Raw genomic sequence first — 144,179 nt, 5'->3', positions numbered from 1 at the left:
ATGAATGTGATTCTATTCTCCTTTTCTTTTTTCTGTGTGGCAAACACTCTTTGTTGTTGCTTGTGTTTTTCTGGGATGGGATGCGTGCAGCGTATAAGAGTGGTAAAGTGCTCTCTCTCCCTCTCTCTCTCTCTCTCTCTCTTCACACTGTTTCTACTTTTTTTCTTTTTTTTTTTTTTCTTGGGATATATATAATAAAATGTTAGTAATATTATTTAATTTTTGTTTTTATTTTCTAATTTGTGTAAGCTTGTCTGCATACGTAGTTTTCCCCTCTGCCTGGTAGGGTTGCTTGCTGTCACTATCAGTGCATTTTCCACACTCTCACATGTGGCGCGTGTGTTCAAATCCCATTATTCATATCTCTCTCTCTCTCTCTCGTTCCTTCAACCTAGCCCGATTTTCAAGGGTTACTCATTAGGACATTACCTTAACTAGTTCGGTTTTAGTTACATTTTACTAATCCAATTCAACTCAATACATTTTTTATTGAGTAAATGGTTAAAAAAAATTGAGGGCCCTAATTTTGCTGGTTGGTCAAATTAGTCTTTTAAATTAGGAATACTAGCAGCCAGCAACTTTGGTGATTTGTAACCATTAAATAGCTATTAATGATAATTTTAATGGTGTGAGATTTTATTCAATGACTCACTTTTCTTTGCTGGTTATATACTGACCAGAATTTAACAAATTTGTTGGCCCCTAGACTTTTTCCTTTTAAATTATTTACACCATTAATTTAGTTTTCTAAATGTTTTAATATTAATCATGCTATTCATGCTGGTTTATTTCCTGTCAACATTCGATTATTTTTACTTATTTCTGGTTTATAACTTGAAGTTTTTGTTTTTTTTTTTCCTTTTATTATTACTCTTGGCCTATGTTTGAAATTTTTTATATAGTTTATTATGTAAATGAAACATATTATATATACATAAAAAATCAATTATTATATATTATGTATGAATATATATGTTATTAATTTATTTTTAATAAATATTTTATATTTTAATATATATATATATATATATATATATATGTATTTTTTTTTTCATGTACCATATTTATCTACTATTTATTCTTTTGTCTCTTTTTTTTATAGTTTCTACTTTTTTTGAAGATTGGGATTAATAAAATTGTGTTTAATAAAAATATAGATGATATCTGCATGAGTTTGTGTTAATTTGTATGTAGGTAATTTTTATATGTCTTATTTGGTGAGGTTTTGAAATGTATTTAGTGTGGGTGCCAAAAATTGTGATTTGTGGTTAGTGGTTGATGAGAATGGCAAAAGAGATTGACTATAAATTAAAGATATTTATTCTCCTATTTAAGTCGAGATCTATACAAATTATCAAAAAAAAATTTATTGAATGGATGAGATAGACACAAAAAAACTTATTTTATAGCATAATAAAATCAGCTTTAAATATTAAGAAACGTTAGTAACAACAACAATAATAATACTATTATTATGTGTACACTAAAAATACATGATTTATATAAAATATATATTATTAAAATATAAAATATATATTAAAAAAATAAAATATCACATATATTTATAGTTAACATCTAACATAATATTTTTGTAGTAATAATAATAAAAATAGTTAATGCAATACAATTTTCTCTCTTATTCTTTATTTTATTTAAATTTTTTTAAATTCATAAAACAAATGTGAATAGGTTATTAATTGTATTCTTCATTTTCTCTTTCATAATTTCAATAAATTTTTACTTAAGATTACTAAATTAGAAAAAAAATCTTAAATCTTTAATATAGTGTATGTGATTTTAAATAATTTTATGATGAGTGAATTTACTATTTAATGTTTTGCCAAAATATTTTCTTTATATGATATAAAATATATTATAAATAGGTAATGCAATACATATTTTCTCTCTCATTATTTTTTTTTAATTTTTTTAAATCTATAAAACAAATGTGAATAGGTTATTAATTGCATTCTTCATTTTCTCTTTCATAATTTCAACAAACTTTTACTTGACTTTATTAAATTAGAAAAAATCTTAAAGAATTAATTAATTTTGTACGTGATCTTAAATATTTTTATGATGAGTAAATTTACTATTTAATGTTTTGCCAAAATATTTTATTTATATGGTATAAAATATATTATAAATAGGTAATGCAATTCATATTTTCTCTCTCATTCTTTATTTTTTTTAATTTTTTAAAATCTATAAATTAAATGTGAATAGATTATTAATTCCATTCTTCATTTTCTCTTTCATCATTTCAATAAATTTTACTTGACATTATTAAATTAAAAATCAAGATTTAATAGTGCATGTGATTTTAAATATTTTTATCATGAGTCAATTTACTATTTAATGTTTTGCCAAAATTATTTCTTTATACGGTATAAAATATATTATAAATAGTAATGCAATACATATTTTCTCTCTCATTCTTTATTATTTTTTCAAACTTTTTAAATACATATAGCAAATGTGAATAGGTTATTAATTGCATTCTTCATTTTCTCGTTCACAATTTCAAGAAATTTGTTACTTAACATTATTAAATTGGAAATTTGTTAAATCTTTAATAGTGTGTGTGATTTTTTTCTCTCTACATTGTTGATAAGGTTTAACTAATATATGTTCTAAATGTACTTATTACAATTATTATAAGTGAAAATTTTTAAATTTTTTAATAAATAAAAAATAAATTAATTAAAATTAAATTTTTTTATGTTTTAATAATAAAATTATTAGTAATTAATAACTTTAATATATACCCTTAAAATACATATTAATTAAATCCTTATTAATATTAACCACACAAAAATTTAAAATAAGAAATAAAATATAATTTTAAAAACTAAATTGATCATTGAACCAATAGAATTAAAAGGTTCAAAAGTTTATAGGTTAAATCAAAATTGAATCAGATATAATAAAATAATATATTTATAAATAAAATATATTTTTTAAAATATTTTGTTATTATATACTTGTTAATTACTAAAAAATTTAAGATGGTTCAACTAATTTAATTTTACAATTTTTTATTTTGATTGATTTATTGACAATTTATTTTTATTTTGAATCAAATTGATTATTTATTAACCGATTTTTTATTAGTTGGATTGAACTGACTAATTTAGTCTGATTCTCTAAAAGAAAATTTATAATATTATATAAAATTTGTAGTTAAAAAATATTATAATATATGAATTTGTTTTTGGCAGTTGCCACTGTAAATCCCAAAATGTACCACCATTTTAAGCAAAACCTTTTCTAACATCCATCATACTCCTCCTATTTTAGATTAATTGTCCTTTTTTATAATTATTACAGTATATTGAAATTTGAAACATTTATGAAATGAAATCCTTGTAGATGCCACTTAGTAATAAATCTTAGCATATTGCAAATATGTAGCTCTAGACTCTAATTCTAGATTTCTAGGGAAGGCAGGGTTATAGGCTTAGTAGGGACAATACCGAATCTAATTAACTGAAAATGAATCTGGCCCTAATCATCTACAACTGCTCAATTTTTATTTATTTATTTTTTTCGATTGCATACAACTAACTGCTCTAATAATACTGAAATTGACATCCACATCCATGTAACTTGTTATTATTGGTCTCTATTCATATTCCGAATGCTTGTTGGTTTTGTTTATTCTGAGAAAAATGAATAATCCCTTTTTACGTACCCAAAATAAGTTAGGATGCTCCCATAAAGATTAGGATGTTCATGCGTAAAACGTTTTTTTGTAAAAATATTTACATGTTATTTTATTATTGGATGTATTAATAAATTGATTATTTTTTAATTTCTTAACAAATTAGAATAAAATCGATTTCTTTTTTAACAATAATAATAAATTCAATTTTTTTTTAGGAATTTAATTGTATTTTTGAATTTTAGGGATTTAAATATCTAAAAAACAAAAAATTAAGGATATAATTGTCTTTTTATCAAAAAATTTAAAGATATTCGGTTTAGATGGTATAATTCGATCGGATCAAATCAGATCTAATAATTATAATGCAAACAATTAGGTTTATTATTGTTGTTATAATAAACTGATTTTGTTCTGGTTTATAATTAAAAATAAATTATTAACCTATTTAATAAAGATGTCCAATAATAACATGACATATATAAACGTGTTTAAAAAAAGATATTTTTAGTGTTTTTATTAAAGTAGTCTCTAACAAATTAACATTTATTTTCACATTAAATTATCTATTTCTGAAGACTTGTAAATGTTAACCAATTCTCTTCGATATATACCCAAGTGGATCCATAGATTGCAACCAATCTTAAAATTTTATATACGATTCAAGCTCAATCATCATGGTTTACGTAGGCTTCTAGACTTATTAATCTTTTATTATAATTATGATGATGATTATCTAATATGGCTGAATATTTTAGACACTATAATGTCGTTTTTTATTGGGCATGCCAACTCCTTTATTATAGTAATGCATTGAACTCGGAAGTTGTTTGTGAAAACATATTTTAGTGCATCTTCGTAGTGAAATCACATGGGTCTAGTGTCAATGGACCCCAATTGGGGGGCTATTTCACTCCCTCTCTTCCTTTTTTTGCTGACATATTTTTAAAAAATATTTATAATGGTTTATGTTATTCATACTATATTAAAAGATTTTTATTGTAAATAATCATAAAAAAATGCATTAAACATGTATATTTTAAGATTTTTACTTTATATAGAAGTCTTTCATTTACTTGCACCTTCATGAAATACAATATGATATTTTTTATTTTAAACTATATGTTATTTTAAAATGTAGTATATTAAAAAATTAATATATTTAAGGAGATTTGTCATGATATTTTTCTTTGTAGAAGAGTATTTTTATCTAATCAATGCTTTAAAATTTATTTTTTAAAACTTTTAAATTTTAAAAAGTAATTGTAATCAATAAAATGTATAATAAATTTGTAACAGCATAAATATTTGAATTATATAATAACTATTAAATATTTAAAATAAAAATTATTAATGCGTTTTATATAATGTAAAAAATTTAGCGTTCTTTAGAAAATTATAGCATATTATAGTTTTCTTTTTTTTGAAAAAAGTCATATGTAGCCTATTTTTAAATAAAAAAACATATATCATAAACTTGATTAATTTATTATCTTTTTTTAAATTTCAGCCGTTTATATAAGACATGATAAAATAGAGATTTAATATTTATCTAAATAATAAAAAACAATATTTTATTTAGTAAAAAGAAAAAAGGAATGCTAAACACGTCAGCTCCATGGACAATAGAAGAAATCATACTAGAGTAGTACTATGCTAGCTGAGGAAAAGATTATCACTCTATATATATATATATATATATATATATATATATATATATATATATATATATATATATATAATGATTAAATTATGTTTTATTTTAATGCATAATCTAACACAAGATAGTATTTGTATTAGGTGCATTACTAGCTTTTAAATGCATGTTACAAATAATTAAACTAAGGGCAACAAAATAGACTATGGATAACTCATCTTGATTGCAAAATGCAAAGCATGCCAGTGGTCCTGTGATGGCAACACTGTCCCACAAACAAAATATAGAAAATGGAGTCACAGCAGGACCACCATATTTTTTTTTAATATTAGATTATTACGAGTGAATTTTTTCAAAAATAACTTAAATTATGTGTTATAAGTTTTATGATTTTTTATAAATATTATTGAAAAAAATATTATTTTTATAAAATATCAGTGATATTTTATTTTTTATAATTAAAAATATATTTTTTTTTATAAAATATCAATGATATTCTGTATGGAAAAGTCTAGGGGCCAGCATGTAACCAGCAAAATTTATTAAATTTTGTCCAGCATGTAATTAGTAAAGAAAAGTGAGTCATTGAATAAAATCATACACCATTAAAATCATCATTGATGACTATTTGATGACTACAAATCACAAAAATTGTTGGCCTTGATACTCCTCATTTTGTATTATTATCGTAATAATATAAAATACTAAAATAATTAAATATTTTTATATTTTATATTAAAATTACCCATATAAAAAAAATTAGCTCAGGACCATCCTTCAACCTTAGGCCAAACTTATTATTATTATTAAATAATTACTAATTAATAATTAACAGTGATAACTTAAAGGTAGGGAAGAACGGAGGTGGTTTCTTTAATTTATCATTGTTTCTTTTCTTTTCTTTATTTTTTATTTTTCCTTTTTAACCTTTTAAGTAAGAGAAATTTGGCTGCATAATTTAAAGGATGGTATTGGTACTTGAATATAAAATATTTTTAGGCCTTGGCTTATTAATGTAGAGCATGCGTTCCTATGTCACTATCTTAATGTTTGATTGGCGTTACAAAACAAAGTGATATTAGCATACGTACTATGACACAAAAGAAAAGCTAATAAATGGTTGAAATGTTTTGGTAAGATTATTAGGGGATGTTGAGTCACTTGTTTGTATTCTAGCTACTTCATGATTTGACACATTTCTTTTACATCTCTTTAAATATACATTTTATTTCTAAAAATAATAATCATGCCATTCAAAAGTAAGTTAGTATTTTGTTGCACTGGATTTAATTCACTATTTTTTGGATTTTAAAATAATATTATATATTTTAAGAATCTCCTAGTTTTATTTATAGACATATTTGGATATTTTTATTAAAGATATAAGTATTTATATATTTTTTTATTAGTTTAAATTTTTTTTTAAAAAAATTATAATTTAGTATCAGAACTTTTATGTCAGTAAAGTTTAAAGTTCAATAATTATTATCTCCTAAAAAAAACATAAGACAAATTAAAAAAAAAATATCAATGCAAAGATTAAAACAAACTAAAAAAAAAAGTTTTAATTAAATAATGCTTTAGAGTAAAATTATTTATGTGTCTATTTTTGTGGGTATATACATTTAAAAAGAGTAGTTTTAGACTTTTACTACAATTTAAACAGGTGTATTATACATTAATCTAGTGCCTTAATAATACAAGTAGGGCTGGAAGTGAGTTAAGTTGAGTCAAGTTAGACCAAGCTCAAGTTCGACTCACAAATTTGAGCTTGACTCACGACTCGACTCATTAACAATCAAGTCTATTTCTTAAGTTCAAGTTCGACTCGCGGAAAGCTCACGATCTTGCTCAAATAATAGGAATATAATCTATAATTTTATATTAATAAATTATAATTTATATATTTTAAAAAATATTTAAAAAGATCAATTTTATATATTATTTATCTATCAATAAATTATAATTTTTTATTTATGTCCTACAATAAAATTATATATAAAAAATAAATTTTAAATTTTAAATAATTAAGATCATATATATATATATATATATATATATATATATATATATATATATATATATATATATATATATAATCGAGCCATCTCATGAACTAACGAGCTTAGTTTATCCAAATTCAAGTTCGACTCATTTAATTTATGAGCACAATTCCAGGATCAAACTTGACTTAGTACCAGCTCACAAATTTTGCTTATCAAACTATTAACAAGTCAAATTCAAACTGGTTCCTAAGCTGACTCGACTCACTTCCAGTCCTAAATACAAACTACTTACTCATCATGATATTGATTATTTGGTCACCCTTAAATTTTAGTAATAAATTCTCATTTTAATTAATACATAACTTTTTTATTAAATTATGTTAAATGCCTATACACACCTTACAGTAAGGTATTCAAATATCATATTTTGCCATCAACGACTAAGGAGCCAGCCAAGTTAGAGGATTAGGTGGCAGAAGGTACAATTTTATTCATATTGAAACTGTTGCCTTGGGAGACAAAATTAAATTATAATTATGTGCTAGTACCTTGTGAGACCAGTATTCGTCAAGTTGCGTTTTTGCCTTTGCTGATTAATTTTTTAAAAATATAGATAATAACACGAAAGTAATTACAGTTCAGTAGTTAAAGGTAGGCTAGGGTTCTGTTTTAGTATTTAATATTTTTATTAAATTTTAATTTTATTTCTAACATTTAAATATTCTATTTTTGTCTTATTTATATTTTATTTTATTATATTTTTATTTTTGGTCAAAATTATTTTTCTTTTAAAATTACAATTTTCTATTTATTTTTTTTATTTTTATAGATCACTATCATTACTATTATAATGACTACAATTGCAATTTTTTCATTACCTACAAAAAATTATAATAAAAGAAAAGATATTTTCAAAAAATAATTTTAACCAAATGATAAAATAAAACAAAATAAAATATTTATTAAGATAAAAATAAAATATTTTAAATATTAAGAACAAAATAAATTTTAATCTAAATATTAACTAGGGTCTAAAACAATATTTTATCCTAAAAAATGTGTAAATATGGGAGAGAATAAAACTGGTACGGTGATTAAAAAAATCCTATTTAAATTTTTTTATTATTATTATTATTATTATTATTATTTGCCTGATTAGGTGAGGCAATGAGAAACTTATCTTAATCTTGCTTATAAATCTAAGCCATGCCTTATATCACATCACTTAAAAGCTAATGTGTTAATTTGCTTCTTTGTTCCCTTGTGATTATCCTATCATAAAAGCTTACTTGTGATTCCAAATTCCATGCACAGAAACTAGAGTTTGACAAAAACAAATAATAATAATAATAATAATAATAATAATAATAATAATAATAATAATAATAATAATAATAATAATGTGGATTAGGCATAGTTCAGTTGTCCAATCCATAGGTCCACATATGATAGTTAGATAAGTTGTTAATTATTGTTGTAGGTAACTGAAATTAGCTAGCCTAGTAGTAGTTCAGCGTTGAATAACGTGTGTATAAGTTAGAATGAATTTCAGGTCTAATACGACGCAGGTTTGGAATTAAAGTCCAAACATTATGGCATTAAATAAATCCAAAAAAAATAGATACTTCAACGTGTCCAGTAATCTGCGCATTGTTGCTATAGGTGTTGGGCCAACCGTGGGGAGCTCTCGACAACCGGGGAGAATTCGGGGAGGAATCGAGTGAGAGAACATAAGATGAGAAGACACCACATCTAACTCAAAACCTTAAGGTGTCAAGTTAATGGGTCTCTCATCTTATAAACTCCTCACTCTTCCATGCTTTCTTTGATGTGGGACTAACTTCAACACTCCTCACACTTGCAACACTAACAATCTCCCCCTCAAGTGTGAGCCTCACATCAAGCATCAACTCCCCCTCTTTCTAGCTCCTCCACCACCACGAGTATTCGTCCATCACACCGCCGCAAAACACCGCGGGACACGCCGCCCGGACCACCTTTGCCGGGAAGACTTTCGATGCTTCACCTTGAATACTCCTTAAACCAGACCGATTAAACCATCGGCTCTGATACCACTTTGTTGGGTCGAACGTGGAGAGCTCTCGACAACCGGGGAGATTTCGGGGAGGAATCGAGTGAGAGAACATAAGATGAGAAGACACCACATCTAACTCAAAACCTTAAGGTGTCAAGTTAATGGGTCTCTCATCTTATAAACTCCTCACTCTTCCATGCTTTCTTTGATGTGGGACTAACTTCAACACTCCTCACACTTGCAACACTAACAATAGGTGCTATTGTAGATAAGAACTTTAGTAAGAAAACGAATATCTGTTTTTCTTCTTCTCCTTTATTATTATTATTATTATTATTATTATTATTATTATTATTATGTCACAACAGAAAAGGATGCCCAAAAAAAAAAACACGAAAGAAACAAGAGATCGATTCACAGTCCCGAAATTCCAACTGTTTGAATTGATATTTAGATAAATTTTATTCTACTTTTTTTTAAATAAAGGATAAACTATCTCTTTTAGTAATTAATTATGATTTTTTTATCTATATATTGGTATTAGTATCGATGATGATCAAAATCATTATAGTGATAAGAAGAAGATTGTGAATGTACCTTTTATATCTAGAAATTGAGTGATAATAATTTTAGTGCACAAGATTGGAAAAATTTTAAGGGTACTGAAAAATATCGATATTTCAATTGTTTTAATAGTTGATTTCAATTAATATATTATATATATTTTTTATAATTTATATCAACGATTAAAATAACTGGAATATCGGTATTTTCGATATACTTAAAACTTTTTTTATAAGATTATATTTTGCTCCGTATTATTGTCGTCATTATTAGATGATTATAAATATATTAAGAGATACAATAATGATACTTGCACAAAGCATTTGATTTTCATGAATAAGAATTCCTTTCAAGTTGTGGTCTTTAAAATGGATTATAAATTAAAGAATAAAGTATTTTTTTTTTATTTTTGATGTTTGATATAAGTTTTTATAATATTTCTAAATTTTATTTTATTTTAATTTTATTTTAAAATTTTTTTATTTATATTAAATATACTTCTAACAGCTATTTTTTTTTTTTAAAAAAATTAGAATTAATTCAACAACAATTTTAAAAGAACAACCTTTAACATAAATAAATTAGACGTAATTGTCATACATTGTTGCTAGTTTCATTCTAAATTTTCTAAACAATTTAACTATCAGAGGTATATTTGATACAAATCGAAAATTTTAAGGACAAAATTGAAACAAAATAAAATTTAGGAATATTTTTAAAATTTTTTAAAAATTTAAAAAACAAAAAATATATTTTACCCTAAATTAAACTACTAATAGTGTGAATTTCTCATTGTCATTATATGATGAATTAATTAAAGTATGTAAGAGAAACTTAATAAAAATAACAGTAGAAAAAAAAAGAGAACATCAATTTGCATGGAATATGAGAAGGAAGAGACTTAAGAAGTTCTTATGAAGAAGATTTTTGAGAAAGAGTTTTAAACTTTTTATTTTGTGGTTGAAACTAATTAATAGGTATGTAGTATGAAAAAAATAAAAAATTATGAAATTTCTCTAGTGATTTTATAAATTGCAAAAACGTTATACTATGGATAATTAATTTGGTTGTCAAAATTTAAGTTAAATTAAGAATTAAAGTTAATCATGATAAGTTAATCAATTTTATTCAATAACTATTAGGCATGTGTTATAAGATGATAACTTACTCTTTATTTTAGAGAGGGTTGAATTAAAAGAGTAAAGAAAGAAAAACTTGTAGAACAAGTAATGCACATGATGCAATGTACTATAAATTGAATTGAACTAAAAAATATCTTTCAATGAATTACTAAAAGTAAGTTTGGTACACTTCCGTTACGTTCCACTCCTAAAAGACTTATATAGAGTGGTTAATTAAGTTTGTGGTTCAGTACTATTGATGACAAGTCATCTTATGCTAGTTTCAAAAGCATTTTTCACTTGTTTTTATTAGGTTTCATGTACTTTCTTGCACAATAAGTAAGTAATTGGATTGGAATTTCATGCATCCCTTAGTTCAATCAGACATGGGTATTTATGTGATTTTTTACAAGGTTTTTCGCTAATTTTACCTAATGTTATGAATGATGCAATTGTTTGATTGATTATAGGTGAAAAAGAGGCAAGCAAGAAGCAAGAAAGAAGAGGAAAAAGCAGAGGAAGAAGCAAAGCAGAAGAAGCAACATTGGTGGCCAAAGTTGGCCCACCAACGTTGCCTCAAACGTTGGAAGAAGGAGCAGTGACATTTGCTGCAAAATTCTGGTTCCCACGTTGGAGGGAACGTTGGTGAGTCAATGTTACCTCCAACGTTTTTCAATATAGTTTGTTTTCTAGAATTTAGAAAATTTTATTGCGACGTGTACGCGTGGGTAATGCGCACGCGTGCATTGTGGAATTTTGATGATCCACGCGCACGCGTGGGTGACGCGCACGCGTGGATAGGCTAACGTTGGAGGGAACGTTGCCACTCCAACGTTGAGGCAAACGCGCGCGATAAACCTTCAAAATTAGGATTTTGGAAATTGGCACCCACGCGCACGCGTGAGCGTGGAAATATGATAACCCACGCGCACGCGTGGGTATGCCAACATTGCAGGGAACGTTGTCACTCCAACGTTGGGGCAAACGTCTTCAAAAAGCCTTCAAATTCTGGAAAAGGAAAAATTGCATCGACGCGTACGCGTCAATGACGCGTACGCATGGGCGTGCAATCTATCCCAACCACGCAAACGCATAGAAGACGCGCACGCGTGGAAGGGCAAAAATAGCCATCCACGCGTACGCGTGGCGAGGCAAATGTTGGTACCCCAACGTTGAGTCAAACGTTGCTGAACACACCCAGATTCCAATTTTCCTTAAGAAAGCGTTAGACTCAACGTTTGTCCTCAAACGTGGATATCAGAACCTTGCAATTGAGCACCCTTCTCTTCACAACAGCATTGGAGCCACTTCAACCCACTTCAGTAAAAGCCAAAAGCCCAATCCAAGGATTTGAAGATTGAATTAGAAAGTGTATAAATAGAGAAGAATTTGATTTATAAGGGGTGAGCAGATCTGAATCTGGGAGGCTAGAGAGTCAGAATCCCAATTGGGAAACTCTGCACTCAATTCTCTTTGTATTTTCTCTTCTGTATTTTTCTGCAACTTCTTTTTTTTCTATTTTAATTGGAGCAATGATGAACTAAACCCCAAATTCATTAGGGGGAGGAGCTCTATTGTAATCATAATGAATCAATGAAATTCTTCTTCTTCTCAATTCAATTGTGTAGCTATAGGATATCTTCTGTTTTGATTGTGAATTATTCACTCCGGAAAGGGGTTTAATTCAACTGAATGTGGATGTGAGCCTCGGAAAGGGAATCATCTACATTAGAATTGGAGCTCTATCTTTCACAATTCTCCTAACCAACACCATTTGGGAGGAATTGAGGTTTTAAGAATTTGTGTGGCATATGGATGAGAGAATGTGCTCTAACTCTTCTCATGACAATTAGATTAAGGAATTGGCAAGATTGATTGTGATTAGAGAGATTGGATTGCCAAGAAATTGGGATCCAATCAATTTCAATCTGCCATAAATCTACTCATATGATTGAGAAAGGAGTTGAGACTTAATTGGTTCATGATGGATTATGATATCTCCAATCCCTGATGAATCATTTTCCTTGAATTTCTTCAATTTAGATCTCTTTGAATTTACTTTATTCTGCAAATGTTTACTGCTGTTTTGATCTCCTACACCCAATTCCCTTTATTATTCATGCAATTTAAGTTTCATTTTACTTTAGATTTTGCAATTTTAATTTCTTGCACTCTAAGATTCAGTTATTTACATTTCTTGAAATTTAAGATTCAGCCCTTTTAGTTTCTTGCTTTTTAAGTTTCAGCAATTTACCTTTCTTGCCATTTAAGTTTTAGCCAATTTACTTTCAGCATTTTAATTTCTTGCAATTTACTCTCTGTTGATCCAATTTCACTCAATTCATCAAATATTCGCTTAACTAGACTGGTCATCCAACTAAAGTTGCTTGATCCATCAATCCTCGTGAGATCGACCTCACTCTCGTAAGTTTTACTACTTGATGCGACCCGGTACACTTGTTGGTTAGTTTGTGTAGAATCGATTTTCCCTCATCAACTATCCCGTCAAGGACTCGCAAGAACCCATGTAGAATAGGGATGACGGTCAAGTTATACTCCCAATTCATTAGGATGAAGAACGAAGATACATCTTAGAATGGAATCAAGCATAGATTGAAATAGAATAGTGATATTATTAATCCATAAGAATCAGCAGAGCTCCTAACCTTAACCTAGGAGGTTAGTGAGTTATAGCTTACAATAATGTTCTAAAATATGGTATAAGGTCTATGGTCCAAGATCCTAAACAAGGGTGATCTCCTCATATATATACTAGTCTGATAACTAAGAATTACAGAAATAAGATAAACTAGTCTTGTAGTGCGAAAATCTACTTTTCGGGCCCACTTGGTGAGTGTTTGGGCTGAGCTTGAGTGAAGCCACGAGTTGGTGCTCCCTCTTGGGCATTGAACGCCAGCTTTGGACTCCTTTTTGGGCGTTGGACGCCAGCTGCTCCCTTTTGGGTGTCCAACGCCAGGAATTGGGTTGGTGACTGGCGTTGAATCCCAGTTTTGGGCCTTCATTTTCAGAGCAAAGTATAAACTATTATATATTTCTAAAAAGCCCTGGATATTAGCTTTTCATATCCATTGAGAGTGCACCATTTGGACCTCTGTAGCTCCAAAAATACTCCTTCGAGTGCACGGAGGTCAGATCTTGACAGCACCTGTAGTCTTTTCTCTGTCTCTGAATCATACTTTTTCCAAAGCTCATCAATTTTAGCCAGAATTTACTTGAAATCATCAGAAAATACACAAACTCAAAGTAGAATCCAAAAATATAAATTTTGCACTAAAACCTATGAAAATATAATAAAACTTAAACAAAATATAACAAAAACTATATGAAAATGATGCCAAAAAGCGTATAAAATATCTGCTTATCAGAACACCAAACTTAAACGTTTGCTTGTACCAAAAACAAAGTAGGATTAAAAAGAAGAGAAGGATACAATAAATCTCAGAGTTTTCAATAAAGCTCAGTATCAATTAGATGAGCGGGACTAGTGGCTAGTTACTTCTGAATAGTTTTGGCATCTCACTTTCCTTTGAAGTTCAGAATAATTGGCATGTTTAGGAACTCAGAATCCAGATGATATTATTGACTTTTCTAGTTTAGTTCTTTTTTATTCTTGATTACAGCTTCTTTTGAGTCTTGGCCGTGACCCTAAGCGCTTTGTTTTCCCATATTACCACCGGATACATAAACACCACAGATACTTAACTGGGTGAACCCCTTAGGATTGTGATTAAGCTTTGCTAGAATCCCTAGCCAGTGGTGTCCAGAGTTCTTAAGCACACTCTTTTGCTTTGGATCATGACTTTAACTACCCAGTCTCAAGCTTTTCACTTGACACCTTCACACCATAAGCATTTAGTTAGAGGAAGAGCTCATTTGAACTTTTAGGCCAAGATTTTATCTCTTTTAAACCCTCCTAACCATTGATTCTCAAAGCCTTGGATCCTTGCTCTTGCCTTTTGGTTTAAAGAGCTATTGGCTTTTTCTTTTTCTTTCTCTTTTTTTTTGCCATTTTTTTTCTTTCTTTTTTTCTTTCTTTTTGCTGCTTTTAAGCAAGGTGAGAGATATATGGAATATTTCATAGCTTTAAGACATAAATAAAGATGATCATGCACTAGAAACAAACAATAAGATAAAATACATGGAAAACAGAAAAATAACATAAATAGAGGGGAGTATGGAACGTGACCACCTTAGTGACGGCGACTGCTTCTTCCTCTAGAGAATCCAATAGAGCGTTTTATTTCTTCTATGTCACGCCCCTGTCTCTGTTGTTCTTCCCTCATAACTATTTGATCTTCTCTTATTTCATAGAGGATGGTGGAATGCTCTTGGTGTCCCATTCTCAGCTGATCCATGTTGGAGCTTAATTCTCCTAGAGAAGTGTGCAATTGATCCCAATAGCCTTGGAAGGAAAACGCATCCCTTGAGGTATCTCATGGATTTTTTGTTGAGGCGGCTCCATATGCTCTTGTTGAGGTGCATGTGTAGGCTCTCTAGTTTGCTCCATCCTTCTTTTAGTGATGGGCTTGTCCTCCTCAATGGGGATGTCCTCTTCTATGATAATTCCAGCTGAATTGCATAAGTGACATATAAGGTGGGGAAAAGCCAACCTTGCTAAGGTGGAAGGCTTTTCAGCTTTCTTGTACAATTCTTAAGGTATTACCTCATGTACCTCCACCTCACTCCCAATCATGATGCAATGAATTATAATGGCTCTGTCAATGGTCACTTCTGACCGATTGCTAGTAGGGATGATAGAGTGTTGGATGAATTCAAACCATCCTCTAGCTACAGGCTTGAGGTCAAGCCTTCTTAGTTGGACAGGCTTGCCTTGAGCATCCCTCTTTCACTGAGCTCCTTCCGTACAAATGTTTGATAGGACTTGGCTCAGCCTTTGATCAAAATGTACTCTTCTAGTGTAAGGATGTGGGTCTCCTTGCATTATTGGCAAATGGAGCGCCAACCTTACACTTTCCGGGCTAAAATCCAAGGGTTTTCTTCAGACCATGGTGCTCCAGTTTTTGGGGCCTGGGTTCACATTTGTATCATGATATTTAGTAACTCATGCATTGGTATAGAACTCTTGTACCATCAAGATTCCAACTTTCAGGATAGGATTGGTTAGAACTTTTCAACCTTTCCTCCGGATTTCTTGTCGGATCTCCGGGTACTCATTCTTTTTTAGCCTAAAGGAGACTTCAGGAATCAGCCTATTCTTTGCCACTACTTCATAGAAGTGATTTTGATGAGCTTTGGTGATGAATCTCTCCATCTCCCAAGTTTCAGAGTTGGAAGCAACAACTTTTTCTTTCTCTTTCTAGAGGATTCTCCGACTTTGAGTGCCATAAGTGTGAATGGAAAGCAAAAAGCAAGGCTTTTTCAACACCAAACTTAAGAGGTTTGCTCGTTCTCGAGCAAAATATTAAGAAAAGGGAAGAAATGAGTAGAAAAAGAAGAGAATATAGGAGAGATGAAGGGAGATGGGGTTCAACCAAGTGGGAAATTGGGTGGAAAATTTTGAATTTGAAGTGTGTGGGGGTTGGTGGGAGTTATGATGGTTTTTGGGAAGAGGTATGGATGTGATTGGTTGAGAGTTTATGGGAAAGAGTGTGTGGGGAAGAGTGGAAGTAAGAGAGAGAATAAAGTGGGGTAGGTGGAGATTCTGTAGGACCCACTAAATCCTGAGAGGCTAGGAAATTCAAATTTTCTGCCCGCTTGTGGGTGTTGAAAGCCCAGCCTCTGCTCCCTGGCTGGCGTTCAACGCCAGCTTCATGCTCCTCATAGGGCATTGAACGCCTATAGGGGACCTCATTCCTGGCGTTCAACGCCAGGTCTCCGCCTCCTGGCTGGCGTTCAACGCCAGCTGCATGCCCCATTCAGGGCGTTGGATGCCCTCTAGAGATCTCCATCCTAGCGTTAAACTCCAAATGACTGCTTCCCCTTGGGCGTTGAACGCCTATTAGAGATACCTTGTGTGGCATTGAATTCCCACTCTGGCCTCCTTGTCTGGCGTTCAATGCCAGCAAGGTACTTACTGCAGGGTATTCTATTTCTGTTCTAATTACTGCACATGATCACAAACTCAAAGAAATAATTATGTAAATAACTTAAAGAAAAACAAAAATAACTAATTATGGTTGGGTTGCCTCCCAACAAGCGCATCTTTAATGTCACTAGCTTGACGGTTAGTTCCTTACGGAGATGGATAGGGGCTCTGAATTTCATCCCTTACAGTGAACGTCTTGCCTGTGCTCTCATGGATGAGCTTCACATACTCTAGAGACAGGACCTTGTTCATAATATGTGGAACGACTGGGTTGTCAGTAAAGACAACTCTCATACCAGGTGAGAGGCCTTCAGTGGGGATCTTCTTGTCCCTCCAGCCTTTAGGTGCCTTCTTCTTAGTACCAGTATTTTCAGTGCTTGATAATGGCTGCCCAACACCAAACTTAGAATTGGTGTCTGGGGGTTCTGTATAGCCTTGCACTGAGAAAGAGGGTTGGAACACCAAGTGTTGCACTATTATCTCTCTTTTGTCAGAGGGAGAGTCAGGGGTAGGTATCTTGAATAAGATACAGTCCTCATACAATTGCAGGACTAATTCTTCCTTGCTACATCAATAATGGCATTGGTAGTGGTTAGGAAAGGTCTTTTAAGGATGATGGATTCATCCTCTTCTTCCCTAGTATCCAAGATTATAAAATCTTCAGGGATGTAAAGGTCTTCAACCTTTACTAAGACATCCTTTACCAGACCATATGCCTTTTTTATTAACTTGTCTGCCATTTCTAATGAGATTCTTGCAGCTTGCACCTCAAAGATTTTCAGTCTTTCCATTACAGAGACTGGTATGAGGTTTATGCTTGACCCTAGGTCACACAGAGCCTTCTCAAAGGTAATGGTGCTTATGGTGCAAGGAATTAGGAAGCGTCCGGGATCCGGTAGCTTCTGAGGTAGATTCTTTTGAACCAAGGCATTGAGTTCCTTGGTGAGCACTGGAGGTTCTTCCTCCAATGTCTCTGTTCCAAATAACTTGGCATTTAGCTTCATGAAGACTCCTAAGTAATGAACAACTTTTATCTTCCCTAGTTTCCTCTTCCTCATCAGAGGATGAGTGATCTTCATAATCCCATAGCAATGAATCTTTAGTGGGCGTTGAACGCCCAGCTGCCTCATTACTGGCATTCAACGCCAGTTGTTGTGCCTCTTTGGGCGTTGAACGCCCAGTAAGGACTTCCTTACTGGCGTTCAATGCCAGGGATGGCTGCTTTTTGGACGTTGAACGCCCAGTAGCGACTTCTCTACTGGCGTTCAACACCAATGATGGTTCCTTTTTTGGCATTGAAAGCCTAGTAAGACTCCCTTACTGGCGTTCAGCACCAGCGATGGCTGCTCTTTGGGCGTTGAACGCCCAGTAGGAACTTCCCTACTGGCGTTCAACGCCAATGATGGTTCCTCTTTAGGCGTTGAACGCCTAGTAAGGACTCCCTTACTGGCGTTCAATTCCAGAGCATCCCCTTCAGATTCGGCCATAGCTTCTACAGCGATGGCCTTGCACTCTTCTCTTGTGTTTACTTCAGTGTTACCTAGGAAACTATTAGGAGGGGTCTCAGGGATTCTCTTGCTCAGCTGGCCAACTTGTACCTCCAGATTTCTGATGGAGGACCTAGTTTTTGTTATGAAACTGTGAGTGGTCTTAGAGAGTTTAGAGACTTTGGTTGCTAACTCAGAAAGGCTCTGCTTAGTAGTCTTCATATGTTGCTGAGAAGATGGGAATGGTTTACTACTGTTAAACCTATTCTGGTTTCCTCCACCTTGGTTGTTGTTGAAGCCTTGCTGAGGCTTTTGTTGATCATTCTATGAGAAAATAGGATGATTCCTCCATGAGGAGTTGTAGCTGTTTTCGTAGGGTTCTCCCATATAATTCACCTCTTCCATAGTGGGTTGATCTGGATCATAAGCATCTCCTTCATAGGAGGTGTCTTGAGTGCTGCCAACTGCAGCTTGCATTCCAGTCAAATGCTGAGAGATCATATTGACATGTTGGATCAAGATCTTGTTCTGAGCCAATATGGCATTCAAAGTGTCAACCTCCAAAACTCCTTTCTTCTGAGCTACCCCATTGTTCACAGGGTTTCTCTCAGAAGTATACATGAATTGGTTGTTTGCAACCATTTCAATGAGTTCCTGTGCCTCTTCAGGCATTTTCTTCAAGTGGAGTGATCCACTAGCAGAATGATCTAAGGACATCTTGGACATCTCAAATAGACCATCATAGAATATACCTAAGATAGTCCATTCTGAGAGCATGTCAAGAGGACATCTCCTGATCAGTTGCTTGTATCTTTCCCAAGCTTCATAGAGGGATTCACCCTCTTTTTGTTTGAAGGTTTGAACTTCCACCCTGATTTTGCTCATCTTTTAAGGTGAAAAGAATTTGGCCAATAATGCATTGACTAACTTTTTTCAAGAGTCTAGGCTTTCCTTTGGTTGGGAATCCAACCATATCCTAGCTCTGTCTCTAACAGCAAAGGAAAAAAGCATAAGCCTGTAGACTTCAGGATCCACTCCATTGGTCTTAATAGTGTCACAGATTTGCAAGAATTCAGATAAGAATTGATGTGGATCTTCCAGTGGATGTCCATAAAATTTGCAATTTTGTTGCATTAGAGAGACTAACTGAGGCTTAAGCTCAAAATTATTTGCTCTAATGGCAGGTATAGAGATGCTTCTTCCATAGAAGTCAGAAGTGGGTGAAGCGAAGTCACCAAGAACCTTCCTTGCACTCCTCCATTATTCTACTTGGCTGCCATGTTTGTATTTTCAGCTTCTTGTTCGAAAAGTTCAGTGAGGTTTCCTCCAGAGTGTTGTGCTTTAACTTGTTGAAACTCCTCCTTAGAGTCATCTCAGGTTCAGGATTAGGATTAAAGAGAGGTTCTTTGTCTTTGTTCCTGCTCAAAAACAAGAAGAAAAAGAAAACCAAGAAAGAAAGAGAAAGGAAGTTTCTATGTCAGAGTATAGAGAACTCCTTGTGAGATGTGAAGAAGAAAGAAGAATGAGGGTAGAAGAATGAGAAGAAGAATTCAAATATTAAAAAGTAAAAAGGAAATTAGAAGTAAAATATTTTGTTTTTATTTTTTTTATTTATTGAATTCGAAAAAAAGAAGGAAATTAAAAGCTAATTAACTAAAAATATTTGAAAATTAAAAGGTGATTTTCGAAAATGAAGAAAGAGAAAAAGGTAAGAAGTTTTCGAAAATAGAAGAGAGGGAAGAGAAAAAAGAGTAGAAAAGAGAATAAGATAAGATAAGTAACTAATTAAGAAAGATTTGAAAATAAGATAAGATTGAAGATTTGAAAAAGATTTGATTTTAAAAATTTTGAAAGGAAAAAGTCAACAAGATAAGATAAGAATTGAAAATATTTGAAAAAGATTTTATTTTGAATTTTAAAATTGAAACAAGATAAGATAAAGATTTGAAAATAAGTTTGAAAAGATAAGATACGGTGAAGATTTGAAAAGTTTTTGAATTTTTGAAAAGATTTGATTTTGAAATTTGAAATTAAGATAAGATAAGATAATGATTTGAAATTTTAAAAGAAAAGATAAACCAAAGATAAGATAAAGATTTGAAAAATATTTGAAAAGATAAGATTTGAAATCAAAATTTAAACTTTACTAACAAGAAAATACTAAACTTAAAAATTTTTTAAATCAAGATAAAAAAAAGAAAGCAAGATTTTTGAAATTTTTTAATAAAGATAAAAAAGATTTTTTTATTTTTCAAATTAATGAGGAAAGAGAAAAACAACTAAAAGACACCAAACTTAAAATTTTTAGATCAAAGATACTAGCTTTTTCGAAAATTAAAAAGAAAAACACCAAAAGGCACCAAACATAAAACTTTTAAGATCAAAACAAGAAAAGAAACAAGAACAACAACTTGAATACCAGGAAGAACACTCAAGAACAGATTCGAAAATTTAAAGAAAATAAAGAACACACAAAGAACACCAAATTAAACTTAAGTACTCACAGTAGACTCAAACAAAAGACAAAGAAAAGATGGATTTTTTAAAAAGTTTTTGAAAAGAAAATAAAAGACACAAACAAAATAGTAAAAAGTACCTAATTTAAGTAACAAGATATTCCGGTAGTTTGTCAAACTCGAACAATCCTCGGCAACGGCGCAAAAAAGTTGGTGCATGAATTGACTCCGCAATATTTTGCACAGATAGAACAGCAAGTACACCGGGTCGTCTAAGTAATACCTCAGGTGAGTGAGTGTCGATCCCATGAAAATTGTTGGTTTGAGCAAGCAATGGCTATCTTGCAGATCTTAGTCAGACGGATAGAAATCTTAGAAGAGAATTAACCAACCAAAAAAGATAACAAACTACCCGAAAAGAAGGAAAACTAAAAGAAGAATAATTATCAAAATCAATACCTGAGGTTGGTAAATTGGATATTTTAATTTTTAAAATTTTAAAATATAAAATAATTTATAATATTTATTTTTATTAGACAATATAATCTTTTTTTTTTAGTCACCGTATTAAAGTGAAACGATGATTCGCACACGTAGTTATTAAGTATCTAGTGGATGCAAGTTAAACAAACCAATTTTTAGGGTGAATTATAAAATAGTTTTTAAAAAATAAAAAATTTAAAATAATCCTTAAAGAATTTTAAAATTCAAAAATAGTCTCTTTTAATGTTTTTAATCTTTTTTAGAAATTAACATCTTATAATATTTTTATTAATCTGAATAATAAGATATTATTTTTAAAAAAACTAATAAATAAAAAATACAAAAAATAACAAAATATATAGTGAAAAATAATTTTATTTATTAACACTAAAACACTACAGAAAAAACTTAGAATACCATCGGATTTAGTGGCAACTATTACTGTCGAATTTAGTAGCATTTTTTGCGTTGGATACAAGCAAGATTTAGTTCTCCAAATTAATTACTGTCAGATTTTATGTTCCGACACTAAATCCGACAATAATCGTTGGTGCAAAATTTTATTTCAAAAGTGCCAGTTTTACCCGCGTATCTTCCGTTGGATTCGGCCGCTAGTATATTAATTTAGTGAAATGCTGATTTTAGGCAATTTACCATCGAAAATTTTCACAGGTAAATCTGATGGTGAAATTGGGGTAAAATTCAAACTCCAACCCCTTCCCCTCACTTCTGGGATCTCTCTCTCTCTCTCTCTCTCTCTCTCTCTCTCTCTCTCTCTCTCTCTCTCTCTCTCTCTCTCTCTCCACTGGAGTTGGCGGTCACTGCTGGAGCCGTCGAAAACGCCATCGCTATTCGCGTTCGTGGTAACTGCCGTCGGTGATGATGCCGTTGTCGCCATCATTATCGCCTCCTCTCACCATCACGTCTACACCATCTTGCAGCCACCATTCGAAGTAAAATTAGTGTAATAAAATTTGTGATTAGGGTTTGGTTTAATTTTTTTTATTATTTTCAGATTTTTTTGTGAGTTTCGAATTTTGTTAGGTATTTTATCAAATTATTGATTAAATTAGTGTAATAAAGTTTGTGATAAGGGTTTGGTTTAGTTTTTTTATTTTTTCAAATTTTTTTGTGAGTTTAGGATTTTTTTTAGGTATTTTATTATCAAATTCTTGATTAAACTAGTGTAATAAAGTTTGTGATTAGGATTTCTTATGTTAATTTAATGTAAATAGAAATTAAATTAAGGTAGGTTAAGTAGGGTGATATTAAGACTGCTCGAACTGTTGGAAGACTTTGTTTAGTTTGTTGAATTAGTTTCACCTTGTGAATTTAATAAGTTTTTTTTATTAAGGTGGTGCTGTTTCTCTGAGATTAATTGGAGTTCGCTTCTTCCGTATTCTGTGCATCCGTATTTCAAGTAGATTTTCTATCTCTAAATATAATCAATTGTTTAGGTTTTATACCAGACTTACTTTTTTTAGGATAGCGTTTTAGGACGGAAGTGAGAGGTCATGTAGAAGCGCCTTTCTTGAAACCGGCTAAAGTATACTTTTTGTCCTTAAGGTTTGTACTTTTTAAAAAATACTCCTAATATTTAATCTTATTCAATTTTATCCTTAACATTTTGGATTCATTCAATTTTGTCCTTAACATTTTCAATTTGTTCCAAAAATATCCCTAAATATTTTCAATTTTCCCCAACATTTTAGATGCAGTTAACATTCAGGGGGTAATTTTAATACAAATCGAAAACGTTAGGGACGAAATTGAATATAATTAAATGTTAAGGGTATTTTTAAAGAAAATTTCAAACATTAGGGACAAAAAACATATTTTACCCCTCGAAATCCTTGTTTGCTGGAAAATTATAGAGTTATAAGGGGTTGCACACTAAAATGGTTAGGATTTGATATATTATTGAATTTGTGTTTGTTTTAATTTATGCCTGTACCTATTTTCTTTGTGAAAATGATTAAATTTATTTGGTGAATGTCTCTGAATTAAGAGAAAATTCTGCCAAAATTTTGTTTAAATTGTTTAAAACATATTTGGTTTGTGAGAAAACAATAATTGGATTTGGTTGAAAATTTTAATTATAGGAGACACCTACCAAATTTTCTAAAAATTTTAATAAGTTGTGTTGTTGGATAAATTCTAGGGTGTTTGTTGCAAGATAATTGCAAATCATCGTCTGTGGATGTATGATAGGGACAATAGTGGATGGGAGATTTTAAGACCTGAATTTTTTGAGGGGTTTGACGCATTTGTTGCGTATGTCTTCAACATAGAATTGTTTAGGTCTCAAGGGGTATCTAGGTGTCTGTGCTATAAGTGTCGGCAGACTAAATGGTTAGGACCTTCGGATATAATACTTCACCCCTACCGTAATGGGTTCAAGGATGAGTAGTGGATGTAGACGGAATATGGAGAAATAAATGAGCAGGAAATTAACCAGTGTGCCTCAAATTTCAATATGGTTGGGGTTTAATTGACGAGAGTTCGGGTGGCTAGAGAACCAAGCATGGAAGAAATGAATTGGGTAGATAACCAAGAGAGTTACAACGAGATAGTGTTTGATGCAATAGGTGTTACTGATACGGAAGATGCTGAACAAGAACCTAACCCAGAGACAAAGAGCTTTTATCATCTGTTAGAATCTGCTACAAAATTCATGTACGAGGGATCTGTTTATTCGAAATTGTCTGCATGTGTTAGAATGATGAGTATTAAGTCTGAGCCAAATCACACCCAAGAGTCTTTTGATAATTGGGGTCACCCTTTGCAACGACTTAGTACCTGTCAGGACTAGCGGCATCGTTCGAAGCCACTACAAAGCAAAGAAGTTAGTTTTGAAATTGGATCTAAATTTGGTAAACATTGATTTTTGTTTGAATAGTTGTATGTTATATTACAAGGAGGACGTATATTTAACTGCTCATAAATTTTGTGATGCACGAAGATTTTAAATCGAGAAAGAATGGATTGGTAAATGGCAGTTAAAGAGAATTCCAAACAAATGGATGTACTACTTGCCCTTAATCCCTATGCTAAAATAGTTGTATGCATCAATGAGTTTGGCTCCACATGATCTGGCATGGTAACGACAAGAGAGATGATGGTTTTATGACGCACCCGTCACATGGAGATGCCCGGAAGCACTTTGATGGAGGTTCATCCTACATTTGTGAGCGAGTCCAGAAATGTTATATTAGCTTTGTACTCTGACAGGTTTGCACCAAATTCTAATTTTGGTAATGCATACTCTTGTTGGCATATAGTGGTGACACCTTATAATCTACCTTTCGAAATGTGCATGAAGGACCCATACATGTCCTTAACTTGTATCATATTTGGTTCAAGCAATTCAAAAATAAAAATAGATGCCTTTTTGCAATCCTTGGTGGATGAGTTGATGAAGTTGTAGGTTAATGGTATAAAAACGTATGATATTTTAACCAAGAAAAACTTTCAACTGCATGCTATGTTGATGTGGACCATTAATAATTTTTCTGGGTACATGATGTTATTAGTTTGGTCCACTCAGAGCAAAATGTCGTATCCTGTTTGTATGGAAGATACAAAGGCATTTTGGCTGATGAAGGGGTAAGAATTCGTGGTTCGATTATCATCTAAGGTTTCTCAATATTGATAATCCTTTTTGGCACAACTAAGGCTCGTTTAGGAAGAATAGAATTGAACAAGAAGAGGCACTAGTGATATTTGAGTGGTTTGCAAGTTTGCAAGTAGAGTATATTTTAGGACTTGCCTTATTGGAAAGATAATTTGGCTCGACATTGTCTTAATGTGATGCACATTGAAAAGAACGTGTTTGATAATATCATGCACACGGTAATAGACGATAAGAGGACAAAGGATAATGATAAGGCAATGTTAGACTTGATAGACATTTGCAAATAGCCAGATCTAAACTTAACAAAACTTGATAACGGCCGGTGGACTAAACTAAAAGTGGTGTTCGCTCTAACGAAGGATCAGAAGCAAAACATTTTAGGTGGATTAGAGGACTGAGATTTTCCGATGTTACGCCTCTAACTTGGGTAGGTATGCAAACGTCTCACAAGGTAAGCTTGCTGGGTTGAAGAGTCATGATTGTCATGTCTTTATGGAGTCATTGCTTTCTGTTGCATTCTGAGAACTTTCTACCAATATCTGGAAATTTCTTACAGAAATAAGTGAGTTTTTTAAGGATTTATGTGCTACGAAACTTAACGTAAATGATCTCACTGTCATGGAGAAGAACATTTCGATCATACTTTGTAAGTTAGAAAAGATATTCCCTCCTAGATATTTTGACGTCATGGAATACTTAGCAATCCACATGTTGTACGAAGTAAGAGTATGTGGGCCAGTCCAATTTAGGTGGATGTGCCCATTTGAGATGATGATTGGATCATTCAAGCATACAGTCAAGAATAGAGTTTGAATCGAGGGTATTATCTAGGGGGTACATAGGCCGAGTGAAACCGGGTTTGTCCTAATTTAGATTCGGCCTTAAATATACATCGAGTCTATTTTTTAGACTCTAACCCGATCCTACACCTGATGAATTCTAAACATTTTCGGGCCACAATTATATTGAGTCCAAATTGAGTGAAAACTGGACCTTTAAAGCTTTAACAATAATTTATAAAGAAACTTATTTATAAAGAAACTTATTATGATATACTTATTTATAAAGAAGAAACTTGTTACCAAAAAGTTGATATCCATATTTGAACTTGAATTTGTCCATAAATTCTAATTTGATGCTTCTTTGATCTATTTTATAATTCAACAAATGTGATTAAAAATAAAATAATAAGCTTATAATTAATATAACATAATATTAAAATTAATTTAAAACATATATACCTTTTTTAGTTTCCTTAGGGCACATGGGCTGGGTGAAGCCGGATTCTCCTTAATCTGGACCCGATTCTAAATAATGACCGAGTCTATTTTTGAGACCCTTATCTAGCTCTAGACCCGGTGAAATCACACCAAATTAGCCCCTAAGATATTCGGGTCTGACCTAGGTCTTTGGGTTAGGTCGGACCATGTACACCCCTAGTAGTATCTGCGAAGCATTCCTTGCTAAAGAAACATCTGTATTTTGCTTCTTTTATTTTAAGCCTCATATTGAGTCACGTAGAACAAGAGTTGGAAGGAATGATTAGAGGGGAGAATCCTCGTTAGGAGGACCAACGTATCCAATATTTATTCTGGAAGAAGTTACAATGGGCGCGGGTAGTGAAAATTGGTTAGAGAAAAAGGAAATTGGGTGTCGCACATCTGCATGTATTGCTTAATTGTGATTAGGTTTCATCCTACCTAATGTGAGTTTTTAAGCCTTCGTAACAATTGCATTTAGTAAGATACTATCTTCGTCATCTAATCAAAGCTTCAATACACTAAAATTTTCTTATTTATCCTATTGTATCATAGGTTATTTCAAGAAACAAATTCTGATATATCACTGAACAATTTTTTCAATTAGTTTAGGGAATACATCAGAGTGCATCTAGCTGACATAACAGATTCAGAACTAGTTGCATTTAGTTGAGGTTCAATAAATTAGGGCATATGCTACCTGATATACAATGTTAACGGATATCGGTTCCATTCTTTACAATGATCAGTTGAAAAGAAAATAGATAACACTAAGGTCTGGGTTCGTGGGAATTCAGGCGGTGGTCATTCTGATTGGTATGGTTCGTTGCACAGTATAATTCAATTAGAGTATTTTGGTCGCACTACGTACAAGGTGTTTGTTTTTAAATGTCAATGGTATGATTCAAGTTCGTGACAAGGAACACAAAAGTACAAAGACTACAATATCACAGAAGGAAATGTGACCAGAAAATATAGGCACCACGATCCTTTTATTCTACCTCAAAATGCACAACATGTATACTATTTGCCTTATCTGGAGTCATGCAAGTCTAGTTGGGTAGTTGTGGTTAAGACTAAATCAAGAGGTCGCATTGAGTTTGATAGAATAGAGGGTTAGAAACCTTTCCAAATTCATGACCCAACTCCTTCAAAAATGGTGGTTGATACTGGTAATCCGATCACCCTTAGGTCGACTATTATGGATGATGACATTATTGACCTTAGGGTAGATGATGACACATTACCAATACTGGACGACGACGATCTTCAAGAAGAAGACGAATCTGATGATCAGAAAATTACCTCGTAAGAGAGAAAGAAGATGATGAATCTGAATAAGATTAATGTCAATATAGTTCTATTTTATGTATTTCGTTATCAAACTTTCATTTCATGTTTACGTTATGTATATGTATTTGATATTTTACATCATACATAAATTATTATTTTCAGATAAAATACTAATTTATCCGATGTTAATTGAGAGTTAACGGTCAACTGTTAACTATGAGGGTCCATCATAGATTGGAAAAAAAGTAAAAAAAAAAAAAATTCATGCTACCAGCGGATTTACCAACAGTAGCGACCATTCAATTTTTTAAAAAAATAAAACATATTTTTCATTGGATTTATCGTCGGATTTTGTCGACGGTAAAGTGGCGCAAGGGCTCAACTTATGACGCCAATGTTTTTCGCCAGTAACGTTCATAAGATTTTTTTCCTATAAACCATTATATTCTGACGATAAATTCGCCGCAAGTTACCAGCGGATATCAAAATTCGCCAGTAAATATTTACCGGCGAGGTTTATACTGTCGGATTTAATCAGACGAAAAATCCACTGGTAAACATGGTACGGCAAAAAAAATCTGACAGTACTCAGCATTTTTCTTGTAGTAAAAGGTAAAAAAAAAATTAACATTATTTCATCTTTAATATATAATACCTATGTCGAGGTGATGTAGAAATCATAATGATAGCAAGTAAATCTAAGAGGTCATTGCATTATGAAGTCCATCATTTATATATCTAAATTCATAAGATATTGACACTAAATAAACTTAAAAAAAATATTTCTATGTGAAAAAAGTCTTTTTTACATAATTGCTAACTGTGGTAGCAAAAATAACTTTAATTGCATTCCTATTTTGTACAATATTACAAATCAGTGAATCCTAAAACTTTTTAAGAAATATGAACATAATACTTGAATTTGCCAAGACTTTCTTCTTAAAGTATTGTAAAGTATTAGGAATTTCACATTGAGATTTTATAAATCATCCACATTGATCTTGTGGTTGACCAAAACTTACAAATTTATCTTCATAAATGACTATTGACTAGGTTCACATTATATGCAAATTCTAAAGTGTTGTCTTTGTAAACATTTGCACGAATATTCTTAATTATTTATGTAAAAAATCTTATGTTAAATGAGAATTTTCTTATCTTTTGAAACAATACTGCCTCCTTTTCTTTTTTATTATTAAAAAATAATTATAGAATATAACTTACACATTAAATTAAATTAAATTAAATCAATATCTTATATGGTAAAAAATAAATATAAATTTATTTATTTTAAATTATTTTTTTAAAAAATAATATCTTTTTAAAATTATTTATAATTTATTTCAAAAATACATAAATTTTTTTTGTATATATAAATAATCAAACTTGAGATAGACGGAACACGTTAGAAATTAAATTTATTAATTTAAAAATAACTATATATAAAAAATTCAAATAGACTACTTTATAATTTTTAAAATTTTTTAAAAACTATTTTGAGATTTTTTAATTTTTAGGAACTATTTTGTACTTTATCATAAAAATTTATTTGTCTAAATTACACATATAGAACTTAATAATTACGTGCACAAATTAATATTCTATACAAGCAGTCATTATTAGTGACTAATAAAAAAAATACTGTATCGTCTAATAAAAATAAATGTCAAAAATTATTTTTTATATTTTAAAATTTGAAGAATTAAAATTTTTTATTTTAAAATTTTAAAGAACTTATTTAGATAATTATTAATAAAAAAATAACCGCTAATAAATTGTATAGGAAGAAAGGAGAAGAAAATTACAGGCCGCCGTCAAGAAAAGAAAGGTACTCCTATTTAACATTGTTCAAAATGAAAGATCAAAATAGTTAAAGACTAAAGAATAGTTCCCTCTCAATACTAGGAATATGTATTGTAATTGTTTATTCTAGGTTAATGGCTAAATAGTTTTATATCTTGATAATTATTTTTCAAAATACATGATGTCTAAGTTGGCTTGAGATAGTGTTTGTTTAACTTGTTTTATTTTGAATTTTGTTTGTCTGAGTACTTTATGTGTTGGAATTAATAGTTAAAATCGTCGTGGAAAGATACCTCGATATTTATTTTAGTCCCCAAAAAAATAAAATTAATCAAATTCATCTCCAAATGATTATTTTTTAATCACGTTTGTCCCTCCGTTAATTTCTTAACACTGCAGTTAATATAGAATGTGAAGTGACAGCACAGTATAATAAACAATGTCGTTTTGCATTCTTCTCCGAAGCCATCCCTGCACATGATTCTCATTACTCCATCCCTCTCCGTCACTTTCTCCTTTTTTTCACTTACGCATCGGTGAGGAAGGCTAAGTCAGGAGCTGGGTTTCGTGACCCAGTCGCCTTCTTCTTTCCCTGTTTTTGCTGTGCTCAAACACCATCATTCATCTACTTCCATGAGACAAAAAAAATAATCCACACTAAAACAAATTTCTCCATTCAAAATTCAAATGAATTTCTCTCATGAAAATAATGAAACTAAAAATTACAACAGAATAAAATCAAAACTACCAACTTCAAATTAGAAACTAACATAGGTTTATATTTGAAAAAAATCACAATAAATTCCACAAATAAAAACAGAAAGATTAAAAGGAAAGGGTGATTCACCATAAAAAAACTCAATTGATCAAGAACCCTCATTGTCCTTTTGACAACCTACGGTAGAAAGACCCGCATGAACAGCTGGTGAGAAAGAGAGTCACCCATAAAGAGTCGCAATCGACCCGAAGAAAACAAAGCATGAAGAAAATGAAATCCGAAGAGAAAATACGGCTATAGTAGCTCATGTCACAGTAACCGCCATTGCCACCATTATTAGAACTTATGCCACCGCCACCATCTCTGTTTACCTAACTCGTACCCATATCACAAAGGGGTCGCCGGAAGTCCTCCAAATTAAGGATTTTGAACACCACAAGATCTCGCAGCACCACCACAATACACTGCATCAGACACAAGCATTTCACGCCGAAAAAGAAAGGAAAAAAAAAAAAAAAGAGATTTTTGGAGCGAAACAGAAGAATAGCTGTTATGGGAGGTGGTGATGGGAAGAAACGCGGTTAAATATCCCATCCTGGATATAAACGGCGTCGTTTCAATCCTTGGAGGGAAAAAGAACAAAACTACGTCATTTTAGAGTGCTTTACGCTGTCAATTAACGTTCAACGTCAGCAGTCACAGTCGACGGAAGGACGAATTCCATCAACGCAATTATCATTTAGGGACTAATTTGATTAATTTTATCTTTTAGGAACTAAAATGGAGATCGGGTAATCTTTAAAGGACGATTTTAACTATTAACTCTTATGTGTTGAGAGTCTTTCATTGTATTTGTGCCAATCTTTTTATTGTTTAATAAGAAATGTAATAGTAGAATATTCTATTCAATAGAAAAATTGCATAAATAAACAACACGAACAACAAACTCACATATGTTAATAATCCATGTTAAGAGTAGTTAGTTTTTGTTTGACAGCTCGCCTTTTATTTCGAATGTTATTGTACGAATAAAGAGGACCTGTGATGGTAAATTTGTTCCACTTTTTGGCATCTTAGACGAAAACTTCGACATGCTTCGAATAGTATTCAGAGTTCAGGTCTCTCTAAACAAATTTTAGAATGCAAGTAGGAGTATATACAATATTCCAGTGAATAAGTCATATCTTTCTTTAGCGTTAGGAGATTCCAGACAAAAATACTTCTTATAAGGACAAACTGCTTCTGTGCATTTTCTGCCATTCATGGTGCAATGGGGACATTTTTCCATTCTCTAAGAAGAGAAAGAAGCCAGGAGAATCGGCTAGGTTACGTGGCTAACAAGAGAAAGAAGCTAGAAAAACAAGTTAAATAGCTGATATTTTTATTAAATCTCTGTCTTTACACTTAATCAGTAAGTTCAAAAACAAACTTAGAATGATTTCTAAATTCTACCTAAGTTTAAGGAGAGTGTTAAGTAGTTAATTTGGTACTCTTTTAGTACTCTTTTTCGTATGCTATATATTTGAGAATTACTCATGATAAACGTATGATACATTATTAATCCAATTTTTTCTACAAGATTAGAGTTTCGTCTCTTTCTGTTTTGGCTCTACATAGTTTAATCCATGATCTTTTTTTATTCATACCAAAGTTCAATACAAAGCTTTCAATCCAATACACATATATACCTAAATATTATTTGGAAGATGAGTAAAAAATATCAACAATTTAATTTTGGATCTTTTACATTATTTGTAAATAGTTGTTAAGATTGAAAAAAAAAATATTCATAAATATTCATACTAAAAAAATTTTATTTAGACACAAATTTCACAAGAATTTTCTATCTATTTTTTACATTTCTTTTGTATTATTCAATTCAATTTTTAAGGCGGTTTATCTTTTTTTGTTTTGTTGTTTGATTTTATTTTTTAATTTTTTTTAAGAGAAGTTTTTGTATTATTATTTTTTCTAACATACTAAAATCTTTTTAAATTCTCTTTACCAAACACTTTTTGGAATTTATAGTAAGGTTTCTCTATTCTTTTTAAAATCATCAAGGTTTATCTTATTTAAAGATAGAATACAATAGCAATAATAACTAATAAATTATTAGGAACATAGTTTTCGAGAAAAATACTTTGTCTTATATTTAAGTAATAAACTACGACATTTGAGTTATTAATTTCCTAGCAAATTAAAATCCACCAAATTAAATGTTATGACTTATGAATGAAATCAGAACACTTTTTAAAAAGAAATAGTTTGTGTTTCTACAAAATATGAACCTAATAACTTACGATGACGCCTAATTATTTTTCAAATGTAACTCCTTAAAAGTGTTGCCTCTATCAACAATTTAAGGCAATCCATTTCAAGAATTGCCCTAAGTAAGAATGAATCGAAAAATGTTGTAGTGATAATTTTTAAAAAATATTACTTTGTTTTAAACCCACAATTTCATTAAAAATATTTTAAATTTGAATTTAAATTTTGGTCTTCAATAGATAATATATATAGTTACACACATTAGGATCAATTAGAAATATTTAGTAGTCACCAAAAAAATTAGAAATATTTAGTATATCTGAATATTTATTATAGAATATTACGTCTTTATTATTATGATTCTCTTAGTTCCTATAAATATCTTTCTATGTTATATCATTATATACAATTTGAATTGATAACTTAATTACACTCAATAATATACAATTTTTTTTTTTTAATTTAGTCTCTTAGTCTCTATAAATATCATTCTAACAGTATAGTTTTTTATTTACCTTTATGATTTAATTTAAAAGTAACGAAGAGTAAAAATATAAATAATAAATGGTATTCAGGAATATATATACATAAAGACTATTTACATCACATTTCCGATGCCATTGTATGTTCCACCAAAAATACAACTCAAAATAATACAAATATAAATTTTACTTGCTTTGTACATTTATATATAATTGAGCATTTTAAAAATTACTATTAAAATTCCTCTGCTAATCAATAGTATTTCTTAATTATTGTGGAAATAAAATTAAAATCCAAAAATAACAGTTTATAAGTGGACAAGGAGGCTATCACTATCTAATCCATATTCCAATATTAATTAAAAAAGAAAAGTTTAAAAAAAAAAAGAGAGAAAGGTTTGACTCTGGTCGTGTCATAAAGCAAAGGATACTGCCACTTTGCAAGCATCAAGGAAGAACCATCTGTCTATTTGTTATTATTCAATAAAGTGAAAAAAAATGAAAGAAAAACCCTTAATTTGCATGTTCTAAGTTCAAAATCCAAAGTGTTGTGATGTAACAGTGGTGCACGCGCACCAGAGAAAATAATCGAGTAATGACAAATAAGTGTAACGTGGCTCGCATGCAACAAATAGAGATTACTATTATTAAGTGTTTATTGAGATTACTATAAATACTATTCTATCTTCAAATAGAGAACATGGTTCGGTAGAAATGGTAGATACTTTTATTCTGATAATAAATAAGAACTTTGTTTAAATTGGCGTTTAAAAAATAATAGAAAACAAAGAAAGAAAGCGGTGCATACCAAAAAGAAAGAAAGAAAGAAAGACAGCGGTGTAGAGATACATAACGTAAACATTTTGGTAATGGAAAAGTAGATCAGACCATGCAAATAGTAAATAATATGAATAATAGAATAAAAAAAATAAAATTAAAATTATAAATTAGATTATTAATTAATTATTTTTAATTTTAAATTTTAAAAAATTATTAGCAGTTACATTTAATTATCACGCTAACCTTTTTTTTTATTTGTCATTTTGGATGTGCAGTAGAAATTTTATATACATATATGTAAATATTTATTTTTTATGTAAATGAGATATTTGTTGTTTATATAAATGAGATGTTTGTTCTTAATGTAAATGGGATGTTTATTCTTTATATAAATGAGATATTTATTTTTAATACATCATTCGAGATTAATGACGGTGGAAAATGACGGCACTGGAAAGGGATTTAGATTAAAAGGAAGTGTAATTAGAATTAAAAAAAATAGTTAAAATTTCTAATGCTAGGGTTAAAATTTTTTTTTTTTAACTTGAGTTGGATTGTTTTATTTTTTATTTTTAGTAGACTAAAAAATTGGTCTATTATTCACATTGTTTAAATTTTTTATTGTTTACCTAGCAAAATCAGTTGGTAATATAATTTAGATAATGGACGGTTGTTTCTTGACAAAATATTATTGTTAAATATTATTGGTAATATAATTTTAATCCTAAATTATTTTATTTTATATTTGTTAATTATTTTTAAAATAAATATATAATATTTAATATAATAAGTATATAATTTTAAATGCTAAATATATAAAATTATAGACATTTAGTTAAATAAAATAATTTTAAATTATTACCCGTCTAATATTATGGTCTTGCTCTACATTACAAGCATTTTATCAATTAATTTTAACCAACTTATTCTAAATCTAACAAAAAGCACTCACGCAAGTATATAATGTGCGTATAAATCATACATTTTTTTTCTTTTTTTGTGTTCTTTGTTTTTCACATATTTTTTTTCATCATCTGTTCTTTTTGTTGTTGTTGATGTGTATTTTTTTTTCTTCTTCTTGGTTATTGTAGCACATTTTATTTTTTTTCTTTTTTTTTTTTTTCGTTTTTGTTTGATTTTTTTTATTTTTGTTAATAGACTAAAATAAGATGAATTATGAACCGTTGAAACGAAGAAAAAAAGAAGAAAAAGAAGAAGAAAAAGAAGAGAAGATGAGACGATTTGAATTACGCATAATTTATTTAGAAAAGTAGCTTCGAAATTTTTTAACCTCTTTTTCTTTTTTTTTTTGTTTGATATTTTTTATTTTTGTTCTTGTTAAGAGACCAAAATAAGATGAATTATGAGTAGTTGAAACAAAGAGAAGATGAATAAGAAAAAGAAGAAGAAGAAGATGATGATGATGAAGAAAAAGAAGAGGAGGAGGATGGAGCAATTTGAATTATGCATAATTTATTCAGAAAAGTAGCTTCGAACTTTTTTAACCGTGACACAGGAAGTTTCTTAATTTTTATACTGAAAATTTTTAACTATAATATAGATTCTTGTTAAGAGGGTGAAATAAGCAAAATTATGAGAATGTGAAACAAGATGATAATGATGATGATGACGACGAAGAAGAATAGAGTTTTAAATTTGCAGAAATAAAAAATAGCACTGAAATTTTTAATCGTGATACATGGAATTTCTTAATTTTGACACCGATATTTTTTAACTGCGACACAGGTTCTTGTTATGAGGATAAAACAAAAAGAATTATGAAAATGTGAAATAAGAAGAAAAAAACGACGGTGAAAAAGAGGAAGAGGAAGAAGAATTTTGACACAGTAAGTTTCTTAATTTTGACACTGAAATTTTTTAATTGTGATATAGAAAATTTTGTAACTAACTTTTCTAATCATTAAACTAATTGAGTAGCATTGAACTCATATATAAGAGGTCTAGTTATTCTTGTGGCATTTGTAACAAATTATTGTATTTTTTATTTTAAAATAAATTTAAATATATTTTGTTGGTTGAGTGAGTTAAGATTTTGGATTTGTAGTTCTTTAAAGATTTCTTGTGTCATTTATAAAAAATTTCGATGTCATTTTCAACATATTTTTTGTGTCATTAATCCAAAATTCATGTATCACTTTTGTTATCGTTAAACTAATTGTGTGATATTGAACTAAGAAAAAGAAGATTATGATGATGACGATGACGATGATGGTGGTGGGGATGATAATATTCTGGCCAAATCCATCAAGAACCGGGGGTCTACCCGACGGACCCGCAACGGGTCGGGTCCCTGACCCACTCGAACGGCAAGCGTCCCTCGCATCACACGACCCCCTCAACAGAGGTCTGGACAGCTGGCAAAAGCTTCCAGACAACTAGACCCAACTGGAAGGGTCCACCCGATGAGAAGGAATAAACAGGAGGGACCTACCCGTCTCCCTAGGTACGTCACTACGACCCTAATTAGCCGTCTCATCATATGGACCCTTACCTTCGCATCAGCGTGTCCTTGCAGGTGGCGTCATCTGTCGACCAACTGACGATTCGCAGGCTCAATCCATCCCTCTGCATTCTCATTCAGGTCCTAATCCTCCTTTCCAATGATCCTCCCTCATTCGGTCTTAACGAGTAACCGAACAATGACACCGTCTGTGGGAACCTGACGTGAGTTGACGATAGAAGCTTTCCTCCACCTAGAGGACGAGCCAAGAGAAGGTGGGGACAACCGCCAAGGGGTCGCATCATGAGTAGGGTGAGCATGGGAACCTCTCAGAGGCGCCGACCAACCCCTTCTGACATTGGCCACTCCCACAAGCAATCCCCCAAAAGGTGTCTATTTGGGGATACAAGCAACGATAACTCCCGGATCATGCAAGAACTCAGGCACAGGGTTCAAAACCATGAGAGAGAGAGAGAGAGAGAGAGAGAGAGAGTGAGTTGGTAGCGAGAGATTACTACAACTCTAAGGTTTGCCGAAACACTGGCCCATGCACGTTGGCTTGGCCTAGCCATTCGCACACCTGATCCCCGTTGAGGAGATCGGGAGAAAGACAACATCAAGGGGAGGAGGACGATGGACGCGACCAAACCGACGGTCGTACCCAACCATTCGACTCCCGAGACAAGTCGAGAAGCACGGAATGTAAGAAGGAGCGGAAAAGAAAACGCCGGGATCCCGTGGTGATCGGTGCCACTCCCTTCAACTCTTCCATCCTCAAACATGAGGTACAATGGTAGCAAAGACCCACAAGGGAATATCACAACTTTCGAGGCCAGAATGAACCTGGAAGGTGTGGGAGACACAGTCAGATGCCGGGCGTTCCTCGTGACCCTGACTGGGCTGGCGATCCGTTGGTTCAATTTCCTTCCATAAGGTTCCATAACTACCTTCTCAAACATTTCTCTAAAGTTTCTAGCACAGTTCACTACTCGTATTTTCAAGGCAAAGCACCCGATCAACCTCTTCGGGATAACACAATGGTTTGGCAAGTCCACAAAAAAGTACCTGGACCATTTCAATGATGAGTGCTTAGAGATTGACGGTCTCACAGACTCTGTGGCCAGCTTGTGCCTCACTAACGGCCTAGTGAATGAGGACTTCTGAAAATACATGACCACCAAGCTTGTTTGGACAATGTAGGAGATACAGGGCACGGCAAGAGAGTATATAAACGATGAGGAGGTCAGTCAGGTGATAGCCGCCAACAAATGGCAGCTAGCCACCCAACCCATTCGTCATGCTGTCAAGTCGGAGAAGCCGAAGGACGCCCCAAGAGAAATAACGTCCGGGAGATTATTCAAGTCGTTTCCCAAGATAGGGAAGTTCACGAATTACTCCCTCATTATTGCACTGATAGTAAAGGTATTCCAGCAAATCGCAAATAGGGAATTTCGCATAAACCAAGGTAATTAAAGGACTGCACGGGAGGAAACAAGAACCTCTATTGTGACTCCCACAAGGGATTTGGGCATAAGACGCAGGATTGCTTCGACCTGAAGGGTAAACTAGAACAAGCTATCTGGGAAGGGAAACTGAGTGAGTTTTCGCAGTTCATCCGGGAACTAAGTAGGAAGGAAAGAGAGCATTTCGAAGAAGATCATGCATGGGTGGTCAAGCCGAAGCAAGACCTCCAAGAGAACCCAGACCTAACCCCTACAATGATAGTGAATGTAGTAGTTGGCAGGGACGCCTCACCAAAGTCAAAGTCTACAACAAAGAAAGATATCAAGATACTCACCGTGGCAGTAGGGGAGAAGCTTCCCCCAAAGAGCTCCCCAAAATATCATTTGGCTTGAGAGATCGGTGGTGCGACGACCTTTCCGATGACCCGATGGTGATCATGGCAAGAATCGAGACAGGCTTGGTCAAGAAGATTTTAGTTGACATGGGGCAGACTCGAACATCATGTTTCGAAATGTGTTTAACCCCTAGGATCGAAGGAAAATGATCTCAAGAACGACCGTCACGAAGTTGTAGGATTGGGTGACAACTACATCAAGCCTAATGACTCCGTCATTCTACCAATCTGTGTGGGTTCTGAAACAAGCAGAAAATCAGCAATGGCTGAATTAGTTGTCTTGAGAGACTCCACGGCATACAATGTCATCCTTGGGAGGAGAACCATCAACGACCTGTTGGCGGTCATTTGTACGAAGTTCCTAATAATGAAGTTCATGGCGGACGATGGGTTGGTGGGACGATCTAGGGTGGTTTGGAAATGGCTGTCGCTTGTGATAACGCTACCTTGTCCCTCTAAAAGGGATCCAAGGAGGCAGCCGGCATGTTCTTGGCGGACCTGGACACAACGATTGACGAGCACCCGAGGCCCGAACCTCAAGGTGACCTAGAAAAATTTCAGGTAATGAAGGCACATGACAAGTTCACATTTGTGAACAGAAACTTACCCTATGAGCTGAAAGGTCCTCTGATTGAAACCATTCAAGCTAACGGAGACCTTTTTGCCTGGACCTCAGCCGACATGTCGGTAATAGACCCAGAGTTTATGTCTCACCATTTGGCTGTAAAGCCCGAAGCAAAGCCCGAAGCGCAGAGAAAGAGGAAGATGTCCTTGGAGAGAGAAAACGAGGTAGCCAAGTATATGTCTAGCATTTTAGAATCTGGTTTCATCAGGGAGTTAGATTATTCGACTTGGCTCTCAAACGTGGTCCTCGTGAAGAAGGCAAATGAGAAATGGAAAATGTGCATGGACTACTTGGACCTCAACAAGGCTTGCCCCGAGGACTCATTCACCCTCCCCAACATAGATGCCTTGGTGGACGTAGCGGTGGGATACAAGTTTTTGAGTTTCATGGATGCTTATTCTGGGTACAATCAGATTCTAATTCACTGACTTGACGAGGAGAAGATGACGTTCATAACGCCAGGAGGAATATATTGTTACACAGTCATGCCGTTCGGCTTAAAAAACGCAGGCGCCACTTACCAAAGGCTCATGAACAAGGTTTTCAAGGATCACATAGGCAGGTCGGTAGAAGTTCATATCGACGACATGTTGGTCAAAATGGCAGAATCGGATTCCCTGGTGGCTGACCTGCAGGTCATCTTTGACTTTCTCTACAAACATAATATAAGGTTAAATCCCCTAAAATATGCCTTTTCCATGAAACCATGGAAGTTCTTGGGGTTCATGATCACTCAAAGATGGGGTAGAAGCCAACCCGGATAAATGCGAGACCGTGATTCGCATGTCGAACCCTAAGAGCATAAAAGATGTACAAAAGTTAGCCGGAAGGTTGACGGCTTTGTCCCATTTTCTCGGGGCATCAGCAGCCAAGGCATTGCCTTTCTTTAATTTAATAAAAAAGGGAATAGCTTTCGAATGGGGACCATCTTGTGATGAGGCTTTCGACCATTTCAAAAGGATTTTGTTAGAATCGTTTGTACTTAGAAAGCCACGAGAAGGGGATCCCATGTACTTGTACCTCTCGGTGACAGAAGAAGCTTTGGCTGCTGCCTTAGTAAGAGAAGAAGGGAAACAACAACAGCCCATGTACTTCATAAGTAAGGTAGTATTTTTAGGGGCATCCGATCATTATGAGAACCGACCAAGTGATAAAAGTGATATTGCAAAAACCCAACTTGGCGGGCGAATGGTGGCCTGGGCAATAGAGTTATCCCAGTATAACATCCAATATGAGCTCTGTCATGCCATCAAAGCCCAAGCCATGGTCGACTTTTTAGTCGAGGTAGTTAGCGATCCACCTGAGACGCCGAGCACACGATGGAAGCTCCATGTTGACGGAGCGTCTAATCAAGCGTTCGGTCGAGCGAGCATAATCCTAGAGAACTCGGATGGGGTGACTTACGAGCAGTCCGTTAAGTTTGAGTTTCTGGTCTCAAACAACCGAACGAAATATGAGGCCATGATTGGAAGCTTAATACTGGCAAAAGAGGTCGGGGTAGCAAAACTCAAAATCAACAGCGACTCCCAGGTGGTAACGTCCCAGGTGAATGGGACAAAGTTCAGGATCCGTTGCTGTAGAAGTATTTGAAAAAGCCTAGGCAGTTGTGTGGAGATTTTAAAGAAGTGATTGTTCAACATGTTCATAGAAAAAGAAATGCCAAAGCTAAACTCTTTTTAAAGTTGTCTAGCATAAATCCTGGAGCAGAAAACCAATATCTCTTTCAGGGCCTGGCGAAGGAGCCATCAATAACCCTGTGCTTGACACAGGGTAACCAAGAACCACCTTCTTGGGTTGACCTGATACAATGGTTCCTAGAAGGAGGAGAAATACTGAGGAATGCGGAAGAGATGAAGCTCATGAGAAGGGAGTCCGCCAAATGTACGGTGGTACAAGGCCAACTATACAAGAGAGGACTCAATCAACCTTTGCTGAAATATTTGCGGTCGGATCAGACGGAGTACATCTTGAAAGAAGTACAAGTGGACACCACATCGGAAGGAAGTCCTTAGCCTGGAAGCTCGTTAGGGATGCTTTTTATTGGCCCACAATGATGACCGACGCTAGCAAGTACGTAAAGAAGTTCTCCAGGTGTCAGGAGAATGCAAACCTTCAAGAGGCTCCGGCAGAGGAATTGAATTCCATGATGGCCTCTCGACCTTTCTCCCAGTGGGAAATCGACCCATTGGGCCCTCTTTTGACAGCTTCGGGAGACCGGGATAGGTCAAATACGTAATTATGGTCATTGATTATTACACCAAGTTGGTGGAAGTAGAGCCACTGGCAAGTATATCATCTGCAAATTGCCGAAAATTCTTGTGGAGGCAGGTGATCGCCAGGTTTGGAATTCCTGAGATAATGATATCGGATAATGGGACGCAGTTCATTGATAAGAAGCTTGAGGAGTTCCCATCAGGCCTTGGTATCAAGCAAAGGTTCTTATCTGTGGAACACCTCCAGAGCAACGGGTAAGTAGAGGCAGTGAACAAGGTTATCTTAGGGGTTAAAGAGGCATTTGGAGCAAAGGAAAGTCCAGTGAGTAGACGAATTGGCCTCGGTTCTACCACTGGGGAGATTCCTTTCTGGCTCACCTACGAAGTGGATGCCGTCATCCCAGTCGAGATAGGAGAACCCAGCCAGAGATTACTCTTACGAGGAGGCAACGGGACAAGTGAGAAGGACCTCCTAGATGAGAACAGGGCAATCTCTCACTTGTCGAAAGAAACTCTGAAGTAGAGGTTGCCATTACACTCTAATTATAGGGTACATAGTAGAAGATTTGAAAAGAGAGACCTGATATTGCGGCATAACAACATCGGCCTACCGACCCCAGGGGGAGGAAAATTGTCCTCGAATTGGAAAGGACCTTACAGGGTGAAAGAAGTGTAATGCAAAGGTCCGTATAAGCTAGAGCGACTAGAGGTACCAAGGACTTGGAATGCCAGGAACCTCAGAAGATTCAACTCCTAGACGGTCACGCTCAAGCAATCATCCGATCATGCTTTGTCTACCGATCACGCTTTGGTTATTTTCTTCCTTATGTCTTGTGCTCGTTTTTAGTTACTTTATTTTAATCTTGCAAACGTACGTGTACTATCAATATATAAAAGAAGGGGTACTATTTTTCCTTGCCGTCAACTTGGAACGACGATAAGGGGTTTTGATGAGGCCTAGTCTTTGAAAATCACTTGTACTTTATTTTAGAAAATTATTGCCAAGTTATGACTACGATTTCTCGGGACTGGTCAACCTAGAAATCCCCACGCAACGACACACGAATATCCATTGAAATACGGCTAAACAACTAGATAAACACAAACGACGCACGAATAAATAACCGAAATAGATTAAATGCAAAAAAAAATCTACAAGTTCGTATTACAAAGCCCATGAGTCAGGAGTTCAAAAGGGCAACACATCGGCCCGACAACAAAAAAAGTTCAAAATTACAAGCAAAATAAGTGTTATTACAAATTCAAAGCCAGCTACTTCCTCAGTATGTCGAGAATCTTGCCGTTCTGAATCATCTTAAAAGCACCAACAGTAGAAGCGTCGAAGTCGGGAAAAAGTAACGAGACCTGGGCCTTGATCGCCTCATCGGTAGCAGCTATAGCATCCCGGGCGTCCTTGATGATTTCTTTATTCTTTTTTTTTCTCATATTGGTGGCCTCAAGGCAAGCTGCGTCTGCCGATCTCACGGCCTTGGCCATCTCCTTCTCCAGCTCTTTCACCTTGCTCTCAGCCACTTCGGCCCAACCTTGAGTAGTGTTGAGCTGTTTTGAAAGAGAGAGGTCCCGATCAACGAGGTGCTGAATCTCGTCACCAGCCTCCTTCAACTTCTTCTCAGCTTCGCTTAGTTTGGCCTCTGCGGTTTCTCCTTCAGCCCTTAACTTAGAAACCTCACGCTAGGTCATCCTGTATTTTCCCTTAAGAACTGGCCCTGGGCCAAGATCAGCTCCACCTTCCTCACGATGGCGGCAACTCAAAGAAGGCTCCGATATGTCCACCTCGCTTGGGTGGATAGGTCTTCTTTATAGAAGAAGTTTTCTATGCTCGACAGCAGTTGGAAATCAATGAAGAAGCCTGCGTCAAAGTTTTTCTCCATCACAGTGAGAACCTGTCCCCCGCTGGAGTTGGATTTCCTCTTTTTGGGGTTAGGAATCGCAATTACTTCTTCCTCCTCAACCCGAGCCCCTAAAGACTGCTCAGATGACACCACTTTGCCAAGGTCAGCCTTTCTAGTAGTGTTGTGGCCGGGGGGTGGCCCAGATTGAGGCTGAGATTGAACCCCCAGGTCGTCGGTTTGGGGGCCTCGATTTGAGGATTGGGGGAATCAAAATTGTTGTCGTCCCCTCGGGGAAGAAGTGAGCCATCAGGTGACTGAGCGATGTGTTTCCAGCAGTCATCTCAATTACAAAAGAAAAAGAAAATTAAGTTATAAAGTCGTTGATAAAGTACATACATAAATCGGGAAAACGAAAGAATAATAGCAAGAATATTGTATTTACCTACACAATCCTATCCGGCTTCTCGGTCACCCATTAGAAGACGAGGATTAAGGGGATCAGAACCAAATATCGCCAGCAAGACATCGATAATTTGTCGGTTCTGCCGACCTATACTCTCGTAGGTAACCGTGATCATGTAATTGGAGCCAACACCAAAGCTCCAGTAGGTCAGAATACGCCTTTCTCCTTCAAGTGTGAGCCAGAAGGGGTGACGACCTCGAACCGGTCTCACCTTGAAGAAAGTTTCCTTAAATTCGTGGAAGGAGTCTTTGAAGAGGCTGAAGATCCTCCGGTTCTGCACGGTCCGGAAGGAGCGATATGCCTTCTTGTGTTTACCCTCCCGAGAATGATTTGTGAGGAGGAAGAAGCAATGAAAAACTTCCACAGTGGCCGGGAATTCCAAATACTCACAAACCATCTCGAAACAACGGATGGTGGCCCAACTATTTGGATGGAGTTGCGAAGGAGCGACTTCGCATCCACTCAAGATGCCCATGATGAAGGGGGATAAGGGAAGCCAAACACCCAAGGTAGTGAACATGGGTTTGAACACCCACATCCAGTCAGGGATGTAAGGAGCATCAAGATTAAGTTGGCAAACGCGTTCCCAGGGAACCAATACTAGGAATTCGTAATTCGCCTCCTTAGGACCACCTCCACACAATGCTCCTGAGTCGCGGAGCTCTTGTAAGTCCTCCACGGTTACCCTGGAGGACATGCTCTTGACGTTGGTAGCGCACCACGTGTAACGATTTGTTGGAGGTTGATGCGCCATACCTACATTGGGGCACCACTTAAGTTAAATTGTGAGGTCCGGAGTAGGTCCTAGGCCAAAACTAAGTTATCCTACACTAAACTATTCTAACCTAAACTATGAAAAAGGCACCTATGGCACCCCCTTGAAAGTTATCTAGCAAAAGCAAAACCAATTTGGATCCTAGAGGTAACAACAAACAAGAAAACCAGCATGGAAATAGCAAAAAATAAAGCAAATAATGCAAATGAGAGCTCACTTACCAGTAAAAATGAGTATAAAAGATTGAAAGAGGAGGACAACGGTGATCCCAGGAGTAGATTCACAACAGAGAAGAGGGTAGCAACAAAAGAAACGGTGGTGGCAATGAAGAGGATGATGGTAACAGTTACAAGAAAGAAAATGAAATGAAATGGGGATGGTAATTGTAACTGAAGAGGGAGAGACGTGAAAGGTCACTGGTAGAATAGACTTTTTCATGCGCTTTCAAATCACCCTTAAAGAGCATTTAATGCTCTGGGCATAGGAACCGAAGCGACGTCTGAATGCAACGGCTGGGGACAACTCACATACATGAGGAAAGCACTAGAAACGTAAGCCCTGCCAACAAAATCGCGATTAGAGGAAGACTACTTTACACGAAGATACGGGCTAAACTAATGCGCTAACCGTAAGTTCAATGATTTGACGTATTGGGGGCACTGTTCTGGCCCAGCTCATCAAGAACCGAGGGTCCACCAGACAGACCTGCAACCAATCGGGTCCCGGACCCGCTCAAACGACAAGCATTCCTCGCATCACACAACCCTGTCAGCAGAGGTCTAGACAACTGGCAGAAGCTTCCGGACAACTGAGCCTAAACGAAAGGGCCCACTCGATAAGAAGGAATAAAAGAGAGGGACATATTCCTCTCCCCAAATACATCACTACAACCCTAATTAGTCGCCTCATCATACAGACCCCTTACTTTGGCATCGGAGTGTCCTTGCAGGTAGCCTCACCTACCTACCAACCGATGATTCGCAAGCTCGATCCTTCCCTGTACATTCTCATTCAGGTCCTGTATAACACCCTCACTATCAGAATGTCACGCTTCCGACTACGCTACTTTGATAGCAAGAAGTATTACGATGACTTCATATACTTAATAATAAAATAGGAGCCCTTGAGTCAAAAACGTATCGTTGTTTTCTTTAAAAAACCGGAAAAATACTTTAACTTAAAATCAAACAAGCATGTTCATAAAATTAATCAAAACCTTCAATTATTCAATTTAAATTGTATAAAACTCTCCTTATTTTCAATTACTAAAACTTTAAATTCCTAATATGAGAATACTCAATTATTTAGAAAACTTTATAAATCCTAACAGATATTAAACTTAAAGTATCATAAAATTTAATTTAATTATTTTTAAGAAAAAAATAATTTTCTTTAAATAAAATCATCAATAAATATAATAAATTATAATAACTTACTATTTAATTTCCAAATATGCGCGGTCTTACATTCTACCCTACTTATAAATTTTCGTCCTCGAAAATTAGCATATTACAGAAAGTATTACATGGTTTTAACATTTTATGAAAAAAGCAAAGAACCTCAGCACTCATATATATGAACCCTTTTGCGTTATTTTATTCCAATGAATTGAATGCATAATGAGTATATACCATGGTTTTTCTTTTACTTCGGAGTATTGGTATTCACCCTAAGCATGGATGGGTATCCGTGAGTATTTCTGTGTGCAGCGTTTGTTTGTTTTGATTAATTTTGACCAAGTTACACTGGATGTTCATTACAGTAAAGTAAAAAATGGTTAGTTTAACTATATCTGTGGATGGTCATTGATCACCTATTTCAATATGCACATACATGCCTACTTTACTAAACAACTTTGATAACCACAGGAATCTAAGTTGCAAGAGAAATAAAACCATAGAGTCTTTTACGGTAACATAACCAATTAATTCTTCTCCTGTGCAACAACAAAATTCATCTTGATGTCATTCTAAGGTGACTTTAATAAATCTCTAGGCATATTAGCATGTCATTCTAATGTGGCATAACTAAATCGCTAAAGATATTAGCAACAACTTTCATAACTATATTATGGTAGTCATACGTGAAAGGTCATTATTCAATTAATAAAAGGTCATTATTTTTTTTAATGCGTTTTTATTATGTTCTAAAAGTGCATTAGCATATATACTCCTAATTTTTTAATGATTTGCCTAATATGCCTGTAAGAAGTAAATTACAATATTTGCTTGTTTAATACATAGTATTTTTTAATTTTTAATAGTAACACGAAACATAATTATCTTAGTTTAATAAAAACTTATATCTATGTTATTAACTTCAAATGTATTTTTAAGTAATATTCTATTGTTAATTTAAATAATTTACCTCGTTATAAATTAACACGAAAAGGAATATATATTATATTTATTATCAGTTATGATGATTATATTATTTTATAAACATTATTAAAATGTAAAACATTATATAAAAAATTCTTTATTATTTGTTTCTACACTCGGGGTGACTATAAATTTTTGGATTTTTATCAAGAATTCGAATCAAAGTTAAAAATAACAATTTCTTATTCTTGAGTGGATGTTCAATTTCACTATTCGCATGGATGTTCATTATAGTACATTATAAGATGTTTAGTTTAACTATATCTGTGGATGGTTATTGTTCCCATAGTCATAGGCCCTAGTTAGTTGGAGCATGATGCTCTGCTTCACATGTCATTGTGGTACCCGGTGCAGGAAGTCAAATCCAATGGCCTCAATCTCCGCTAACTTAGCCTTCTCATTATGTCGTTCCAAATGGGTAAATAAATTTTTAACGTAGCAGGGTGAGCATCGCGTCTCAACTAGTTTCTGTCGAGCAAAACAAAAAAGGATCAGCATATTTTCATAAAAAAATAACCAACTATGTTCATTTATTCATGTAATCAATGGGATACCTTTTTACCCATCTGAGTGTGTCGTCGGCCGGTTTAGGGATTGATTTGGTCGAGCACCGTGATAATTTACACACGCAATATTCAGCCGGTAATCTGAGTCGTAAAGTCTTACAAGAGAAGCTGGTAAACTGCAGCCAAATAACGTAAATAATAGCATTATATTACATTGCAATTGATGTAAACTTAATCATTGGACGCCATATGGCACGACAATATCATACTTTCGTATCCAGACAAATAAGAAAATATTGGACACAAAGATTATAGCATTTTTTATATAAAGAAAATCTTGGGTAGCAGAAGTATAGTAGAATACAAAACCCTGCTGACTTAGATGCTTGGGACAATCTTGTGCATAATTCAATCTGGTAAAATTTCACCAATCCAACAAAGAAATGGTAGTATTAGCTTTACTTTTATAAAAAAAATTGTTTACTAATTAAGTTTGTTGAATAGTAATCACTTCAGTTCAGCCCAATTCAAGTTCATCACGCTTCTTTCATGTTCCCTACCATTTTAGTCTTAACATTCACATTAATGATGGGTTGATTCATCATCATCTACACAAAGGTATAATATCTTCAGAGATTAGAGTAAAGTAGTTAACAAAATAGCGTAGAATCCTATTAGTCTTAAATTGACCTGGAATGAATAAAATATGTAGGTGCATGTACTAACATAAAGAAGCACTATTTCTTCTGCATGAAACTAGAAAATTCCTATTAATAAAGAGTGAGTTAGGTATCTATGCAAAATAGTTTATTTTATGTAAAAAATATCATCTTCTATAATGTAAAAACAAGGCCACAAATGGCCAAAAAAACATATACGAATGGTTAAATAGCAGGTTCTCTTCCAACATATAATCATGATAATCAGTTGAATTATGGGTTAATATCTTGCTTTAATTAAAACAAATAACAGAAAATAAGTTCATTTAGGAAAATATTGGACACAAAGATTATAGCATGTTTCATACAAAGATTAAACCTCACAATTTCCCTTTTGTCACTATCTATAAATGAGATAAAAAGCTATAACAACAGCGCACCATACAAGTTGCACCTTAAGTGCATCAAACCTTTTCTTAGATTCATACAGCATATAATACCTTGTTAGAGTGTCCTAAATGCAATTTTGTGGTCCGGGTTTAAAAATCTAACGGTCCAGACCTGTTATGAAAATTACTTTTAACTTTATTATAAACCAATAACAACAGTTTCAGCTAATTCTTTGGTTGCAGTGGCAATAGGAACACATCAATAATTAGAAATTGACGACACTAGAAAAAAATTTGAAGAATAACCATCCAATATACTATTAAAGTAACCATCCAACATACTATTAAAGTAATCATCCAACAAATATCAACCCATTTTCAACAATGATCAGCCTGTATACGTCACGTTGCATGCACATGGTCCATATGGAAAGGGACAAAAAAGATTTAAATTTGACTGCTATATAAACACAATCCCAAACATTTCCGACATTTCCCGCGCCAAAATTAAATCAACAAGCATATCAAGATAATAAACTAACTACATACTCCACTGTCTCTGCGATAATAAACAGCAGCCACTGCTTTTTCACCATGGGTCATTAGTGATTTAATCAACAAAATATATTTACTTTCAAACATGCAACAGTGATTACCAATCCAAAAATAAACAACAAAACCCACTTACATAGGATGGTTATGATTCTTCTAGAGATGATGTTCTTTGTGTTTCCGGTGAACGGTGTGTTGACGAGCAGGTGGGTATTTATTCTCGGGTCGGCTGCTCCATTGATAGGAGAGGAAAGCGCCCATGTGATGAGAACTCTGATGCTGCTCGGTTCGTGGGTGAGCGCTCCTTGATTGCGTTCCTGGTCGGCGGCGTCGCGCCCAGCGGCTTCGTTGCAGAGACGGCGGGATGTTCAGGACCAAGAGGGCGCCGTCCTTGATGCCAACGATGAGGATTAATGGGTTGATGGGTGCCCTTCCTCGGTTGCAAAAGGGTTTGGGTGTGTGCAAAGATTGGGAGGATTTGGGTGTGGGAAAAAATGCCGAAACAAAAGGGTTGAGATTTGGGGAAAAAGTGTAAATATGAGAAATTGGGTGGTATGTTAAACTAAACAGCCATAATAGGATTAGGGTTATTAATTGGTTAACTCTTTCTATTAATATTAATTGGGCCTAATAAACAGCATATTGTATACATTGTATACATATCTCATTGTCTTCCTAGCGGTGCTCCATAAAGATATAAGGGTAGGAGTGTGATTGTATAGCAGAAGTTACAAGACAGGCTTGATGCGAAAGACGGCATGGCTTAAACATGTGATAGTAAGGTAAGGCGGTAAAAGATTATAAAACAGGCTTTTTTACTTTCTCTTACAACGATCCTCCCTCATTCGGTCTAACGAATGATCGAACAATGATAAAAAGAGACCGAATGATCGAACAATGATAAAAATAAAACAAAAACATAAATGTGCGTATATAAATTTAAATAGATTTGGTTAAAAAAATTTGTTTACGTAACATTTTTGTTAGCTTTATTGTATTGAATATACTATTGTTTTTGTGAAGTTTGTACATTAAGATGGATTCAATACATGATTTAATAACAAAGCTATATATATATATATATATATATATATAACGAATTCAATTAACATGTCAAAAACTACACTTTTTTGTATTATGTTAGACACTTATAATAAATATTTTAATTTCATCATCATACATAACAGTGATATATATAATCAAAGATAGATATATAATGTATTCTTACGAAACAAAAATATAACTCTTGATTATTAATTCTATCCGTCCCATATCATTATGGACAATGTCAAGAGTAACATTCTTTTTACTAATATTAATTAATATTTTAAGTTAATATTTTATTTTTATATTATTAAAATTTAAATTTTTTTATTATCAATGAGGCAAACGCCTAAAAATTAAAAAACAACTACACAACCGTAAGTCAAAGAATGCAACTCCTTTTACTATCAGCAAAAAACTGTATAAAAATAAAATTAGGAAGACCATATAAAAATATAGTTAAGATTACGTTTTAATTTTTCTCCATCAATTTCTGAATAGCAGCCATGAGAGGCGCAAAATTTAGAACTTATAATTTAGTCTTTAATAGTTAGAATTAGTCAAAGTTTAAAAACTAGAGTTTATAATTTAGTTATGTAATATTACTCATACATTATTAACTTAATATATATATTTCCTTTTTGTTATTAAATAGTGTAGAAGAGGAATCATATTATACACATTATTTAACATTAAAAGAAATAGATATGAAGCTAAGGGAGAAAGGTGTGAGGATGAGTGGCATTAGAAGTTAGAACACAAGAAGAAAGAAGAAGAAATGGGTCCAATAGTGCAATGAGAAAAAAGAGGGGGGTGCTTGCAATGTGGTTGAGAGTGAGAGTGAGTGGCACAGTTTCCACAGAGACACCAACTCAGAGCGAGTGTGACATATTGTCTCATGTGCTGCATTTGTTGTGGACAGTGGGAATAGACAATGACCCATGATTTACCCTCCACAACACCCCCAACTTGCCCTATATCTATCTATGTGGCAACCAACAACAATAAATCTTTTATTTATTTTTTATTGATAAATATGTATACAAAACTAGTACTTTTTTTATATAACATTTCCCCTACTATTATTATATGACATTTAATAAATAGATTAATTTTATAAATTTAAATATAGGAAAGCAATTATATGTTATTTAATAAAACTAATTTATCCAATAGAAAATGTAAAAAAAAAATTCCTTTAAAATTTATCATCTAACCTCAATATAAAATGGTATATTATTATTATTATTATTATTATTATTATTATTTAATGAAAATTACATTCAATATATTATAATAATAAAATAATAAAGTTTAAGTGAGTATAGAAAAAAAAATATTAAGAATACACATCTAAATTGATTCTCAACAATTTTTAGATCGACCTTTAAAATAAATTTATTACTTCTAAAATCACTAAGAATTATTTTTATTAAACAGAATGATTCCTGTGTTATGTTAATAAAATTTACTATAATAAAATTTAAGTTTGAAAAATATATTAAATCAATTTCCTGTTAAAATGACAAAGGAATTAATCTATCTATTATGAATCATTTTTGAAAATTTATAAGAAAATAAAAATTTATTAAAAAATATATAATTTAATTTTCTAAAGGATAATTTAAATATTTATGACAAATGTTATTACACTTTAAAAAGAATAAATAGTGTAATGATTTTTGAAAATTAATTTAGTATTAAAAATAAAAAATAAAATTTCCTAAATTTTAAATTCTAAATTTTAAATTATTAATATATAGAATAATAAATAAAAATTAATATTTATTTAATTAATAAAAAATGTAGTATTTATAATTTAATAAAGAGTGTTTAAAATTAAAATACATCAATATTATATTTATTCAAAAAATAATTGATCTCACTACTCGATCATGGGACCCCAATCTCCCACTATTTAGTGATCAGTGATGAATTGTCACAATCGTAGGCTGTGCCACGTGTACGGATACTGTACACCCTTGACCATGACAATGCAGGTACTGTACTGCTTCACTAGATCATCATCCTATCAATGATCTTACGGCTATAAACCAATTCACTTCTAGTCAGGCCCACCAGATCGATGGTTGGCTTATGAACTTAACTCTAATCAGGTCGAATGAATACTCGTATACAATTATTTTTATATAAAATTAATAATTAAAAATTATTTAATAATTTAATAAATTTAATTAAATTATTATTTAATAATTTATAAATATTAATTTTATAATAATAATTGTATCTGAGTTTTTAATACCTTAATAATTATTATATATTCTCGTTTTTTTTACCAAGATCAAATTCTTTTAAAATGATCAAATTAATAAAGTAAAATAAAAAATACTTAATTATTTTTAAACCAAGATCATTAAATTTATCAGCCCAACTACACATTCAACTATTTTTGTATCCAAGTCCAATCAAATTAGCCAAAATTCAACAAAAATCACTTTGTATCATACGCATTTCAATACCGCAACTTCTTCATCTTCGTTTTTTTCTTCTATTTCTCCGTTTCCTCTTCTTCCTCCTTCTCCTCCTCCTCTTTCTCCTCCTCCTTCTTTCAAATTCGCACACGTAGGTTCTTCTTCTTCTCTTTCGTTATCGTAATCACCAACAACACTAACATTTTGCTAACAAAAACTAACATTTTGAATTGAATTTGAATTTATATCATGGACAATATTTGGTTTTTAGTATTATACAGTGGTTTCGCTTTAATAATATTTTCGGTCATTCTAGACGTAGGTGTTTCTGAATTCGAATTTATATAATGGACAAATGTTTGGTTCATTTGGTATTATACAATGGTTTCGCTTTGATAATATTTTCAATTCATTCTAGACGCAAGTGTTTCTGAATTCGAATTTATATAATGGACAAATATTCTATCATTTGGTATTATACAATGGTTTCACTTTAATAAATTTTCGGTTCATTTGCAATCCAAGTGTGTTGTCGATAAATAATTTGTCACAATGGTTGGAATGACTTTTAAGACAAATTGAATATAATGAAATGAAATCTAATACAATTAAATAAAGCAATAATAAATAATTTCATTCTTTTTTGCTAAAAAAAGACTTAATCATTAACAAAAATACATCGAATTCATTTTTGGATTCAAATTAATCTCAATTAAACTAAAAAATAAACTGAAATTACTTAAGGAATAAAAAATTTGGTCAATACTTATCAGTAGCATCAAGTGAACCTCAATTAATACACAAATGAACCGAAATAAATTAAGAAATGAACCGAAATTATTTAATGATGGCAACAGAGAAAATCAGATTAATAAAGATGTTCGCAAAATGTTGGTATTATTGGTGATGATGATAAAGAAAAAGAATTTGCGTGTGCGAAGAATATATCTGGATACGAATTTGGAAGAAAAAGAAGAAGGAAAAGGAGATGGAGAAGGAGAAGAAAAAAGGGAAGGAGAATGAAAAGTTGTTATAACACTTTAGTTAGACTTGGTTAAGTATTTTGTTTAGATGTAGGGCTTTATTCAAAATTTATATACGATAAAAATTATAAATTTAATAATTATTAATCTCTTATTTTTAAAATTTTAATTTTTTTAAGGTTACATAATTTGTGAATTTGAACCTATGACTCCAACTCTAAATACTTTAGAAATTATTATTTAAGCACGTAAATTATCTTAAAATTAAATAAATTGATAAACAAAATAATTATTTTATTTATATATAAAAAAAATCCCTAACTCATCAACACTAGTATGCTTGCTTTTTCTTTTGATAATTATTAATTAAGAAAGGTTTTGTTATCTTCATTCGCACTTTGGTCTTTACATTATAATCACTTAAAGTAAAAAAAAAAAATGTTATGTCTAAAAATTTTACAAGAGTTGTATGTGTGGTGACTAAAAATTAGTTCTGCACTCTAAATGAGTTATTTGTTGCATAATTTCGTATTAATTATTTGTATAAAATTATCAGAAATAGGGGTTTAAGTGTTTAACACATCACCCGTGTGAGTTGCAGAACCAATCAACTTTATTCATCACATGCCTCATGCAAAATTTTATAGTGAAATTGTGTGATAAGTTGTCCTTATTAGAGCTAGTTGTTTATAAAATAAAATAAAAAATCGTTTGAAGAATATGTTTATTATAAGGAACGTAAGGGATGTAATTTAGTGCAATAAGGTTTGTTTATAAGTTAAAGTAAAAAAGACACACAAATTAAAGTTTAATTTGGAAATTAATTATTTTTTAATCAACGTTAACTAATTTTTTTTAAATTATTTTTTATTCTAAATTTTAAATTTTAAATATTAAGTCCTAATTCTAAATCTAAATTTCTCAAAAAGATAATTCTACAATTTAAAAACTGATTAATATTAACTAATTAAAAATTTATTTTGCTATACTTATTCCACAAATAACTATTTAAATAAGATCAGAGGGCGGGGTTGAGGCCTACAAGTCTTTCTTTAACAATATGGTAAAGCTATTAAAATTTGAGATTTAATTAGACACGCAATATTTGAAAGATATAAGTTACTAACTCAAACATTTTTTTTAAGTCCTTATTAAAACTTTGATTTATATATATTACTATAAGAAGAGAAATACTTTGATTTAAGTCCTTATTAATTATAGCAAAATATTTCAATCTCGTCCATCTCATCGTTAGGATTTGACATACATGTATATGATTTACTCGAATTTATATTTATTAAAATAAAAAATTAATAAAATAAAAAAATAAAAAAATTAATTATATTTAAATTTATAATTCTCATTATATATAAATTTTATTATTTTAATTTAAAAGTAATTAATTTTTTATTTTTATTTTATTAATTTTATCACTTTAAAAGATCTTGATTCTTCCTATTGATTAGAGAAATAATTATGCCAACTTTAAAAATTGTCTCTATATATTTCATAGATTGTGCCACCAACCCATAAATTTATGCCAATCTTAATTAGAATAAAAATATCATTCTCAGAGATAAATATTCTTTTTTCACACAGACAAAGACACCAATTAAATCATAAATCATCATTTGTCAATATTCCCTTTTAAAATAGTAGCAAGCCAAAAATTGGTCAACTCTAACATAGAATAATATTTATTGTTGACTACAAGTAACTCAATAGAAAACTCTCGCCAAGAACCACATATAATTAATTGAAGAACCAAGGAATATATTGTATATAATAAGTCTAAAAACAAAAGGAATTTCGATCTGCCAAAGTCATTTTCAGTTATTAAGGACTTGGGGAATGTATGTCTTTAACGTATACTTTAATTTGTTAGAAGGTGGAGCATTTAACCTCCAAAAAATTTGGACCCACCTTTCATATGAATGTTTCAGCCTATAGCAATAAACCTTATTATGGTGACTAATGAATCACCAAGTTAGAGACATTTATCCAAGCCCTAGGTGGGATACAATCTTGAGTTTTATGTTGAGTTTTGTGGAATTAATATCTGTCCTACATTAGATTTGACTGATATTTGAAAAAGAATTCTACAAGATTTTGAGATTTTTTATAATATGAATGAACTAGTTTTGTGAAGATGATTCTTTTAAGATCTTATAATTTATTATATTAGTATTTTTATTGAGGTGGAAACTCAGGTGCAGTCGACTTCATGTGAAGTTGATATCCAAGAGCCGTTAGATAATTTGACTGATTTGACTAAATTTTCATCTAACGCTGAAGTATCAACTTCATGTGAAGTCGACTTCACATGAGTTTTCACCTTTTAAATTGACTAATCAAATAGAATTAATCGTGAAGAATTTTGACCAAGAAATTAAAAAATCCGAACTACAAAAAACTAAGTATAATATTACTGAATAAAATATTATAGAGTAAAACTGTCGAAATATTAATTTTTAAAAAGAGATATTATGTTATAAGTCTCGTAATATTAATATCTGAAAAAAAAAATTCTATATAAAAGAATGAACACCTCAAAAAGAACTTTCTCTCAATATGAATTAAATTTTATAGTAATGATTTTTGAAAAATTTTGTGAATTATTACATTTTAATTTTGTAAATGCCATGACCTTGAATTGGTCTGTGTATGTAAACATAATATCAAATTATCTCGTTTTTTAACTATTTACATAAAGTGAAAAAAAAATGATAATATTTTTTTCTGCTCAATTATCTAATCAATAGTTCAACTGTTGACTAATACAATAATAATTGTAACATTGAATGTAGACCACTTAAACAAATTTGTTTTCCCATTTAGGTTTACCTTTTGGCCACGTTGGGGGAAGAAAAGGAAAGAACATAAACAGATGAAAGCAAATAAAAGAGGCCCTCCTTTATCATTATTATTATTTCACGTAGCCAAATTAACTCAATGCCTTCCCTGCCATTGTTGCCTTTAGTCACTTCACTCATAATGAAAGCAGATTCTCACAAGAGAAGAAAAACCACCATAATCCAAGGGCATATATATATAGCATCTTCTAGATGATATATATAAATGTTAAGTATATATTATAAAAAATTAATTACTAAATTAATTATTATATATTTATACATATTTTATATTTTAATATATATATATATATTTTTTATATAAATTAATTTAATTGCTAATATTTTATGTACACGTAACATAATTTATATACGCACAGAAGAGGAAGAGTCATAACAAAAGTGTGACATAGTTTTATTTTTGTTTTGTTAGGTTATATAGTGTCCTTACAAGAACACAATTGTTATTCCACCACCATCAACTTCAATTGAAAAGTATAATGATAAACACCTTTTTATTAAGGAATTGAAATAAGCACTTTTGTCCGGGAGAAGCCTCCTCCTAGGAGTGAGGGATTCAGTTATTATTATTATGAACAAAGATATGCCATAAAGACTCAAACATTTGGCAGCTTTATTTTTTCTCCTTTCTAGCTGATTGCTTCAAAGTTATAGCATTTTGTCAGCTAGAAAAATTTAATTTTATTAATTTAAATTAAGATTATAATAAAAAAGCTGTAAGTGGGGTGACACAAGATCATGGCTTAATGCCTCCGTTTAACAGCTATTTCAGTCCATTAAAAGCCACAATAATAGACAATATGACATTGGTCGTACATGTAGTGGTAAGTAGGTACTTTAGTTTTTTAATTAAAGGTTTTAAGACAATTGAGTCATAATACTAGGAAAAAATTTTCACTAAAGAGATTTTTAATTCTTCATAAACCTTTGTCGGATCGAATTGTTTAGGTGAGTTTTAAATAATAAAATTTAGATGTCGGTTGTTAGATTAAAAATTAAAAAACCACAATAATCTATTACACAGGGGAATTAATTAATTTTCAACCATAATATTTAAAATATCATTTAAACAAATTAATTTGATTGGATCGTCGCATAAAATTTTTTGCACTATATCAATATTAAATTCTTAGAATATATATAAAAAAAGTTTAAGACTAGTAATTTTATTTTATATTAACTAACACTTTTAGTCATCAGTCTAATATCTTTAGTTCAATAGCCCAATAACATATTCTTAATTAGTCAATACTTTTAAATAATGTTAGTTAATTATTAATTAAAAATAATTGTTCTTGTGAAGGTTGGCTGCGGTATAGCTCGTTCACTGGCAAATAACTGTAAGTTTTCCGTCAAGATGAATTATACTTCGGCAGCAGGAAAACAAGGGAGTGAGCACCTGCAAATTAAAAAGGCACTTCAATACTCAAGTTAGTGAGTAAATAATATGCTTTGTAAATTGTAATGCTCTTAAACAATTTTCTTACCTTCCTTTTATACTTGAGATGAGATATCTTCAATTACATTTTCCGAGTATCTCACTTAAATGAGGAATAATAGCATTTTAGAATGTTATGATACATTTTGGTATTTTAATAACCGAACTATAGTGTTTATAACCGAGTTATAACGATCACATTATAGCTCCCAAGCTTTATCTGGTAATATTTTGATAAAGCAGGTTGAGCTTTTCTGAGTTATAACTCGACAATTTGAGTTATAGATATGGAGCCCCCAGATCAATTTTCTTTATTAAAATAAAATTAAAAAAATAATTGGATTAAACGTTTATGAAAAAGAGTAAAAGTCTTGTCATTGATTGTACCGTTGCATTTTTTAATGCAATCAAGACCATTGGTGTTGAGGAGAAGTAAAGTTGGGGGTTTATGATTGAACTGAATGGGTTCTATTAAATATGGTGTTGTAGTTATTTGAGATCCTGAAAGGATTCATAAAGGTAATTTCTCTTTCTTTAAAACGTGTTAGGAAGTGATAAAAGCATGAGTAAAAGAGGTGAGTTTTTTAGTTGCTGTCTTGTGCTATCGTTTCTTCTTCTTCTTCTTCATTTTTCTTTATGAAAAATCATGGTTGATAAAAAGAGGAAGTAAAAGCAAAAAATGATGATGATAGTTCTTACAAGTGGGTTAGTGAGGATGTGAAGATTTGAGGTTCTCTATTTGTTAATGAGGATAGTGTAGGTGAGATAAATGTATCAAAAATAGTCGGGAAAGGTTCTAAAATGAAGATTGAGTTACTGCCATGCACTAGGCCTAATCGTGTTATTCATAAAAAAATTGATTTTGAATATTTTATATATGCATAGTTGTGTGCTTGAAGAACTTTCTGTGAAATTACCTTTTATTGGTTTTGAGTGTGATATTTTGAAACAATTAAACCGTGTCTCTTTTCAACTTCACCCACATAGTTGGACATTTTTAAGGTGTTTTAAAATTTTGATGGAGTTTTTAAAGATAAAACCTTCTGTGGAATTTGTTTTTTCAAGCTTAAGAGTTTGGAAGGGGGTTTAGATTAAGTTGAATAGTGTTCCAAACTTTGTTGTTTTCAAACTTTATAAGTCCTCCTTTAAAGACTTTAAGAAAATATTTTTGAAAGTAAAATCGGTGGATGGGAATTTTTTCTTCTATTTAGACGAACATCTTAGTGAGAAGTTTTCTTTGTTTTGGTGTTCACAACCACAACATATTTTGGGACCAGAAGAGATAAGTCCTAGGAATGAGTGCATACTAGGATATCTGGTGGAGGTTGTTGATAGAAAAAATTTAATATCTGTTTCTGATCTGCTTCCATGGGAAGAAGATAGAATGTCGGTGGTGAACTATCTCAGTGAGGGTTTATGAGCTGTTTTTTGAGAATGGAATAAGTGGATATATTTTGAAATTGTTTTTAATTATTTTGTAGGTGGGAAGTATCCAGGTGTATCAGAGGTGAGCTTAAGAGCTCGTCTAAAGACGAAGAATGTTGAAAAGGAGGGTTTATCATTGAACCCTGGTAAAATTAACAGAGAGGGAGAGGTGAATCAACCAGTCCCCAAGAAGAATAGTATTATTTTTAGAAAGAAGAAGGCCGATGTTATAAACTTATGTGACGATGTAGCTGAGAAGGAGAGGGAAATTCCCTTAGAAGAACTGACTACTTTTGTGAGCAAGCAAGAAAAGCTGATATGGATGACTCCTCGGTATGGGACAAGAAGTTTCCTTTTATTGTCATTGATGATGAGGTTTCGCACTCGTCTTTCAACGTTTCCCTAATTGATGGGGTCAGGAATATCACGGTTGACCAATATCTTCAGGTATTAAACTAAAATTACTTGTAAATGTCTGATAGTTTATGAGTTATATGTTATATAACTTCTTATTTTAGATTTTGGGCTTCTGTTTAGCTAGTATTAGTCAGAGCTAGGAAGGGAGGCATAAGAAACTTTTGGAGAAGAATGATGAATCAGTAAGTTTAAAGGTTGAACTTGAGTTGAAAAAGAGTGCGATTAATGATCTAAAAAAGAAATTGGCCAAAAAAAAAAAGAAAGAGTTGAAATCGGTGAAGAGCAGCCATGATAAAGATTTAGAGTTGTTGAAGACAAAGGGAAGTGATCTTTCCAATATGAATAATCAAGTTATTAAAGTTATTGCGAAGGATTTAAGATTCTAGATGCTTTTGCTGAAGGATTTGAGTGTGCTGTGACGCAGGCAAAGTTATTGTCTCTGGAAAGTGACTTCTCGAAGATAGATCCGGGCAAAGTTGTTTGGGACGGAGTTTTAGTAGATGATGATGAGGCTGTCGAGGAGGAAGATGAAAACCTGGCAGAATAATTGACAATTTGTTACTTGTAGTTTTTTAGTATTTTGTATGGAACGTGTGATCATTTTGATCTTGATTGGTGTCAATTTTCTTAGCTTTGTGTTTATGCAATAATTAGTTGTTTTGCTTTTGTTTGATGATATTGTCAGACTTGTTTGATATTCTGACGAAACCAGTGAATGAATTATGGATACTGGTGAGAAAATTGTCATTTTTGACTATATTGGCAGTAGTTGGTATTGTACTATACCAAAGTTTATTTTCTATGACTCATAGGCTTTTTGATAGAAGTGCACCTTATTGTTTTGACGAGAATATTTGCTTTGCCGAATTTGTTGGATAATTGATTATTACTGAATTTGATTGGTAAATTGCACATTTGTAGACATTGTGATTCTGTCTATCTTGAATTGAGAGATTATCACTAGTGAATAAATATTTTATATTTTTGAGTATCTGATTGATAGAATTAGTTAGTCATAATTATATGAATTTTTCATAGAGGTGGATGGGATAGATCGGATGAATATAGGTCGTTCATTAGAGAAAGAACAAAAAAGGGAAATCAGATGTTATATAACTTTAACATAATGTTATTAGACCTTTGGTTACAAAGGCGCATGTAGGCTTACCTCGCTAAAACCTCTCCAAGAAAAACCTTTGTTTTAGGAAAAATCTTATGAGTAGGAAAAAGAGTACAAGCCTGTCCCTGTCTTTTAACTGTAATATTGTTTTAAAGAAGAAATATTTCAAGTATTAGGTAAAATTATACCATCTAAAGATTGGATTTAATATGCTACATTTTTTAGGACTTCGACAATTCGGAGTGGGCCATCCCATTTGGCTGCAAGTTTCCCATGAGGTGGAGGTCGTTTGGCTTACTCGGTTTTTTTGAATACTAGGTCGTCGACTTGAAATGAGTGAGGTTGGATCTTTTGATTGTATTGCCGAGCTATGTTGTACTGCATTGCTCGGTGGCGAAGAGTTGCTATATCTTGGATTTCTTCTATGGAATCCAGGTCTAGTCGCCGAACTTCACTATGGTTGGTTGCTTGTGTTCGCAACGAGGATTGAGAGATTTCCAAAGTAATCATAGCATCTGACCCATAGGCTAAGTGGAATGGGATTTTCTTGGTGGTAGAATGTGTAGTGGTGTTGTATCCTAAAGAATTTTTAGGATTAGCTCGGCCCAAAGACCTTTTGCATCATCCAATTTCTTTCTTAAAGCATGTAAGACAACTTTATTTGCTGCTTCAGGTAATCTATTAGTCTATGGATGTTCAACTGAAGAGAAATATTGGTGGATCTTTAAGTTCTGTAAAAAAGATGTAAAATTATGATCGACAAACTGGCAATCATTGTCAGTGATAACATGTTGTGGTATACCAAATTTGCATATAATATGTTTCTAAACGAAAGAAATTATTTGTTGGGATGTGATTTTGGCTTGTTGTTGTGCCTCAATCCATTTAGAGAAATAGTCAATAGCTACAACTAAAAATTTGATCTGACTTAGTGCAATGGAGAATGGACCGAGAATCTCGGCTGGTACATATATTATGGGAGCATGTTTTTGACAATTTGTGTAAATTTTTACCTTTTGATGATAATCTTTTTATAAGCTCGGCCAAAAGAAACCGGCACAAAAAATTTTGGAAGATAGACTCCGAGCTCCCACGTGTGTACCACAGATACTTTCATGGGCCTTAGCTAAGGCGAGATTTACTTCCGACCGATTTAAACATTTCAAGAGTGGACTAGTATAACCTCTTCTATACAAGTTACCATTTAATAATGTAAATAAAGAAGCTTGTCATTGGAATTTTTTCAAATCATTAATTTCAGGTGAAATATTTCCAGTTTTGAGATATTGGATATAAGGTCATCGCCAATCATGATACTGGGTGATTCTAAGAATATCAGTAAAATTGATGCTTGGTGTAACCAAAATAGATTATAGAAGAGTTGAAGTGTGTGATTGTGTACTAGCGAGTTTGGACAGAATGTCAGCTCGGTTTGTTCCCTTGGGATATGATAAATTTCAAATTTCGAAAAAGAAGAGATAAGAGATTTGACAATGTCTAAATATTTTGTTAAAAGAGGGTATTTGACCTGAAATGATTGACTTACTTGTTGTACTACTAATAAAGAGTCACAATGCATCTTTATTTCAGGAGTATTCAGTTATATTGCTAACCTTAAACCGGCAATGAGTGCTTCACATTCGGCCTGATTGTTGCTTGCCTTGAAGGAAAAACATAGAGAATGTTCTAAAATAATTCTATTACCATCTTTAAGGAGAATTCCAGCTCCACACCCTTGTGAATTAGAGGCACCATCCACATAAAGCGTCCATTCTACTAGCAGATCATCGGAATTGGGAGCTGTAAATTCGACGAAAAAATCTGCTAGGTATTGTGATTTGATGGATCCTCGGCTTTGGTATCTGATGTCAAACTCAGATAGTTCGATAGACTATTTTCTTAATTGTCCAGCTAATTCTGGTTTTGTTAGTACTTCTCGTAGTGGCTGCTCAGTCCGAACATTAATAATATGAATTTGGAAATAAGGTTGAAGGTGCCTAGCTGAGAATACCAATGCCAGAGCGAGTTTTTCTATCTTCGGATAACGAAACTTGGCATTTTACAGTGATTTGCTAACAAAGTAAACAGGCTTTTGTACCTTGTTCCTTTTTGTAACAAGAACAGAATTAACAGCCCAATCAATAATGGATAAATAAAGATAAAGTTTCTCCCCATATTCAAGCTTTTGCAAAATCAAAAGTTTTGAAAGAATAGTTCTGAGATTTGAAAAAGCAGTTTCACAATCATTATCCAAATTAAAATTATTTTCTTTTTGAGCTTTTGAAAAAAGCAAGAAGACTTAGAAGCTAAATAAGGCAAAATCTTAATAAGGCAACAAGTCTCCCTGTTAATCGTTGGACCTCCTTTATTGTTTGAGGACTCTTCATTTCTAACACAACTCGACATTTGTCAGGATTTGCCTCTATACCTCGGCTTGTAAGCAAAAAACCGAAAAATTTACATCCTTGGACACCAAAGGCACATTTTTTTGGGTTTAGTCACATGTTGTATTTTTTGATTTGGGCGAAAATATCCACAAGGTCATCTACGTGAGACTTGACGATCTTGATTTTTACTACCATGTCATCAACATAGACCTCCATGTTCCGACTAATTTGTTTAGCGAACATCTTATCCATAAGTCGTTGGTAAGTATTCCCTACATTTTTAAGGCCAAAAGGCATACTTTATAGCAAAAATTACCATATTCAGTTATGAAGTCAGTTTTATCTTGATCTGAAGGATGCATCAAGATCAAGTTATAAACAGAGTATGCATCCATAAAACTTATAGTGCCAAAGTCATATGAATTATCAACTAAAGCATCAATAAATGGTAAGGGATATGTATCTTTGGGACATGTTTTGTTTAAATCATTGAAGTCAACACATGTGCCATTTACCATTATGCTTTTTCACCATGACAACATTAGCTAACCAGGTTGTGAACCTAATTTCTCGAATGAAGTTGGCATCAATGAGCTTTTTAGTTTCCTCCAAGGATGCTTGTCTTTTCTCTATGCCAAGGTTATGTTTCTTCTGTGCTATAAGTCTGACTGATGAGTTTAATGATAGCTTGTGAAATATGATAGAAAGGTCAATAATGGGCATGTTGGTGGGGATCCAAGCAAATAGGTCGACATTTTGTTGAAAAAATGGGTTGACCTTATCTTTCTCGTCTTCTTGCAAAGCCAAACCTACAAAAGTGAACTTTTGGATTGTTAGTTAAAGAAATTTTTTGTAACTCCTCTATTGGGGTAGGTCGGTCTTGAAGCTCATCTCTTAGGTCTAACTCGGCTAATAATGGGAGTTCGAGCAAGTTGTGGACGATATTTATTTGCGCACCTATAGCACGATTGGCAACAGGAAATTTTAGACTAATATTATAGCAATGCCGAGATTCATCGTGACCACTGTGAATTGTTACAATAAGGTTGTCTTGCACATGAAACTTAACATAGAGATGAATTGTTGATACTATAGCACCGAACTTATTCAAAAAAGGCTAGTCAAGGATTAAGTTATAAGGACCGAAACAATCAACCACAAGGTATTGAATATCTAAAGTTTTGGTTAGAGGATTCTCACCAAGTGTGGTCTGTAACCACAAAGATCCCAAGATAGGTACTCATTTACCTGAAAATCCTACTAATGGAGATCTAATAGCACTTTGGGCACTATTAAATCCCCTAGTTTAATGGAGATAACGACTGGGTCATCTAAGTTGATCTAATTTGAATAGAAGTTGAATGGTTGGAATGTTATTTCTGGGAAGTTTGGGCAGAGGTTGTGGATTGTTAACGGCGTCTTCAACGGCGAGCATAGCTTGGTAGGTGCATTTACGGGCCGAGCTTGTAGTTTTGCCGCTAGCAAAGCTCCCAAATATACAATTAATGGCACCTCAGGGTTGATTGGGTTGAGCATGAGTTGCTTTGTCCTTGTCACGAGAAGATTGTCCCGCAGAAGGTTGGTCAATTGAATGTGTTGTACGCTTTTAAATGTGGCTGTCGATGTATTTATCCAAATGTCCTTGCTGAGCTAGTTGCTCTAGCAAGTCTTTGGCTACAATACACTCATAGGTAGTATGTCCATGTTTTTTATGAAAGACACTATACTTTGACTTGTCCACATTCTTCAAACTTTGGTAATTTTCAGCCTTTTGAGAAGGTTTGATTAGCTTTACGTTCAGTGTTTCTTTGATTATTTCCTCCCTTTTGGTGTTGAATTGGGTATAAGAATCGTAACGCGGTGTTAACTAGAAAGGTTTCTTATTGTCTCAAGCTTTGTCGTCATCTTTATTGGTTTGGCTTTTTTCGGACCTCCGAGCTTGGCGTAGCTCTTCAATCTCTATTTGACCCTTGACTTTCTCGCGAAACTTGGCCAAGGTTTTGGGTTTGGCTATTGTGATGGCCTCTTGAAATTTTTCTGGACAGAATCCACTCTTTATAGCATGTAGGTGCACCTCTGGATGGAGGTTTGGGATACTCATTGCTACTTTGGTGAAGGAGTAACATACTTCCTTAGGATTTTATATTGTCCTTGCTTGATAGTGTTTAGATAATTGGAGTCGTATAAATATATGAAAGATATAGCAAACTGATCTTCAAATAGCTTGGCGAGCTCCTGAAAGTGTGAAATAGAATTTGCAGGCAAAGATGAAAACCAATCAAGTGCAAGACCGTCGAAAAAAATAAGAAAAAACGACATAAGATAGAATCAAAAGCACCATTTACTATAATCATGAAATGAAATTTTTTAATGTATTTTTTCAAATCACCCATGCCATTGTAAAGAGTCAGAGTTATTGGTAAGGCAGTTTAAAATTCATGACATATGCCATGAATGGTCCAACTGCGTTGTCTAATTCGTCGTCTTCATTGGTTTGTTAATCTCCTTTTAGTAGTTGAGTTTCAGAGACATGCGTTGGAGTAGAATTTCCTTTCTCGTCATCTATTTGTTCATTGTAATAATCATTATGAGCAACCCGAGTATTGGTTAACTTGGTTATCTGATTTGTCATTCTTTGGGTTTCTTTTGTCATGCGCTGATTAGCCTGTTGTAAATCTGTTACCATCCGAAGGAGCTCGGATGGTATGGGAGGGGGTAGATCAGTTATAGGCAGATCTGAAAATTTTGGGACCTAAAGAAAAAATGGTTTTGGTTTCTAGGCCCCACGATGGGCGCCAATTGTTCTTGTGAAAGTTGGTCGTGGTATAGCTCGTCCACTGACAAATAACTGCAAGCCTTCCGTCAAGATGAGTTATACTTCGATAGTAGAAGAACAAGGGGGTGGACATCTACAAAAGGCACTCAGACATTCAAGTTAGTGAGTGAATAATGTACTTTGTAAATTGCAATGCCCTTAAATAATTTTCTTACCTTCCTTTTATATTTAAAATGAGGTATATTTGGTTATATTTTCCGAGTATCTCACTTAAATGAGGAATAATAGCATTTTAGAATATTATGATACATGTTGATATTTTAATAACTGAACTATTATGTTTGTAATTGAATTATATATAACGTTTTAATCGAGTTATAATGATCACATCAACAATAAATTCGGCCTACTTTCTAGCATTGCTTTTACATATAATTTGGTAACAAAATTTACAATAATAATGATAAAATATAGTGTACTACTTGTATTAGAGAAATATTAAAGGTCTAACATAATTTATTAATTTTAGCCATCCATTAACTATTAATATTTAAAAATATAAATTAAAAATATGTTATTAAATTATTAGACTAAAAAAAATTAAATTAATAACTAAAAATAATAAATTTTACTAGCCTTTAACATTTCTCCTTCTATAAATCTCAACTATGTATTTGCCCTAGATCCACTACTCATCTTGCATCTACATTATGATTTGTTTGAAGTTAATTGATCTTGTTCCAAAAGAGGAAAATAATAAAGCAAGTAAAGCATTTTGTTCACCTTGAAAATAATAGAGTAGCAAACCCTAGAGTTCTAGTTTAATTTTGTAAGAGTAGGTTATAAATTAAATGTGTTAACAAATAGGCGTGTATGTAATCCGTGTATGTATGCCATTCATATATATATATATATATATATATATATATATATCTCGTCAAAATAATATAATTTATATTAACATCATGTAAATTAAAAGAGAAAGATAACTGAATTGTGAGATAAATATTCTATAGTGACTAGAACTTTAGTGTTAAAAATAAAGCATTAAATAATATATGCTCCAAACATGCAATGTGATGTGCAAAGCTAAGGCAAATAGATAGAACTCAAAGGTAATTAAATTAAATAAAACTAAATTAAATTAATTAAGCTCAAAACACCATGCGAGCATCCAAGGCAAATAGGGATAGCAAAAGTAACGAAAAGAGAAAGAAAAGCCAAAAGTTATATCTGAGGTGGAAATGTGGCTGGTGAGATGGTAGATGCATGAGATTATTACATGGTTGTGCGTGTTTAAAAAAAGTAGGTTTTTTTTTTTTTTAATTTTTTTCTTGCCATCAGACAATCTTTTACCTCTCCATCTTTTCTTTCCCAACTTTTGAAGATGCTTGCCCACCATATCTCATCCAACTCTTTTTCAAAAGTTTCCTTCAATATCTTGGGTCGAGAAATTTTTGTTGTTGTTTGATAAAAGTTTATCATCTAATTTTTTTTAGATTCATTATAAATAATATAAAAGTCGGTTCCACTTGCTTCATTAATCAATAATCTCATATACTAATAAAAACCTAAGAAAAGTAGTTGGGATAATAATGCCAATTTCGAGAAAATGGTAAACATATATTTTAAATGGCATGTACATGTCTGCAGAAAGATTGTAGAAGTATTGGTTAAAAAAATTGATGGATAAGATAAAAGCTAGCATTATTACTTTTATAAAATTACTTATTTTAAAGTTTAAATTTTTAATTACAAGTACGTAAGTGACTTATATATCTTATATTTTGAACTTCAAACTTTAATTTTGCATTTTTTTTTAGTTTTTTGAGGAAATTTTATTTTTAGGAGTAACGTTAATAAAATTTTATAGTTTTATTTAGTTATCGAAATTTTAATATTATATTAAAAAATAACTTATTTAAAAAAAATTGAGTATATTTTTTAGTAGAAATACATAAATAATATACATCTGATAATTAATAAAATAACAGTAATATATATTGTTTAATTTATGTAATCTAACTTTTAATCAACTTTTTTAAATTAAAAAAATTGTGGGAGATTTTTTTTACTTCCTAGTAGGAGTGTTTCTAAAAATTCAATCACGTGTCTTTATTTTTATACAGGATCAAAGTATTGGTTTTTCACGGTATCTTCCAGTCCGATAGGTCAAGAATTAATCCGTCGCAGTACTGAATTTTATTTAAGGGTTTGCTGCCAGCCAATAGGTTACTGCATGCACAAGGCGGAATTCAAATTCTCAACACTTACTTAAGCGAATTAGTGAGCCAACCACTAGACCAACCCAACTTGGTTAATTTTATTATTGTTATATATCATACACTAATGATTTTTTTTTCTTTTTATATATGAGTGTAGCTAATTGCATAATATACTTGCTGTATCCATATAAAAACATGTTCTATTTTATTTTTATTGCTTTATCTCACTTATTTTTCTTAGTCAGCTTAGAAACAACGCATTCATAGCATTCCACATATTTTTTTCTTTTATTCCAAAAAAAACAAAAACAAAAAAAAAAGAAAGGGAAAGAAAAGTAAGCACTCATATGATTATCAAAGGTCACATATTGATATTGTAGGTCCTCCAATAGAACAAAAACCCTTTCTAGTTGGTCTCACTCTCACACACTTAATTGATGACTCCGCATATTGATTTGCATGAAATAATGAGTTGTCTACCCTAAAATTTAGGAATTTTCTTCTTTTCTTATTCTTTCTTCAATCTTCTTCTTTTCTTATCATCACATCCTTTTTTCTGTTTACATTTTCTTTTTCGTGTTTTGATGTGGAAATCAGATTTGGGTCAACGCACCATCAACTCAATTGTCTTTTTCATTTAACATTTTTTTTCTTTATTTATCATGGTTGAGTTCCTTTTAAATGGTTCCAAGGCGGTTTTCTTTATCCTTGGTCAATGATCTCATAATAATTGATGAAAACATTATCTGCTTCCATTCCTTCCATTATTCTTATCTACTACTACATAAGCACATAAATACATAAATATTTTCCCTATTTTCTTTTCGGGAGTTTAACTATATTTGACAATAGAACCTTTTTATTAGTTAAAGTAATTCCGTTTTTTTAATTTTTAGAGTAAATATTCATTTTAGTCTCTAACCATTTATCCAAAAAAACAAGACACTCTAAAAATTGAATATTATCATTTTTGGCCTTATTTAGTGTATTGTATGCTTGAAAAATCTGTGCTTAATCTATAAGAAATAGGTTAGGATATCACATTTTGGGATTGTTTGATGAACCTATTTTGTGAAAAAATGTGTAAGTTTATGTGAAATATGTATATTTATTTTCACATGATAAAAATTATAAATATTTATTTTCTTACTTTACCAATATCATCATTTTAAGAATCTTATACTACACTTGTTTAAAAATTTGAAAAAATGCTCAAGGATTATCATAATTTATCATTTTGGTAATTATTTTTAATCATCAACCCAATTTCGTTAGTCTAGTAATCTAACAACATATTTTTAACCTACGTTTTTAAACATTAATGATTAACTGTTGGTCAAAAATAATAAATTCTGTTGACTTTATAACATTCCTCTAAAAATTTTAAATACACGTAATTGTGTTTAGAAAAAATAAAAAACTTTTTGTCATGCTCAAGACCTAATTTGATTTGAGCAGAATTGACATTTTGGTAGAAGCGAGAATAACATGTAGTTTTGACTAAGTTAGGCTTGCAAAGTTGCAATAGCACTAGAGTTGCTTAGATCGAGCCAAAATTTTTTTATTTTTATTTTTATTTTATGTATTGAACAAAGGCTAGTACACAAAAAGATTATAAAGCCCTAAGGCTGCGTTTGTTTCCGAGAACAGGACAGGACAAGACACTGAGAATAGGACATGACAAGATATTGAGATAGCGTTTGTTTTGAGGTACTGAGATAGAAACTACAAGAATGAGATTCAGTACTTCCAAAAAGTGGGGACAGAGGGGACTAAAATTTTTAGAGATGGAAACTAAAACTTTAATAACATTTTATATCTAAAATACCTTCATTTCAATTAATTAAATCCAATTTTACTCTTTGTACAAATTAAATTAGAATTTCATTCTTGTTTCAATTTCTGTTTTCACTTTGCACCAAACAAAATACTAAAATTTATTTCAATTTCTGTCTCTTAGTCTCTCTCAATTTCAATCTTTCTGTCTTTGTCTCTCCACCAAATGCTACCTCAATTGATGATACTTCTAAGTTGTAACTAAAATGATAATCAACAAGAGCACAACTGCACAAGTATGAATTATTAGTCTTCAATCCTGGTACCATATCTTTTGCCACTAACCTTCTAGCAGATCTATTGTTACCGGTTTCAATTCTATTCGATGGCCACTCCTTTTAAATTATTTAACAACCACCCCAAAATACTTAATTACACAAACACCACAAATGTTGGGTGTTGGTACAAAACCCATTCAACTTAATAGATTGAGAAAACAAAGGCAACTGAAAAGCAGAAGTTCTCCAATGGACACAAAATTTAAGCAAATTTTTACAATCCAATAAACCAATAATCGACCAGCACTTCTCACCTCACACCACCATGAAGTTCCAGCAATATCTAATGTAAGACCCTCTTATTTACGAGTAATAAATCCTTTCAATTTGGATTTGATAAAAAACACAAAAAACACAAAAAATTAACGTTTTTTCATAGTAATTTTAATCTTTTTTTTTTTAAATGTTTATCTACTCATTTCTCCTTACTTACACTTAAAATCTCACTTCCATTCTAAACATATAATATCCATTTTTTTCTTATGAATTTTAACAAAGTTATCATTAATTTTAGATATTCTATTTTATTTTTGGATGTTCTTTTAGTATGTGAGTTAGAATATTTATTTGGACACTAATGTATATAATTAAAAAATAAAATTTAAAAAGAAATTAGCTTATATTAATATATAGAATAAATTACTATATGTACTATAAAAGATATAAATTTTGATATATATATATCCATCAAATAAGAAAATAACTATTGTATCCATAAAAAATAGGTTTCGTGTGACAGAAATATTCAAACCCTAAAAAATTATTTAAAAACTATAAATTGTCTTTCTTTTTATCATTGCTATATACTATCATCCTCTCTCACTCATACTTTCTCTCTCTCTTTGTAAATCTTTTTTCAACTCTCCTGTGAGTGTCTCAATTTCAAAAACTCAATTTCAAAGCCAAACCATGAATTAGCAGCATCCTCAAATTCAATTTACCCGTTGCAAAAAACTCAGTTTCAATGCCAAACCATGAATTAGCAGTATCCTCAAATTCGCTTTACTCATTGCAGCCACCACAAGAACCATTGTGACCATAGTAGCAACATCAGGAACCAAACCTTAATCACCACCACCATTCAACAAAAACCCCTTAAACAGATCACAAATCTCACCAAAAACCCATTTTCCGAGCACACAAGCATAATCGAGTTTCACGAAACCAAATTTCTTCGAGACATTTTCTCAAACACCTTAAACTTGCTCTTCACAAACCCACACTTACCATACATAGTAATAAGTACATTTCTCGCAAAAAAATCAGAGCACAGTCCCAGCTTTAAAGTAAGCACATAAATTAAAGTGCTTCCCCGAACTCCACCTCCATGAGCTCAGCGTAGGCCTTGACAGCACACGGCAGCGTGAAATTGTCCAGAAAAAGTCTTGCCACGGAGACTAATTCAACGAAGAACAAAATGGCGTTACGGTAAAGTGCATAGCTACTGAGAAGCGCGTTGTAGAGAAATCTGCTCTTATTGAAAAAATTGTGAAACACTAAATGTGATTCGGAGGGTGAGACACATGCGTGGCATACATGATGATTAAGTGGGTGGTGAGAAGCTTGACAATATCTGAAGGAAAAAGGAAGCGAATGAAAGGGTAGGAAAAAAGAAGGAAGGAGAAAGGGAGGGGATCGTCGGCGGGGCACTCACGAGAGAGTTGGAAGAAGATTTAGAAAGAGAAAGAAAGAAAGAGTGTGAGAGAGGATGATGGTCGCAGTGGAAAGGTGGATAATTTGGAATTTTTGAATAGTTTTTTAGGATTTGGATATTTCTGTCATACGGAACTCAATTTTTATGAGTATAATAATGGTCATTTTTTTATTTGATGGATACATTTATCAGCGTCTGTATCTCTCATGAGTTATGAATACATATAATAATTCATTCTAATATATAAATAGTTGATTCTTTTAACTTTGGACTCATTCTTACATAACATGGGAAAAAAGAGTATAAATGCATGAACTTAAGGTACAAGGCTACAAGCAAGACCACATTGTACCGTAGAATGCCACATACATTGATATATGGAAATTATTTTTAAAAAGAGTTTCTACTTATTAATTAATGACAAAGAACAAGAAACAAACAATGTCAAAGCAAGAAATAATAACAATAATAATATGCTATTTTTTAAAATCACGTTTGTGTATATGCAATGATACTTGAAGCCAAAGTTTGTGTATGTTCATGTTTAGAAATGCAATAATTGATGACAACTATTGTGCACTGGTTTTCTTTCAAGTCCTTTGGGTAATGCAATCCACACATGCAAAACACATCAAGAAGTTGACAATGTCCCTAGCTATATCAGAATGACCCAAAATGTATCGTCTTTTGCGGGATATTTAAGGGCCTAATATACTCCTTTATTTGTCTCTGAAACTTCCATTGTGTCTCATAATAAAGAGTGCATGATGTCCTCATGTTTTATTTTATTTTATTCTTACATAGTCCTTTTTTTTTATGAATTTAATATCATCAGTCAACCTACTAAAATCGAAGCATATTACAAAGTTTAATACAAATTTATATAAATACTTATAAATTACCTACAAATGAGCTCTTAATACAAAAGTAGAAAAAGACTCATATTTATATTCAATAATGCTTAAGTATACATAGAAAAATCAACTATTAGGCCACTACTTATAGAAATATGTATTTAGTATTTTATAATTTTTTATTATAAACTTTAAACAAATTTGATTATTATACTATGATAGATTTAATTATTCTATAATTGATTATTTAGTTAAAATTAAAGAATATGTATAAATATATTCAAATAATAATAGCTAACATAGTGATCGATTGATTTTAATATATATGAACATTTTTTTTTATTTTCATTCTAATTTTTATTTGCTATTGTGATCTACTTTTGAAGTCAAATTAAATATGGTGAGGAAGTTTGTCATAAACATCTATTCGCATTGAATTTAGGGACACAGGAAAAAAAACATGGTTCAGGCTTTATTGAAAGGTTTAATTATTTTTAGTTTTACCGATGAATCTATGTTTCGACCCAATTAATATTGGGACGCTTAATTTGTTGGTTAGCATATTAGAATTTGTTAGGAAAATAAATAAAAATATTGATTATTGAGTTATTGTATTGAATATAAAAATTAATCATCCCGAATAAATAAAATATTTTATATTTATATTCCAAACAAACTTTAATAATATGCTAACTAATTAATTAAACGGTTTAGGGTTGACTTTTTTTATATAAAAAATATATTAGTATTTTTATTAAAAATAAAATTATTTAGTGTAATTATAAGTGGATGGATTTTGTAGGTAAAAAGTCAACACATAGCAATACCTGCATGTTGAACACATTGCAACATCTTGATTAACACGTAAAAATCGCGTTGAATAATTTTCATAATATTATAATATATTTCAAATATTAATATTCAACTAAAATATCATCTTCATTTCTATATTAAAAAAAACTTCCGGCAGTTTAGTCATATTGGATTTAGATCCTCTAAAGTTTGAATTTTACTTCAGAGAATAAAGTTTGGATCCTCTACCATTGAATGATTTCTCTTTCATATTTATTATTGGTCCACCTATTAAATAAATAGTGAGAGATCACACTTTACTCTTTAAAGTGAATTTCAAACTTTAGAAGATCCAAATCCTAGTATATTAGTTGGTTCATAACGACGCAAGTGTCGTATTGATTGAAGTCATTATCATAACCACCAAATTATGGAACAGGGTAGGGTCAATATTAAAAGTTAGGAACACGATTTAGTCAAATAAAACATAAAATCTTATACAAACATTTTGATTTATAAAAGCGGGATAATTTGCACATACATATCTTTTTACATGGTAATATTAGATATGGTATGTCGTTAAGCTAAATTAACGAAAAAAAACCAAAAAGAATACAAGACATGGAATTTTCTTAAAATACAAAGGGTGAAGCTTCAAACTATATATAGTATAGTTCTCGAAAGACTTATTATGATGGGACATCAATTTTGTCCTCAAAACGTTAAATTTTGTTTGGTATTAATCCAGACGTCAACCTTCTGATGCAAGAAAACGATGAGGTATGATATGCTACATTATTTACTACTCAAAGGTCAAAACAGCATGATTTCATTTCACCCTTAAATATTTATTTTATCATGCACCATTTTATTATATTTTATGTTGTTGTTTTACTTTTTTTTTTTTTTTTTAGTAGACTCGCCACTCAAGTAAAAAGTTTGGAATACATTCTACAAAAATTTGGATTCGAGTCTTCTTAGAATAACTTACTCAATCTATAAGTAGTAGATTGACTAATATTGAATCTTCCTAAACTTTGGTTTATATTAAACAGAAGAGTTGATTTAATTTTAAAATTTAATTTGAAATGATGTAAGACTAAAATTTTAACATTTGGATTTTTAATATTTTTTATTTTATTCCATTTTTTCCCTTAACAAGCATTCAGAGAATGGGAGCAAAGAAGTTTGCCGTGTAAAAAAAAAAAAAGAGGAGATTCAGGAGTCAGGAGTGAATTCTTTGTTTTTTTTTTTTTCTTACAATATCTCTTAACACAATAGATTAAAGACTAATTCATTGCAGGTTGAAGTTTTATTTAAAGGTTTGCTACATTGGTTGTTGCATGCACAAAAAAAATTTCGAACTCTCAACACTTGTTTTAAATCAATTAAAATTGATTTTTTTATGGGTATAGATTACATGAGTGTTTTGGGCCTTAAAAAAAGTAATTTAAAATTCCGTAGTTGACATTTGTTAGGCCCAATAGGCCCAATTGTTGACCCAAATTAATGAGACCAAAACAAATGAGGGGGAAAATGACAGCGCTGATCCCACGTTACCCGCCGAAACTCCGAGTGTGTGGGTGTGGCGGCGTGGCGCTTCAATTCACGAACTCGTGGAAGTGGAATTGGGAAAAGCGTGAAATTTTCGATTAATTGGAGGGAAAAAGGAAAAATGTCAAGACGCGATGTACCTGATTCTGATCCAGATGACGATGGCTCAGCTTCAAGCTCCGGCGAGGAAGAGGAAGAGGCGGAAGAAACCACCGTTGCCGCGACCGCAAAGACGGTTTCGGAGTACGAGAAGCAGAGGCTATCGAGAATAGCGGAGAATAACGCAAAGCTGGAGGCACTAGGTCTGCATAAAATGGCGGCTTCCTTGTTGAAAAGAAAAGGGAAAGAGAAGCTCAAAGAAGAAGAACTAGATGATCATGATGATGATGATGATGAGTATATCCCCGATGATGATGCAGAAGAACCAGTATCAGATTCTTCGGACGATAAAGATGAAGAATTTGTGATCGGAAATGCTTCTGGATCGCGCAAAAGGAAGGTAATTCACTGAAAACCTTGTTATTTTAGGGTTTAACCTTTTCTGGTTGCTGTTGTTGAAATGGGGCAAAAATTGCAAAATTGAGTTACTTGTTTTGTTGTTGGTGTTGGTAGAATGTTCAATTTAAGATAAAGCTACCCAATTATGATGTTTATTACTGTCCTCATACCTATGCAACAGGTGAAGGACAAAGGTTTAAAAATGAAAGCTAAAGTGTCTGGGAAGAAGCATTGTAATAGGAATTCAGAGTACGTTGATGGTGATGATGAAGATGAAGCTTTGAGGCAGGTAATTTTGATGTTTAGATCATGTTTGTTTTTGTTTTGTTTGTTATATACATCCTAAACAATTTAGCCTACATGAGACACTTTGTTGATTCATCTCTCATTTGATTAGATTTCAATGGAGTCCACATTAGTTGGTTTAGCGTTTTCGATAAACGAGTGCAACAAACATTTCTCTAACTATATTATAGTTGTGGATAGGCAATTGCTCTTTCCCTGCAAGACAGTGGTGTAGAAGATTCCTCTTTCAAACATGTAGTGAAGAACATTACTAAGTCTGAGAAAAAGAGGAATATTCAAAATCAAGAGGATAAAGAAAGAAAGAAGAACAAGAAATCGGTTTGTATTGAGTCATTCGTTTATCTGTTCAGAAAATTCATCTCCTTTATAATTTTTTTAACTTGAATTATTGGAGTGATTCACTTACATATCTTTTAGTTAATATTTTGATTGTGACTACAGTTTGCTAGTAGACTGCAAATGACTGAAGATGAACTCATTGTACACTTCTTCCAGCTTGATGGTAATGTCTTCTACTGTTATCCATAAAAAAAAGGAACCATTTCTTTTTTTTCCTCATTAAGCTCTCAATTTTCCAATATAGTCTAAGAAGCCATTTTTAGCCCATCACAATTCTATATTATTAATGTTTATCGCATGAGCAATTTGCTCTAATGCTCTATGTTTTTGTATGCATTGATTGGCCTCTATAGTATATACCTTCTTCAAATGGTAAGTCTATATTTCTGTTTTAGGTATCACATATTTGACATTGATTAGGATGAGATTAAGCAATATCTTGCTTATGTAATTATTTTATTATGACTAGGTTCTAATCTTATGTGTAAATGAGAGTAGAAAGCTTTTTTCTTTGCTGTTTTTTAACTCATCACAAGGTGTTGGTGCTTGACAATGACAAGTGAAGTTGTGGCGTGCAGAAGCAGGAAAAGGAACTGTATCAATGAGAGATCTACAAAGAGCAGCCATAGCTCATGATTTCTCTTGGACTGACAAAGAATTGGTCGATATGATTCGTTGCTTTGATAGTGATGGAGATGGAAGGGTCAGTATTAAATAGCATTTTTCAATTGTTCTTGTGTTGGGAAAGTTACACTTGCCTCTAGAATTTCGGTTAAGTTCAATCCGATCCTTTATTTTAAATAAAATAGGCCTTGACCTCCTAAAGGAAGGTTTTTAGTTTTTGGGGAGGATTAATATGTATATGAACAAATAGAGGCAGGTCAAGATTAATTTCACCAAATCTCAAGGATGTAATTTAGCCGTTTGTTTTTGGTTGGACATCAAGAAGAACATCAATCACCATCTAGGCTCTAGAACTTGACCATTTTCAACTTGAATTTTGATATTGCTAAAATATTATAGAATGACATCTATTTTGACCATATGTAATTAACTACTTAAGAATGATTTGTTGTGCTGCAGATAACCCTTGACGATTTCCGGAAGATTGCTGTTCGATGCAACTTGATTAGAGAGTCTTAATTTTGTCATATAGCAATTCACAGATTACTGTATAAATTTGCCATCACTAGAGAGACTCTGAATGTATTGATTTCGTGCGGAGTCACACATAATGACGTTACTCTCCATCTAATAGCAATTGTCAGTGATGAAATTGACATATTTCAAATTCTATGTATTTGAAAATTATGTATATAGTTATCTAACTATATTAACTTTTAAATATTCTAATTTTGTTAACTTGACAGCTGTGGGTAAAGTAGCATCTAATTTGGTCTAGTCACTAGTGGCTAGTATATTAGTTTAGAATCACAATACCACTTGCTCATTTTTCTTTTTCCTTATTTTTGTGAAAACCAAAAATAGTATCACAGAAATGGCAAACCTAAATAAAATTCAATCATCTGTGCCACATAAGATTGTTATACAAATTTCCAAATTTCTTAAACCTGTCTACTGTCTAACCGTTGCTTTTGCCGATACAAGTACCTATGCCAGATCACAATCCCAAATTTCTAGTTGCAACACAACATTACATTAATTGGCGTTTTCTTCATTCATATCACACAATGTTCTTGGTGCTGGCAATAACATATAGTAGGTCATGTTCTCTTCAGTAGGAAACCCAAAATGATGCCAATAATGCCAACAAGCACTACATATATAAATGGGATACCACCACCACCTCTCTTTGCAGAACGCCTCAGAAGTTCCTGCAAATACAAGATTCCATACCAAACCATAGCTTTGCATTAAGCAATCATATAATTGTGATTAAATAGTTGCAATAATGAAAATATGATGCAATCATTAACTTTGGCACCAATTGTCTCAACTGTTTATATGTGCTATTGATAACTAAGCAATACAACTAAGACAGCAATCAGAATCCTTAATAGAAATTATAAAACCATGATGTTTCTGGATGAGATAAAGTAGTGGGGTTACCCATAAGATTAACTAAATGCACATCATTTTGGCATATATTTCCAAATCTCTAGAATTTTCCATGTAGATGAAGTAAGATGGTGTGAAAAGATAGAAGAATCAGTACTTGATTGGATGTTAACTATGAATACAATCAAGCATTAGCTGTTTTTGTCTACATGGCAGAATCTAATTTTTATAGTTTATAGAAAGTAACTCAATAACAGGCAAAGCATAGTGGGATAGGCGAAGGAGATAATTAAATTTAACGACCAAAATAATAAGTTTAGGGGAAAAGAGAACAAACAGTAACAGCACCTATAAACAACACAAATTGAATAGCATACTATTTCTTGTAATCTGAAGAGTAAGAATATCATTTTAGAAATTGAAAACTCATCAGGTTTCCTTTTGTTCATCTGTCTCCACTTTTCTTATCCCTTATCAAATAGAACCATAGACAAGATTTTGAGATATTCAGATACAATTGACTATGGACAGAACTTAGAAGAATAAGATGATATGAAATTTTCTATACTGTCAACTCAATATCTAATTCTTCGGACATGATCACTTGATTGTAAAATTTTCTTTCATATAGAGTGAGAAGGTCCAAAGTAATTAAATATAAATACCAAACTAAGTATATAACAATTTTCTGTGCAAAATTCTGTGCTCAGAGGATAACCATCAGTATACTCAACAAAGAAGTTCAACATAACTAGCGTAAGAACATGCATAAAAGAATTTTTTTTCTTCTAAATAAATTCTGTACCAATTCTTGCTGAAGTCTTTTATTTTGATCAATAATAGAATTCCTCTCCTCGGTGACCTTCGAAATAAGAGCCCTTGCCTGAAATAATAAGAAAGTCAAAAAAAGGAATCAAGCACCAATTTTTCCAAATTCGCAATGCCAAGCTTCTGGTACAGATAGTAGAGATAAGACGGCCATTACAACCTATAAGAAATGGAGTCTACTAGTACATTTGTTCGACTATTACAATAACTAATGTAACTAAAATGAAATGAAATGAATAAATAATCTTTCAAATTGTCGATTCCAGTGCGTTCAGGAATTACAGGCAAAGTCGCACAATGCGGCAAGCTAACCACGTGGCTCATAAACTGGTCCCTTAATTAGCATAACCCTTTAAAGAGAATAGTGATTAAATGGAGTTATGGTTGCTTGCATGTTTAGGTTGAGGTCAATTGCAAACAAAACACATTAGCTTTCCACAAATGTGCACCATATGGATTCTAATGTGAAGACTAAGGGAGAGAACAATGTATCCTTCTATATATCAAGGAACAGAAAGGTTTTATAGAGAGAGATATATGTCACCTCAATTGAACCATCCTGTTCGGCGTGCTCATTGAAAGCTTTTGAAGCCTACAATGCATGTTTATTGAAATAATCAATCAGGATGATAAAGTGAAGTTTTTTGTCAGAAAATATCATCTAATCCACCAATTACATACAGCTGTAAATTCAGGAACACTTGAATGCCCATTTTCTGAAATAGATGCTCGAGGCGAGGACTCTTCGTCCGAACCTTCTTGGACAGGGGACGGTGGTCGAGGAGGGGAAACATAAACAACCCTCAATTTGCACTCTTCTACATCATGGCCAGATTCTTTATTGAACTATACAAGCAGCAAACATGGATAACTACTAGGTTATTAAGGGCATATGAAAACTATCATACATTGTTTTATCAGATACATTTAACATATAGTTATTCTATAAGAATCACTTTCTTGTTTAGTTAAATGGATACCATTTCTGGAGTAATATCTTTTGGGGTTGCTCCGGATGGTGCAACTACGCTTTGAAGGAGAAACTTATCTTTGCATTGCATATCAGGTGGTGCCTCCTTTTGGGCTTGCATTGTCACTGAAATATAAAGACATGGAAAATCAATATGCAAAAAGGACCAGTTGGAAACTTGCACATAGGAGGAAAATTATATAAAGAATTGGATTAGTTTTGATAAAGTGATTAAGTGACAATTAAATTTTTTTATTGCGCTATCCAATCATGTATAGGCACATTATTAGAAGTGTTTGACAAACCTCACGCCTTGTTGATAATTGTCCTAAAATAGAAATATAAAAACATTGAGAGACACGACAAGAAAGTCTTTGACAAAATTGGCTCAATTTTCCATCCATGAAAAACCTGAAACAATTTTCCATCTTCAAAAACTTAGGACTAGGACAGTATTGTCTCTGTCTCCATTGTCTTATAGTCTTAATGTTTCTGTGTTTTCTATCTTGAGACACTTACCAAACACAGCTCAAAGATCATACTAAAGACAAGATATGATTGATTCATGGTACAAAACATATTTAAGCAAATGTATATCAAAATTCAAATTTTACCAAAGAAAAATGACTAACAAAGAAAATTGCCAATTATAAAAACCAACTGTCATCTGAGTTCAGGGAACACAGATTCTAACAAAAGATTGCTTGAGAGAGAGAGGGGTTAGAAAGAAACCTATAATATCACACGTAGTCCTTGGCAACACAATTCCAGTGTTAGGTCTTACACAGTACTTCTTTGGGTTTGTTGTCTTAACCTAAAAAACACAAATCAATTCCACCACAAATAAAAAATCACAAATCTCCATGACATACACAAAGCACAAAAATTGCACAAAACCCTAAAGAAAAACATAATTGACAAGAAAATGAAAAGAGAAATTCAAGTAAAAATTGGGAACCTTGAAAGCCACATAGTTATCTGTCTTGTTAGAGAGCTGCAAAGAGCAAGAGATCTGCTTCCTCAATTCAACTGTTCCAACAAAACCCCAGAAGCCAAAACCGCAAATTATAAGAAAATTAGAACACCCCAGATGCAAAATTCAAACTTATAAGTAAAAAGAAGAAAAGAAAAGAAATAAAAATCGAATTTTTCATTGAAAAGTAAACATTTTTTTAGCTTACAGGGGAACTGCAGCTCCTGGGGGTGTATGTGGAGAAGCTCGCCGGAACTCATGGCGGATGGGATCGGGGATGATCTCCGGAGAACAAGATCAGCGGCAGTTTCCGGCGAGTTAAAACGGTTGTTGCAGAGAGAGAGAGAGAGAGAGAGAGAGAGAGGAGCAAGTTGCAAAAGCAGCAAACGTGGGACAGTGTGGGTTTTTGTTGGTATGGTGTATGTGGAAAGGTTTACCAAAGATCAGCACCAAGGGTAGTTTTGTCTTTTCACTTGAATAATTGATTGATCTGACTAAGAAATTTTAAAATAATAAAAGAAGGAAACTTAGATCAAGTTTTCTTTTTCGTCTTTTCTTTTATTTATTTTTTAATGAGTTTAGTTTTTATACGTAAAAATTTTACATAAATAAATAATTATGTATTATTAAATAATTTAATTAAATAATCAACTACTAGAATAATGAATCAAATTTATAATAATAAATAATCAAATATATAACAAATGAATTAAATTTATTTATAATTAATTATTTTATGAATTATCAAATAAATATTTTTATACACCATGGCTAATTGAAATTATGATTGATAATTTATACCGTATAAAGACAAAATCAAACATAATATGTATAGATGTATAAAGAGTTGAAAATTTTTGACATTTGCAAAATGCAATCCATCATTAAGTCATTATTTGTATAGATAGATAGATAGATGTGCAGCTATTTAAAGGACATATTTGGCTTGTTTGGACATTAAAACAAAAATATAAATTTTTTTATAAAATTGTAAAAATAAAAGAAAATAAAAATTAAATATTATTAGTTTAGAATAAATTTTAGCGAGTAAATATATTAACATTTTTAATTTGAGATATATTTCCAATTTTAATATAAATTGCATTAATAACAAAATACTATATATTAAATTTAGAGTAAATGGTCAAATTAGTTCTGAAAGATCACTTATTTTTTAAATTAGTTTTTTAAAGAATTTTTTAATTAAATTAGTTGCCTATTAGTTTGTTGATGTAAAACTTTAAGTGACACCACAACACACATGACACACGCATTTAGTGATTCTAATTGGCAGTTAACATAATTAAGTTTATAAAATTAGATCAAATCAATCTTAAATTAAGGGATTCTAATATGCTTCAAGTTCTCTCCTCAATTAGGTTTTGATTTGATCTAATTTCATAAATTTATTATGCTAATAGTAGATTAACACCCCTATGTATATGTTGTAATATCATTTAACGTGACACATTAACAAATTTTGGCGCCGTTAATAAAAAAAAATGACAAAAGGACTAACGCGATTAATTTAAAATTTTTAAATGACGATTTTGATTTAAAAAAATTTAGAGACTAATTTAGAGAATGAATGATTTTTTAAGGACGAATTTAACTATTTATTTATTAAATTTAAAATAATATTATCAAAATGAAAATTTAAAGTGTTCATTCCAAAATTTTGTTTTACTTTAAAGTTTATTCTTTTAGAATAATTTAATGATATCGTAGCATGCAGAAATAATTTTTTTCATTACCATAGTCCATAGAGTTTAATTCTTATTGATTTCCAAAAAATTATTAGCATAAGATAAAATAAATAGAGAAAAATAATCTATATAAAATTATATAAATTTAGAAAAAAATCTTTTATAAAATTTTATATGACAAGACATGTAAGATATTTAATCATTTGTATATTTTTATCAATCAACTTAATTAATTTTTTGAATAAATAATTTTATGATATTTTTTTTTCAAGATTTTAGGGTATCTTAATTTTACGTGATATCTCAATTTTTGCATCCCTCACCCATCGTTACGTTGTATATAATGTATTCATATTTAGTATCTTAATTATAATTATATATATTGCACAACAAACCAACAAGCAAGAGAGGAATATATATATTGTATCATTGAAAACGAAAGGTGGAGAAACATATAATCATTGGGCTTATAGGAATTGAATGACTTTTGATGATTTTGAAATTCTATGATATATAATGAAGAGAAAGTTGTACGTAAACTTTGTGTAAATTAAAAAGCTTTAGCTATTAATATCCCAATATAGGCAAATGAAATAAATAATAAGAAATATTACCATTTTATACATGTCGACCTTATATTACAATAATTCGGTCATTAATCATTTTCTGACTGTTAGCATATATATTGTCAATGTATTTATATTGATATTTGATCATTATTTTAACAAAAAATTCTAGTAAATGAAAATATCCTTTCAGCATTTTCTATATATAACGTTAATTTGGATGTATTTATAATGTATTATAAGATGGCTTCCAAAATTTATTTTTATCAAAAGGTCAATGACAAATTTAGAGATAGAAAGAAAAATAACAAAAATTATTGGTTATAATGTATTTCCTAATTATCCTCCTTAAAGGATTTTAATTTAGTGTGTATATTCATGCGATTTATAAAAAAAATGTCTATTTTTTATATTTATATCTGAAGTATGTTTTAAAAATAAGTTATTTATGAATATATTTATCTTATATAAAATAACTTCATATATATTTTTTTGTTATTTATACTAATACCAAATAATCTATAAATAAAATAAAATAAATTCACAGAATACTTATATTTAATTAAAAAAAGGTATTGGATAGATGCATTAAACAAATAACTCAATATTTATAAGAAAAAATAAACTAAAATATTTTAAAGTGAATTTTATATGTATTCACTAAAAATATTGTCAAATTAGTAATAATAGTAATAATAATAATAATAATATTGATTTGAGTAGTAGAAAATAATAATAATAATAATAATATATTATTAAAAAATATTAACAAATAATTCTCTAACTATTTAGATAAATTTAATAATAGATAGAAATAAAAAATATATTATATCCAAAACATTAAATAAGAAAGATTCAATAATTAATTAAAAGATATATATAATATTCATATATATATAAGAAAGAATTAAGGTAATTATTAAAAAAATATTACATAGAATATTATCATTATTAACAAATCTTATAATAATTAATTATTAAATATTAATAAATTTAATTATTTAATATATGATATTTTCTAAAAATAGCATTAACATGTAAATTGGTCCTTATAGTTTTACCAAGTTTTCAATTAGGTTCTTATATATATTTTTTTAGTTTAGATTCGTACACTACTTTTAATTTTGTAATTAGGTCATTTTTATATCAAAAACATTAAAATGAATAGAATATTTCTCCCAAAATACATGCGGTCAAAGATCTAATTGGATTTTTAATTAGAGAAAGTTTAATGGGTCAGCACTTTTATTAAAATATGGCTAGCACTTAACCAACAAAAAAAAAGTGAGTAATTCTACGCTATTAGATGTAATCTCACACCATTAAAATATTAATGATGGTTAATTGATAGTTACAAATCACAAAATTTACTCACCCCTAACAATCCTCTTTTAATTATGATACCTTCAATTTACGAACAAATATTCAGATAATTCTAACCTTTTTTAAATAATTAATTATTAAATATTTATAAATCTAATTATTTAATACATGATATTTTCTAAAAATAGCATTAACATGTATATTGGGTCCTTATAGTTTTACCAAATTTTTAATTAGATTTTTATAATTTTTTTTATTTTCAATTAGATCCTTACATTACTGTTTTTAATTTTTTAATTAGGTCATTTTCATTTAAAAAACGTTAACATAATATTTCTCCCAAAATACATGTAGTCAAAGATCTAATTAGATTTTTTATTATAATACCTTCAATTTACAAAAAAATATTCAGTTAACTCTAATATTTTTTACACTAAAAATGACCTAATTATAAAATTAAAAACAATCTAAACTAGGAACCCAATTGAAAGAAAAAGAAATATAGAAACTTAATTGTAAATTTAGTAAAACTATATAGACTAACAGAATAATTAAACTAATAAAATATTAGAATTATTGATTCACAGAAATATAAAAAAGAATAACAATAATTACTAAAAAGATATGAAATAAAATATTAGAATTATTAATAAATTTGAACATAATTAATTATTAAATATTAATTTGCATATGATTGATAATACTTTCCTAAAAAAAATTAAAAAAAAAGAAATATTTAAACTAACAACAGAATATATTACGTAAACATCTTGGCGTCAAAAATATAATCTGTAGAATTAAAATTGATGATTAACTTACTGAAAAACATATACAAATTGATTTCAGAAGGTGTCACATCGGTATGTTTAATGCTAAAATATAATTCGTTATAAAATAATATAACGATTAACTTCCAAATTTTATTTTAACAATTAGAATGACTAATTTGCTACATATACAGAAGAATAATTACGGACAAATAAAAAGCAAAAATGAATGCAATTTATTATAGTATACTATTTTGAAATGTATTAGAATTAATGAGTGAATTATTTAACTAAATTAAAAAAATTCATTCAAAAAATTATATCAGATCGAATTGTTATTGGATTATGAACTAAGAATGGAACTAAATTGAAAATGCTGGTCTCATTATCTCATAAAAAAGGAGAATAACATTATTATTATTATTATTATTATTATTATTATTATTATTATTATTATTATTATTATTATTATTATCTAAGACCCTAATAGTAAATAACCCATTTAAAATTAAAAAATAAGAATAATGTGTATGTTGAGTAAAGATTGGATAAATAGAATGAGCAACTGGCACTAAATATAGATAGTTTAGGGAGTCAAAAACATTTCCCTAATATTATTTGTTCTCTCATCGCCAATTTACTTTATATATAAGAACAAGAAGTCTCATCAAGAACTCCACTATAATTGTATGTTCTGTAACAATATTATTATTCCGATTAGTATATATATATATATATATATATATATATATATATATATATGAAGACATTAATCACTAAGTAGCTGAATAATTGAATGTGGCCGATGAATACTTATGTGGATGAAGTTTGATGGAATCTTCAATTTTCTTTTTTTTTTTCAAAAAAAAAAAAGAGTTATTAAGATTTGCGGAAGTACATATTTCAAAGGAGTTGATGTGATTGTTAAAATTTTTCCGGTGTCTGAAATGAGGGATATATAGTTGTACGAATAATAATTCATGCCCCCACAAAATAAGAAAAGGGCAACAACTCATATCATTGAACAATAGACTAGTCCTTATTACTCTTTGGTAGTACAGTTGTTAATTTTCATGTTAGGTGTTTGTTCGCACATAGTAGTTAATGTGATCAATTATTTTATATCTAATTAATCTGTTGATGAATAATTTTAAAAAAATGCCTATATACTAATAATAATATGTGGTTAGTGAATTAAATTAATGTTGTGTGCATATGATATGACATGTCATCACAATAAGAGTATAGGACACATTTGTCTTTAAGATATAAGCTATCATTGAAATTGGAAAGACACCAAAAAAAATATTATAATGGTCAATGGTGGTTTCAGTTCTTTTCCAGAACTATGTGGAACTTTAATTGCAAGCAATTGTTTAGATGTTCCATAGCTAGCTAGTTGATGGAACACTTTACACCCAACTTCTAATTTATATTTGGGTAAATTATTAGAATATTTACTTACAGCTTAAAAATGTGAATATAGATTTAAAATTGAAAAATTATATTAAAATGGGACACAAAAGTGTATTATACATATATGAGTACGGATGTCAATGGGGCGGGGCGGGAGATGCCTCCCTGCTCCCTGTTCCTACCCCCATAATTAATTTCCGTTCCCGCCTCGTTCTTTGTCATGGGGGAATAATTGTTCTCATCCCGGTTTTTCGCGTTTCTCGCGTTTTCCGCGGGACTCCATCTCCCTATGTTTAACATTCATATGAAAATTATAGTAAAAAAATAAAAAAAATAAACTACAAAATATTATTACAAATACACAAAGATATCTTATCTAAGATTATAAGTTCAGAAATACAACCTAGCAAATCATAGTCCATAAAATAAAATTTTAAAATACAACTTCCATTTTAAAGAAAGCAATAAAATAAAGTCTTTAACATCAAATATTCTTTCATTGTCACTATATGTTACGGCCCGGCCCAGGACTCTCGCGGGTCAACCCGACCCGAGCTCCACCCGGCCCGGTCGCGCACCCTCCAGCCGACCCGGACACGCGTCCCGTACGGCCCACCCGCAGCTATGGGACAGCGTCCTTGAGAATATGGGCCTATCCTCCAGAGGAGCCCACTGCTGACATGTATATAAGGGGAAGATTGGCTCTTCCTCCGGGGTACGTCACATTCTTACACACCCTTATTCCGCCTGCACATATTCTGACAAGAGCGTCGGAGTGTCTTTGCAGGTGGCACCCCCCCTTCACACAAAGTACTCGGGACCTCGTGCCTCTCAGACTAGAAGACCGTGACCAGACGGGCCCCTTCTATCACTCTGAATCTCGATCCGAACCGTCCGGTAACCGACCTACCGAACATTGGCGCCATCTGTGGGGACAACTCGTCCATGGATTTCGTACTGGTCCAAACTAGGACAGGCTCCGAGGCAGCGCCTCCCGTGCTCGGGAGAGGCGCCGTTGCGGCGGAAACCCGGCAACAACAGAGGTCGCCCCAAGGGATGCGACGCAAACTTACGAGAGACGCCCCTTCGGGGGACAGGGGACAACCACGCCAGGATAATGCAAGAGCTACGCCACAGAATGCAGGACTTAGAGCGCAGGCTAGCAGAGAGAGAGCGCGACCAACGCACCCCAGAGCAGAGCCCCACCCGTTCCCGTTCAAGGAGCCGCTCGAGGCGCACGCCCAGCCCCCAATACGAGTCGGAGAGCACTGGGGGACGGGTACGCCCCAGAAGAAGAAGTCGGGAGCCCAGCATCTACGCCCGACACGAAAGGCGGCGTGCGTCGAACAGGGGCGACGAGGAGGTGCGCCGCGAGAACGACGAGTCGAGAAGAACTGCCCGAGGACCCGTCATAATAGGAGCGACTCCTTTCCACCGTTCTGTACTCGAGGTCCGGCTACCGAAACACTTCGACAAGCCGACAGACATGAAGTATGACGGAACGCAAGACCTCCTGGAACACTTGACGGCCTTTGAGGCCAGGATGAACCTAGAAGGAGTGGGAGACGAGGTCAGATGTCGCGCTTTCCCGGTCACCTTAGCGGGCCCGGCAATACGGTGGTTTAACAACCTTCCGCAAGGCTCGGTGACCCAATTCTCCGACATCAGCCACGCCTTTTTGGCTCAGTTCACGACTAGGATTGTCAAAGCCAAACACCCAATCAATTTGCTAGGGGTGACACAGAAACCCGGGGAGCCGACCAGGAAATACCTGGACCGTTTTAATGACGAGTGCTTGGAAATTGACGGTCTGACGGACTCGGTGGCAAGTTTGTGCTTGACGAACGGGCTCTCGAATGAGGACTTCAGGAAACACCTCACCACAAAGCCCGTCTGGACAATGCAAGAGATCCAGTGCGTGGCCAAAGAATACATCAATGACGAGGAAGTCAGTCGGGTTGTGGCTGCCAATAAACGGCAGCCCGCCTACAACCAAGTCCGGCACTTTGAAGGCAGAGAAAGACCAAAGGAGCATGCCAGGGACGGCGGTCCGAGTAAACCACCCAAACCGTTCCCCCGAGTTGGGAAGTTCACCAACTATACCCCCATCACGGCATCAATCACTGAAGTTTACCAACAGATAGCAGAAAAGGGGATACTGTCGAAGCCCCGACCACTGAAGGACAGGACGGGAGGAAACAAGAACCTCTACTGCGAGTATCACAAGGGTTACGGGCACAAGACCCAAGACTGCTTCGACCTAAAGGACGCCCTCGAGCAAGCTATCAGGGACGGCAAACTCGCCGACTTCTCCCACCTTATAAGGGAACCAAGGAGACGCAACCGGGACCACGATGGCGAAGACAGATCCCGACCAACAAGGCGACGACAAGAACCAGAGGGTGACGACCACGGTCTCACGGTGGTAAACGTGGTGACGGCCAGGAATACCGCCCCGAGGTCAAAATTGGCGCAGAAAAAAGATGCCAAGGTCCTAGCGGTCTCCACCTCATCTGTCAGAAGTCTCAAGGGTCTCCCACCTATCTCTTTCGGCCCGGAGGACCAATGGTTTGACGAGGTGCCGGAAAGTCCGCCCATGGTCATCACGGCTAGGGTCGGAACTGGCCTCGTCAAACGAATCCTGGTAGACACGGGGGCAGACTCAAATATCATGTTTCGAAACGTTTTCGATGCCCTGGGATTGAGAGATTCCGACCTGACGACCCACCAGCACGGTGTGGTAGGGTTAGGGGACCACTTCATTAAGTCGGACGGAATCATCACACTCCCGACCTCTGTGGGACAAGGGCAGAGACGGAGAACAGTCATGGCAGACTTTGTAATATTACGAGATTCCACGGCTTATAACATTATCCTAGGGAGAAAGACCATTAACGACCTGGGGGCAGCTATCAGTACGAAACTACTGGTGATGAAGTTCATCACCGATGACGGATCCGTGGGATCCCTCAGGGGCGACTTAGAAACGGCGGTCGCTTGCGACCACGCCAGCCTTTCTCTCAGAAAAAAAATCCAAAGAAGCGTCAGGGGTCTTCCTGGCCGACCTGGATGCCAGGGTAGACGACAAACCCAGACCAGAGCCAGAAGGAGACTTGGAAAAGTTCAGAGTCGGCGAGGAGGACGATAAATTCACATTCATAAACAGAAACCTCCCCCATGAGATAAAGGAGCCTTTGATGGAAATGATCAGGGCCAATGCCGACCTCTTTGCCTGGACACCTGCTGACATGCCCGGGATAGATCCCCAGCTCATGTCGCATCACCTGGCCGTTAAGGCAGGAGCCAAACCAGTGGCCCAGAGAAGGAGAAAAATGTCGCAGGAAAGGGCGGAAGAGGTGGCCAAGCAAACGGCCAGCCTCTTAGAAGCGGGGTTCATCCGGGAACTGGACTACTCGACTTGGTTGTCGAATGTAGTTCTGGTTAAAAAACACAATGGGAGATGGAGAATGTGTGTGGACTACTCTGACCTCAACAAGGCTTGTCCCAAGGACTGCTACCCCCTGCCTAATATTGACGCACTCGTGGATGCAGCGGCGGGGTACAGGTATCTAAGCTTCATGGATGCCTACTCAGGGTACAATCAGATACCGATGCACCGACCCGACGAGAAAAAAATGGCGTTCATAACGCCAGGGGGCATCTATTGTTACAAGGTAATGCCCTTTGGTTTAAAAAATGCTGGGGCCACATACCAAAGGTTGATGAATAAGATATTCAGCGAACTCATGGGCAAAACAGTAGAAGTCTACGTGGATGACATACTCGCAAAGACCGAACGACCCGACGATCTTCTGAGCGACCTTAACGGCATTTTCTCGTCCCTCCGGCAACACGGCATGAGGCTTAATCCGCTCAAATGCGCGTTCGCCATGGAGGCCGGAAAGTTCCTGGGTTTCATGATCACTCAAAGAGGAGTGGAAGCCAATCCCGAGAAGTGCCAAGCGGTCCTCCAGATGAAGAGTCCGGGTTGCATCAAAGACGTCCAGAGACTTGCCGGAAGATTGACAGCTTTATCCCGTTTCCTCGGTGCATCGGCAGCAAGAGCCCTACCCTTCTTCAATCTAATGAGAAAGGGAATGACGTTCGAATGGACCCCAGCGTGCGAAGAGGCATTCAACCACTTCAAGGAGATCTTGGCAGCACCACCAGTTCTCGGGAAACCCAGGACCGGAGAACCGCTCTATCTCTACCTGTCAGTAACCGAGGAAGCGCTTGCCGCAGTCCTCGTTACAGAAGAAGCGAAGACCCAACAGCCCGTTTACTTCGTGAGCAGGGCACTCCAGGGACCAGAGCTGAGGTACAGCAAACTGGAAAGACTGGCGCTGGCGCTCTTAGTGTCCTCCCGAAGGTTAAGACAATACTTCCAGAGTCACCGTATAGTCGTGAGGACGGATCAGGCGATTCGACAAGTACTGCAAAAACCTGACTTGGCTGGTAGGATGATGACCTGGGCCATCGAGCTCTCACAATATGACCTACAGTATGAGCCCCGACATGCAATCAAAGCCCAGGCAATGACAGACTTTTTGGTTGAGGTAACAGGGGACCCTCCCGAAGAAACGGGCACATGGTGGAGGCTTCATGTGGACGGAGCCTCCAACCAAACGTCCGGAGGAGCAGGGGTCATCTTAGAAAGCCCAGCAGGGGTCACCTATGAGCAATCAACCAAGTTCGAGTTCCCAGTGTCGAACAACCAAGCAGAATATGAGGCTCTCTTGGGCGGACTAATGCTAGCTCGGGAAGTCGGGGCGACGAAGGTCGAAGTATGCAGCGACTCCCAAGTCGTCACCTCGCAGGTAAACGGGAGCTACCAAGCCCGGGACCCCCTCCTCCAAAAATACTTGGAAAAGGTTAAGGAAATGACAAGCCAGTTCCAGGAGGTCATCGTCCAGCACGTTCCAAGAGAAAGGAACACACGGGCAGACCTCCTGTCGAAGCTGGCGAGCACAAAGCCAGGATCGGGTAACCGGTCGCTCATTCAAGGCATGGTGAAGGAACCAACGGTCGCCCTCCACTTGACAAAGTCGAGCCCCTCATGGCTGGACCCCATCACCAACTTCCTGGAACTCGGCAAATTGCCCGAAGATGAGAAAGCAACCAAAGCTTTAAGAAGGGAGGCGGCCAGATATGCAATCATACAGGGACAACTATTCAAAAAGGGACTCAGCCAGCCCCTATTGAAGTGTTTGCACCCCGACCAAACGGACTACGTGCTTAGAGAAGTCCATGAGGGGTGTTGCGGACACCACATCGGGGGCAAAGCCCTAGCAAGGAAGCTCATCCGAGCAGGATACTACTTGCCGAAAATGATGAAGGACTCAAAGGAATTTGTCAGAAAATGCACAAAGTGTCAACAAAACGCCAACTTCCACAGGGCGCCGGCCTCCGAGCTAAGCTCGCTAACGACTACACGACCTTTTGCACAGTGGGGAATCGACCTCCTGGGACCTTTCCCGGTCGGCCCAGGACAAGTCAAATACCTCATTGTCGCCATTGACTACTATACCAAATGGGTGGAGGCTGAACCACTAGCCACGATATCGTCCTCCAACTGCCGGAAGTTCATGTGGAGGCAGGTGATAACCCGTTTCGGTATCCCGGAGGTCGTTATCTCAGACAACGGGACCCAGTTCACAGACAAGAAGTTCATGGAATTCCTCTCTGGCCTAGGGATAAAGTAAAAGTTCTCCTCAGTAGAACATCCCCAAACAAACGGGCAGGTAGAGGCCGCAAACAAAGTCGTCCTCCTTGGTCTAAAGAAGCGCCTAGACAATAAGAAAGGAAGCTGGGCTGACGAACTCTCCTCCGTCCTATGGTCTTACCGGACAACCGAGCAAAGCGCTACGGGGGAAACTCCCTTTCGCCTAACATACGGGGTCGATGCGGTAATACCGGTCGAAATCGGCGAACCGAGCCCCCGACTGCTACTCGCGGGCATGAGCGAAGCGGTCGAGAAAGACCTGATTGAGGAAACAAGGGAGATGGCTCACCTAACAGAAACGACACTGAAACAAAGAATAGCCCTGCGTTACAACGCAAAAGTCCTCAAACGAGATTTCGAGGAAAGGGACCTCGTCCTGCGACGCAACGACATCGGCGTCCCGACCCCAGGGGAAGGTAAGCTGGCGGTAAATTGGGAAGGTCCCTACAGGGTAAGGGAGGTACTCGGCAAAGGCGCTTACAAACTCGAAAGACTCGACGGCAAGGAAATACCCAGAACATGGAACGCAGGTAACCTAAAGAGGTTCTACTCATGATCCACCGGCTCGCCGACCAGGGAGCCTAACCAGATAGTTGATATTTGCCCTATCCACATGTTAATTCATCTTGTTTACTTACTTTGACAAATACTTGCCCAGCTGACGATTAATTTTCACTTGTTCAAATTTTTTACTTGTTAAAATTTTCTTACTTCACATGTGTTTCACACGACTGATACCTAAAACGGCACCCCGGGATTGATCACCCCGGGAGCCAGACGGGTCATAAGCCTTAACCAATTCGGCGACGACGCGACCAAATCGGTCCGAACCGTTGCCAACGTAAAAATGGCGAGACGGGCACAAGAAATAAGCCCGCCCAGAATAAACGGTAAGACAATAACGGCAACACGACCAGACAACGAAACGAGCGTAAATCATAAAGCAACCAAATAAGGATAACTTATAAAGTGTCAAAACATGGGACGGACAAGCAAATTGTTCAAAACAAACAAACGACAAATACACAAAGTTACAAGGAATCACTTCCTCGGCATATCTACAACCTTGCCATCTTGAATCATTTTGAAGACCCCAATAGCAGAGGTGTCGAAGTCGGGAGCCACAATCTTCATTTGAGCCTTCAAGGCATCCTCAGTCATAGTAATTGCATTCTTTCCCTGATCCTTGGTCGCTTTCAGCTTCTTTTTGAGCCCCTCAACTTCCGACCTAGCGACCTCGGCCAACGAGACAGCTTCGTCACGCTCTTTCTCCAAGGCCGCCACCCGACCCTGGGCAGAGTTCAGCTGGCCCTCCAAGGTCATCTCCCGCTCGATTAGGCGGGCCACCGACTCGTCCAAAACTTTCAACTTCTCGGCAGCGAACGCCGCCTTCTCCTCCGAAACCTTGAGCTTCTCCGTCATTTCGGACAACTGACCTTGGAGCTGCTCAACTTGAACTTTGAAATCATTATTGGCTTTAACGAAGGACTCGAGCTTCCTCCGGAGAGCTTGCATCCCCGACAACTCGAACTCAGCCTTTCGGGCTATTACGGCTCCCCGGAGCAAAGTCCGATACATCCATCTAGCCTGCCCAGCCAGTTCAGTGCCAAGGAAATGTTCCTCCGTCCCGGGGATCAATTGGGAATCTATAAACCTTGTTGCATCAAAATTTCTCTCCATGATACTAAGGGCCCCCTCCGGGCTGGCTGACGACCTCCGCCTCTTGGGGGTGTGAATAAGCTCCACGTCATCATCTTCTTGGTGAGAAGTGGTTGAGTGCCTGCCAGTTGCCTCCTCGGGAACAGGGGAACCCTGATCCCCGATAGGCCTTTTCCCCGCCTTAACGGCCTCCCGAGAAGAAGCCTCACCCTGACCTTCAACCTCCACGGCCGGACCCTCTGACTTCCCGGTCTGATCCTCCGCCTCCCCAGCATCCTTCTCCGCTTTCTCGTCGTCACTATCCTCAAAAAAGGTCTTCATCAAGTTTTCAAGTCCGACCACAGTGGCAGACATTTCCACTACAACAAACAACAAACGCGTTAGTCGTCAAAACGGATAAACGAAACAACAGTAAACGCAAAGACAAGCAAACAAGACAACTCACGGATATAGCTCCTGCCGGCCTCCCGTTCACCCATAAGAAGATGAGGGTTCACGGGGTTCTTTTCAAAAATAGCAAAAAGAACGTCAGCTATTTGCTTATCTACAGGTGACAACCTTTTGTACGTCACCTTGATAAAGGGATTCGACCCCGCCCCGAAACTCCAGTAAGTCGGGATAAGCCGCTCCCCCTCTAACGACAACCAAAAGGGATGACGACCTCTGACGGGACGGACTTTGAAATACTTATCTTTGAAACCATGGTAGGAGTCCTCGAAGAGGCCAAATATTCTCCTACCCTGGCCAGAACGGAAAGAGAGAAATCCTTTCCTCGCCTTCCCCTGCTTGGAAGGGTTGGTGAGGTTGAAGTAAAAGAGGAAGACGTCCACTGACACCGGCAGCTCTAGATACTCGCAAACCATTTCGAAACAGCGGATCGAGGCCCAACTGTTCGGATGAAGCTGAGAGGGGGAGACGGATATCCGGTTTAGGAGTGCCATTTGAAACTCAGAGAACGGTATCCGGACGCCAACTTGCGTGAACATGGACTTGTAAAACCAAATCCAATCAGGGACGCGAGGAGAATGGAAGTTGAGCTCATAAATATGCTCGTGGGGGGTAGGAACAACGGTCTCATAATTGGCCTCCTCGTCCGTCTCCCCACACAAGTGACCGGCTCGCCGGAACTCATTCAACTCCTCCAAATCCATTTGGTTGGGCGATGCCTTTATATCGTCAGTCACTCAGGCGTACGGGTCGTAGGCCGCGCCAGATCCGGAAGATCGGGAGACGATGCGAGGCATACCTACAGCGGGGTACCAATCCGTTAGTCTATGAGGTCGGGAGTCCATAAAAACTCAAGAGCTACACCCTTTCAACTTTGTCACGACCAAATACGGTTAAAACCTAAGCCTATCGCACAAGTCACCCGAAAACCTACCCCGGAATGGTACCCCTCCCATAATTCATCTACCCCAACGTTGGAAAGCCATCAGGCAAAGGTAAACAGAAACAGCAACTACGCAACAATAAGGCACAGTATAAACACAAGAGAGTAAGAAACAAGAAGTTACCTGAAATGGCTGTAGGAACTAGAGTGTGAAAGAGAAGCACAAGATAGCTCGGGCGAGAAAATTTGGATGTCAGGGAGAAAAGAGGATGAAAATGGCAAGAGTGGGAGAAAAAGAAAAAAGAAACTGTTTAAAAACCACCACGAGAAGCGCGAAAAAAACAGGGGCGAAACGGTCTTTACGCGCGGGGTTTTTTCAAAACCATTATGAGCATTTAATGCTCAGCGCGAAGATCGAAGCAACGAACGAACGCCTCAGCAGACCAAGGGACACGCGCACAAGAGACGCGCCTCTCTTACGGTCAGCCGACTCAACGACAACGCACGATCAAGGACATCACGCGCCACCGATTGCCCTCACGACCCTCACTGGCGCGTCGGGGGCACTGTTACGGCCCGGCCCAGGACTCTCGCGGGTCAACCCGACGCGAGCTCCACCCGTCCCGGTCGCGCACCCTCCAGCCGACCCGGACACGCGTCCCGTACGGCCCACCCGCAGCTCTGGGACAGCGTCCTTGAGAATATGGGCCTACCCTCCAGGGGAGCCCACTGCTGACATGTATATAAGGGGAAGATTGGCTCTTCCCCCGGGGTACGTCACATTCTTACACACCCTTATTCCGCCTGCACATATTCTGACAAGAGCGTCGGAGTGTCTTTGCAGGTGGCACCCCCCTTCACACAAAGTACTCGGGACCTCGTGCCTCTCAGACTAGAAGACCGTGACCAGACGGGCCCCCTTCTATCACTCTGAATCTCGATCCGAACCGTCCGGTAACCGACCTACCGAACACTATACAACTTCCAACAAACATCTCCATGTTTTCTGTTAAAACAACAGAAACATAAATATGTTAACATACAGTGACGAGAATGGAAGCAAACACGCAGACGCAGAAGTGGAGAGGGGAAGGACGCCGCGCCTGAAGAGAAAGAATGACGCAGTGAAGCTGCCAGGGTGACAGCACAAGAGTGGCCAGTGGCGAGTGGAGACCGACGATAGCGTATAGTGCTGTGAGGGTTTTGAAGTTTGAACAAAGTGGAGAGTGAGTGAGTGACTGGAGTCTGGAGAGTTGGGGCTTGGGTGGGAATAGAGAGTTAGAGACGGCGCAGCAACAAAGGTGACAAAGGAAGATAAGGTTATGATTTTTTAATGGGTGAAATTACTAAAATACCCCTATGTTAGAAATAAAGTAAGGGTATTTAAGTAAGTTTAACAATTCGGGAAATTATCGGGAATGGGGCGGGAATCCCCACTCGAGTCCCCGCGCCTGTCATAGGAGAATTTTGCTTCCCATCCCCATCCCACGAGAAAATTTTTCTACTATCAGAACCCCGTTCGGGGCGGTCCCCGCAGAGATTCCCGCCTCCTGAAAATTTTTGACACTCTTATATATGAGTCACACTTTTTCACATGCTGCGAAAAAACAATTTTATCTGAAAAAATAATTTTTCTATTTTATTTTTTTCAGAAGGGATTTATATAATATGCTTAAGATAAAATGAAGTGTTTATGATGTTCTAAAGAAATCTTAAAATCTATGTCAGGAATAATGTTAATTTCATTAATTTCATCAACAATATCCTTATGTAGTTGATGTTCTAAACCTTATTCAGAAGATGTCAAAGTTTTCATCTGTTGGAAGGAAGCAATTGAATTACAATGTTCAACCTAGCTTTAATTTGTTTTCAAGCAGTTTTAAGATCAAGCAAAGAATAATTGAATAGTACAAAGCAAATTGCACTTTAAGAAGGGTGTTAAAACAAAATTTCCATTAAGATTTAAGAATTATTTTTTTTTAATTACAATAACATAAACAAGAAGAATACCTTAATCATTAGAAAATAACATTCAATTATGATGATAGTGAATAGTTTGTTCGCTCAAATTGTTGGAAATTTGAATCTAACTTTGTTTATGTAATTGGTCAATAATATATGAAGATAGTGAATTATTAATGGATCTTCACTTTTTAAAGTACATAATGATAAGTCCATGTTGCGTCCCCTTTCATCCCCCATTGTTGTTTGGGTCCGCAATCCAACATTATTAATAATTGCTTTTAATTCCATAAACATATCATATCATATATGTGCTATATATTGTGGTCGTCGTTTTTCCCCTTCATTATTAATATTTTTAAAAACCAATTTTCTTTGTGCGTTCAATTTCATTAATAATGTGCCTTGGTTTCTAGATTCATAACTAAATTCATGTATAGTTTGTGCTCCAAGGTGGAATGTAAAGATGGGTCATGGGTGTGAAACTATGAGACCAATGACTGAATGAGTTTGTACGTTTTTGATGAATTGTTAGTGGTGGTATCCGTAAAAACATTTCAATTATCTTAAAAAATAATAAAAGAGAAAAGAGATGATTGTGAGATAATATTTAAATTGGCCTTTAAAGTTATATTTACGTTTCAATTTGATTTTAAAGTTTTAGTTTATTTAATTTAATTCTTTAATGTAGTATTTGTGACTCATGTTAGTCCTAATTCTATTCTTGTCATAGACAGTTAATAGTCTGTCGAAATAGACTGATCAATACCATATTAGACGCTCTAATGATAATAATTAATGTTTTTTTTTTTATCTTAATTTACTCTCTAAAAATCTTTAAAATTCTTAATTAAAATTAGGATTAGGGTCTTAATGGAATAAATTGAGGTAAAAAAAATTTTCAATTGTCACTTTAAATAACCATTAAAAAATTTAGTAGAATAATCATTAATCAATATCAACACGTTAATAATTTTGTGACAAAAATAAGATCAAAGACTAACGTGAGTTACGAATATTAAATTGAAGAACCAAATTAAATAAATTACAACTTTGAAAATCAAATTAAAGTGCAAGTATAATTTTAGAGACTAATTTCATTACTAACTCATATTTAATTTGTGAAAAAATGTTTAGAAAAAGAATGAGAGTTTGATCAGAGTGTATGCAAAATGAGAATTAAGATCTTATTTCGTAATCTAGGAGTCTTAAAGGACTATTTTGAGTTTTTTTATATTTTTTTTTGGTTAAATTTTAAACAGAAGCGTATGATCTAAATTACTTAAATAAATTTAAATGTTAAAATTGTTTGGACGTAGACAATAATTCTTTTTCTTATTGCTAGATGAAAACTCAAGAGAGTTACAAAACCAAGCATCACATGATAAGAATCTCACATCATCAAGCATAAAAATAAGCTAACAAAATATTAAAACTTAAAAGTGAAGAGGAGTAACTGAAGTTACTATGTAAATTATGTTTATGAGTTAATACTCAAATTCGTCCCTGAAAGATACCTCGATCTCCATATTAGTCCTCGAAAGATAAAGTTAATCAAAAGAGTCCTTGAAAGATACACGACTGAATCAGGTTCGTCCTTCCGTCAATTCGCTTGATGACTTGGCTAACGTCTGCTGATGTGTGACGTTAACTGCCACGCTGGCCGAGAAGGAAAACGACGCCGTTTTGAGTGGATGCCCAGATAGTCATGATTCAGCGTCGTTTTGTACGCAGAGTGGATTCAAAACAAGGCCAACTCCGAGCTCTCTTCTCACCAGAAGAAGATTTCAAAGTTGATGACCACATCGGCGTTGTCATCGCCGGACTCACCGCCAACGGCCGCGTTCTCTCGCGCTACATGCGCAACGAATGCATCAACTATTCCTATACCTACGAGTCTCCTCTTCCCGTTGGACGACTCGTCGTTCAGCTCGCTGACAAGGCTCAGGTATCAAGGTTTAGGGTTTTTGGTTTTTTGTTACTATTTTGGTTCTTGGATCGTGCAATTGTTGTGCTAGGATTTATTTTGTGTTTTGAAATGTTTGGATCTGCATATGCAGTTTTGGTGTTTTTTTTTTTTATTAATTTGAATTGTCAAATTTGACAGTCCTATAATTGTTGATTATGTTAATTGCGGTGGAATTGATTGGTTTTTAGGTTTGTGGTGTTATTTGTAACTGTGAGTAGTGATGAAGTGTGGAAGTTCTCTTTTATGATGAATTGAGGGTTTTGTAGTGTGGTTTAGTCATCTCAGTTATGGTGCTAAAATTGGCTATGATGAAAGGATGATTGTATATGGCATCAGCTATTATCATATATGTTCAAATTCCATTCTTTTAAGTATTTATTACCTTTTGCAGTGGTATTGAGTGTTAAAAACAAAAAGTTTCTTTAAACTGGTACTGATTGCTATAGTGTTAAATATGAGATGTTGTGGTTATGCTGCTTGTAGTTTGTACATTCGAACTAAGTGGCTGGAAATTATTACAAATATGTTTTAATTTGCGATTTTTGTCTTCTGTTTTTGAATGTATTTGTGATGGACCTCAAAGTTAGTTATGGGATGTGCATTTTGAAATGTTGTCAATCTTTTCTTATTCTGTTTGGAGGCTATTGAGCTGAGCTCTTAAATGTGAAATGACTAGTTAGCTGCATGCAAAAACTAACAATATTCTTTGGTGTCTTTGATGCTAATGTAATGGGAAAGCTATTTAGCTATGATGGGGGAATCAGTTCACCTAGTGTGCCTTGTGGTGAGTTATAGTCATTAACTAGATGTGCTTCCTCTAATTTGGTTTGTGAGAGGCCATTGGTCCACAATCTGTCTGAAGTTTGAATAGCTCATTGAATCTATGCAACATATTAATGGAGTGAGAGGAAATCTTGAATGGGGCAACATCTATGTCATGCAACTCTATGTTTACCTGGCTTTACTTTGAAGATATGTGGTGGGGTGTTGAAGATATATGCAACTCTATGCATATTAAGGCATGTATAATGTCTATTTTGTAAATATCTACAAATTTGATGTATGAAAGAAAGAAGTATTTGCTGAATTTATTATAAGAGCTCTTTCTCTTGTGATGCAATTTTAATGGCAGGTTTGCACCCAGCGGTCATGGAAACGTCCTTATGGGGTTGGCCTCTTGGTCGGTGGAATGGATGAATCAGGAGCTCACCTCTATTATAACTGTCCAAGTGGAAACTATTTTGAATATCAGGCTTTTCGCTATCTCTGCTGAGACAATTAAGGGGACTAGTTCAGCCACTGCTAAGAAGCTTGTCAACTTTATGACCTTCGTTCCTACTCTAGGTTTCAAGCCCCCAAGAAAGACTGATAAATGACTTTGATTGGTGTTGAAATGTATTCTGGTTGAATTTGTTTTTGTGTGAGGATACTTTATGTTTTTTTGCACAGGGCAATTGAACTTCTATTATCAACATTTTGGTTATCTATGTAATTGAAAGTTGTACTATGCCCTTTTATTTTGTCTAGCATACTTTGCTGTGGTTTGTATCCTCATGTAAAACCTTTTTATTTTGCTCCTTAAGACAATGTGACAACTAGCCTTCCATGGCAACTCAATGTTTAAGAGTACTTTGACTACTGATTTTGTTCATTCCTTAGTACATCTTTCTGTAATAGTGATTCGATTTGGTTTGGAACCTTTGAATTGGATTGTGTAGTCTTAATCTTAAATAACCAAATGCAACATCTATTCTCATTCAACAAATTACTCTCCTTACAGCATGACATATCAACACATTTTGTTTTACTTGGAACTAGATAACAAACAACAAACCATTACATTAAGGACTACTACCACAAACAGGAAAACTATTAATATTTTCAATGATTTTACTTCAGCTTCCAAACTGCCCAGTCTCCATGCCACCTTCAACCTCCATTCATCATAGTCACTTTCAACTTGCAGCCCAGCCCCGTAATCTTTCTTTGTTCCACCTTCGCCCACCACTTCATACTCATCATCGTCAACCCACTTAAAGTAATTGCAGTGACTGCCCTTCTGCGAATTCAAGAATCAGAAAAGAAAAATCTGAATAAAACCCCAAAGCACAAAACAACATGGAAAACCTTTAACTTCTTACGCAACACTCACCCGGTACCTTGGACATGCACGAAATAGTCTATCTGGTTTTCTGCTGTCCCAGATTTTCTCAACGCAGCCTTCAACCCGCAGAAACATGATTCCTCATGGGTTTTCCTCCTGGTTCGCATTTAAGCGCTGGAACCGTTACTGCCGTTCGAGAAGAACGACACACCACCTCCATGGCCTCCATTTCCTGCCTCCATCTTCACCCCCAAACCAGCAATTTCAACACTAACCCAGGCATATGGCCCTTTTATTGCTGAAGGCGACGTATTTATCATCGAAATTAGGATTAGGTTTCAAACAATTAGGGACTGATTTGAACTGTTTTTCCAAACTTACCTTGTCAGCAATACATTATGACACGTTGGCCTCCTCCACGTTGGAAGCTAACGACACACCTCAGCAGACGTTAGCCAGGTCACCGACGGAGTTGACGGAAGGACAAACGTGATTAACTTGGGTAACTTTCGGGGATTCTTTTGATTAACTTTATCTTTCGGGGACTAATATGGAGATCGAGGTATCTTTCAGGGATGAATTTGATATTTAACTCTTATGTTTATATAAATAAGGTAAAGTAGTAATTTTATTTTACTGAAAACATTCCCATAAGCCCATAGGAAAATAATGGGCAAACCCACCTTTCACATGAGTTTGAAATTGGGGGGAAGAGGATTTAATTGAATGTAATATTTGATATTTCTGAGAATATTTTTTAGGAATTTTGAAAACGAACTTTCAACTAAACACACACTGAAATTCTTCTAACATAAAAGCTAAAAAGTTTTGTGATTATAAGAAAAAGAGTAAAGTATCGTTTTTATCCCAACGTTTGGAATAAGTTTTAAAGTTGTTCCTAACGTTTCAATCGTCCTATTTAAGTCTCTAATATTTTAAAATTGACTCAATGTTGTTCTGCTGTTACGGATCCCTTAACAAAATTGACGGCAGGACAAAATTGAGACGATTTTGAAACGTTAGGGACTTAAATAGGACGAAAACGTTGGAGACAAAAACGATACATAGAAATAAATTTTAATTATATCAAGTTTTTACTATACATAGTATTCAATTATTTTTTAATTACATCTAAGTAAATTACACTTAATCATATTACTTTCATTCTAAATAAATTATTTTTTATAAATTTACTTTTAAAGATTTTTAGTTATCATGAAATGTTTGTAGAATGACTAGTATATAAACTTGCGGAAATATATATATATATATATTTACAATAAAATATAAATTATACTTTTGTCTCTAATGTATCAAAATTCTTTAAAATTATAAAAAAATAAATTTATTTAAAATGAAAGTAATGTGATTAAGTGTAATTTACTTATTATATGTTATTAAAAAATAATTGAATACTATGTATAGTAAAAAATTAATATTATTAAAAGATTAAATTAAATTAAAATTTATTTTTATGTATCGTTTTTGTCCCAACGTTTTCGTCTTATTTAAGTCCCTAACGTTTCAAAATCGTCTCAATTTTGTCCTGCTGTCAATTTCGTTAACGGATCCCTAACGGCAGGACAACATTGAGTCAATTTTGAAACATTGAGGACTTAAATAGGACGATTGAAACGTTAGGGACAATTCTGGGACTTACCCCAAACTTTGGGGACAAAAACGATACTTTACTCTAACAAAAAACAAAACCCTTATGATCCACAAATATAATTGGGCTTGTAGTGTTAAATTGGGCCACATGTTCCATGATAGAATACTATGCTAAGTTTTAGAAATGCATACAATTCTTTTCCGATGACCAAAAATACAAAAACAGATTATTTTTTTCAAATTGATTTTTTAAGTTGTATTAGATTAGTTTAATTTAATTGGACACCAAAGAAAGAGAGTAACTTAATTCAATAATAACAAAATATGAGCAACATTTACCAAAAAAAAAAAAAAAAAAAAACAAAATATGAGCAACAATTTACATTCTAAATGTTCAGTATTAAACATAAGAGAGGTATATTTGCAAGTTTACATCATTTGAAAATATAATAATTGTTATAATTTATAAATGTTTGGTAACTCTTAACGATTTTAAATGAACACCTTCATATTTCATTCATTAAAAAATCATGAACATTCCATTTACAGGGAATTCAAAAAATTCAATCTTTGTCCATTACTATAGTTGTGTAATTCATCAAAGTACACATTCAAAAGCAGGTCAACTTCACAAGGAATGGGGATTTTGCTACAAAAATAAAAAGACAAGGATACTAACAAAACTAAAGCATATTTTTTAGGATAAAAGGAATTCATGTCTAGGCTCAATCTAGATACAAAGTATAAAATCATGGTCACATATTGGAGCTGGAACCTAGAAGAGCCAAAATAACAAGTAATTAACAATATATGACTTATCCTGTTACCTGCAAATAAATAAAAAGAAAAAAGAATACAGTTTTTCTTTATGATTCACATTCCATTATCACAAGCTTTTTGTGCAAACAAATCCATCAGTTTGTTCACAACTTTAAGAGATAACACAAGAACAGCAAAAAGAATTGTAAAAGGATACTCTTGTATTGAATCTAAGAAGCATTAATGTGTTTAACTAGCTATATTTATATGTGTATCACTATCAGTCTATCACTACACATAGGATTGAAAACATCCATAACGAAATTCAAACCATATCTATTGAATCCATAAGAATGTCTCTTTCTTGTTATTTGATGTTGCAGCAATCAGTAAACACCATTAGCAGCCGAAGTATTGGACGAAGGCGATTGCTGCTTTTGGCCTCGAGCATTAAAACCTGCAAACCAAGCAACCCTCATAAGCTGCAAACCAAGAATTAGCACCCACCAGCAAACCAGCCCTCTAATAGTATGCATCATCCATGCCGGCACACCAAGTTCGGCTCCAAGCTTCAACCCCCTCATTAGCTGCAGAACACGGTAGGACTCGTATATGACCGGGGTAACGAGCCAGACCGGTGATTGCCAATGCCAAGTCAGTATCTCAGTCAGAACCTGTACTGACAATAGAAGAAGATAAGGTCCAAATAGAACTAACGATGAGATGAGAGGAAGTTGAGGCTGCAGAATGCCCTTATCAGATCCAAACATCAGCAACATTGGGATGATGAATCCGGTTAGAGTAGCAACTATGTTCCAGAACCGGTAGCTGAAGGGTGCCTTGCTGTTGCATTCTTGCATTGGATTCTTCGGACGCGAAACAGAGTCAGCCATGAGGAGAAAAAGGGTTGCGCCGAGGTTAAAGATGCAATCAAGTCCAACCAAGGAAAGTAGGCTTGCTATATTGGGACCAAGAAAGATTGAGGATATTGGTAACCATAACGTCGGCACCATGCCGGTTGCAAGGAGAACAGAAGGACCTAGAAGCCACATAGGCCACTTGAAAAGCTGAAATTGCATGCCTGAGTGATTCTCAGTCTCTGCAGATGCTTCGGCATTTTCTGTAATCGATTCAGCTGTTTTACTAGGATCAAGAGTTTCAAATATATTGGCCGAACTCGGCAAGAACTTATCACTCTGATTATCTGTAGGAGCATAAGTGAAAGGTGACGGCTCCCACGGAGTCAACTTTGTGCAGCATATGCTTGATTCTTTTATTCGAGTACGAGGAAAACTAAGTCCCTGGAGTTGAAATGCTTTTCCAGAGTTTAATAATATCAGGCTTCTATGATGTTCCTTCCTGTTAGTTGATGTGTGTATATGATAATGAGTTTGAGTTAATGATGCCATTCCTATATTCATTCTTGACTTCAGAAAATCCAAATGATTATGCGCTTTTGCCTATAAAATTAAGATATCACAGACTAATAAACTCAGTGTCATACAAAAGCATATATAATATTCTAAGATAATAATACAAGTTTCTAACACAACAAAAAGAACAAATTACTGTTGTTGAAAGAGACATGGAAAAAATGTATCATAAGACCTCAATTTTCTGGGGCAATGTTGCAAGTTAATGCATTAATTCATTGAATATTCCTTAATCCATATCAGTTCTTATGATTACGCACTCAAAGCTCCAAGGAAAATTTCATCAAGGAATGGTACTAGATTTAGAGATAGTTATATGATTATGGTCCCTAACATATAGTAGTCAACATTTCTCATTCTTATGACTCGAAATCTTAAAAATTACACAATCAAAATTCAAACCATATTATTGAAGTTACACTTGTTTGAATGTAAAACTCCAACTAATACATGGTGCCAGATCATGTCCTATTCACTAAATGCTAAATATAGCATACAAAGGACAGGTCTTCCAAATGAGAATGGAGAATTTTCAATTTACTGAATTTCAGTATGCTTCAATCTTTCCTTCTATTGTGTTTTACATTTTACCATTCATTCCTAACAATCATATAGGACTGTTGGGAAAACGCATTAGAAACTTGGTCGGATTTCATAGCGAAGTATCTTTCCATATCTCATATTTATGTTTACCTCAGTGTTTCTCATATTTATGTTTTACCTCATAATGTTTAAAAATAACAAGAATACTAGATAATGAATAAGAGAACGCTTCCTCAAAAAGCTTATTTTCTTTTTTCTTTTATAGTTTTCTTCTATATGTAAAAAAAATGCATTTGTTTGTATTGGATTGAATGCCTATCAGAAAGACAAAGGTAACTACTGACTGTAAAATTACAAACTTATTTCCTTAAGATTTCTCTAATCTACATCAAACATCAGGAATCTGGAATCAGTATGATAAGATTATCAAATCCTAATGGTAATTTTGACTAAACAATGCAAACAATTTCCACAGTATAGTAAACAAATCAACAAGGATTCTAATCATAACCAAATTTTCATACCAATGTTGGAATATCAGAGCTTTATCCATCAACTTCAAATCAAAACTCCAAGTTCCTCACTACCATAAAATGGTAGAGTATCAATAACAATTCATTTACACACACACACAAAAGAGGCACAAACAAATCCAGCAAACTGGTTCCAAACTTCCATTGATTTTTGCAGTGGAACATATAAAGGGTAAGCAAAAAAAGCATTCAAATATAAAGATTCAATAAAAGGGTCAACATAAGAGGTTTGGCATCAAGTATCAACCTCTGAAGAAGCATAATAATGGGAAAATAGAAGGGGAAAACAGAGAATAAAGGGTGAAAATGGAAAGTGACCTTTATGAGGGGAAATCGAAGGATTTGAGGAAGCGAATTGTGTCCAAAATCATTTGAATCCGATGATCATAGAAAGCTTCAGACACTGACACGTGAGGTCAAGGCTTCTCAAACTTTGAGGGCGAAGCACGAACCGGAAAAACGATATATCATCAATCGTTGCCTGCTGGGTGGAAAATTCTCTCTCTCTCCCTCTCCTTTTTTTTTTCTTTAAAAATTGTAAAAAATTTTAAACATATTTTAGGTTTTATTTTTATTTTAATTTTATCTCTAAAATTTTTTATTTGTATCAAAAATATTCTGACAGCTACATTTTAAAAAAAATTAAAATTAATTCAACAATAATTCATGACAATTATATCGATTTGCTTTTGATAAAAATTATTCCTATAAAATTATTGTTAAATTAATCCTAAATTTTTTAATATTAAAATTTTTTAAGATAAAATTAAAACAAAATAAAACTTAGAATACTTTTAAAATTTTTAACAAATTTTAAAAACGAAAAATATATTTTATTCTTAATAAAAAATCAAATTTTAAATGCAAGCTCATATGTGCTAAAATTGGACTAGACTAACAAGTTCGATCAAAAAATTAGTGAAGCGGTCAGTCCAGTTGGCCACTAAACCAAACTACTTTTCATTATACTTTTTTTAAATATATAACATATACAAATTAAGTTATATTTTTTAAATTTATATTTATTAATTATAATTTAAACGGTTCAATTCGTGATTTACCGATTGAATTAGTGAGTTAATAGTCTGATCGGTTTAGTTTTGACAATTATGTACAGAATAATACGCAATTTGATTCTTAAACTTGTAAATGAGTTTCAATTTAGTCCCTAAAATTTTAGTTGCTTCTATTTAATTTCGAAACTTTGTAAACATGACTTAGTTTTCGACGTACAGACATTAATGGGACACTGACATGAACAACCAAATGCTACACTGGACTCTATAAAACATCTTTTTTATTTTGACACTTAAATAGTCCAAAAATAATATCGTAAGTGGTGTTTATTGAAATTTTTCCTCCCAAAGTAATTGGCATGGGGTTATTTTTAGACTATTTGAGCGTCAAAACAAAAACTGTATCATTTTTCAGGTTCTAACGTGATATCTGACGGTCTATGCCAGTACTCTATTAACATTTATGTGCGAGGCCTAATGTAAGTCACGTTTGTAAAGTTTGAGAAGTAAATAGAGATAATTAAAAATTTAAAGACTAAATTGAGAATTGCCTACAAATTCAAAAATCAAAATGAGTATTAACTCTTTAAATGCATTATGGTTATAAAAATTTTGATATCTATAAAATTATTTATTCTAACTATGATTTGTATTTTTAGGAGTTAAATTGAGACAAAAAAATTTTACTTATCAAAATAACTTTTGTATTATTTTTTAAAAATTCTTTTGATAATGATAACTTTAATTATACAAATTTTAATATCATATTATAAAATTATTTATTTCATTCTTGTATTGGTATATTAAAAAAAAATTTTATCTGTCAAATTAACTTATAATAAAAATGATTTGAAGATTTTTTATCATCAATGAAATTAAACTCTTTTAAAATAAGTAAATTGATAAATTAAAAAATATTATTTAATTATTATTAAATTAAGATAGCCTTAGTTAATACATGATATAAGTTACAAAATAAAAAACAATTAAATTCTTATTTTATTGATTTATCAATTTTCTCATTTACTACAAGAGAACCGGCAGATAGCAGCGGTTGTGAATCCGCTAGAAGATAGCGTGCGGTTAAACGGTTAGCAGCGGTTAATAGTAACCGCTGGAATAACCGCTACAAGATGGTATTTTGCCGCGAAATATTTTTGCGGCGGTTATAACCGCTACTAAACAATAAACTAGAGTACTTGGAGATGGCAGCGGTTAGTAACCGCTGCGAAATTTCACTTTCCGAAAATCAGTTGTTTTAATATCGCAGCGGACTTTTTAACCGCTACTAAATGTATTATTATGGTTTTTTTTTGTTTAAATCCGAATTATCATATATAATTGTTATTTTAATTCCTGTTATATTTTTCCACTTCGTAAGTTGCTTTAATTTATTAAAACAACAAAGAACTAATCAAATTAAAAAACACAAAATAGTTGAAAAATATTTACACAAGAAACAAACATCATAAGAGAAATTTGTCTTCAGTATATCAATGTCTGTATACTAAAAATTAAAAACTCACAAGTCATTAAACAACAAACAATAAAAAAGTTTGTAAACTAGAAATTAAAAAGTCAAGGGTCATTACACAGCAAACAATAAAAAAGTGTTCAGATTCAAAGTTTTTCTATTTCAATTGATTTGACTCCATGATATTTCATTCAGATCATTAGTGCCACAAGATCATGTTGCACGGGATACGGTCGGTGTACTTCCCAAAGCTTCCAGATCCGCAGCTATGTCAGGAGGCAAATTACCTCCTTGTTGCTGTATTAGGTATCTTAACAAATTTTCCATTGTTTGTGACTTTGCCTTTTTCTCTGCTGCCTCTGCCTTTAGTATTGCTGCCTCTGCCTTAAGTTCTGCAATCTCCTTCTGATACTCCTCAACTTGCACATTGGAGGCTGACTGCTGTGGAATATAACGAAAACACTGAGTGGGACATGGTCCGAAACCCATTCCACGAACTCGTCCTGGATGCTCCTTGCCAAGAACTTGTGCGAGGGAATCATTCTGTGAAAGCTCCTTGCTGGAGGCGTCTTGGCTCTCAATATGCTCAATTGCTTCCTGCATACATGTGATATTTGGAGTTAAACTAATTTCAGATCTACAATTGTAAATCCAACAAGAAAACTGAAAAATTAAACAACATGACTTACACCAACAAGACGCGCATCTTCATTTATATACGTGCCATCCTGTTTTTTATGTGACATGGTCCATATCTCTCCTCTACCAATAGGTCTTCCCTGTCGTTGCTCCTATAACATTCATGTGGACACAATGATAGTTAAAAAAAACTTTATATTACAAAAAACTAAGCCAAAATCTAAAACTGAATTACTGTTATTGATTACTTCTTCGTGTCTTTTTCTGGCCAATATTTTAGAACCTCCAGTATGTGTGTAACGTTGCTTTGCATGGTTTGCAGCATTTTTTCTGCACTTCTCCTATAAAAAAAAAAAAGATAAAAGTGAATGGGATAATTTAATACTTTTAAGGTCCATGAAATAGCCATGAACAATTTCAGGAAAAAAACATAAGGTAAAGGGATTTTGGGTAGAAGTTTTTCTACTGTCACAACAGATACAGCATATCTAGCAATAATTCAGAGAGTTTTAAAATGAATAGACTGAAAAATTGATTGAATATTTGTTACCTTCGTTGAATCCTTCAACCGATATTCAAGAAACCACTTCCAGTGATTTGCATCTATTCCTGATGGTTTATGGTTGGCATTTTGCTCAAATGTCCTTCTACTATCATAAAACTTATGGAACAAGTTATTTCTTGTGTTCTTCCAGTTTCTTCCTATCCTTTGTATGATTCTCTGCTTTATTCTTCCTCTTTCATCGTCCTCATAGTGAAACACTCGCTGCAAATATTTCACATAATAAGTAAATCAAAATCAATTAATGTTACTAATCTTACACATGGTGTAGAGTTCCAAAACGACCACATTAATCTAACTCTTATTGGTTTCTATTTTTTTCTGCAATCTTTTTTACGTGGATGATGCAATCCCTTACAAAATTTTCACCATCATTAAACTACTCTTCTTGATGATCCCTTTAATATGTAAATTCAGAAAACAAGAAGAATATTCTTAATGATGGTATATGGTAAGTATAACGTATTTGCTATCTTTTTAATCTATGTATTTCAATCTTATATATAACTATTCATCCTGAATTTCTTAGCTTATACATTCTAAGTAAGTAACAATATTTCTGCATATAATTTGATTATACATAAATTACTTGTAAAGGTGTATTATGTTTATTTTCTGGTAGGTTCTAGCTTATACAAGCATGGTTTACAATAATAAATATAACCTGCAATAGGTTGTTAGTTAATCTAATCAAATGCTCATACCCAAAACAGTTCAACTATCAAGCTCAATTAATTTCCAAACTAATCAAATGATGCTGGTAATGGCACTCATCATATTACTGTAACATATATTCAATACATGTTAACCATATTCTCTAATCTGCATGCCTTAGATTCAGTAATAATAAAGAGACATTGAAATTTACTATTTAATGTGAGGAAATTAATACCTGTACAGCACATAACATAATAAGATGCATAATGAAGACCTTCTGTACTATACTGAGGACCGAATCACAAAATCATCAACCAATCACGTCTGTAATGAAATTTTTGTATTCTCTTTTCACATTTAAGCAAATTTAAATTAGTTTTTTTCCTTGCATTGTGCATGAAAATTGTGAAAGAAAATAATTATTCAATTTTTCATTTCAAGTGCAGTTCTAGATAGTATGTATGGAAACATGTGGATTCCAACGAATAAATATACACCCATATTAGTTAAGTGTTAATATAAAATTCTATTAACTGTTAATTTAATTAATAAAAGGAGAAATGTTAATTTATAAAATCTGAACTGTTAATTGTCTTCATCAAGAATTACAATTTAATTATATAGAGACATGTTAACTTCAATATTTGGGTAACGGATTCCACTAATGCAACTGTGTACTATACTTTCTTTTTTTTAGCAATTTGATTTAAGAAAAAGCAAAAAATAATAGCTAGCTAACGGATACTTCTCTATGCTAGATGCTTTTTTATAAATCTGTTGATGTTTATAAGTTTTATTATTATTATTATCATTAGTTACATTACTAAATGTGAAGGGATGAACTAATAATATGATGAGTCCTAAGTAAAAAAAACTTATCATAAGATTACATATATTAAGATTTTGATGTGAAAGGATGAACTAATTAAATAGTCCAATGATGCGGTAACTTACATCATTATTAATTTTAATTTCTTTACTACTTTTTATAATTTACCAAAAAAGTTAGATCATGATTAATTACTTAAATTAACCAAATTTAAGTTAGATTAAGTGTTAAAAATAATTATGATAAGTCAATCAATTTTATTTCCGTTAATAATGTAAAGATATGTCACAAGGGGTAAATTATCCTCTAATTTAGAGAGGGGTAAATAGAATTCCCAAACATATATTAATATATTTTCAATGAATTTCCAAGGTTGAAATTCATGTGTGTGCGTATTAATCTTCCCCTTGTTCTATCGATTTAAGAGAAACAAAATGAAAAATTTTACAATTGAATTACAGTTGATCGACGTAAATCCAACTTCAAGCAGTATTAAAGCCTTGCTATTCAAAAATAACTCTAAAATTACCTTAAACTGGTCAAACACGTGCTCCTTGATAGCCTTGTTCATTGTCCTCCAGCTTTCTTCACAAATTGGTAACTGTTGAAAATCAGCCCCCAAACTCCCCAAGAACCCGCTTAATAAGCCAGCTGATTGACCAACTTGTTGCATCTCCTTGTTACGGTGGAGTACGATCTTCCTTCCAGGAGGAAGTGCTAATGCCTCCTTAACTGTGAGATCCATCTTTTTTATCACGCCGTTTTCTAACGGAGGAAACAAGTGTACAACATTGTAGTTACGGAGAGAATTATAATTCAAGAAAATTTTAAATATGATCCTTAAAATACGAGAAAAAATAATACCAATGACATCAACTTTCCAAAAATCGGTGTCCTTTTTTTTGCTGTTAGCATTGCCTAGATGTTCAGCTTCGTGCGCGGCAAACAAGTCGTCGACATGATCATCAAAAGACTCGACCTCATCCGCCTCTGGGTCATAGTCTTCATCTTCTGAATAGACATCTGCATCTTCATGTGATCCCAACTCTCCGTGCGCATTGCAGGAGCTCGAGTGTCACTCATGTCACTCGACGAAGCCAACCATCTTTTATTGCGCGGAGGTCGAAACGGCACAGCATTAACACGAGATTGTCGACCACTATTGCGGGAATGCGGAAGTGGAGGCGCTCTAGCACGTCGCTGTGCACTTGAAGTGTTAGCTCCCGCATACGTGATTCCATCCTTGTGTACAAAAACAAATTAGGTAGTACATCAACCAACCTTTTTTACTATACCCACAAATTAAATTGAATAAAAATCTATCCTAAAATGCAATTGAACTTTAGGATGCTCAGCTCAGGCTAGCATTGCTTAACTCACCAGAGTAGCTTGGGTTTGATTATCAGGGGCAGCAACAGTACGGGCTGCACTACTAACGGTGTAACGAGGTTTCCGAGACATTTGATTAATCCTTTAAACTACATAAGGTAATTAGACAATTAGTAAGATATGAACAAAATAGAAAATCAAGAGTACAAAACACTCAAACCTTCACCAACAGACAGCTGTTACACACATACTTCTTAAAAAAATGCAAATTATAAGCTAAGTTTTCTTTTTAAGTAAGGAATGCTTTGGTACCGTTATCTGATGGAAGAACTTTTTCGAAAGATATTTATTTGTTGTAAGATTTTTTGAAGTAATCACATACTAAAAATAGAACCTGAAAATGGAGGTGGGTTGAGAAACACTGAGTAAATGTGCGGTTTTTGAAGTTAGCAATCACAAACAATCGAAACTGTGTGTGTGAGGCATCTTGTTATTTGTTTCGTAACACTGATTAGTGTAACGGACAGCCCCAAAATTTTTATAATCTATATGATAAAAGAACAACATTAAACAGTTTACACCTAATCCTTCAAAGGTCGTGATTGGATCAACCCCATCCCTTTTACCCTTTATGCGAACTAACAAATCTGCAATTGAACACTAGTTTTCTGACGAAGGCTTTGAATATGAACACCCCATTCAATTTCAAAGACGTAACAAAAGCTCAAATTAATTTATTTGACAATACTATAAAACTGAAACGAAATTAGACAAATATTAATGTTGACTAAGTTATTTAAAAATACATAATAAAATTAAAAGAATCAGTAATTTTACCTGGGAAACTAGTAGCTATAAAGATTGAAAATCAGTAATTTTATTAAGACTCTTAAAATTTTTCAACTTACTAAAAAGGTTGCTCTCTGTAGTATGTGCAATTTTGAAAAATTAAAAGAATCCGAAGCTACATCTTTTATTCGTACTTGCAATGAATTTAGTTTACTGAGTAGTGTTGAGTTTAGTCATTTGTAAGTAATTACGGACCATGCATTGGTATAATTAAAGATTAGAAATACATGGCCCATATTAGCAACAAAGAGAAAAAAGGTTTCATTTCGATCACAAAGGATCGATGGATAAGCAAAAATCAATAAAGACCCATGCCTATGGAAGGACAGGGACCAATGAATATTGCAGCAGAGAAATTCCTTGAAGAACCATGTCCATATACATACATGTCAATAACCTATAGACAAAACATTTCACTAATTATTAAGTGCATTTGCAAGCACGTGTATATAGATCCTTTAAGAATTAAATGAGTTCAAAATGGTTGAACTATATAGACAAAACAGTTCACTCATACACCTTTTTAATATATATATATATATATATATATCCTTTAGGAATTAAATGAATTCAAAGTGGTGGGTGTATATAGACAAAACAGTTCACTCATACACCTTTCATATATATATATATATATATACATATTTTTCATTATGTATTAACATATGTAAGCAACAAATATAGCTTCTGATGAGAAAGTTTATTCAAAGTTTGTTCCTTTTTTTTCCCCTGTTGGCAAAAATTAGGGGTTATTCAAAATAAGCTTGACTAAGCGCACTGAACTAAGAAAAGGCTAACAAATACATTAGTAAAAAGGAAAACTAAACCGCAAATAAAACCACATTAAAAATTTATAGAATACAACTAGTGTCCAAATTTCAATATTCCAATATCAGCTACTGAGGAAATGCATAAGCAGAAATCTAATGCAACAATCAACTCTGGGTGTACATGTTATCATATTGGAAAAATAGATCGTGTTAAACACAAAAATAAAAAACAAAACTTGGTCCAACATACTCTTATTATTCGGTGACGTAAATAGAAAACCTGATTCATAAATTTGTTTTTTGTTATTGATTTATAATATTTTTTTAATTAATCAATTATTTTTTATGTAACACAAAATTGAAAATTTTTTTACTGATTTAAGTTGAAGTGTTTGAAACATGTTTTCCAAAAATAAATATTAGCGGGAACTTGAATAGACATAAGAAGACAATGTTTAAACAAGAAATTTCAACTTAAAAATATATTGCAGCGGTTGAGAGAGAACCGCTGCAAAAAGCTCATCAAAGTACATTTGCCTAGTGACATTTTGTGGCGGTTAAAGCAAAACCGCTGCAAAATGCTACGCTTTTAGTAGCCACATCCAAATCCGTCGTGCTAACCGCTGCCAAATAGTATTTAGCAGCGGTTTCTAGAAACCGCTGCTAAATTTCCGCCGCTAACTACCGGATTTCTTGTAGTTTTATAATGTCGTGGCGGTTCATGTTTTATTATTACCACTCAACATTAAGCATGGTATTAATTAGTCTCTCTAAAAAACTAACTTTTTTATAACTAATAATCAATGACAAAATAGAGAGCGAGGAATGATGAAGTTGTTACGGTTGAAAGTAGGGTGACAATAGAGGAATAGGATTGGGTTTTTGTCCTATATATTTAATTTTTTTTATTTTATAATAATTTTCATAAAATTTGTTCCGCTTCTACTTGTAAGTAGTAAAAAATTGAATTTTAATTTAAGTATCTATCTCGTTTGTATAATTATTAAAATTTAACAAATAAAATTAAATTTTAAAATTTATATAATTATCATCTTATACATAATATAAATTAAAATAAAAACTTGAATATTATACAATATTATTAATTATTTTACATATATTATGTATATGACAAGACGAGAATTATTTAAATTTGATTTCATCCCTCTTCGTCTAAGATCTCACTCCGGTAAAAATTCATCCAGTACGGGGTGAATATTCGTAAATTCGAGTATTGTCATCCTAGTTAAAAGATAGAGATATTTAAAAAAAAATCGATTAAAAACATAGTTTCCAATGTTAGAATTTTATCTTCTATATGTTGCTCAATTTATTATTATAAAAATTAGTTTGAATAATATTATTAATTATTAATAACTGTCTTTTGATTAATTATGTTGGCAATTAATGATAATTAATTTATCTTTAAACACTTTGATTTCATCCTTGCTAGTGGTTCAATATAATTATAAGTTTTAAATTTAGATAAAAAAAAACAAAAGTTATAACATTAAAATATTCATATTGGCTATGATTACTAGAGATACTACGTTGAGTATGTTATGAAATTACTGAACATCCACTTTTTTAAAGTACTATTTTTCATCAATAAATATAATACTTAAAAAAAACACACACACACACACTTTTCTTGAGATCTTTTCACCGTATTTATTTTACTGAGACCATTAGACATGAAAATTACTATCATTCCAAACTACAGAATCAACAACACATGCATACATTTAATTTGTTGGTCTTCCAAAAGCTTTCATCTAGCAAAATTTTAATTTGTTTACATTTAATTGTCATGAAAAATAATTTAGTATAAAACATCATTCACGTATTGGTTTTGATTTTTTTTTGGCAAATCATCCTTCTAGTGGTTTTGTTGTGAGTGTAGCATTTTTCAAGAAATACGTGATGCATATATATTACTAGATATTGTACAATAATCTCACATACATATTATTATGTAGTTTGTTGGATAAAATATAGACTTAATGGCCATGGTAATAGGCCTTGTATAAATACTTAACAAAATAATTTGGATGAAACTATCATAATGGCCCATAATTATGTCTAATTGTTAAACTCACTACAAGAAACGTTGTTAAAATCGACGGCCAAATCGACGGCTTAGCCGTCGATAATATTGAAATTCGACGGCAAAATAGACAGCGCAGTTGGTCGCTATAAAGCCTGTCGGTTTTTCAAAATGCTAATAAAATCGACGGCTTTCATGACCGTCGATAATAATTTAATAAAATCGACGTCAGTTCCGTCTGTAATATGGGTGTGAGAATTTTACATTCTTAATAAAATCGACAACATTGCCGTCGATATTATTATTTAAAATCGACGTCCTCTTTGTCGATAATTTATTCAATAAAATCGACAGCCTTTGTGTCGATATTTAACTCAATAAAATCAACAACACTTTTGTCTATAATATGTTTAATAAAATCGACGTCAAGGCCGTCGATATGTGCTTGAATAAAATCGACATCTTTGCCATCGATTTAATTATTTAGATTTGTGTATTTTAACTTTTAAAAGCGACAACTTTGCCGTCGATTTTAATAGTTATATGTTTTATTATTTTTTCTATTTGAAAAATAGTAAACCGTTAATACAAATAAACTTTTAAATATAAAAATAAAATTTAAACAGAATATTAGATAACAAGACAAATAAACTTTTAAATATAAAAATAAAATTTATACTAAATATTAGATAATGAGTTTACAAACATATCAAAATAATAAATAACCCTCTAACATAAAGACTCAAGACAAGATAAATAACTAAACTTAGAGTTATATTCGTTTAAATTGCAATCTACTAATAATATAAAATATTCAAAGTAAAGTAATTAAATAACCTACTCATACTCGTCTAAATAATCATCTGAGTCATCAAAATCGTCAGAATCATCCTCCCTTTGAGAACTCTGTGGTTGTCCTGGTCGCTGCAGAATAGGTGGGAGTTTTCTACCTGGGGCTGGGGCTGTGCTTTTCTGAGAGCTTGGGAAAATAAAAGGAGGAGGTGGGGGAACACGTGATCCAGAACTACTAGGACCCATGGCTCTCACATACTCAGTCAAACTGCTCAACTGATGACTAAATTGATCCATCTGTGAGTTACTGGTGTTGAGATCCTCACGCAAGGATTCAACAGTCTGTTGCCACTCTCTTTTCTCCCTTTGGTAGTGGTCTTCAAGCTCTCTATATTTAGCGGCATGTTGTTCAACTTCCCTATTGAGTATTATGATTCGTTCTCTAAGATCCAAAACATCAGCGCTGGTGGTCGTGGTTGGCCCATCAACTCGAGGCCGCACCATGGAAGAGTTCCTTACCTCACCCATGCCATATACCCTACCTCTTCGTTTTCCACCCAATGTCTCAATCCATATGCTTTTCTCAGAGACAGGCGGTGGATCAATTACACCAGCCTCTATAGCAGCCTGCCGCTCTTGCTCAGCCTGAAACATACACTCTTGAAATATATCCTACAATGAGGAGAAATGATTGATAAACTACTATAAGTATTAATAATGTATAACAATTAGATAACAAAATAGTTACAATTAATAAAGGTAAGTTACCTTTGTCTTTTGGGAGTGTTCATCAACCCATTGAGTCCTATCCTCTTTGCGAGTATGAGTGTGCTCAAAAAACTCATCCATACGTGATTGTCTTCCAAGCGAATGATTCTACATAATGTAACCAAGTTATCATGTAATATGGGATGTATTGTACTAAGCAATTGATTAAGCAGAAAATAAAACTCAGCAGTTTGCATCAATTCAAGAAGAAACTAGATCAAGATCATTATTAAGAACGGATTTCACTCTCTATTGATTAAGGCTTACCAAAGCATAACCAAATAACCAATTCAATCATATCTACATATGCAGAGAATTTGGATATAAAATAAGCAAGAAAATTCGTGCAGAACCTTACTACTAATGATAAACCTCATGAAAATCAATGCAACTTCAGGAGATGTATTTAGTTTTGATAACTAAAGGGAAGGGAAGAAAAAACAATCAAAATGCAAGGGAATAGCTTGAATAAACAATTGGTACCTAAACAAAAACTGAACTAAAGAACAAATTCTTTACTTCTATATGTGGTAGTAATGCCATACCCATGTAGAAAGACAGCAACAATGTCTACTCTTAGATGATTGATTTAGTGGCTGAAAGTTTCACAACTGAATTAAAAATAGCAACAGCAATCAAGTAGCACATGTTCCCATGAAGTGCATTAAGTGCATTAAGTGACCAAGGAAGTGAATCATAGGCCCCGGACTACTCTAGATTCACATGATGCCTCCTACCTGGTTCCAGTGCATCGAACTCGCCGGGAACTTGGCTATTAGGAAGCTGCGAGAATTGACCGAGGCCTAGATCAGGGACAACCTTGTTTGAACACCACCAGGGATTTGGAAGTATCATATTTTCATCAATCATTTGAAAGTATCATATTTTCATCATCCACATTGAAGTGAACACTAATATCATTAACGCTTCCTTGTATAGTTGTATATTTTCACATACCAATTACCAGGTAAACGACACAATGGAAACACTTATTTATTTATTTATTTTTTCTAAATCTAATATCTAATAATTAGTAGGAATTATAAAGCAGGCTATCTACTGTGTCCTTTCTATGTATAGTGCATGCAAATACATATTATTTATTTTATCAATTTATATTCAAATTCTGTATAATATAAATATAAATTACAAATTCTATAAGCAACTTACCAAGCGTAACCTCGCTTCTGGAAAGGTGGTGCCTCCTGCAGTGTGAAGAGAAGTACCTCGAGTCGATTTCCTGGTAGCTGTATTTCTCACCTGTAATTGTCTATAGGCATCAGTGTTCCAACGTCTCATCAATTCACCAAGAACTTCTGGTGGGATCCAATATGGACGGGCACCTTTTTTGCGAATGGCATGGAGCATACCTCGCAAGCGCTTGGCAGCCCTAAACCTCCAAGCTTGATAGATATCATCCTCTTCCGTATCAATAATGTCAAAGCATTTCTATTTTAAAAAAATCATTTGAATAAAATTTAGCCTCTGAACAGATACAAATTTATTTTGCTGACAAATAAATAACAAGTAATGCTGAGTTTAACAAGTAATAATAATCTAAAGATATCAGAATTCTCTCTAATAGCAAAATTATGTAAAATATTAGGATAAAACGAAAAATAATAATGAGGTTTAGATAATACAATCATGTAGTGAAAATCATCTAAATATGCTGATCTTTTTTCTAGTTCGAGTTGAGTGCCTAGTTTCATCTAAGACAATGTTGAAAAAATTAAGGTAATAATTAAATTAAAGAAAGCTATTAATTTAGATTGTGGACATGATCCTTCAGAGCTCAAAAGCCACAACTTTAGGTCTATGGTACAATTATATATAAGCCATCAATTTAAAGGACAAGAATACGACTAATCTAGTACTTTTGGTTTACTTTGTAATCATAATTTAAGCAAAATCTAAAGATAATTTAAGCTTTATCCTGCAACTAGTTTCAATTTGCAATGCACAGTTGCACATATACACACACACTTGCTCTCTCTCATAAGTCACTTTTAGTCATAAATTAGGGAAAAGCAAGCAAGCAGACAGACAGCTACGCTCTCTCAACACTAACACCACACTCAAACAAACCTACCCACCCTCTCTCTCTCTCTCTCACTCTCTCTCTCTCTCTCATACCACACAGAAAATAATTAAAAAAAAGTGAAACAGAGAAGCATAATAATAGATATGCATAACTTTGTACACAACTACACATGATTGGGCTAGTCACAAGTTTAATAGTAATATTGTCGAGAATCCAATGGGTGTCATGTTTGATGTTTGTGCAGATTGAAATTCAAATAAAAGGTTTGCACATGGATCGCAGCAGGGGTAAACTTCAACAATATTAGGCTTTAATAATCAAATGAAGCAGAAGAGAGTTTATTAAAAAATTGGTGTTCTTTAACGTTACTTGGGAGATTCAGTGATTGAGGCCCCACCACCGTGATCTCAATCAGGACATGTAGGATCTGGTGGTTGCCTCCATCGGAGACATTAATATCACTATACACCCCTTTCCACTTATGTTAGTTTCATTAACTCATTCATTATTACTTCACGCAAAGACTTAAAAGTAGAAGCAAAAACAACCAACACTTGCAGTTGCAGGGATGTCCAGAAAAATACACCTTTGAAATCAATTATCTCACAGCAGATACAGATAAAAAAGTAGAAGGTTAAACCTTGAATAGCTTTTTTGGGAGTCTTAAACTCTACCAATACTTTGTGATAGTGTATATGATGAAGAACCAAATACTCCACTATTGTTTCTTTGATCAAAAGATTCTATTGACCCACACCACTACAATTCCCACTGTGAAATGCTGCATAGAAATATCAAATATTGCAAAAGAGTATATCAGAATCTTGAGTTCGGTAGTAGAAAACTGAATATTCTTTCAATATTGATGATTCCTCATACTTCACAAAGAAGCAGAAAACTAACTAAGCTCCAAGAAGCTAAACCAGAAAACAGAATCAGCTAGTAACAAAATGCTTAATCAGTAACCGAATTTCAAATTCCAACAAACTTAAAACTAGCTAACAAGAAATCAAGCAAGCAATCAACACATGAAGAATAAGCAGAAGTTGGCAATTGCTAATACCTGAGCTGAAATTACAGCAAGCAATAATTAAAGAAATGAAAAGGGTAGTGTACCTGGTCATAGGAAATCCTAACTTTGCAGCACCAGAGAGAGAGGGAATCTTTTAAGAAAGCTGCTTCAAATGTATATGTTGTTGTTAGAAAATCAAAATATATAGTTAGGAACAGGGAATCATTGCAATCTATAGATATAACTCTAAATGTTTGAGAAGAAATGAAAGTCACGTTAAAATACTATATAAACTATAAGGTATTGAAACAATAGAAAAATAATCATTTTAATATTTTTATATTTTTGTCTTGAGACTGTTATTAATAAAAATGAGGATGGAATCCAAAGAGCCAATAGATTTGTGCCAGATTTCAAAAGGAAAACAGAACAAAATGCATAGGTCATTAACACGGATACAATATGCTTTAGCCATTGCTAATACAAGTTTCACGACTGAGTCGCTCATAGTTCTGTTCTGTTGAAGGGAATTGATATCTTGGATAGACTTGGTTATTATTTAAGTTATAAGGCAATAAGGCATGATTGTGTTTGTGATGTAAGTTTTATAACACAGATTTTGATATGATAGCAGTTTTTCTTCTCAATAATGTACATGCTAATTGAATTTGTTTTCCCATAATATATAGGAGTACCATAAATCTAATAACAAATGATGCATCTAATATTTTTCTGCTCACTTCCCAAACTACCCTTGTCTTCCTTCATATTTCCAAAGCCATCCTCTTCACCATCAATGTTCAAGTACGCAAAAAAGCTATAGAATATCACTACAAAAATTAGAAGTATTAGATCTAAGGGTACTCTCTTCTATATGCATCATTTTCTTCACGTGAAGTAAAATTTGCCTTCTTCCTTAGCAAACAACAAAAAGTAAAGAATGGATGATTGATGATGTTATTTTTTTATCATGCATTATATATATTATAAAGAATAAAAAATATGCAAATACTTTCCTTGTAGAACAACCTTTTCCTCATCTAAATTAGATTCAGATTTCTCTTTCTACAGCTTTATAAATTTTATCTCATATTTATCAAGTTTTCCAACACCACTACTAGATTCGTTTTTCTTAATTTTTTATTATAAGCTATGGTCTATCTGAATCATGAGGAAAATTCATCTTTATGCTTCTTCAAAAAAGCTGCTCTTTACTTTTATTGACATAATTAGATAATCTTTTCTAGGGTAACAAAGTTCAATTGAAGCCCTCAAAAGATGGAAAAGGAGACTTTCATTAAAGCTTTTTATTCATTTCCATAACTAATACATAGATGTAGAAAAGTGAATTGCATAAAGTGCATGAATGAGAAAGAACCAATAATTAAGTAATAACGTGAATCTTCATAGGAGTAGAAGCAAGTACAAAATTCAAAGCATAATCAACAATCGTGCATTATTGACAGTACTCTTCACCAAAAGTGTGTGTGTCTCAAGTACAAACTAAAACTAGCGGACCACACAAAATGTGCCTTAGCTTTTACCAAAGTGTGGTACCAACCATTGAACTCCATCGAGCTCATTACCCAAACGATGTGTTATTAGATTCTTCCCTAGCTAGATACAATTCACTATTTACTATTTTACTCTATCAAAATGTTATAAAATTGAAAAAATAAACCTAATAATAATCATAATAATAAAGCCTTACATACAAAAATTCCATTCAGGCATTTCTCCGAACATGTGGTGTGCAGAGTTCAAAACAGTAAATTTCAGTTTAATCTAAGCAACATTCAACCCAGTAATTTCAGAAAGATACAGCCAACAACAATTTCAGTCCAGAAACACAAGTTTTAACAAACCTAAGCCTAACCAAAATTTCTAAAAATAGAATTAAAAAGCAGTGAAAATAAAGAAAAGAAAGACAGGGAACAGGGGAAAGGAACCTGCATTGATGAAAGGAGGAAGAAGAACGGAGAGGCGGTGGGGTGGTGGTGATGTCGCGGTGGCACAGAAGGTCGCCGCCGCTGGTGGTTGCTTGTCGGTGCTTGAAGACGCGGACAGAGGGTGACTCCACGAACAGGGGTGTCGCACGCAGGAACGAAGAAATGGAGAAATGGGGAAGAAAGAGAAGAAGGAAGAGAGAGAGGGTAGGCGATGGTGGTCGCTAGTGGTGGTGTCGGACGGAGGCGGTGTTGAAGAGAAAACGTTTTTAGTGATAAAAATACCTAGCTTGAATTTGGGGAAGACATGCGTTTCTGAACTTTAGAAGCAGGAGTTGAGAAAATGTATTTTTAGTGATAAAAATCGACGACCTGTTTGTCGATTTTATTCAAATTTATCGACGGCAAAGGTGTCAATATTTTAAATAATAAAATAGACGACAAAATTTTTTATTTTAATATAAAAAAACAACACATATAGCGTCTATTATATAGATTAAATTTAGACCGTTCATTCCATTTTAGAAAGTAATCTAGATCGTTCAAATTTATCGACGGCAGGGTTGTCGATATTTAAAATAATAAAATAGATGACACATTCGTCGATTTTAATATAAAAAAAACACATATGGCGTCTATTATATAGATTAAATTTAGACCATTCATCCAATTTTAGAAGGTAATCTAGACCGTTCAAATTTATCGACGGCAAAGTTGTCGATATTTAAAATAATAAAATAGACGCCATATTCGTCGATTTTATTTTCGACTGCTGATTCGCCTATACTATGACGATAATAGGGAAATAAATTAATGCATTATAAAAATATCGACGACTAGGCCGTCGATTTTAATATTTTTATTTTTAATTATTTTTTTTAGTAATATCGACAGCAGGCCGTCGAAAATTATCGACGGCAGAAATAGCCGTCGATTTTTGCCGTCGATAAACACGCTTTTTCTTGTAGTGACTATTGGATACAAATTAAGAGTTTAATAATTTTGATGTGATGATGGTATTAAAACGTTTTATATAGCTGTTCAATCACATATGTTTCTATTATATATATTTTTTTAGATGACTATTCACACGAAAAAATGTAAAAATAGTTATTTTTGTTAATATATATAATATTACGTAATTCAATACATGTGTAAAATTATTTCATACTCTTAATGTATCAAAATTAAATTTATAAATTAAATAAATATAAGATAAAAATAAAAACATTTTAATGTATTGAACATGCATATATGTTCAAGAAATGTGGGCAATGAAAAGGAAAATTGAATACTACGAAGAAGGGTAGTGTACTATATAATTTATCCAATATGTTTCTTCATCATGAGAAATATGTCTATCTCATAGTCTATGTCCTCCAAAGATCTTGAGATATCTTTGTATAACCACAACTATAACCACAATTGTAACGTTTTTCTGTTCGTCTTGTAGGCGTACTCCAAGTTTTTTACCTCTGTTCACTCTCACTGATCGTAGCTTCTTCCTCGAGACTCTTATTTCGCAGTGGTTGATCGTGTATTTCATTATAGTTCTATGATTCATAGTATCATTTTCTATTTGATACCTTTGAATTCCATATTCGAAGTTGAATCGATTCTTTTTAATGAATCGATTCAATACATTTCTTATGTACCCATAGGTGCTATATTGGATTTGAATCAGATTTCGGATCAATCAATATATTGATTTAAATCCAATATATTGATTGATCCGAAATCTGATTCAAATCCAATATAGCACCTATGGGTACATAAGAAATGTATTGAATCGATTCATGAAAAAGAATCGATTCGATCGCAACTTCGAATATGGAATTCAAAGGTATCAAATAGAAAATGATACTATGAATCATAGAACTATAATGAAATACACGATCAACCACCAGTTACTGCCACTCTACAGAACCGTACATGAGATTTTCACCTCATACGACTCCTCGTTCAATTCTTTCCAAGTCATTGGATCCTTTTCTTCGTTCGAGAATCTCCCCCTTCCTTCTTCCACTCCGTCCCGAAGAGTAACTAGGACCAATTCAGTCACATTATGAGAGTACATACTTCTCGTCCATAATTCATCTATGCCTAATGTAAGGTGGGATAAAGCTAGACAGTCCCATATTAGAAAAGATCTACGAGTTTGGAACTAGAAAGCCTATCTCCGATTGGAAAGTGAATCATTCACAATTTTTATGGATAATTTATCATGTTTCGAAGAATAAATTGTTTCATATATTCAAGTGTACAGGAAGGATAAATGATATTTATTTGGTACCTAAAGAGAGGTATGACCGGATCCATCTGTTTGCTTTCATCAGGTATACTACAAAAGGAGGGGCGTTAAAGGCCATCAGGAGATGAATGGAATGCAATTAAGGAGTAAGAAGATCTTTGTGGGTGAGACTAAGTATAGGAGGAGGATTGATGACCGAAAAATAACCACTACGCACGATGAAGATGGTACAGAGTCTCCTGATGAAAAACAGAAAAAAATTAAAGAAAAGGATAATGAGGTGAAGGAGAAAGGGAGAGTTGTCTTGGAACACCATGGAAATGAAGAACTAGAAGCTCAGAGGGAACCGTTGGAGTTAGGATGAGATGCGGTGGTAATGATACTACAGGGACTACGGGAGGCAGAGCATGACAAGGATAGAAAGGTAATTGCCGTTGAAGATTTGGATGAGTGGCATCATGGTTTTTTGAAAACGCGAACGAATAATCCTTTGGTGTATCCGACAGTTATAGTGAGTGCGGAATCTATAGGATCTCAAACAATCAGTAACGAAGCAATCTTTGAAAGAACGGGGACTTGGGAATATAGGGATAAACGGAAAGAAGGGATTGATTTGGTGTTGAACAAAAGTTCAATTTGGGCTGGTTGAAGCATATAAGGCCCAATATGTTAGTGGGGGTGTGGCGACGAAGTGGCTGTGTGGTGCAACAGAGAGTATGTCATTGTGCATTTTAAAAGGGCCTCCTTGCTGGCTGCTGTAGGCGACAGTGAAGAGAGAGGTGTGACTGGTCATGGAGTTCGTAAAGAGGTTGATGCCACAGTGAACAGTGCTGACGAGGCTGATTTGGGAGCAGCAGCGCGGAAGTCAGCTACTGGTGGCGGATGTGATAATGTCCGCGTTGAGTTTGATGGTGTGGAGGGCAGGGAGGAGCGTGAAACCACTAATACACCCGACGAGTAGAATCAAGCCGGAAAGGAGATTGGCGGAGGTGCGGAGAATTGTCCGAACAGCATAGCAGAGGAAAACATTCCACCAAGTATAGTTAATGAGATCCACGCTAGTTTGGACGGGAGTGGTAAGTAGCATGTTGGCATATGTCTAATGAAGGGTGATGCAGTGCATGATTCAGATTTAAAGGATGAGAATACAGTGGTGGAAGAAACTGGGTTGAAGGATGAAGGGGCTGTAAGAAACTTGAAAGATTTGGGGGAGGCAGAATACGATGCAGACAGTGAAACTAATCAAGATGAGCATGGAGAAAGTTGGGATAAAGATATGGCTGAAAACAGGGCTGCTTGGGATCTGGCGGTCGAATCAGGAGCTGTTTTGTATGACGAGGATGAGGACATTATGGCTATTCTCCAAACTTAAAATGAAGTATTGGCACAAAAAAGAAGGCAAGCAAAACAGAAAGAGAAAGTAAGAAGGAGCCGCCAAAAAATCGGAATAGGATGTGTAATAAAGTTTTTAAATGATTTTAGTTCGTAGAATGTGAGGGGTTTAGGGGGTGTTGGAAAGTGAGAAATGGTAAAAAATTTAAGCATAAAAATAATGTGAATATGTTAGGATTGATAGAGACAAAGAAGGATGTGATTACTAAGTTTGATGTAGTGCAATTTTGGGATAATGATGCGGTGAGTTTGGAATTTGTGGGATCGGAAGGTGCTTCCGGAAGTTTATTAATAATGTGGGATGATATGATATTTAGGTTGAGTAATTATTACAAAGGGGAGAGATGGTTGTATATAGAAGGGGAATTGATAAACAATAATTTTCAAGATTTGGATCCTCTAAATTTTGAATTTCACTTTAGAGAGTAAAGTGTGATCTCTTACCATTCATTTCATAGGTGGGATTAAAAGTAAATATAAGAGAGAAATCATTTAAGGGTAGAAGATTATACTTTACCCTCTAAAGTAAAAGTTCAAAATTTAGAAGATCCAAATTCAAATTTTTATTTGTGCGGTTTGCTTGGTGTATGGTGCACATACAAGGGAAGAGAAGCTTGCTGTGTGAAAATAGTTGAGTTTTTTATCGGGAATATGTCAAGTTCCTCTTTACTACATAGGTGTCTTCAATGAGGTTGTGCAGTTGGAATAAAGAAAAGGCGCTAGTGTGTCAACAGCAATATGAAACTGGTAGATATAGAACTGAATGACCGTAAATTTACGTGGTTCAGGGGTCAATCATGCAGTCGAATTGATAGAATGTTAGTGAATTTGGTTTTATTATTATCATTTGGAGCACTTGATTGAAAAGGAATGACAGAATCTTAAGGAATCAAGAAATAGGTGTTACGAGAGTAGTTTTTTTTTTTTTTTTTTTTTTTGCACCAGGGTATCCATCAAGCTGAAAGCCCAATGACTAATCCCTCGGGTATTGCAGAGGCACACAAAGTGAGCGACCCTCCCAAGCAAGCAAGCTCCATTCCCATCTTCCAGTGAGTATCGAACTCGGGAGAGATGGTTAAGGGACACAGACCCTCATCAATCTGTGCCAACTTGCGTTGGTAGGTGTTACGAGAGTAGTTAATAGGTCGATTAAGAGTTACAAAAAGTGAAGTGATATTTGATTTTTTGGTTGATGATGATATTTGCTGAAAATAATTAAAAATTAATTTATTTTATCTGTTTAATACTTTTCCATTGATGTTCCATCTTATCGTATTAAACTTTTTATTTTAAAAAAAAATACACTCGCTAGAAAATATAAAAGACGTTCCATTGATTTTATTTAAGTTGTATTTAGTAGTTCATATGAGTATATCATTCATAGTACCACATTGATGTTTAGAAAAAATAAAATAAAACAGATGTTTAGCTTTGTAAAAATATCTATTTTAGTCATTTAAAATAGTATGTATTAAGGGAGTTACTCATATAAAATGTTTAAAACGTCTTTTTTAAAAAATATTTTTTAGTAATTAAAATTCAATACATATAATTGATTAAATTGTGTTATTTTTGTCAAAATTAAATTATATAGATTGATTTAATCAAAAAATCGGTGAATCAAATTTTGAACTGATTTAAATTAATATTTTTTATAAAAAATAATTATAATATCTTTATTATAGAAAATTTTTAAAATATATATATATAGAGAGAGAGAGAGAATTTTGAGAATTCTAAATCCTAATCCTTCTCTTCTTTCTGTGTCGTCATCGGGTTAAGATTTAAGGTTCTCAAAATTAGTATATATATATAATTAGAGTATTTTACTCATTTTCTATAATAAGAATATTGTAGTTATTTTTTATAAAAAAAATATTAATTTAGATCGGTTTAAGATTTGGTTCATCAATTTTTCGATTAAATTGATTTGTCCGATCTATTTATGACAAAAATAATACAATTTAATCGATTATATATATTAAATTTTAATTATTAAAAAATATTTAAAAAAAAGACGTTTTAAATGTCTTTATTTAAATACTACCATAATTAGGATACTATTATGTAATCTCAGTAGAAATAGTTTTAAATAAATGGAATCTAAGAATAGTTTAACTAAAATAAACTTCTTAAAGAATCATTCGCTAAATTATTTTTTACAAGAAGTTATACTTATATTATATTCATTGCGTACATCTAGCAATAATAATAAACAAACTAGTACATCATTCTATTTTTGGAGTAATGGTAAAACTTGGTGTCAAGGTAAATTTTAGAATGTTAAATTTAACAGTGTTTGTATAATATTTTGGAGTGTTTGAGAATGCTCTAGATGGTTTCGGAATATTCTAGAATGTCCTAGAAGGTCCCAGAATACTCTAGAAGGTTCTAGAAGACTTTGGAAGGTCATAGAGTATTCTAGAAGAGTGTGGATGTATATAGGAGTATGAAGAATGGTATGGAACAATCTAGAAGTATTTAGAAAAATATGGAAAGATAGATATTTGTAGTGAAGGTTCTAGATGATTAATCTAGACCGTTGATTAGATTTAATCCTAACCATCCATTAAGGAGGTAGATGGCTATAAATAGGAGGTGAGAGTTAGTGTGAAATGTGTGAATCATTTGTAACAAACACTTTAGCAATAAAATGTTCTTCCACCAAAACTTCCTTTCTCTTGTGTTCTTTTGTATTCTTAGCTTTCTTGCTAAGTATTGAGGGTTAGGCTGACTTGGTCTTAACTCAAGAGGTTGAGTAAGTCCGAGTGCTGGCACGGTAGCGTTGGAGTGTGTCCAAGGCCGTGACAATTCGGCATCAGATCAAGGTTCGAGAGAGAGCACAAGTTGCTTGTGGGTATGGCTTAGCTTATAGTATCACCATGGAGCATGTTGAGTCTTAAAGGGGAACGAATGCTATTCCTTCTCAATGGGGAGGCAAAAAGGTCCGTTCTTCAAGTGAGCCTAAAGGTAAGGACTCTAACTTCTTAGAAGAGAGAGTTTCTGTGTTGGAAAATGTTCTATCCTCTATGGATGAGCGTTTCCAAGGGATAGAACATGATAAGGAAACCCTCGAGACTCACGTGTTAGGAGAACTAGATGCTTTCAAAGAAAGCATGCTCCAAATTGAAGAGAAGCTTGAGAATTCCTTAAAGTTATTTGAGGAAGTTTGAGTTTGATTCGAGGAGGCAAAATCTCAACCAACCATTATAAGGGAAACGACAAAGATTGATCTCCCCAAGGCAAAGGAGTTCAAGGGCATAAAGGACGCTCGCAAGGTGGAGAAATTCCTATGGAAAATGGAGAGGTACTTCAAAGGCCAAGGGGTGGTCGAAGAAGCAATAAAGGTACGCACTGCAGCTCTCTACCTTTCTGATAATGCTACTTTGTGGTGGAGGAGAAAGTGCGTAGATATGGAAAAAGGGTACTTGCAACATAGCCACATGGGAAGATTTTAAAAGGGAGTTGAAAAGACAATTCTTCCCTGAGAATGTGGTTTATGAAGCAAGGAAGAAGTTGAGGGAGTTGAAGCACAAGAGTACGATTAGCGACTACGTAAAGGAGTTCACTACTCTCACATTTCAAATCCCCAACTTAGCATCAGAGGATGCATTGTTCTTCTTCATTGATGGACTCCAACCTTGGGCAAAGCAAGAACTACAAAGAAGGAATGTTAAGGATGTCGATGAGGCCATCATGGTGGCCGAATCACTAACTGAGTATCATAGGGGAGACTCTAAACCCAAGTCTTCCTCCAAGCTTAGTTCTGCTAAAGGTGGGGGAGACAAGGGGAAGAGTTTCTCAACCAAGAAGGAAGAAAAATACTCTTCAAAGAAAGAGTACGAAGAAAAGAAGAAGGCTTCGTGCCCAAAGGAGGATGCTTCGTGTGCAAGGGACCACACCAAATGAAGGATTGTCCCAAGCTAGGGACTTTGGCATCTATCGCCGAGGAACGAGAAGCTCAAACTCAAGTAATTGAGTGTGTTGGATCTATCCAATACATAAATGATGTGAAGGGCAAAGAGGCAAGCACTACAGAAAAGAAAGTCTTGATCTATGTCAAAGCCTTTATCAATGAAAAACCTGTCATGGCTATGATCGACACTGGTGCTACACACAACTTCATCACGCTTGATGAAGCAAAGAGGCTTGGGTTGAAGATTATTGAAAAGAATGGCTGGTTCAAACCCGGGAATACCAAGGGTGAACCCCTTAAGGGAATAGCAAAAGGGGTTGAGATGACTCTTGGTTCTTGGAAGGACCTTGTGGATTTTTCAGTAGCATCCATGGACGATTTTAAAATAGTCATCGGGCTCGATTTGCAAAGGAAGGCAAATATAATACCTATGCCATACTACAACGTAATATGCGTCATGGAGAAAGGGTCTCCATGCATGGTCCCTACAGTCTCTAAAGTTGGCGGACCACCGATACTTTCTGCTATGCAACTCAAGAAAGGGTTCAAGAAGGGAGAGCTTACATATTTGGCTCTATTACAAGAGGAGTCAACATCCGAAAGAGAAGACGTCCCTCCCAAAGTCAAGGAAGTCCTTGAAGAAAATAAGGATATGATGCCTCCCGAGTTGCCAAAACAACTACCACCTAAGAGGAAGGTGGACCACAAGATTGAATTGGAGTCAGGAGCAAAGCCGCCCACCTCAACACCGTATAGGATGGCACCACCAGAACTTGAGGAGTTGAAGAAGCAACTCAAGAATTTGCTAAATGCTGGGTTCATGCGTCCATCGAAGGCACCTTATGGCGCACCAGTCTTGTTCCAAAAGAAGCATGATGATTCATTGAGACTATGCATCGACTATCGAGCACTTAACAAGAAGAAAAAGTGTTCCTCTGCAAGGGACGAAGTCCACTTCTTGGGACACGTCATTAAAGATGGAACTCTCTGTATGGATCAAGGAAAGGTGAAGGCTATCAAAGAGTGGGAGTCGCCAAATAAGGTATCTGAATTGAGGTCATTCCTTGGGTTGGCTAATTACTATCGGAGGTTTATCAAGGGATACTCCGCCAAGGCTGCACCATTAACTGATCTTCTCAAGAAGAATCACTCTTGGGAATGGTCAAAGGAGTTTCAAAAGGCCTTTGATGAGTTGAAGGCTGCTATCACAGAAGGACCAGTACTAGCACTACCCGACTACTCAAAGGTATTTGAAGTCTACACTGATGCTTCTGACTATGCTATTGGAGGGGTTCTGCTGCAAGAAGGACATCCGATTGCCTTTGAGAGTCGCAAGTTGAATGATACAGAGAGGCGATACACCGTCCAAGAGAAGAAGATGACCGCGGTAGTGCATTGTATGAGAACTTGGCGTCACTACTTACTTGGTTCATACTTCATCGTTAAGATAGACAACGTAGCTACAAGCTACTTCCAAACTCAGAAGAAGTTAAGCCCCAAACAAGCTAGGTGGCAAGATTTCTTGGCTGAGTTTGATTTCGAATTTGAATACAAGTCAGGCAAGACTAATGTGGTAGCAGATGCGCTGAGTCGCAAGGCTGACTTAGCGGCCATTTCTATGGTTTAAGGAGATATTATGCATACCATCAAGGAAGGGTTGCATCACGATCCATTAGCTAAGAAGTTGGTGGAGTTGGCTAGAGAAGGTAAGACCAAAAGATTTTGGTTAGAAAACGACATTCTCTACACTAAAGGGAGAAGACTATACGTCCCTAAATGAAAAAATCTAAGAAGAAAATTAGTGAGGGAATGCCATGACACCAAGTGGGCTGGTCACCAAGGTCAACGAAGGACCTTGGCACTCATTGAATGTTCTTATTATTGGCTTTAAATGAGAGATGAAGTGGAGAGCTATGTGAAGACTTGTCTTGTGTGCCAAAAAGATAATACTGAAAACAAGACACCAAGCGGGTTGTTGGAACCTCTGCCTCCATCAGAGCGACCGTGGAAAAGTGTCTCTCTAGATTTCATCTCTGCCTTACCGAAGTCTGAGGGGTTTGGATCTATTCTCGTGGTAGTGGATCGATTTTCGAAGTATGCTACCTTTATACCTGCCCCTACTGACTGCATTGTAGAGGAAGCAGCACGACTATTCTTCAAGAATGTGGTGAAGTACTGGGTATTGCCTAAGAGCATCATTAGTGATCGAGATCCACGCTTCACAGGACGACTATGGACAGAGTTGTTCAAACTCCTTGGGTCGGAGCTTCATTTCTCAACAAGCATCCATCCTCAAACCGATGGGCAGACTGAGAGAGTGAATGCCTTACTTGAGTGTTACTTGAGACATTTTGTAAGCGCTAATCAGAAGGATTGGACAAAACTCCTAGACATTGCTCAATTCTCATACAATCTGCAAAAGAGTGAGTCTACAGGGAAGAGCCCATTCGAGATTGTGACTGGACAACAGCCGCTTACACCTCACTCTCTTTCTTCCTCTTACTCAGGGAAGAGCTCTGGAGCTTATCATATGATTAAGTCATGGAAAGAACAAGCAGATGTCACTCGTTCTTACCTCTACAAAGCTGCCAAGAGGATGAAGAAATGGACAGATAAGAAGAGGAGACATGCAAGCTATCAAGTGGGAGACAATGTGATGATCAATCTTCTTCCACAACAATTCAAAGCCTTTTGCAAAGTTTATAAGGGTTTAATCCGCAAATACGAAGGGTCATTTGAGATCATTGGACGTGTTGGGGAGGTTGCTTACAAAGTACAACTCCCTCCCTCTATGAAGATCCACCCGGTCTTCCATGTAAGTATGCTTAAACCATATCATGGAGACCAAGACAAACCGAGTAGTGGTGACTCGAGTCGTGCTCCACCCGTGGTGATTAGATCCTTTAATAAAGAAATTAAAGAGATCTTAGCTAATCGCGTCGTGCGACGAAGAGGAGTACCACCAAGTATCTAATACTTGATCAAGTGGAAAGGGCTCCCGATAACTGAAGCTAGTTGGGAAGCTCATGAAGATCTGTGGCAATTCCAAGAACGCCTAAAGCACTATCATGAATAGAACGCAACGAGGACGTTTGCGCATTAGGTGGGGGAGAATGTCACGGTAAATTTTAGAATGTTAGATTTAACAGTTTTTGTATAATTTTCTGGAGTTTTTGAGAATGCTCTAGATGGTTCCGGAATGTTCTAGAATGTCCTAGAAGGTCCCGGAATACTCTAGAAGGTTCTAGAAGACTTTGGAAGGTCATAGAGTATTCTAGAAGAGTGTGGATGTATATAGGAGTATGAAGAATGATATGGAACAATCTAGAAGTATTTAGAAAAATATGGAAGGATAGATATTTGTAGTGAAGGTTCTAGATGATTAATCTAAACCGTTGATTAGATTTAATCCTAACAATCCATTAAGGAGGTGGATGGCTATAAATAGGAGGTGAGAGTTAGTGTGAAATGTGTGAATCATTTTTAACAAACACTTGAGTAATAAAATGTTCTTCCACCAAAGCTTCATTTCTCTTGTGTTCTCTTGTATTCTTAGCTTTCTTGCTAAGTATTGAGGGTTAGGCTGACTTGGTCTTAGCTCAAAAAGTTGAGTAAATCCAAGTGTCGACACGGTAGCGTTGGAGTGTGTTCAAAGCCGTGACATTGGTCTCTAAAAGTAGAAAAATGAGTCGATTTAATTCACAAAAAAATCGATAATAAGTTAATCTAATCCCAAAAATAAAAAATACAGACAATTGGAGTAAATTAGTTGTTTTCTTAAATCAATTTCCTTATCAACATCATTTGTTTAGTGTGACAATTAAGTAACACTGTAACACGTTTATTTAGGTATTTTAGTCTCTAAAATTTATATCAAAATTAAAATTATTATTAATTTTTTTATTTAAAATAGCCTCTAATATTATATTTAAAATTAAAAAAATAATTTTAATGTTAAATATAATGTTAAAAGACTATTTAAAAAAAATACGATTTTAATTTTTAACTTCAAGCCTTAAAAGATAAAAATAATATTGATCCTTACTTCATATTTAAATGTTAATCAACATTTTTCCTTTCTCAATTTTACATACACACCCTAATAATTCCCAATTAGTTATTGGATGTCTTTTTTTCTTTCTGTAGTTTAAACAACCCCTTCTTTCGCTTCACCTCCTACTTATTACTCTTCTATTTTAATGTTTAATGAAGATCTTTATCGTTTGGTGTCCAGTTTCTTTTTAAATTTCCACTCTATTTAATTGATAACTTATGTAGAAAACATAAGGAATTGGAATTGAACTTCAAATAAAGTATGAAATAACAAACACACAAAAGAGGAATATTTATTTGCCAAAAGTAACCTATTGATCGTAAATCTTTAAAGCCCCATGTATCGATAATTATATTATTGTTGCGCATGATTTGGAATCAATTTTTCATTCCAATAATGTAGACTATTCTTTTTTTTTTTTTCCTCGTCAAAGGAATGTATTTTATTGCATTGAAAGGTTAATTATAAAAAGACTCTGAGCCTGAGGTTATAGCAGCAAGACCATAGAGGGGCATTCCCAATAGAAAAGTAAAAAGGAAATTTCTGAAATATAACAAGAATAGAGCGTCTTAAAGAAAGAAAGGGAATAGATTTAATTTTACATACGTTCAAATTTGGATATAAAATAAAATTATTTATATATTTTTTAAAGGGTTTCTAAAGGGCTTGCTTTAATTTGCAATGAGTATTGAGTACGGAGCGAGGTTGCGCTAGTAGCTAGGCATAGGAATAAAATACATAATTTTTTATTTGTAGGAATTAGAAAAACAACTATATTTACTCGTAACAAGTATTAATAGCAGCACATTATATAATACTCAAAAACAATGAAAAAATTACATAAATAAAAAAATAGAGACAAGCTAATACACTAAAATATTTAACGTGAAATAAATTTTTAACATGAGAAGTAAAAATTATGAGTTATTAAAATTGAAAAATAGTTTTTTTATAATGATAAATGAAATACAAAAGAGTCATAAATTACTATATAAAATATGTATACAACAAGTCAAATAATCTAAATTTCAAAACTTACAAAACAAGAATAAAAAGATGAAAATACTATAAAAATAAAACTGCTGTAGGAGCCAATATCTTCGACTACAGATATTAAATTGAAGATCCGAACGGTGAAAACGAAAAATTAGTTGTCTAAAACACGCGGTCTAAAAATTCGATCTAAGAGTTGACGAATCTATAGCGACCAATTTATAAAGACAATTTTGTATATATACAAAAATAAGTCTCTCTTCTTTTCTCTTTAGTATTTGATGTTCTTCTTGCATATAAGACTTCTCACTTTCAATCCTAATTCACTTCAACCACTTCAACTATTTAAACTTTTTCTCCAAGTAAAAAGAGATCTCAAAAAATCCAACAGATAGCTACCATCTTTGCGTCGTTCTTGGTGGACACAGACATTCTGTGGGCTGAGTTGATGGCGGTCGCCATGGGGGATGTGATTCTGCGGTGGCCGGTGGTGTTGTGAACACCATATAGGGTTTTGAATTAACGTAGACTTCTTTTCATAAAATCTAATCATTCCAAAATTTAAACTTGTAGATAAAAACATATAAATATTTAGAGTAATTGTTATGCAAATTCGCTTGGTAAGCAACAATGTGGTGACTGCTCGTGTCTCCCCTGCAATCACGCTGATGCAACTGGCGTGTTCTCTTGGGCTTTTTTTTTTAATTATTTTTTTAAAATTGTTTTGATGTATAAGAGAAGAAGGGTTTATAAAGTTTTAACCTTTTTCACAAATAAAACATATCTGTAGAGCTTTCTTTTGTAGCGGACATGGTTTATTTTCATTTATCATTTTGAAAAATTAAATTAATTAGGTAGGAAATTAATTTTTTTGGTGTGTATCATATTTTATATCTTATAATAATAAAGTGATCAAATTTCAAAAAAAAAATATAATCTTAAAATAAGACTTTAGTTTTATTAATCTTCCTTAGACCTTGTATATTATCCTTATCGTTTTGTAATTTTTTTTTTGAATTCCGCTAGGGAGCCAATGAAATATTTATACAATGTGTACAATGGATTATGAGTTAAAAAATGAACATTTTGACCAAGAATCGAACTCTTGACTTTTCGGACATCTTGACCAAGGATCGAACTCTGATATCATGTCATGAAACCACTCATCCCAAAAGCTTAAGTTAATAAGAAGAGGTAACACTAATGGTTATATCTCTAATATTGACATTCCTAAATCTCCATTGTACACATTATACAGATATTTCATTGACTTCTTATACTTCCTCTTTTTTGTATTTTCATGTTCATCTTGGAGCCTTGATTCATGAACATACCCTAGGGTATTAACCTAATTGATTCTAGGGTTTGAACATGAATACCATAAAGGAATAAAGTAGCCCAAAAAAAAAATTATCAATTTATCATTGAAGTAAATGGATTATAATAACTAGTTACTTCAGATTCCAATTTTTTTTTTTCAAAGTTACAAATAAATTGTGAAGAAATAAACCTTTATAATTAATATTACAAATTAAACAACATCCTCGGCACATCAAAATAGAGAAACGTACCGATTTAACAAAAGGTTTTAGATAACATGAGCTACTTGATGAGCTATAATGTTGTTGCTGGAAACTTGCTTGCTCTTATGAAGATTATTTAACTTGAAGAACAAGTCAAATATCCAATATATCAAGCTTTTGAGAGAGTGATAATCCATTAGTATTATAAGTATAGATCCCCAGATGATGAGCACAGTCCATAAAAGTATTGGGTGCAACATGATGGACAAGAGAGATGCACATGAAATTGATCCAAAAATTAGGAGGACAAAGCTCAAAATCTTCCCCTTGTAGCCACTTCGAGCTTGTTTGTTGAAGATCTTGATTCCAAGCACGGCGCAGTAGATGCATCCAGCCATCAAGAAGGTTTGAATCTGAATCGAGTGGCTCGCCCATGGTGATTTGTTCTTGTTTTGATACTCAACTTGGAGCATCCCAAGAAGGAGTGAATCCAAAAATATGAATATGCCATGACATGGGATTGTAGAGTTGAACAACTCTTCATCATCATCACTTGATACCGGGGAATCAACGCTATATAATACCAATTCTCAATATGTAATAATATAAATGGACTATAATAAATTAATAATAACAATCACGTCTAGTTGGTACCACGTTTTGAAGCGATGTTATAATAATTTAAATATTAGTCTAGGTTAATTGCTCAAACCACTAATCATTATTAATATGTGTTGATAATGGTTTTGAACATGATGAAGCACATGGTTGTTATAATAATAATAATAAATAAACAATAGTCTTTCTTTAATCCTAGCCCTTATTTAATTCTTTGGCTCTTGCCTTTTCGCAGACCCAAAGGAAAAAGATGAGCTTGGGTTAGCAAAGAATAATAAATAGCAAGAATCAAATCAATGAAATCATATACTCTTTAATTAAGATGGTTAAAACAAAATAAAAATATATGTATCTTAGAGAAAGTGGGTGGAACACTAACCTTGTGTGCCTATTATATTCTAGACGGCATGAGCATCTCATCATCACAAACTTTGATAATTTCCTTTGGTTTAGGGTTGCAGCCATTTTAATTCTTCTGCTGGGTTTTATTTTGCTTATTGAGATATTCACTTCCTTATTATGAATATCTTCCACTAAGTTGATCTCGTCCATATTGATATAAAACAGCAAGGAACAACAAATTAAAATGACACACTGGTCTACCTATGATCTCTTTATCATCTTCTGAATATCATATCATTCAATGTTAAAACCTTCCGAGACAACAAACAATGCCTTCGTTATGCATTCATCTCCAAAGTCCAACAAGATGGGTCCACTTTGTCTTTTCTTTTGTTTTTTAGGAAATTTTGTTTGGTAATTTACTTACATTTATTATTAAATTAAGAGTAATTACCTAATTTCTCTCAAAGATTTTAAAGGTGGACATTTTAGTTCTCAAGAAAAATTAATACACAAATTAATCTCTAAAGTTTTACTCTAGCAGATACATCAGTCCTTAATTTATTTTTCGTCAGAATAATTACTCAGATCAGTCCCCAAAAATTTTAAAAGCAGACATTTTAATCCCCAAAGAAAATTAACATACAGATCAATCTCCAATGTTTTTCTTTGTTAGACATAACAGTTCTCCATCCAAAAAATAAAATAAAATAAAATTAATAACATTATTATTATTATTATTATTATTATTAATTACACAATAATACTGTACCATAATTTTTTTGTATTTTTTGAACAAAAATAATAATAAATTTATTCATTAGATTCTTATGTATGTATTTATAATAATAATAATAATAATAATAATAATAATAATTAGAGATTATTCTACAAGAAATTTAAGGTTAAAATTATTTGATATTTTTGTATTTAATATAATCAAAAGATGTTCTATTTTAAAAAATATTTTGTATTAAAAGAAAATATTTTAATTTGAATTTCAAAACATTATTATTCACCTTACTTGTTTCTAACGAAAAAGGTAAAAGTAAAATGGACGGAGGACTGTTATGTCTGACAAAAAAATATTGGAGATTGATCTGTGTATTAATTTTTTTAGGGACTAAAATGTCCGCTTTTTGTAAGATCTAGAATTTTCAAAAAAATATTGTTATGAGTTAATTTTAATTTATTAATTTATTAAAGACTTTATTTTTAGAAATGGTTGTATTAAAAGTAATTAAATTAAGTATTTATAATTAAATTAAAAATTTTACTTAATCTTATAATATTGAATAAATTTTTATATTTAAATTATAAATTTTAGTAGTTTTAAAAAGAATAAGAATTTTATATGAAATGATTTAAACAATTGAGATTTTTTGAAATTTAATGCTTTAATTTTTATAAATAAAAAAAATTAATTATATTACCTTATATTTTAAATTAAAAATATTAGATTGAAAATTAATTAGTAAATTTGACAGTTAAATAATATTTTTTTTTAATAATTTTAAGAGGTTAAATTATATTTTAAATTAAATACTCTATACCCTAATTTAATTAAAATAATCAAATTTCAATTTATTCAAAAATCTCTAATTTCAAATTCACCCAAAATCAAACCATAACCCTAATTTTATATACATTCTCATATTAATCCCAATTAAACATAAGGAAAAGTCTAGGGGCCAGCAACTTTTGTATTTTGTGGTCAGCACTTAACCATCAAACGAAAAGTGAATAATTTTTCACCATTGGATGTAATCTTACATCATTAAAAATACTATTGATAGCCAATTGATGGTTACAAAACACAAAAGTTGCTACCCCTAGCACTCCTCTAAACATAATACACCTTATTTCTCCAATCCTAGCTGCCACTACCCCCTTTTACCCTAACCCTTCCACGCCGCCACCCTTCATTCAAAAAGAAAGAAACAAAAGAAAGGGAAGAACAGAGAGGGGGACATGAAAACAAGAAAGAAAGAAAATAAAAGGGGGAAAACGGAGATCAGAGGGAGAAGAGAGGGGGAAGGAAGTCATCGCGCCTATCCACTCGCCGTCGCCATCCGAGGAGCTTCCGTGGATGCTGTTGTCGAGCTCGTAGGTGAGAGAAAGAGAGTTCATGTGGGACAGAGAAACGTGTTGCGCCGCCGTTCATCGCTGCTCAGCCACCACCGCACCTTGTTGACGTCGTCAGAGCCGCCCAGTAGCCGCCGTCATCTTCACAAACCGTCGTTGTCGCCAGGGTCATGCCACCGTCGTATCTCACCGGCGTTGAAGGGGCCATCGTCGAATGGAGCAGGGAGAGAGAAAGAGCTGCGAAAGAGAGAAAAGGAGGTGGCGGAGATCTTTTGCCACCGCTGCTCCCGTCACTGTTACCGTTGGCGGAGCTTGCCGTCGCTGGAGGTAAGGCGGCGTTGCGTTCTTGCTGCTTTGAGCCACCAGCGCCGCTGCTGCTACTCCAAAATTCCACTTCTGTTTCTTAGGGTTTGCTATCTCAGCTCCCTTGAAGTTATCGTCGGTTTTTTTCCTTGCCATTGAGGGTCACCGGAGCTGCTGCAATTCCAGTCTTTTGTTCCTCTGCTAAGGTTATTCTGTCGTGTCTTATCTCGCTATAATGTTTCATTAATTAACTCTGTCCTACTTTACATAAATGTTTCTTTGTATCCTTACTCAGCCTTAAACCACAGTAGATTATTAGATTCACCGCTGTTGCCGTTTTGTAGCTGCCTCGCGGTGTTGTTCCATCGTCGTTGTTGCTGGAAGAAGCAGTCAAAGTGGCTGCCATGAATTAAAAGGAAAGGGAGTTGTTACAATAGGCTTATGCGAACTCGGCTAATCGAGGTAGGGAATTGTTTTAAAGTTAAAATATTTTGGGATTAAATACCTGATGAGTTTAGCGGATTAATGCAAGTGAATTAATTTCTGTGTTTAAAATGATTTTCTACTGTGATTAGAGTTGTTGTGGTTGCTGCATAAGCGGTTAGGAGCTGAGGTTGCAGCTGCCACTGATTGCGGGCCGAAAAGAAAGGGTTTCTTGATGTGTTTGGTTTTTGAGTTTCGATTATTCGAGGTAGGATTTTTCTTAAAATCTATTTTACATTACGGAGTTGTTATAAATAGATATTAATGCGAGAAAACATATATCTGTGATTATGATTGTCTTATAAATGTGGTTGTTTGCTGGACTGAATGACTGATTGCTTGATTGTTTGAGTAGTTTGTGATTGTTGAAAAAAATAGCTAGTTTGAAAGATTATTTAGTTGATTATTGTGAAAAATGACTTTCTTGGTTTTGAAGCTATTTTTGATAATGTAAACGATTCGGCTTTGGAAATGATTTGGAATATGAAACTGAATTAATTTTGGAAACGGTTTAATTTTGAGTTAGTCTGACTTTATAAATGACTTTATAAATGATTTAGTATTTGAGCTGGTTTGATTTTAAAAAGAGATTTAATATTGGCACTGATTCGCTTTGAAAACAATTTGATATTGGAACTGGTTGAATTTTGGAAATGAATGAGATTTGAAAATGGTTGAGAAAATGTTTGAGAAATGTTTGGATGGGACCCGAAAAGAATGACAGTGTCTGAGTTTTAGAGGAGATGCTACCAGAATTTTATAAAATTGGAAGTTTTATTTGAAGTAATTAATTAAAAAGATTTGTTCTTAAACATTATATTTTTTAAGATTGATTTATTTATCAGAGAAAGAATTATGTTTTGAATTGGGGTTGTTAATGGATGGAATGGAAAGAAGGATGATGAGGATTTTCTTTGAAATATGGTTTTTGAATGAATTTAGAAATGAGATTTGAATTGATGAATGATTATGATGTTAAGAATGTTGAGATATGAACTTTGAATTATTCACATGGCTTATAAATTTGAATTATCTGAGATACGAGGTTCCCTGGATAAAGTGTCATGGCTTGCCACCACGTGTAGCAGGTTGAAAACTTGATACTCTGTTGATCCTACGACGTAAGTGTGACCGAGCACTATATAAATTCTTGGGAATGTTACCCCCATTGAGCAATATTGATTATTTGAGAAAAAGTTATGCATAGACTCTTGGGGATGCATGTCGGGGGACAGTCTAAGGACAATTCAGACTTGTCAGGTTGGCTGGATAACCGACATATGAGACTCATCAGCCATAGGACAGGCATGCATCATATGCATTTGTATGCTTTGCTTGGGTTTGAACTTATTTTGGTTTGCCTAATTGCTAAACTGTTCTTAACTGTTACTTGAACTATTTGCTGTAATTGCTACCTACTTGTGCTTTCTTTGTCTGTCTTGCCTGTGTTTGTCCTGGCGTGCTACATTTGAGAATGAACTTTGGTGCTGAATTAATGACTGTGTTGTTTGATTGCGTGGTTGGTTTCTAATTGAGATTTTCTTATAAGAAAGGAAATGTTTCGGATTTCTGAAAGATTAAACATTGTTTATTTGAAAAGGTTTTGAACGATTACCTTTTGGTTTTTAAAAGATTCATAAGACAATGATAATCACTGAGCTTGAAAACACTTTCTTATTAAATATCTTCTTATGACAACTTTGAAACTCCGTGGTGAGACCGTGTGGTTAGGTTCTCACCCCCCTACAGCTTTACCTTTTTCAGGAACCGGATGAAGCATTAAGAAGAGTTATACTGCGTTTGGTTTATATTGTTGTGTTAATTAGATTATTTTCTTCCATCGTCTTTGTTATTACAAGTTTGTAAGAGGGATAGGAGTTGTATGTTTTATATGTATATTATATTATGAGATATTATGTAAGGAGTCTTGTGTATGAATCTATGCCTGCTTGTATTTTTCTTATGATAAAGTATTTATTTCCGGTTTTCAAAGAAATTAGCGATACAGTGTCGAGTCACAGGCTCCTATTTTAATATTTAGTATGTAAAGTAGTCGTAATACTTTTTGCTATCAGAGTAGCACAGCCGGAAGCGTGATTTCTGATAGTGAGGGTGTTACACTTTTAAAATCCTTGGGGACTAATCTGTCTACCAGAATAAAATCTTAAGGATTGATCTGTGTATTAATTTTTTTGGGGGATTAAAATGTCCACTTTTAAAATCTTTGGGAATTGATTTGAATAATTACTCTTAAATTAATTAAAGATCTAAATTACACGTTTACAACAATTCAATTTTTTAGGGTAAAATACATAGATAAAATAAATGCAGTTCAATATTATATAATTATCCTAAATAAAGAATGGTTACATGCATATGTGAATTCAGATTCAATTCTATATAAATCGAATCTATCTAATTCGATTTACATTTCTACTATATAAATCGAATTAACTTGATTCGATTTACTATATATGCTATATGAATAGTTATATATGCTATATGAATAGTAATAGAAATCGAATACAGTTGATTCGATTTACTACTTCTGCAACATATACATGTAAATCGAATTTAGCTAATTCGATTTAGTGTTGATATCGATTATTGACATTTATTAATTATTTATTTATTCTATATTAACTTTAAAACATAAATATCAATAAAAAATACACTCGTTAGATTCAAATAAAATATAAAAAAAATTAAAACGAATAAGAATAAAAATTTAATTTTTATGTTTTAATTTAAATTTCGAAAAATCTAAAAAATCATTACCGGAGGACTTTTAATGTTAAAAAAATTAATATAAATTATAGTCCTTCAAAGTAATATAAGAGTTAAAACTTAAATTTTTTCAGAGTCAGAAATAACAGGTAATTATACAATATATATTGACTAACTATATTTATACAATATGTAATTTGAAAAATAATTAAAATACTATATCAATTAAATTATCATTTAATTTGTGACATTAAGTATAAAACTTATGCTTTGATGATTTTATGTTCTCAAAAATCCAAGTTTAAGTTTAAATTAAAAGTGTTAGACATATTCATTTTGTTAAATAGAATATTCCATTAATTCTAGCGTTTTTGTCACGGTAGAGACTTAGTTACAAAATCTGATATGGTATAGCGACCTAATTGAAAAGAAAAAAAGTATAGGGACCTAATTGATGAAAAGAAAAAAAGTATAGAGACTTAATTGAAAATTCGATAAACTATAGGGACGGACAAAATAATTAAACAATTAATAAACATAACAATACTAGTTAAGTAGTTATAGATTATATAATTTGTTGCATGTGCCTTAATAAATATGTATCTATGAATTATGTCACAAACGATTAGAACATACAGCCATAGCTACTATCATTAGAGTATTAAAGCAAGGTGTATTTCATTGACTCCTAATAATGTTCCTATTAGAGTGAATGAAACTTGTACTAAATCTAAACTGAATGTTGTTCCCTTTTTCCCTCTGAAACTACATATTTTGCACACTTAGAGTTAGTGTTTGCTGATATATGGGACCTTCCCCCAT

The 144,179-nt window shown here is 33.5% G+C and overlaps 7 protein-coding genes, 2 long non-coding RNA genes and 1 other non-coding gene across 11 annotated transcripts in view; 4 read left to right on the top strand and 6 right to left on the bottom strand.

Annotated features, from left to right (window-relative positions):
* The window catches only part of LOC112728192 (scarecrow-like protein 6), a 3,185-nt gene extending 2,982 nt beyond the window's left edge, over positions 1-203 (bottom strand). Inside the window, exon 1 of the mRNA XM_025778237.3 lies at positions 1-203. This exon is cut by the window's left edge and continues 96 nt beyond it. The gene's annotated coding sequence lies outside the window, so the exon portion shown is untranslated.
* Positions 204-19,371: 19,168 nt separating this feature from the next.
* Positions 19,372-19,480, top strand: LOC112730795 (small nucleolar RNA R71). The gene has a single exon (XR_003166604.1). It is a non-coding gene; the product is annotated as a small nucleolar RNA R71 (small nucleolar RNA).
* Positions 19,481-58,776: 39,296 nt separating this feature from the next.
* On the top strand, positions 58,777-59,785 carry LOC140177367 (uncharacterized). The gene is made up of 2 exons (XR_011869213.1): positions 58,777-59,154; positions 59,549-59,785. It is a non-coding gene; the product is annotated as an uncharacterized lncRNA (long non-coding RNA).
* Positions 59,786-74,572: 14,787 nt separating this feature from the next.
* On the top strand, positions 74,573-77,105 carry LOC112728190 (uncharacterized). Its single transcript, XM_025778234.2, has 6 exons — positions 74,573-75,099; positions 75,280-75,387; positions 75,585-75,722; positions 75,846-75,906; positions 76,322-76,446; positions 76,827-77,105. Exons 1-6 carry the CDS (start codon positions 74,722-74,724, stop codon positions 76,884-76,886), a joined length of 870 nt encoding a protein of 289 aa, XP_025634019.1. The 5' UTR covers positions 74,573-74,721; the 3' UTR covers positions 76,887-77,105.
* A 58-nt stretch (positions 77,106-77,163) lies between these two features.
* LOC112728191 (vesicle-associated protein 1-2) lies at positions 77,164-80,986 on the bottom strand. The gene is made up of 8 exons (XM_025778236.2): positions 80,742-80,986; positions 80,519-80,589; positions 80,293-80,374; positions 79,571-79,686; positions 79,272-79,436; positions 79,135-79,182; positions 78,568-78,645; positions 77,164-77,578 (listed from the first exon to the last, which is right to left on the bottom strand). The coding sequence occupies exons 1-8, from the start codon at positions 80,791-80,793 to the stop codon at positions 77,468-77,470; spliced, it is 723 nt and encodes a 240-aa protein (XP_025634021.1). The 5' UTR covers positions 80,794-80,986; the 3' UTR covers positions 77,164-77,467.
* Positions 80,987-87,428: 6,442 nt separating this feature from the next.
* LOC112730522 (uncharacterized) lies at positions 87,429-89,459 on the top strand. Its single transcript, XM_025780603.1, has 2 exons — positions 87,429-88,439; positions 88,554-89,459. Exons 1-2 carry the CDS (start codon positions 87,429-87,431, stop codon positions 89,457-89,459), a joined length of 1,917 nt encoding a protein of 638 aa, XP_025636388.1.
* A 14,068-nt stretch (positions 89,460-103,527) lies between these two features.
* On the bottom strand, positions 103,528-106,514 carry LOC112728189 (uncharacterized). 2 transcript variants are annotated; one of them, XM_025778232.3, is made up of 3 exons: positions 106,255-106,491; positions 105,928-105,986; positions 103,528-104,887 (listed from the first exon to the last, which is right to left on the bottom strand). In XM_025778232.3, exon 3 carries the CDS (start codon positions 104,846-104,848, stop codon positions 103,814-103,816), a length of 1,035 nt encoding a protein of 344 aa, XP_025634017.1. In that variant the 5' UTR covers positions 104,849-104,887; positions 105,928-105,986; positions 106,255-106,491; the 3' UTR covers positions 103,528-103,813. The 2 variants fall into 2 exon arrangements, with proteins under 2 accessions (XP_025634017.1, XP_025634018.1); XM_025778233.2 differs by lacking the exon at positions 105,928-105,986 and having other exon boundaries at positions 106,255-106,514.
* Positions 106,515-108,639: 2,125 nt separating this feature from the next.
* Positions 108,640-111,858, bottom strand: LOC112730521 (uncharacterized). The gene is made up of 4 exons (XM_025780602.1): positions 111,643-111,858; positions 109,616-109,831; positions 109,116-109,217; positions 108,640-109,023 (listed from the first exon to the last, which is right to left on the bottom strand). The coding sequence occupies exons 1-4, from the start codon at positions 111,856-111,858 to the stop codon at positions 108,640-108,642; spliced, it is 918 nt and encodes a 305-aa protein (XP_025636387.1).
* Positions 111,859-116,739: 4,881 nt separating this feature from the next.
* LOC140177366 (uncharacterized) lies at positions 116,740-123,029 on the bottom strand. The gene is made up of 6 exons (XM_072210462.1): positions 122,674-123,029; positions 120,829-120,887; positions 120,353-120,493; positions 118,839-119,117; positions 117,669-117,776; positions 116,740-117,572 (listed from the first exon to the last, which is right to left on the bottom strand). Exons 4-6 carry the CDS (start codon positions 119,034-119,036, stop codon positions 116,946-116,948), a joined length of 933 nt encoding a protein of 310 aa, XP_072066563.1. The 5' UTR covers positions 119,037-119,117; positions 120,353-120,493; positions 120,829-120,887; positions 122,674-123,029; the 3' UTR covers positions 116,740-116,945.
* A 13,683-nt stretch (positions 123,030-136,712) lies between these two features.
* On the bottom strand, positions 136,713-138,134 carry LOC112729407 (uncharacterized). Its single transcript, XR_011868895.1, has 2 exons — positions 137,797-138,134; positions 136,713-137,372 (listed from the first exon to the last, which is right to left on the bottom strand). It is a non-coding gene; the product is annotated as an uncharacterized lncRNA (long non-coding RNA).
* Between the last annotated feature and the right edge of the window lie 6,045 nt (positions 138,135-144,179).

Source organism: Arachis hypogaea, chromosome 12 (genome assembly GCF_003086295.3).
Source record: "Arachis hypogaea cultivar Tifrunner chromosome 12, arahy.Tifrunner.gnm2.J5K5, whole genome shotgun sequence".
In the NCBI taxonomy this organism is placed as follows: Eukaryota; Viridiplantae; Streptophyta; class Magnoliopsida; order Fabales; family Fabaceae; genus Arachis; species Arachis hypogaea.
This window is presented reverse-complemented; position numbering and strand designations above follow the sequence as displayed.

Bases quoted from the DNA above. Each gene is read 5' to 3' on its own strand.
- LOC112728190 (XM_025778234.2), top strand. From the start codon at position 74,722: ATGTCAAGACGCGATGTACCTGATTCTGATCCAGATGACGATGGCTCA. The intron at 75,100-75,279 runs GTAATTCACTGA...CCTATGCAACAG, and splicing joins CTGGATCGCGCAAAAGGAAG to GTGAAGGACAAAGGTTTAAA. The intron at 75,388-75,584 runs GTAATTTTGATG...AGTTGTGGATAG, and splicing joins AAGATGAAGCTTTGAGGCAG to GCAATTGCTCTTTCCCTGCA.
- LOC112728191 (XM_025778236.2), bottom strand. From the start codon at position 80,793: ATGAGTTCCGGCGAGCTTCTCCACATACACCCCCAGGAGCTGCAGTTC. The intron at 80,590-80,741 runs GTAAGCTAAAAA...TTGTTGGAACAG, and splicing joins CCAGGAGCTGCAGTTCCCCT to TTGAATTGAGGAAGCAGATC. The intron at 78,646-79,134 runs GTGACATATATC...TTATTATTTCAG, and splicing joins AACAGGATGGTTCAATTGAG to GCAAGGGCTCTTATTTCGAA.
- LOC112730522 (XM_025780603.1), top strand. From the start codon at position 87,429: ATGCAAGAGCTACGCCACAGAATGCAGGACTTAGAGCGCAGGCTAGCA. The intron at 88,440-88,553 runs GTTTACCAACAG...TACGGGCACAAG, and splicing joins TCACGGCATCAATCACTGAA to ACCCAAGACTGCTTCGACCT.
- LOC112728189 (XM_025778233.2), bottom strand. From the start codon at position 104,848: ATGAATATAGGAATGGCATCATTAACTCAAACTCATTATCATATACAC.
- LOC112730521 (XM_025780602.1), bottom strand. From the start codon at position 111,858: ATGGATCTCACAGTTAAGGAGGCATTAGCACTTCCTCCTGGAAGGAAG. The intron at 109,218-109,615 runs GTAACAAATATT...TGAATGTTATAG, and splicing joins GGTTGAAGGATTCAACGAAG to GAGCAACGACAGGGAAGACC. The intron at 109,024-109,115 runs GTAAGTCATGTT...ACATGTATGCAG, and splicing joins AAGATGCGCGTCTTGTTGGT to GAAGCAATTGAGCATATTGA.
- LOC140177366 (XM_072210462.1), bottom strand. From the start codon at position 119,036: ATGCTCCATGCCATTCGCAAAAAAGGTGCCCGTCCATATTGGATCCCA. The intron at 117,777-118,838 runs GTAAGTTGCTTA...TACATTATGTAG, and splicing joins CAGAAGCGAGGTTACGCTTG to AATCATTCGCTTGGAAGACA. The intron at 117,573-117,668 runs GTAACTTACCTT...TCCTCATTGTAG, and splicing joins AACACTCCCAAAAGACAAAG to GATATATTTCAAGAGTGTAT.